Genomic DNA, 144,179 nt, shown 5'->3' with positions numbered 1-144,179 from the left:
TTTTCTGTGATAAGAGTACCTTCAATTCACCATCCTAGCAAATTTTCAGTGTGCAATCCATTATCACTTATTATAGTACCCATGCTGTACATTACATCTCCAGACTTATTTGTCCTATGGAACTGCAGTTTTGCACCCCAGGACCTCATCCCTGCCACTAGTCTCAGGCAGCTATCTTGTCTGCATGTACTCTCCCCATTTGCATGTACTCATTTTTTCAACAAAATATTCTAGATATAAGGGAGACTGTGTAGTATTTGCCTTTTTGTATCTGGGTTATTGCACTTAGAATGATGATCTCCATTTTCATCCATGTTGTTGAAAATGGTAAAGACTTCCTTTTTGTAAAAAGGTAGACTAATATTCCTCTCAGTGTGTGCAACAATTTCTTTGTTCATCACTTGATGAATATTTAGATTGTTCTCATACCATGACTATTGTGAAGAGTGCAGCAATGAACACGGGAAGGCAGCTAACTCTTTGTGGTATTGATTTCATTCTGGGTGGCTGTATTTTTTTTTTTTTTAGTAATTTCTATATTGCTTCCCAAGATGGCTACACCAGTAAAAATTCTCTTTCCCTCCCTCTCTTTAATCATCAGGAAAACCTAAAGCAAACACGGTAAGCCTGCTGTCACCTGAATGGCCACCCCAAAACTAAGGAGAGCTACAAGACTTCTGGGCCTTCTTGTATATCTGTATCTCTGTATTCGTATGGTATTAGGTTGCCCGTGATTCCCCAATTCCTAAATGGCAGTGGCTTAAACAACGTAAATGACGTGTTTGTAGGACATCAACATTTGGAACTGGGTTGTACAGAGTTGGTGGGATGGTTTCATGACCATGGTTAGTACCATAACTCCTCCCAGCTCTCTGCTGAGCCATTCTGTAAGGAGTTCTTCCTTCCACCTTCATGATCTAAGCTGATTGCAATAGCTCTCTTAATCCTTGTTCACTAAAAGCAGGAAGGTGGGACAAAGGACAATGACAGGCCATCCCTTTCCCACTTTAGAGGATCTTTAAAAGACTCCAAATAACACTTTCATTTGTGTCTCGTTGAACTGGACCTCACAGAATGGCTACAAGGAAGGCTGTGGAGTAGGGTTTTTTATTTTTTATTTTTATTTTTACTTTTATTTTTTAGATTGGGGACTTTAGTTAAGGGAGGAAGGGGTGCGCAGTGGGATAGATAACTGGCAGTCTCTGCTACGTTCTGTGCAGAAGAACTCATTAGCTTCACAATGTCCTGCTTGTATTGTCAAGGACTAATGAGAAAAGAACAGAGGAGGACTTAATACATAAATGATGGCTTAGTCTCCGGTGAAGGCCAAATGACATCCCTGAGGGCTGTAAGAATGACAGTTTAGCAGTAGATCTAATAGGAAAAAAGTGGTGCGAGAGCTGAGTCATCGCCTGGCTCACAGTAATATAGCATGACGAACTCAAAAGAACCTGTATCCCAGTCGGCACCGCAGTCACGATCTGAACAGCAATTTAATTTTAGAAAAACAACATCATCTACCTTGTTCAAATAACTGTTGTTCATTTGATTTTTATTGGTCTTGTAGTTTTGTTTACATTTCATTTGGAAGTTTGTTTCAGCTTTAAAATTGTATCTCAGCCACAAGCATAAGGAGTTTGCAGTTAATTTTCTCTTAGTGCATAGCAGAACACTGTAATGAAAATGAGTCAATAATTAGGAGATATATATGTACGTTTATACGTGCATATATATCTACTTTAAAGGGGATACACAACAGAAAAACGTTTTCTGAAACCACCAGGAACTATTGCAGTAGGCGGAAGGACTGTAGGTGTTGAAATCCCCAAAGTAAGGCATCTGACTTCAAATTCAAGGTTCTTTTCACACCCCCGCCCCCACACATACACACAATTGCAGGCGATGAGGAGAGAGGTCTGTGCTGGAAAACACAGCATGTGATCTGAGGTGTCCAACAGAGAGGTCACATGGTAGACTTCCTGTCTGACGCCCGAGCCTCTCTAAAGCCAAGGGCCTGGGTCAGGGGGCGATGATGACAGTGACTGTTAAGGGTGATGTAACAGAGCAGCTGGGTGGAAAGCTGATTCAAACACTATGTCCCTGACAACCAAGAGTCCTTAAGTTAGTTCCTGAGTACATATGCTTAGGTGAACATTTGACAAGCAGAAATAATCTCGCGGCCAAATGTATGGAAAAGTGTGCCCTCCCTTGTTCCTGGTAACCTCCCACCTCCAACCATCTGCCACAGGAGGTGACACATGCCTAGTCACACTCTGCTCACTCTTCTGTAACCTGGAGGGCAGAGGGGCTGTGACAGATGGTAGGGCCTCTTCTGAAGCTGAAGAGTTGAGTAGGCAGGTGCTTTCAAAGGACTTGGTGTAGGCTATTTATCCACTGGGGAAAGCAAGGCTCCTTCTCTTTCCTTCTGAGGCAGATGTAAATCTTCCTGAGGCTTGGATGAGGCCAGTAATTTTGAACACTCTCTTAAATTCTCTGTCTGTTGCAAGGGAATTCCACTGGGCTTCAGAGATTCAAATAAAGTCTTTCTTAGCAGGGTGAAAGATGAATCAGTGGCGGGAGGAAGTGGGACCCAAGCAAAAAGAAATGGACAGAAGAGGATAGAGAGGGGGCAGGTGAGATCAAGGTTTGAAAAGACCTTCTATACAATTCTTATGAAAGAATGTCTATATAAATGAAGTACTAGGAAGACAGCATACCAAAGCCCCCTTCTCTCCTCAAGTAGAAAAGTAGATGCCAGGTAGCTATGCTGTCCATTGAGTGTGTGTGCTGTGATTTCTCCAAACCCCTCTGCTGGAAACTTCCAGTGCTAACAGACTGGCTCCAAGATTGTGGCATCTACGAATATCTAGAACCTGGAAGGGAGCTTCAGGGTAAGCCATAGCACACAAGGTTTGTTGAAGTGACCTCTGGGATAGAGTGGGTTGAAAGAGCAACAGTGTGTGCACAGACAGAACCCATGCTATTCCTCATCCAAGAGGGTTTTCTACAGTAGAAAGTAATTCATGTAGTGGTGGGAAGGGAAGCCACAGGAAAAACTAACAACTTCAAATGCAGACAGATCCCCAGGTTCCCGGAGCTATTTTCCTAGCACACTCCCCTCAGATTTTCTCACCGAGACCTGGGAGCTCTTGCTTCACCATCTCCATAGTCCTTCTCTTCTCACATCCTCCCTGCTCCACTTTCTTTGTAACTGACAAACAGTAACTGTATACACATATGAGATACAAGGTGGTGCTGTGATACGTGTGCATATTTTACAGGGTGAAACAAGGCTAACTATGCGTGCCTAGGCTAACAATCTAAATGTTCATAGAAGTCTTGCTGCATACCTACAATGGAATACAATTCAGCTCTAAAGAAGACAGACACTGCCAGGTTCATCTACATGTATGGAACTGGACAGCATTATGCTAAACCAAGTAAGTTAGGTACAGAAAGGTAATACTTTCGTTTATACTGTCTATGTGTGAAATCTACAAGAAAGCCATCAAATATGCGTAAACAGAGTTGAGGATGCTTACCAGGGGCCAGTGGAGCAGGATGGGGACACAATTGTCAAAGGGTACAAAATTGGAGTTAGGAAGGAGGAGGAAGTTTTACTACATAGCATGGTCACTACAGTTATGAAGATTGAATATTTAAAAATAACCAAGATAATACATTTTAATTGTTCCCTAACATAAAGAGAAGTAGGTAAGGTTATTTATCCCAACTTAATCATTCTCCATCTCCTTTTATTATTCTCCTTTTCCTTTCTAGGCTCTACTCATCCCCCCATCTCCACCTTCCACTCCACATGATAAAGGTCCAGACTCAGTATCTCATACTCAGTAGTGCCAATGAAGAAATAGTATTGTATGCAGTGACATTTCCGCCACACAGAAAAACTTCAAGTTGGTCATAGTGATACCTATTTTAAAAATGGAGTAACATGATCAGAGACATTAGGCAACATAGCCAACCCCACACAGAATAGCTGAGGTTCAAAGTCAAAACTCCTTGGCTATTCAGCCCATTCTCATTCCACTCTTCAGAGGGAATCCCAATGCTTGTAAATATAGTCTGTGCTTTTGAGTCCCACTATAGCCAAAATCAGAGTGTGTGTGTGTGTGTGTGTGTGTGTGTGTGTGTGTGTGTGTGTGTGTGATGTTTCTATGATCCCAGTACTCAACAGGTAGAAGCAGGAGGACCAGGAATTTGAGGGGAGTCTGGGACACATGAAATTCTGTCTCAAACAAACAAACAAACAAACAAACAAACAAACAAACAACAACAAAAACAACTTGCCAGTCTAGAAGATCTATCTCTTCTTGATCTCTAATCTCCTTTCCCCCTTTTGCATTTATTTATTCGTGTGTGTGTGTGTGTGTGTGTGTGTGTGTGTGTGTGTGTGTGTGTGTGCTTGCCATGGCATGCAACTGGAAGCTAGACAACAATGTCTGGGAGTTGGTTCTTTCACTACGTAGGTTCTTGGGCTAGAATTCAAGTCATCAGATTTGACAGCAAGTGCCTTTGCCCGCTGAACCATCTCTCTGGCTATGGAAATTCATATTCCTAAGCTCCTACATCAGTTCTTCTTTTTCCCCTTGTGAGCTCTGATACAGCACAGGTGAGCACTGTGTCATAAACCTGGATTGTGCTCTTAGTTTCTTGACATAGGCTGCTTAGTTTTTGTCAAATTCACACAAGCTAGAGTCATTTGAGGAAGAAGGAATGTCAACTGAGGAATTGCCTGTATCAGATTGTCCTATAAGTAAGTTTTTGGGGACATTTTCTTGACTGCTGATTGATGTGGAAGGGTCCAGACCCCTGGAGATGGTGTTGTCACTAGGCAGGTGGCCCTGAATTGTAAAGGAGAGCAGGCCAAGTAAGCCATGAGGAACAAACAGGCCAGTACGAAGATTCCTCTATGACCTTTGCTTTAGTTTCTGCCTCCAGGTTCAAGCCTTGAGTTCCTTCCTCAAGTCTCCTGGGAGCTGTAAGATGAAATAAACCCATTCCTTCTCTAAGATGGTTTTGTCACTGTTTAACCAAGCAACAGAGAAACCTAACTAGGACAGAACAGAACATGAGATTTTCATTTGTGAACATCCTTCCATGTTGTAAAAACATGAACATCCTCATGGTCTTTCCCATTGCTTCTCAGGCTATTTCTGTATACTTGTGGGCTAAGAATAGTGGCCAACGGGAACTCAGTTCTTACTCAGGCTATGCACTGTGTTCATTGCTTTATATGGGTGATCTTTTACTCCTCCACAGTCCTATGAGGTAGGTACTATTATTAATTCTGTTGTACAGATGAAACATCAGAGGCCTAGGGAGCTAGAGAAAATGTCACACAGTTGCTATGTGATGAGGCTAGAATTTGCCCCTTGGCCCAGGTAACGTCAGATCTTGGCTTGCTATTTTCTCCTCAGGCAGAGTTTGTGAAGCAGCCACATGAGGTTTTCTTTTTTGTTGTTGTTGTTTTGTCAAAAATCCATCCAAGTATATATTGTATGATGAGCATTTTCCCATTCCTCCTATCCTCCACTTCTCAATTTCTCTGTTCTCTTCGTGTTCCTACAGAGTTTTCTTCTAGTTTCATGGCATAGCTCTGTGCATGGTTATATTTGACTATGTAAAACCTAGGAAGCACAAATGAGAGAAAGCATACAGCATTTGCCTTTGGTATCTGATTCAGTTCTCTGAATATGATTATCTCCAGTTGCATCCATATTCCCCCAATAGCACGACTTTATTCTTCATGGCTAAAGACTTCCATTGGGCATGAAAACCACTTTTCCTTGCCTGTTCCTCTACTATTGGACACTTAGGTTGTTCTCATAACTTAGGTTATGTTAGTAGTGCTGTAACAAACATTGATGTCCAAGTATCTCTGATATGTTGATTTTGATAAATACCCGGGAGTGGTATAGCTGGATCATATGTAAGATCAGTGCTAGTTTTCTGTTGATACATCTCTGTGATAATTTCTACTGTACTTGCACTAGTTTACATTCCTACTCATAGTGTGTATGGGTTCTCTTTTGCCCACATCCTCATCAACATTTGTCATCTATTTTCTTAATGACTGCCATTCTGATGGGGCTGAAATGGAATCTACTAGGAGTTTTCCTTGCAAAAGTGAGGGGATTGTTGTGAGCAATGTCCAGTGATGAACCCCAGCACTGTGGTGTTTGGTTCGTGACTGTTCTGTTGAGGCCAGAGACTGTGAGGATTTTGAAGGCAGGGCTGTGTTTCAATTACTTATTTTCCCAGTGTGTAGCACATAGTAGGGGTGCACCTAAGATGGTTTTAGTGATTAAACAAGTGTCTCTAATGATCATATAAATCTGGTCCAGCTTTTGTCTCCTCTAAATGTCAGGTTTTTGCTGTATTCCAGGTCTGCATCAACATCTTCTAACAAATATGGAATATAGATGAAGGTCTGAACCATCTGTGCTGTTCTGTTTGATTTAAGGTCATTTATAGCTTCACCATCCAGATTTCGCCACTAGCATTTCATACATTCATTTCCTGCCATTCTGCTTCCTACAGAAGTAAACACACAGAGGAACAGGAACAGTAAAGGAAGCCAAGGTTACAGCCATCAAAATAAAAACTCACAAAATAGATTCATATTAGTGAAAATAGCACCTTAATGCTACAAAGGGTTTGCAAGATACTTGATACTGTTCTAAGAAATTTTTAGGCTCAGATTTATGTACTCTTATGACAGTCTAAGCAGGTAGATACCATTATTTTCTGTATATTATGATGAGGAACTGAGAGGCAGAGGTGACTAGTTCTACAGCTAGCATTAGGTTTTATGGTTCAGACTCTGTTCCTAACCCTGACACTAAAACATTTCTTTTATTCCTTTAGGACTGTTGATGGATCTGGGTATGGGGACTGAGCTAGAGGCAGGAGCAGGAACAGCTTTGGGATGGGCTTTCCATTTGATTAAGTTAAGCACCGAGACTAGTGGAAAAGAGCTAGTTTGGGATGGCGGTACTCCAAAGTTTGGCTTTTGGGTACATCAAGTTTCAAGTATCATTGAGACACTCAGTTGAAGATGGTACAAAGACAGACATGTGGTCTGGAACTCCGAGGAGATTATTTTTGAGGGTGAGCTCTTGGTTGTATACATGAAAATGACTAACATTTCTTATGTATTTACTGTATACCACTACTGACCTAAAAGCCTTGTGTGGATTAAGGATTATAAGTTACTTGAAGATGAGGAAACTGGGATCCAGAGAAGGTAACTGACATACTCAGGAATAGACAGCTGTTGAGCTGAAGAGTCAAAAAGTCTGAATCCTCTAAAGTTCACCTTCCAGAACTGTAAAGCAGAAAGAATAATTTGTACCACACTGGAGCTAGTAGGGATTCCATAAATTAGAGCTCTTACTGTTCATAACATCAAATATTATTTAATAGTTACTAATTGATTTCCAAGAACATATGATTATTATGGCAACAGGTGGCGGAAGCCTAATGGATTCCTGATCAAATGTTCCTCCTTTGGGTTTTTTCCATTTCCATAAAATACTGAGCTCAATCCCTTAGTTTATCCCTCAACTCTCTTTCTCCATCATTGATTTTAAAGCACATTAGATGCCCCGGACCCTTGTCTACAGTTAGGCATATTTTAGGGACTCTCTATCAGCAAATGGTAACCCTGTTCTTTCCATCAGCCATCCCTCCTGGGACTGCACATACTTGAGGATGCAACCAGAGCCCTGGACCCTACCAGGCACACAGAACCCAGAAATGGGCAAGAAAAAAATTCTTGCAAAAAAGAATCCTTTATTTACTTGCTGTACCACTCAACCCCGAGGGGGTGCAACCTTACATAAAACCCTTACTTTTTTTTTTTGCTGCAGCAATACATCAAAATGGAAACCAAGGCAGAACAGGTAGAAAAGGAACTAAGGTAAACAGAACCCCAAGTTTATCTGAAGACCAAACTCCTACCTTTCACTACATCCTGCCCCTTATACCCTGACCTCATCGAGAAGAGCCAGATTCTGAGGATGGTAGAGCTTAATGTTTAAGGGAGTGGGTTCTCTTCTGGCTCCTAACACTGGCAAGCTTTTTTGTCCACGTAGTCTCAGCTTTTTACTGGAAAGGAAGGGATGCTATTAGGAATTATCTGAGAAACAAGTCAGTGTTTATACAGAGTTTAACACAGTGCCTGGCACCTGGTACCGACACAGCAAATGTTTGCTATTTATGAGCCCTTGTCCTAGCCAACAACTGAATCTGGTCATATGCTGAGCTCTAGACTCCAGGTACTGTCCCTCAGTTCCCATCTCTCATTGCATGGTCCTGGGAATGACAATGGGGGAAGCTCCATGAACCTGCATTCTCACTAAGGGTGACCCAGTTGGAGGTTCCTTGGTGCCTTTCCCCAATATCTATCCTGGCTGGGTTCCTGATATGTACACCCTTACATATTCAGGCTAAGGCTTCAGGTCAGTGTGCTAATTTTGGATTTCAACTCTCCTGCTGGACTTGGCCTGGAGGAAGGGTTAGATTACGTGTTCCTGCCCTGGAGAGCAACCCTTCTCAAAACCAACTGGTACAGATACACCAAACACTGAGACATATGCACATTCTCACCCCGCCCTCCCATGCACTGAAACTTCTTCCACTCAAACTCCATAAGCAAATCCCTGCCCAGTAGGGAGGCAGCAAAACGTAACTGAGCCCTACAAGACAGCTGGGCAGCTGGCTCAGGCCCTGCCAGGCACTTTTCCTAGTAAGGGCATCCTTTGGGTGACAATATCCAATTGAAGAGAGAGACCATAGGGAACTTCATGACTGTTTCTTTTAGCCCCGCTAGCAATGTCCCAAGAACCCTTTAGGAGAATGTATTTAGAGATCTGTTGGTACTCAATGACCGGGTCAACCAGCAGCTGGTGCCTGCCTGCTTGTCCTCTCCCTCTCTCTTCTCACCCTGATTGGTGTATCTGCACTCACAGAGATAAGTGTGTCTAATATATCCGTGGTCTCTGTGAGCCCCATGTGTGGCTTAGGAATGCCCTTTACCAATATTGTTGATAAAGCCTGAACCTCCGTGCTGTAACAACCTCCACACTACTTCCTTTGTTTCTCCCTAGGGGCTGGAAGAATTCTAACTCTGCCACTGGAAGAACGTGTAGAGAATGCCTTTTCTTGGTGACTCCTAAACACCGTGTGCCGACTTCACACATTTTTACCTTGTCTCTACTGTGTGTCAAACACAGTTCTCAATCTAAGATATATGGCTTAAAGAGAAAGGAAAGAAAGGAAAAACTAGAGACAGATTTCTGCCTGGAGCTCAGGGACGAGTGGAGCTAAAATGTCAGTGTTGTGCTTGCTACATGCCAGGCATTGTTTTGAATGCTTTGCCATCTGTTAGCTTATTTCATCTTCTGAACCTCGTCATAAGGAAGATAAGGAACATTATCTCCATTAGACAGAGAGAGAAGCTGAGGCTCAGGGATGTCTCATGAATATGGTAAGTTGGATAACAGCCCTTAAAATTCATCTCCACCCACAACCCCACAATATTTTTATTGTGAAATAAAAGTCTTTGAAGAGGAAGATGAAATTAGTTAAGGATCTTGAAGTCCTTAGTGTGGACACAAAGTCCTACATCTCAGCAAAGGAGTAGGATACACAGAGACACCAAGAAGAAGGTGATGCGAAGATGGAGACAGAATAGAGCCGCGTGTCTGTGTGGTAAACAGTGAAAAACTTGGAGACAGTCAGTAGAAGGTCAGAGAAAGACACAATAAAGTTTTTTTTTCCTATGGAGCCTCTAAAAGGAGTCCGCCCTACATATCCTTTGATTTTCACCTCTGGTCTCCTGGCCAGTGAGAAAATAAATTTCCATTGTTTTAATTCAGCCAGTTTGTGGTAACTTGTTATACCAGCCTCAACAAACCAACACAGTTGACTTTCAGAGCTAAGATTTGAACCTAAAGACCCAGGATCCCAAGTCTAGCCTCTCGCCTCCCAACTGTCTCTCCTAGCTGTGTAAAAAGTGCTCTTCCACTAGAGAAGCTGGAAGAGTAACACCTATGTTGACCCCAGGTGAGGAACAGCCAGGTCACCTCTAGACCTCATCTTTACAGTTAGGAATGAGAGCTACAGCGGATCTTTAAGGTCCCTTCCACTCATGTCTTTTTTATAAGTCTTTGATTCATCGTTTTTGGATGGAGGAGGTGTAGGGGGAGTAGTGAGAGCACATTGTGGATGAGGGGAGCAATAATAAACAGCATATGCAATTGACTGGTCTTCCAAAAGTCCTGTGGGTAAACACTTGATTAAAGAAAATGTTTTCATTATCTTCCATTTCCATGTTGTTTTCTCTGTGTCTTCTATCAGAATCCCCCCTCTGCCCCTCTCCATATGCATATGCATCCTCACGCCTACACATGTACCCAGAGATTTCTCACTAACCCTGGAGAGTAAGCTCATATTTATGGATTTCAAGCTGGTACAGAAGAAAGGGGTCAAGAGATGAATGTCCAGCAGTTCCTGGCAAGGAGAAAGGCATTGTGGGGAGGGTTGGGGAGGGCTCTGGAGACTTGGGGATGGAAACAGTGTTATTAAGTATGTTCATTAATGAGCCCAAGAAGGAAATGACTAATAAATTGATGAAGGAGGCTGATGGCACCGAACGACTTGGTTAATTAAAACCACAGAGGTCTTAGAGTGACTTTGAAAAACCCCTGAGGATGGAAGTGGTCGATAGGAGGCAAATAAGGAGTGTAAGCGAGAAAGACCATTCTGGGAGTAATCGTTGAAAGGTTATCTCTTGCGTCGAGAGGTATTCAAGACTGGGAAAAGACAAAAGGCCCAAATACTGCAGTTTAAAAGTTTTTCCTGATGTACCTTTTCCTGAGTACTTAAAGTTCCCCACACGTGAACACCTTTTTCACTGGTGTGATGCCTGCCCCATAGCTGTTTTTTTTTTTTTTTTTTTTTTTTTTTTTTTTTTTTTTTTTTTTGTAGTTGCTAGGAATGGATATGGGACCTAGATGGAGACCAAACGACACACAGTATGGCAGCTCAGGAAGCCTTGGAGATATGGAGCAGGTGGCAGAGCATTTGAAGGTCTTCCCTGTTGTTAAAAGCCAAGTGGTTCAGAGTATCCTAGGTTGAAAATACACCCCCTTAGATCAATCCCCAGATGTCTCCAATGGGATGTTAGGAAATGACTTTGGAAATTGCCACAACAACAAGTCAGGTTCTGGTTGTTCACATAGGGAGCAATGTTAGGTACATCCTAGGTTGGATACAGAGTCTCTGCAGTAAACTATTCTGAAGGCTTTGTCTCTTGATAGAGTGGTAATGTACACACACTATAAGTCTGGAGTGAGACTAGTATTGGCATATCAATCTAACTTCATTTCCTCATCTATAAAATGGGAGTAAGCGTAGTGCCTCAGAGCACTGTTTTAAGGATTAAATTAGAAAATGATAATATGCCATACTTTGTACTCAGAAAATAAGTCTTTGTCATTTCCATCTGGATAGCCTTTATGTACCTCAAATTGTCATAATTCTGTGACTGTGGAGATGGCTCAGCAGCAGCAGCCTTGTTTACTATTATCAAGGACCCTAGTTTAATCCTTAAAGCCCCAAATGAAACAAATAAACAAGTCAAAACTTGCCATAACTCATTACTTCTTCATCCTATGTTCCTTACTTCAGCTTGTGGCGGCACCCTTAACCTAGTTTCTTAAACTCTAATTTTAGAGTCATCCTCACTTTCCCTATTTTTTCTGCAACCCTCGAATTCAATAGATAATCAAATTCTAGTTCCTCTTCTTCATCCCCATTGGCTCCATCTCTCCCCTACTTTATTATAGGTCCTTGTTTTCATCCAGACTGTTACAACAGCCTCCTCACTGGTTTGGGTGTATCAATCTCTTCAGCAACAATTTCTCCACAGTGCAACCATGTACACTTTCTGAAATATGAACCTGATCAGGGCATTGAGCCTCACTTTAAAACTTTTCAATAACTCCTCATGCCCTGGTTTTGGGGTTTAAGCATCAGGCCTCATGCATGTTTGGAAATCATCTTAGTGCTGAGCTATACTCCAATCCCAAAGTTAAACTCCCTACTTTTTTCCAGTACTAGTGATTCAACCCAAAATCTTGTATGTATGCTAGGCAAATCATCTACCCCTAAGTAACATCTCCAGGTCTCCCAGTTTCCAAGTCTCTTCTCTTAATTTTGTACTACAAAGAAACTCACTCTGTTTTTCCTGCCTCAGCCTCTGTTTATTCCTCACATGATGAACTCAAGCCTCAGTGAAGCTGGTTCCCCTCTCAGCAAGCTATTTTACTTCCTGGCGCTTTTGTGTGTGCTGTTTTCTTTTTCTACTCTCACCCATTGATCCCCTTTTCCAAAGTCAGATTCAAATGGGAAGCCCTTCCCTTCCCTGCCAAGAGGACATTTTGGTACCATGTCTATGAACTGATAGCACACATCAAGGACACATGTCTACCACTTCTCCTGTTATCTAAACATTGTCTAGGAATGTGTCCATTTATCCCATTGATATGAGTGCTACCCATCTCCTTGCAGTGGTCTGGCTAAGCTGCCTTAGTCAAAATACTCAAAGCAAGGTACTCAGTGGTGGTCAAGCTGTGTGGTAGACTGCTCTTCCTGTTTCTCTGGCTAATTCTGAGCCAACACTGTCATGGTCCCCCAGCGAACCTGAGAAATGTGGAAAATCCAGGTGACAGTGACTGATGTTGAATGCTGGTGTTGCAGGACAAAATCTCACAACCAATCCCTATCAGTTTCCTGTCTTTAAGATAAATAATTCAATGCTGATGGCTCTGCAATTACCAGCTCTTCTAATTGCATGTCAAGACTCCCACTTTGGAGAAACCAGCAACTCAGGCCCTCTCTGTTAAACTCTGCTTCAGGGTATGTTGTCTCTAGTCTTAATTCATAGAAAACAGGTATTGGATGACTATCATGTTCTGTGTTCTGCGGCAGGCAACTGACAATCATAACTTTGTTTAGTCATCCTAACAGGTGTATCAAGTGGATATTTTCATCTCCATCTGAAGTATGATAAGGTACCTGATGGCTTGACAGAAGAAAGAACTTGTTCCAGACTATTCAGCTAATAAAATAATGAATATTATTTAGTAAGAGCTTACTATGTCCCTGGCAATGTGCATAGTTCAAGATGGCTAATATTCTATCTGGATAATTCTGAAAATAATATAACACTGTCTCTATTCTAATTGGGTACCACTGGGCTTAGAGAAACAATCTGACTAATATACCAGGATTAGGAAGTGGTGGAGCTTGAAATATGAATCCATGTCTGTCTGTCTTTACATCTACCAATTGTCCTACTGATCTATATATTCTCTTTGTTACTCATCAGACTAGAGTTCTCCAAATAGGAAAGGTGTCTCTCCCATGGCATGGCAGACAAATGTGATGTATTACCACAAGGCACAGATAAACATGAGAATGAAGTATAGGAGTGTATAGTCTAAACTTCAGATCCATGTGCCAGTTGAACACAGTTCTGGGGAGGTCCAGGTCATTTTACAGCACATGAGCTGCCTCTTCGGATCTCGGAGGTTAGCATCTTTAAAACACACGATCCCATCATAATAAATCCACTATTTGAAGAAGCAAGTTTTGTCACTCAATGGGAACAGGGGTGGAAGCTGGAACTTCTGAGTTTTGCACATCGCCTTCCTTGGGAAAAATAGGGATGATAAAGCCAGAAAGCTTATCATTGCCCTTCTTAGGAGCCTGTAACTTGTGTGGCCACTGGCTTTACTCTCTACATAAAATGAGTAAGGTAGAGAGACCCTGAATGTTCTTTAAGTTTGAATCTTTCAGATTTCTGGGTTCTCCAGAAGCCAATATGGATTGGCAGCTAACATGTTGAGACTGCGAATTCCCTGGGCCAGCTCCCAGATCAGTGTCAGCAGGGCTATGGACCCAGTCTTGGATATGGCACAAAGTTGGTGCTTCATCTTCTTCCTGACAGGCTCTTAAAGTAAGTGGACTGATGGAATGAATGTACAGGAAAACGATGATGCTGGCAAACTCAGTGTGAGACTGTTTAGTTCACCCCCAACACCATCCAAAGCCAAAGCCAAATGAAATGGTTTTTGGAACAGGATTGGCTCAATCCATTAAGGAGATGAGAGTTTTTATTAATTGAGCAGAAAGTTTCAAAGGCAGAAAGGTCAGTAACCAAGGCCCATAGTTAAACACTGCAATGTGGGGGAGAGAGGAGGTAGGGGGCATTCCCCAAGCGTGATCTTAGTGGCTGGAGAGAAATGAGGCAGATTGAGTGCAGTAAAAAGTACCAGCCTAGCAAATGGCATTAGCACCATTTGTGGCTACCCCCTTCTATGCCTCATTGATGCCACTTGAAATTCTCTAAGCTGTTACATGTGTTGTTTGCACACTCCAACCAACTTGCCACTACTTTCTGAATTTGTTACCCTTGTTTATGTTTACCATCTATTGTCTTAGATGCTATGGAACATCAAAGAGTTAGAAAAGGTCCTCCTTGCTCCTTACCAGACAATCCTCTTGTAAGAAGTGAACACTAGTCAAGATTCACTGAGGGCTTGTTAAAACACAGATGACCGAGCTCCATGTTCATGGATTCTGATTCGATAGATCTGCATGAGGCCCATTTTCATTGCCAACAGGTTCTCAGTGCTGCCAGTGTTTTGAAAATAAATTTGTGTCCGACTTCTATTAGCACTGATCAGATTTGCTTAAACGTATTTCTACCATTTTGTACTACATATTGATGTGTTACAACACTGACAATTATAATAGTACAATATTGTTTCATCATAAAGAATGTTAATGATGCTTTATGTTCTAAAGTATCAAATATTCAGCCAAGCTTTAAGTCTTTATAAAAATAAGCAAGCATATCCACCTCATTAGTATGCAAATTTGCTTTTGTGTTTAGTCAATGGTAAAATTATATATATGCCAAATAGTTTTATTATCAGCAAATATTTTATTTGTATACCTATTTTATATATTGATATGCACAAGGTTAAATAAAATTTTCTCACATACCTGTTTTAAAATTGGTGTGGACAAGGTCAAGTAAAATTTCCTCTGGTGAGAAGGGGTTGCAAGTAAAAAAAAATAAGCCCTATGTCCTGGCTAATTTGATGTCCACTTGATATAAGTTAGAGTTATTTGGGAAGTGGGAACCTCAACTGAGCAAATGCTGCCACTAGATTGGTATGTGCTGCATTCTTTTGGTTGATGATTGAGGTATGAGGGTTAGGCTCACTGTGGGTGGTGCCATGCCAGGGCTGGTGGTCCTGGATGCTCTAAGAAAAAAGGCTGAGTAGGCCATGGAAGAGCAATCCAGTAAGCAATGCTCCTCTATGGCCTCTGCTTCAGTTCCTGCTTGGAGTTCCTGCCTTGACTTCCATGGATGAATGAACTACAAGCTGTATGATTAAATAAACCCCTTTACCTCATTTTGTTTTTTGGTCATGGTGTTTTATCATGGTTGTAGAAACTCTATCTAAGCTGTCCTGTTATAGGCCATAAGAAAGAGCTTGGGGTTTATTCTAAATACAATCAAAATCCAATAAAGTATTTATAGAGAAAGTTTTGGTTAATGGTTAGATCTGTGATTCTTTTCCTTTACTACACACTAGACTCACCTGGATACTTTTGAAAATTATAGATTTCATAAGGGAGTTGGTAAGAGAGGGTAATGGAAGCTGAATATGATCACAGTGTAAGAAATACATGTATAAAGTTGTAAAACACTTAAAAGAAAAAAATAAAAATACTGATTTCTGAGTCTCACCTCCTTACATTTTGATGGTGTGGAGTAGATCTTTTACATTAAAACAGGAGAGTGTGAGAACTGGCCATAGTTTGGATGTGGAGTAATGGGTTTGGAGAGTTTCCACGGTCTAACATGAGAGGTAAGGAGGAAGGATGTGGCCCACCATCTTAGCATTATGGTAGGTAATACTGTAATTCACTAAAGGGAAGAAAACTTAGGTAAGAGGAGCGGGTTAGGAGTGGCACATTCCCGTGTGGACATCTTTGAGACCTCATCCTACACACACCAAACCAAATCAAACCAAACCAAACCAAACAAAAACTGCAGGCAACTGAGGAAATGTTGGAGAGCACATCAATTGGCTGTCCAGTGACAAATGGTCAGCCCTGAAAATATACATACAAGTGACATTATACAGACTCAACAGGTCATATTTAGGAATATATATGCGTGCAATAACAGTTCATGAAAAAGAGGCAATGAATTTGAAGGAGAGTGGGGAGAGGTGTATGGGAGGGTTTGGAGGAAGGGAAGGGAAGGGAGAAGTGGTGTAATTAAAGTATAATCTCAAAAATTAAAAAATGATTAAGGAGAATAAAAGATAATGCTCAAAGACACAGATATAAGACTCCACAGTGCATTGGACATGGTATGCAGGGAAAGCCACGGAGCTGTTTCTCTTTTTATATTACTTATTTCATTGTTTTTCTGTCTGTGATCTTGGAATTGTCCACTTCTCTGATTTGGATCTCATGACTTCTCTTGAGTTCTAATAGACTATTCACATGGGAATGTGGTAGCTTCCTCTGTTCCACATACCCTTATTCACCTCTGCTCAATATATCCACCATATGGAACTTTAAAGGGTAGTTCTTTAGGGAGGTAGCTCACATCTCTGTAACTGGCTGACTAAAGGGAAGGGTACGCGAAGCTGTACAAGAATTCTGCACTACTCTCCCCCAATTTCAGGGAGGAGAGAACCTTCAAGATAAAATGGGACAAGCTCTGACTCTGTGAAAACACGAGCCCTCAGCTAAGAGTTTTCAACCCATTGTCTCCTGTAATGTCCCAAGTCACTCTACTCGTTATTATACCTATTCTAGAGTTCAAGAAACTGAAGTCCAGCAGGGCTAGGTAATTCATTCACTCAGAATAACAGTCAGGTGCAAACCCTATATGCCTTTGCCTGCCATGAGTGTTTAAGCATCCTGGTTCATTCAATTCTTTCTTGTCACCATGACCAGAGTGTATGCCTCTGGCAGTCCGAGAGGGCCATTCAGGGAATAAAGAGCTCTCTTCCACAGAACTGAGATTGACAGGTGGAGTGGAATAAGGTCCCCTTTTGTGAGCTAGCTTTTCTGAGCTCTGTCTTACTAGTAATTTGTTACCATCTTTGTCTCTGAAACAGATATCTGAAGAGGTGGAGGAGACATTAAAGAATAACGAAGCCTGTCTCCAGGGGCAGGGCAACAGAGTAGAGGGAGGCCAGGGAGTTTGCCCAAAAGTCACAGTGCAAATTAAAAGCAGAGGCAGGCTAAACCTAAGCCCAAGCTTGCCTGCGGCTCTATTCCATCCATCCTGGAGTTGTGAAAAATTTCAGAGCAGCCTGACAAGTCCTAAATCTACCCTTACATGCTAGTAAAGTTTAAAAGAGCAAGGGGGTGATGTACTCTCCTCGGGGGCAGGGTTCCACAGGTATATGTCTCCACAAGGTGGTAGCTTTTAAAAGGAGCTGGTAAGAGTGAGAAGAACAGAAAGAATCCTGAGGCTACAGCGGAGAACTCTGTCCATAACAGCTGCAGTCACGTCCCACCAAGTACTTGTTTCCCATGACAGGCAGCCTTGTAGCTCTCAGCTCGGGGCTGGAAAAAGACATAGGACAGTGCTCTTTAATGAGAACATTTGGGAACCTGGAAAAGGTTAATGATCTGCAGCCTCAACCATCCGTCAGCTGCCCAGGCAGAGACAGTAAACACCCGTACTCATCTAATTAGCAGGAAAGGCTGAGCAGGGGCTGGAGATGGAGGCCATGGGGATTATAGACTAAGTGTCCACACGCTTAAAACTGCTGAGGGTGGCAAGCAGAAGGAACAGCTTTCCATTCTGGGTGGCCATTAGGAGGGGGCCTCACTTCCAGCTGCTCCCCTGTACCTCTAGCAGCAGACTGTGGTAAATACATGCAAGGATGTGGATCCTTACTAAGGGCCTCTCTGTGTCAGGTATTGTGCTAGTTAGGTCTATGTGCGTCATCTTAATTTTCCCCCTAACAACACTGCAAAGTTTTTACATCCATTACACATCTGTTGATAATACTTTATATAAATTGCCACATTTCAATACATCTAAAAGTCCTAGAAGGTAGTCAGTATTTTCACCATTTTATAGGTGAGAACATTGAAGCTTAAAGAGTGCATAATTGGTTCATTTGCTGATTTGCTCAATAAAAGTGTATTGCAGGCATGCTCATATTTTGCCAAGCACTGTGCTAGGCACTGGGGCTATAAAAGTTGAAAGAGCAATACAGACACTTTGCCTCCTTGGAGCCTACTGTCTAAATGGGAATAAACCACCACAAGCTCCCACAAGTAGTAAACAAGTCTAGTAATGACATCTAGTGCAAGGAAGAACTATAGGAAGAATGGTGAGAAGGCTGAGGTGACAGGTGCTGAGGGAACAAGCCCAGCATGCCTTTGCTCATGACCACCCTAGTCTATCTCCATGGAAGCTCTGGCTCCCAGGCATACAGTGTATGATGTGTTTGGGGGAAGCGCAGGAGAGACCGCTGCAGGCACAAGTGTTCCTTGGACTTTGGGTGGAACCAAAAAGTTCCTTTTTTAGCTGTCTTGAGTGATCCTAGCTCCTAAGACCAGGAATTGGACTTAAGAATAGCTTTGTGTTTGCCAACAGTCAATGGGTGACCCAAGGCAGGGAAATTGGATTGTTGACATATGTTCATCCTGTGTTGATTCCTGGGAAGTGGTACTTGGGAGCAAAGACCAAGGCTGATCAGCTCAGAAGACTCTTTAAGGTCTCCTAGAGGAAGATGGGGAGGGAGAGGGCGAGAGAAGAGAGGGAGGGAGGGAAAAAGGGAAGGAGGGATGAAGATAGGGAAGAAGGGAGAACAGAGATAGAGAGGGACAAAGACAGGGAAATGGCAGAGAAAAGTGTGTCAACGAATGCAGTGAGAGAAAGTGACCAAGAAATAATCAAGGAGTGACAGGGACAAAGAGGGGCTGGGGCTTATAACTGGACAGGAGGAGGAGCAAATAATGGTATCATCCCTCATTCACTTTGAGACCCTACAGACCACTGCAACCAGGCTGGAAATGGACGCTGCAACCCAAAATGATTGCTTTTTGAACTTACAATGAACCTCATCTTAGGGGCAACTGAAGTGGATGTGTGTGTGTGTGTGTGTGTGTGTGTGTGTGTGTGTGTGTGTGTGTGTGTGTGTGTGAATATGCGTTGGTGCATATAGAGTTGACAGAAACCAATATGTAGCCATGTATTTAGCTCATCCCTACACCCTTCCCCCCATAAGCTTAGCTTCTTATAAAATTGAATGTCACACTACTTATACAAGGGATTTCCTTCCCCCTCCATTAAATGGCATTCTCTATTTAAGAAAGGTTTCCACTGGGAAATGAGTTTCTATCATTTCAGCAATGAGAAAATGTTGTACTCATACTAGGGATGTCAGAAGACCAAAGCTCGAATCTAGGCTAAACCAGAATTTAGCCACTTACTAACTCTGTGACCTTGAGCTGTTTTATGAACTTCTCTGAGTCTCAATTTTCTCCCTAACGATGAAGTGGTTGTGTTTAGTCTTTGGCCACTTTCCCATTTGAGCACGTGCAAGGAACAGGTGTAGGCTGGGCCCCCAAGGAAATCTATCTTGATGACCTTTCATTTGAAAGGGTAAGGGGAGAAGAGGGGATCAACAGATCAGATAAGAAGGCAGTGTGGAATGAGGCAGGGGTATAAATAAAGTAATGTCTAAATAAGTCAGCAAGATGGAATGGGCCCCTGGAAACTCAGCTCTTGGTCTGGCTCTCTTGGCTCAGTTGGCTGGCTCAAGGGAGGGGCCTTCTACGTCTCACACATCCTTTGCTTCCAGTTTGTCTCCTATATATCTTGCAGCACTCTTGATTGCTGATAGGGCTAATGTAGCCCAACCTTGAAGTAATGGAAATGCCGCCATACCTCAATTTTTCTTCTAGTGGGAAATTTCAGTTGTGTGGGGGAAATATGCTAGAGTCACAGGGCTCATGAAATGTCAGGAAGTATTCACAAAAGCCGCTGATGGAGAAAACAGCATGCATGATGATGGCAGGGGACATGGAGTGCGAGGCCTGATAGTGGGGTTCTCCAGGCCAGTTAAAGGTGTTTTGAGAAAAAGTGACCACATATTATTTGACTGGTTCCCCTGTCCCAGACCAGCAGTTACCTCTGTGATGACACTACTGCCATAGTCTCTTCTCAGTCTTTTTTAGTGCTATTTTTTGCTCTATTCCATCTACCATCCTTCACTTTTGTCTTTCTATATTCCAATATCGATCATGTATCTTCTATACTTGACTATGAGCCTTGTGAGAGAAGGCGACTGAGTCATCTTCTTAATTGGATACTTCTCTGTGCCAAGTACCATGTTTTTCGTAAAGGAGGTGTTCAATAAATGTGTGATAGATGGAGACGGGAACAAATCAATATCACAGGCCAGTCACTGTGCTAATCACTATAGGGTGGTCCTCTCCTGCCCTCCCATAGTCCACAGTGTTAGCCTTTGTCAATGAAGTTATCCTACAGTTTCTAATTGCTTGTTTATTACACTGTGAATTTTGTGTGGACATGGTGTACTTTTCCTGATAAACCCTTAGCCCAGCACACAGCACTGTGCTGAATGCATGAGCCATTCTTTCCCTAGGAATATAAACTTCTTTGCATCTCTGTCTGTACATTTTGCAGTTGTTTATTGGGCACATATGTGAAATATATGAAAATCACTATTCCAGGATTTAGAAATTGTGTAGTGAACAAGACAGGCAAAACCTCCTCGCACACATGGATATGAGGGTTTGTGTTTAGTCTTAACGTATGTTGTTATGTCGTGTTTGGTGAATATTCCTGGAAGACCTGTTATTTTCTGAAGGGAAACAGAGGGGGGAGTAGATCTGGGGTAGAGGGGCGGTGTGTGTCAGGGGACTGGGAGGAATGAAAGGAGGGAAAACTGTGGTTGGGGTGTATTGAAAACAAACAAAAACAAAAACAAAAAATTCCACCTATTAGTCTTGCAACATTTGAACTGGAAAAAAAAGGACAGGTAAAACCCCATGGTTCTGATTTAGCATATGCTTTAGTGGGACAACAGTTTACCAATCTATAGAAACAAATTTACATAAACAAATGCCAAGTCATGATAAGTTCCAATAAGAAAAACGAAGCAGGACAAAAAGGTAGAGGATGTGGAGGGGATTCCAATTCTATCTGAAGCCTTTAGGGAAACTCTCACTGGAGGAGGTGACACACGGACAAGTCCTGAACAGGTCAAGGATGAGACATTTGGGAACTACTAAGTGCATGTACTTTTAATGCAGAGAATATGCATAAAAAGTTCCCAGAACAGGAAGGAGAACAATGTACCTGAAATATATTGAGCAAGGAAGTGGAGGCAAGGTGAACAAGGCAGGGAACAGAGCTTGCAGGATTGCGGTGGCCATGCTAGAGAGCTGAGGTGCTATTCTAAGTGAAATTAAAAGACAACAGAAGACTTTTAGGAAGGCCAGCAGCAACAATTGATTTATGTTTTTAATAGATTTTTGAACACTAGTGAAGAAAGTCTGGGAGGCAGGATTAGGAGAGGATCCGGTTAGAACTCAAGCGCAATAGGCCAGGTGACAAATGAAACCTTGGTGCTCAGTATTAGTAGCGGAAGTGGGTGTGAGTAGTTGTATCAGTTTATGTTTAAAATAAAGAGCAACAGACCTGTGGATAACTTAGATATAGAGTAGGAGAGAAGAATGGAGTGGAAGAATCTGGAGTGAGTCAGTATTTTATGCAGTTTAACTCTTAGTTTTCATGTCTTGTTTCCAACTATGTCCTCTGTGAGGCCTTCCAGATATTTCCCACTTTCCCACCAGAGAACTCAGTGTCTCCTCCTGATTGCCAGCATCACTTTGCAACTCTATAACATAAATGACAACATTCCACTTTCTGGCAAAGCATAGACACCTGTGCACATCTGTCTCCTCGACTCAACTACTGGGAGCACTTTGGGGATGCTGATAGGGTCAGCTGTGCAGCTACCCACAGACCCAGTACAATGACTTGTACTGAAAAGTTGACCAATAAAACTGGTATGATTGAATGGCTTTAACTAAATTGAACGTGTTTATTATTGCTTCCAGTGTATGGTGACAAAACTCTCCAATCATTAGAAGGTAAACAGAATAATTATTTCAACATCACCAGTTTTTAATTACTAATGCCCACTTGATGAATGCCTCTGCTTGAATTATTGACAACATATGGATTAAAATATGGTGTCTTGATTAAAAGAAAGCTCATTTGTTGAATGAGGGGCATGGAGACTGCTGGAGAGAGGACCTTGCATGAATCTTCCTCTCTCAGTTCAGCTTCAGCTAAAGAAGCTATGAATTGTGAAACTGATCTAGAGAAGGACCACACTGCTACTTACAAAAATGATGAAAGTGCGAAGAGCTGAGAATTTGGGAAGCAAAAGACCTGGCACTTACGGATCTGGGTTCAAATTACATTCTTACCATTTACTATTTATGGAGCTCTGAGCAAGCCATTTGTTTTGGTTGTTCAATTTGCCTTTAATTGAAATCAATGTTAGAAACAGAAATGTATATGTGTATATTTGAAGTGCACAACTGGGTAAAGCTTTCCAGATGCTTATATCCATGTGCCCATCTGTTGGAGAAGAATGTCGAGGACTACATGCCTCTGCCCAGTGGATACATGGAACAATTTAGTCAGGCAGGGTTTAATCTTCATGCAAATGAAATTTACAAATAATTTCAACTCATTAAACCCCAGTCTCCTTGTCTTTATAAGAAAAGCAATAGCACTTATACAGATCTAGATTTAGAAAGATAAAACTAGAAAATCTGTTGGATAGCCCAGAGTAGTGGCACACACCTTTAATCCTCACATTCCAGAGGCAGAGGCAGGAGGATATCTGTGAGTTTCTGGTTAGCCTGGGCTATAAGTAAAACCCTGCCTCAAGGCAAGTAAATAAACAAGCAAAACTCAAGAAAACAACAACAAAAATAAAACACTTAGGGTACTCCATGTGCCACGGAATATAACAGATGGACATCAGTTCTTTGTTTTACTTCCTTCCCTTCCAAGCTTTTACATCTGTGCTAAGCACTATTGGGGTCTAAGAGAAGTATAAATGGCAGCTCATTCCATTTCAGGGCTAATGGCCCAATTAGGGGGACAGGCTGTACAGTGTTAAATGGCAAAGGACAATACAATTACAAAATACCCAGGTTGGGCCTGTAGGTCTGTGGTAGATTGCTTGCCTAGTATGTGTTTATGCCTGGCTCACATCCCGGCACTACTTTTACAAAAGAGTGAATATAAGATATTATTAGCATGGCGAATATAATAATATGAATTACTAATCTCAGTGCTGAGAGGAGAGGAGACAGATAATAAAGTAAAATGGTTATCAAAAGCTTGGGTTGGGGGCATTTGAGCTTTGGTTCTAATTCATTTCCGCATCTGATTGCTGTGCTACCTGGAGGGTTTTATTTATTGTCTCCAGGCATCAGTCTCTTCATATGTAAACTGGAAATAATACTACTATCTACTCATGAGAGTTCTGAGAACATTGGATGCAACATGTCTAGAAGACCAGGAATATGACACAATGGAACAATGGTATTTGTCAATGGGGTTTTCTGCATTGGGGTACCAAGATAAGATCCAGAGGTACTGATCAAGCAGAATTAGGTAAGGGGTTTGTAAGTCCCCCTTCTCCCACCAGCTGAATAGGTTGCAGAGCTTCTGAGGTGTCCATTGAGTTACTTCATCAGAGATCTCTCACCATTTCCCTAGGAGACACCCATGACAACCCCTGGACCCTTGAGCTAAAGCATTTCAAGTCCTACAATCTTGACCTTTTCTTGTCCACAAGGCTTAATATCCTATCCAGTGTGACCCCAGCTACAAACTTAGACCCTGAGCAATCATTGCATAGAAGCCATGTTAAGGTGAGCTCAGTACAGCACTAGAGGATGCATTTGTCACCAAGAAGTGAAAAAAGCTTTTGAAAATAAAGATAATTTTAAAGTAGTTTTCATTTCACAGTAAAATAGACAAGGACATAAAGAAATTTCTCATATGCCCCAATATATGCGTACTTTCCCCTAATCAACATCCTTCACCAGAGTGGTACATTTATTAAAACTGATAAAGCCACATTGACACATCATTATCACTCCATTTAGGGTTCGCCCTTGGGGTTATACATCTATGGGTTTGGACCAATGTATCATGACCTGTATGCTCTATTATAACATCACACCAGGTGTTTTCATAGTCCTAAAAATCCCCTGTGCTCTGTGTATACATTACTCATTCCTCTCAACCTGTGGCAATCACTGATCCTTTTGCTCTATCCACACTTTGCCTGAGGAGTGCAATTTTTCACGCCATTTTGGAGCCAATATTTGGAAATCTAAATTCTTGAAATAAAACTCAGCAGCACAATGTTTTTAGAAAACATTTTAAAAACTGTTTTGTGCATTCTGCTTCCTACTGTTCAAAACAAAAGTTTTGTTTTTTTAAAAAAAAAACTTAAAAATCAACATGTCTTGAAAATATTTTTCAAACCAAAACAAGTGTCTGAAAAGCTTTTTGTAGATGTGATGATTAGTGAGATGATTCAGCCCCAAAGATTATTTTCTCTAGTGCTGTTCTGATGATTGTATTTTTGGGACTTGATTTAGCTAGATTATTTTCTCAAAACCATATTTATTTTCTATATTGAGACTCAGCCAAGAGACCAAAAATTTTTGAAACCATAAAGGTTCAACAAAAACATTTGTTGAATAAATGAATCATCTTTTCAATTTTTTTTGGCTCCCTGGATTTTCAGAGCTATCCTAAATTGAGGTAACTTTTTCATCTTTCCTTTTCCCTCTCTTTGTATGATTTCCCCATCACTACTTTGGTCTTTTTTTATCAGCTCTATTCTCCTTAATTATTATGTTAATTTGTTTCCAATACATTTTCAGTGTAGAGTTGTGAATAACAAAACAAATATTTTAGGTATCATCAAATAAGGGGAGGGGCTTTACCCAGTAGAAAATGAAAACAGTATTTGAATCATCATTTGACACAATAGGAAACATGTATCTGAAGAAACATGTCCAAAAGCAGAAATATTCATACAAATTTGAAAAACCATTACATAGTATTGAACACATATTCCAATAGGAAAATCAGAAACTCAGATAATATTATGAACTGATGATGACATGGGGAATCATAGTGTTTACTATTACGTGGCATATGAATTGGGAGAGCCCATGTAGGGATCAATCTGTAAGGGCTAAATAAAGTTATGTGTAAACCTGATGACTGAATTTACAGTGAACAGGTTCACTAAGGAACATGTGTGATAATGTTTATGAAATCATTATGTTAACAATGAAAGCAAACTGTACCCTTATCTCTAGGGGAACACATAAGTAAACTGAGATATTTATATACTAGAAGTACTGGTTCAATACAGAAATTCAGTCTAGCCTGATGCCTTAGTTTTCTCTGGCTGCTATAATGTAACACAACACTGAATGGCTTCAACAGTGGAGGTGCACTTCTGCACATTTCTGGAGTTGAGAAATCCAGGATGAAAGGATGATTGGCTTCTTCACATGGGAAGGAAGGAAGCATGGCAGTGAGGGTTTGTATTTCTTATAATAGAGATGAAATTCTATCATGAGGTCCTTATCCCTGTGACCTCATCGAACCTTAATTAATTCCCATAGATGCCTCTCTAAATCTTCCTTAACCACCAACATTAGTAGTTAAGGTTTCAACTGGTGTATTTTGTAGTAACTCAGATTTCAGTCCATGTTATGTTAGTTAAATCCCCCACAAATTCCTATCTTCCTCATATGCACAACATACTTTATACCAACAGCAACAGAAAAGTCTTAGCTCATTCTAACACCAACTGTAAAAGTTTAAGTTTCATCTAAAATATTATATGAATTTGACATGATTGATATTTAGGGTCTAATTTATTCTGAGACTAATTTCTCTCCAGTATGAATTTATGCAATCAGGGAGTAACAGTTATATCTACCCAAAAGGTAAGGGTGAGCAAGTATGTCTTGAACACTCCAATCTTGAAGAGAGAAAGAGGATTAAAGATCTGCCCTCTGGATCCATTGCAATGGTCATTTGCCCTCAGTGGTCCTACTACTGGTGGAGCTGATGCCCTTAAGGATACCCTAAACGGTGGCACTGTCCTTAGTGTTCCAAGTATCCTGTCTCCAAGATTTGTGAACATTTGTACTGATAAAACCAAGACAATGGTCACACACCTTTTGGGAGAAGCAGTTCTGAAAGCATCTGAACCACCTCTGGGTTCATTCTTCCATTTCTTGAAGAACCATGCATTTGCAATGAGACAGGCTTATTGTTCAATCTGTAAAATGTAGTTAAGTCTGTTCACCTCCTTTCATTCCATTTGAGCTTCTTGCTTCTCTTAGTGATGTAACTCCATCTCTATTACTTGCTTCTATTGACATGACTGATGAAACCCATGACTCACACTTAGGATCTCTTTATAGAATTATTGTTCACACATACCCTTAGTATTCTGTTCAGAAGAAAATTTTTATTTTTTCCTTTATGGATAGACTGAGGCTTTTCCAAATCTTCAAGTTCTAGTTTACTTTTGCTTAATTATTCATTTAATTAAGGACTCTCATTTAATATTTTACTTCAAGCATCCAGGAAAAAAAAATCAAACTACTTCTTCAACTTTGCTTAGACATATCCTCAAGTAAGGAACTAACATCATATGTATAAATTCTACCTCCCACCAAGAGCTACACTATAGGTCAGTTAAGTTCTTTTCCACTTTACAAAAGGATTGTCCATTCTCCAATTTTCAATACATGTTCATTATTTATATCTTCATGGGATTACACTAGAAATGCTCATAGTGTCCATAATTTAGCATGTTCTTCAAATCTCTTCCAGCCTCTACTCATTGTGTATAGTATTTCTAAATCAGCTCCCATATTTATGTATTTGTTACAGCAACATTATATACCTTAGTACCAAAATAGATGCCACATTGGAGTGTCTACAGATGAAATCAATGCTGCTTTAACATCTAAATTTAATAAGGGTACGAGCAATTCAGTAATGACAATTCACCATACTAAAATGAATATATATTTAAAATACAAAATGCTAAGTGAAAAACAATGAAGTTTGTATGTACTGTGTATGTAAATACACGGAAAATTTAAGATAATATATAGGCATGTTCATTCCAAAGGATGTTTATTGTGTACACTAGGATTAATGTATGTGTGGCAGAGAAGAAACAAGATTAGAGGTAAAGAATGATAACAAAAGACTAAAATACAGTAATAGAATAAGAGATTCAAACATAATGAAGGCTATGTGCTATGAATTAAAGAATATGATTAAATTAAATCTCAGAGTCTTGAGATCAACATAAGTGATAGATATTTACAAACTAAAGGGAATCTATTTTTGCACACGAACACATATGACAATGTCTTGTGGCCTTTAGTTATTTTTATTCTACAAAGAGCATTCCTGTGTTGACCTGTACAACGAGTCAAGATTACTTCAATGACAATGAGGGTTTGATTATAAAACTTAAACCTTACTTTACTTTTAGAATAAAAATTATGAGAATGTAATTTTTTCAAAGGCACTGAAATGGTAGAAGTTTATATATAGGCAGAAAAGTGAATTCCAGAGAAGACAACTTGAAATTCAGTTCCAGAGCATCTTTCCCCCAAAGACAGGTAAATGGTGCATGACAAAGATGTTACCATCATGACCATGAGTGAGAATAGAAGATGAAAGAAGCAGGCATAGATGAAAAAAAAGAGAAGTTCTTTGGTGCAGAGAGAAAGTTCTTCCTGTGGTGTGTGGCAGTCGGGATACAGAATAAGTATGGTTAACCTTCTTTCCTGTAGTCATCTACTAAGCTTTGTAGAGAAATGTTTGGAGGGAATGTAATTCAATAGCTCTTGTTAATACTGTAGGAGGTTGTAGGTTAAAGTTCATTGTGTGATAAGAAAAGGAGAGAAGAAGTCCACAGACTTCAGCATCTTTTTCTTGAGTACCATCCTACCAAGTCACTTTCCTGAAAGGAAGGCATTCTGCATCCTACATCCTGTGTCCTGCATCTAGCATCCAGCATCTAGCATTCTGCAACCTAAATCCTCAGAGCTGTTTTTCCATCCCCTTCCCTGCTCTGACTTCATGACCTAGACCTCCCTCAATAGCTTTTGCTGCTTGCTCTTTTGTTTCAAACTCTACAAAGAGAAATCCCTGTGGATCCCCGGCAGAATCCACATTGTCACATATCCCAAATACTTTTTTTTTAAAATCTGGCTATGCGCAACAACTTTGGCAAGTAACTCTGTGATAAATTAGAGGCAGTATTAAAATGTGGCAGCTATATAGCCTTGGCATTGAAATTCCTGTGCCTTATCAATAAATGGAAACTTAAAATAAGAAAATTAGAGTTGAAACTTCGTTGATCGGGGAAGACGTGGGCATTAGATTAGGGGTTTAGAGAGAGAAAGACTGCTTTTTCTGTTTAAAAAGTTTTCAGACAATATATTTGGAACACAGTCTTTCCCCTTACTCATACCAATTAAAAATGGGGTAATTAACTAAACAGAGAATTCTCAAATGATGACAAAATAAATGGTTGAGAAGCACTTAAAAAATGTTCTTCATCCTCAGCTACCAGGGAAATGCAAATTAAAATGACTTTGACCAAATGGTCAGCCCTAAAAACATAAATACAAGTAACATTTTAAAGACTGGGTGAAAACTGGTCTAGTTACTACAGATATCTGTGTGGAGGTTCCTTGAGAAGCTAAAAATACTCTGACCACAAGATCCAGCTATACCATGCTTGAGCATACACCCAAAGGACTCTACATTTTATTAGAGTTACTTCATCTGTGTTCAATTCTGCTCTGTTCATAATAGCCAGAAATTGGAAACAGTCTAGATATCCATCAACTGATGAATAGATAATGAAAATGTGGTACATGTATACAATGGACAATTATTCAGCTGTTAAGAAAAATGAAATTATGAAATTTGCAGGCAAATAAGCCTGAAATTTGAAATAATCTTCCTGAGTGACATAAACCACACCCAGAAAGAAAAATATTGCATGTTTTCTTTTGCATATGAATGCTAGATTTTAAGTTTCAGCTATGTTTATTTTTCTATTAAAATAATTTTATTCATTTGTACAATGTATTATGAACATATTTACTCCCATTACCTGTCTTATCCTCCTTTCACTCCTAATCCCTCCTTTCCCAAATTCTCCTCCTCCTCCTTTCATATCCTTTTTATTTTACAGGTCTTATACAGGTAGCAAAAACTACTGTGGAATAACCATTACAGTGGTCATGTCATATTTAGAATACAGTATTTCATAACAACTCATTCTCATCCTTCAGATCTTACAGTCTTTCTACTCTATCTTTCACAGTGTTCTCTGAGTCTTCAGTAGGGTGATTTAGATGTCCTATTTAGATGTCCTGGGGACAGGCACTCCACTATCACTTACGCTCAGGACTTTGAGTAGTTAGGAGTCTCTGCATTAGCAGTTGTCCACTACAAAGATAACATTTGGTGGCTGAGGATAGTCTAATGGTATAAACATAGATATTTAGGAGTCAGCTTGGCTGTATCTACATTTAGCATAATATTGGTAAGTCCCCCGCCCAGAGTCTGTGACTGCCTATCCATAGATAGGTCTTTATTTAGATATACAATACTAGATATGTATTCTCTCCCATGTAGTAGACCTCAAATCTAACCAGAAAGCAGTTGGTTACTCCCACAAGCAATCATGCCACTATTGCACCATAGCTACTTTTCTAAATAGGAACCAAGAGCCTAACATTTGCATGATTTCATTCACAGTGTCCCTAAGTACCCTTCATTCTGATGAACTTTGTGCCCCCTGACTCATACACACACAAACACACACATATTCCATCATTCAGTGCTTACACAAACCTGACAGACCTGAGTTCCATACTAAGAGTACACTTAAGATGGAAAGACCCCGTGAAGTTGTTCTCAGATCTCAACACCTATGCCTACACATATCCTGTACAGACAGACAATAATGAATACGTTTTAAAATCCTGGTGCTGATAGGGAATACTATTATTGTTGTTGTCTTTCCAAGCTCACTGGATTTCATTTTAGTAGGAGTATGATAACAGCATGCACAGGATATGAGGAAAGTTCTTGAATGATAATTGTGAGTGAAGATACCGTCAACTGACTTTAAATACTAAGCATATTTTGTGCTCATTGAATTTTACAGTTAACAGGAGTACTTGTCTTAAGGGCAAGTCAGGGAGCCAAGATTAATTTCATTTTAAAGAGAATTATTGAATACCTATCCTCTGTATACCTAGAAATAATTTTAAAAGATTAAAAAAATCATGATCCCAGTTCTCAAAGAAGTCATAGTCAATGAATTTTCCAGACAGTCAAAACTGAATCTAATATTGGTGCTTTGAAATCAGTCAATCAACATATTGTCTATGCCATCATTTAGGGATTAGAATTATGAGCAATTTCCAAGTGCAGTGGCCAAAGCAAAGAAAATATGTTGAGAATTTACTATGCATTAGGTTCAATGATGTACTTGTTACATTTTTAATGGAATTCTGGAAAGTTGGTCCTTGGAAGGATAGGGAAGAAATTAGAGATATTTTTCCTTGGGATGAGGGATGTCTTTCCTGTCTCTTGATTCTGAGGATTTGTTACTTGTAAAACAGAACTATAATTTATAGTTTCAGACAGAGGACCCTAGCTCATGGATAACATTACTTAATTGGTAAAATAAATAAAAAATACAATAATATTAGTAGTCACCACTTCAATTTATAGATCACATAGTAGGTGAAAGGCTCCGTGTTGAACATTTTAGATCCATTTTCTTAATTTGTTCTCACAGAGATGTGATGAGCTAAGTATTTAAACACAACTTTTTTGAAAACTGGCATGAGAAAAACAAATTTGGCTGTACTGAAAAATATTGACCCAACAGTTAATGAAATTAAGGCAAATCCTTTTTGGTAGCAGCATTACTTTTTTCCACAAGACAAGAAAGCATAACTATTAATTAAGATATAGTATATCCTAATATACACTGTCTGCCAGCATTGTGATGATTATTTCTGATTATTTCTTGAACTCTTGGTCACTGTTCCTTTTACTTTATTGTCCAATTCACAGACTTTCTTGTCACTCCAAGCACATTTCACAGGCTGAAGCACATAGCACAGAAGACCCTAACAATATACCCTGGCATCATGCCTCTCTGATCTGTAGTTTCACAGCATTGCTAGCCACTTGCTATCTCTGGGCATGGCATCTCCATAAGGCTCATCTGATAGCCCGCCATGACTCAAAACTCCCAGAAATGTCTTTTACTCCATTTACTACTGGTCTAAATGAAGGACCTAGAGAACCAGTGTTTCAAGCTCTTTTCCCTCATCTTTTATATCTTTTCCTACCTAACCAGGATCTTGGAATATGTAAATTTAACAATGATTGTGTCATCATCCCATGAAACTATTAACACCACATTCGTACAGTTTAGCATCAGCTTTAGATCCCTCTGAATATGAGATTACAGCATTCCCACCTTGAACTCTGGGAGAAAGAATCAGCCCCTGAAATATTAATACCTTTGCCAGTGAGAAGGTCCAGTTACATCTGGACCCTCTGGTCACTCAACAATCCTTCACATGCCCCTAGTCCTCATTTCCTCCCTTTTCTTCCCATATGTACTTAAGCTTCATCATCACTTCCATTATCCTCTCTTAAATCCTCCAAAATTACCTAGATTATTATTTCCCAGAGGAAATTCAAGCCATTTCTAACTCCTTATCTTCAGGTCTACAAATATCCTTTGAGTTTATCTAAATCTCACTTTGTAGTTCAGAAGAACTGAGACTATATTCTTCATATTCTGTAGAATATAGAATCAAAACAGAGAAAAATCCTTACATTCCAGATGCTCCATTTTTGCAATATTTTTGAGAAAGTCATACAGTGTGTTTTGAACATACTTACCCCTCTCCTGTAACTCCTCCCATAGTCATTCTCTCTATCCTACCATCCCTTCCCAATCAACTTGGAGATTTATTTTCCCATTGGGTCCAATTTTTGTTGTCCAGCTAGTCTTTTTTTTCTTATTAAGAAATTTTCTGTTCATGTTACATATCAAACACAGTCACTCCTCTCCTCCGTCCTCCTGCTCCCCCCAGCCACTCCCCCCAACCCACCCCTCATTCCCACTTCCTCCAAGGCAAGACCTCCCATGGGGAGTCAGCAGAGCCTGGTACATTCAGTTGAGTCAGGTCTAAGCCCCTCCCCACTGCATCAAGGCTGTATAAGATGTCCCACCACAGGCATTGGGCTCAAAAAAGCCCACTCATGCACCAGGGATGGATCTTGATCCTACTGCCAGGAGGGCCCTTAAACAGGTCAAGCGAAACAACTGTCTCACCTATGCAGAGGCCCTAGTCCAGTCCTGTGGAGGCTTCACAGCTGTTGGTCCACAGTTCATAGGTTTCCACTAATTTGGCTTGGTTGTCTCTGTAGGTTTTCCCATCATGATCCCAGGAATCCACAAAGATGACCCCACCTTAGACTACTATCAATAGTGGAGAGGGTGCCTGAACTGACCGACTCCGGTAATCAGAATGGTGAATATCGTAACTGTCATCATAGAGTCTCCATCCAGTAACTGATGGAAGCAGATGCAGAGATCCACAGTCAAGCACCAGACCAAGCTCCAGGAGTCCAGTCAAAGAGAGAGAGAAGAGGGATTCTATGAGCAAGGGGCATCAAGGGCCAGTTAGTCTTAGGGACAGGGCCTGCCCTGATGTGTAGTCAGCCTACCAAGGGTCACATCATTAAGGACAACTGACTTTTCCTCTCCTAGAGGCTACCAAATGCCAAAAGTGCCTCAGCTACTGGTGGAATTTTTAAGTCTAACTTCCCCTTTCTATGCTGGCATTTTGTCTGGTCTTGAGCTTGTGCAGGTCTTGCACATGCTGCCATAATTGCTGTATGCTTCTACATTTATCTACCATTTTGTGTCTGGAAAATACTGTGTTCTTGATGTTATTGACCACCTCTGGCTCTTATATTCTTTCTGACCCCTCTTTTGCAAAGATTCCTAGCACTGGGATGAGGTGTGTGTGTGTGTGTGTGTGTGTGTGTGTGTGTGTGTGTGTGTATGTGTGATATGAATATCCCATTCCCATTTAGGGCTGAGCTCTCCATGGTTTTGTATTTTTTGCATGTGAACTAGTTGAGAGTCTCTGTGTTTAGTGCCATCTATTGCAAGGAGAAGCTTATCTAGTGAGGGTTGAGAGATTCTCTCATCTATGGAAACAGTAAGTCATTAGGAGTCATTTTGATACTATGTTCATTGACTAGAATAGTAATAATTGAGTTCTCTTGAAGGCTCATTATGATCTATCAAACAATAGGTTCTTGGCCTATTTAACAGTGGCAAGTATGGGTTCCATCTCATGAAGTTGGCCTTAGATCAAGCTATAAAATAGTTGGTTACTCCCATAACATCCATGTGACTCTTATACCAATGAGGACATCTTGTTGGGCCAGTCATTGCTGTAGCTTGCAATGTTCACAGCTGGGAGAGATTGAGACCTAACTTCCTCCTTCCAGTGCATAGCACCTCCCACAATAAATTCTAGCCAGTAGGGATGAAGCTCCCAGGTTAGTACCAGCTTGAATTCTCCATGTCCTGTGACTCAAGAATGTGGTGTCTTTAAAGATCGGCTGTTACCATCAAGTTCTGGAGGTAGTCATGAATTGGTAATAGCCTATAATACTTGTGAGTCTGTATTGTTCCACTGGGCAACCTTGGGGATTCTAGTTGGGATATTGTTCCCCAGGGTAACTCAATTTTTGTTTTGTACAACCTCCTCTAGACTTCCTATTGACACCTTACCTATAACGTGCTTTTTAAGTATCTGTTCATTTTCCTAAATCCCTCCCCCAAACTAGTAAGTTCTTCTGCATCATGTTGGGCTGTCTTCTTTAGAAATCCATTCTTTAGGTCATTGTCTACTTCATCTACTATTACACCTTTCCCATCTTTTAACTTTTAAAAGCTAGTAATGTATAGCATGTACAAGACCTTGTATGTGTGTGTGTGTGGGGGGGTAGCTTATACTCAATTCCCTCTTCCTCTTTTCATTCTCTTAATTCAGTATGATCTGGCTTTAATACTTCCATTCCATTACTGTCCTCTCACAGGAGTATTTGTTACTCTCAATCTTAGCTTTGTTTAGGCATATAATAAATTGGGCATATTTAAAATTTACATTTCACTGAAAATATCACCTCAACCAGGATAATGTATATCTACTACCAACAAAAGTTTTATGATACCCCCTTTGTATATAAATGCCCCCTGGGCTGTCTCTAAGCAACCCTTGATCTGAATTTTGTTAGCGTAGATTAACTCATATTTATAGAATTTTATGTAAATTGATTCTGACAATATGTACTATTTTTTTAGAATTTTGACCTTTTATGCTCTGGGGGTTTGTAATTACTTCCATTCAGTTTAGTTAATTTTGAAAAATCAGTGATAACAGTTCATCATCAGGCTCTTTTAAAAATGAAAAATCGCTAACATATATTCACATACACCAGGTGTTGATTTTTTTCTGAGACATCCCTCCTGAACTATACATCTCCAAATATTTACTGTTGACTTCATGTTGTTCTTTGCCAACCTCTCTTTAATATAGTTATATTACTATTTTAGAAAATTTATGGCTGTCTTGTAAGTAATAAAATGGTCTTTCCCTCATAACAGACTACGTCTTTCAATTTCCTACTGTATAAAGACTGGAACTGCTCCATTTGCCTTCCCCCCCTCCTTCAACATTCCCACTTGTCAACTGTACTTTTATTTCAACTGTTTGCATTCTACTTTGTAGCGTAAGTATTCCTTTAGAAGATGAAAGGCTAACATTAATGTTATTCTGAGTATTTAAAAGTTATACACTGACTAGCCAAGTGTTGTTCTATGACGACATTTCCTTTTCTTTGACTCCAAGGTCTTTTGCATGATCTGCTCAGAGACACTCAAACATAATTCATTTTCTTACAGTCCCATCATTTGTTTATGTTATTTTTTGTCTATCTTGTTTCAGTTGTCATTATTTTTAGAATCACTCATATTTTTGTAATAAACAGTTATGTATTAAATTTCTCAGGTGAATCTCATTATTAAAATGTGAATACATACAGATTATTTAAAATTGGGACTATTTATCAAGACTAAAATGAATATTTGTGGGTTGTTGTTCAAACAAATACTTTGTTTTAGGGTAAATACACAGGAGAGAAATGAATATATTGCAAAGCAAATATATGTTTAACTTCTATAAGAAAATACTTACAAATATCTATATATGTGCTCATGTATCAATCTCCCCTAAGATCCAGCTATACCATTCTTGGGCATATACCCAAGAAATGCTCAATCATACCACAAGAGCACTTGCTCAGCTATGTTCATATCAGCATTATTTGTAATAGCCAAAACCTGGAAACAACCTAGATGCCCTTCAACTGAAGAATGGATAAATAAATTGTGGCACATATACACAATGGAATACTACTCAGCAGAGAAAAACAATGACATCATGAGGTTTTCAGGCAAATGGATGGATCTAGAAAAAATCATCCTGAGTGAGGTAACCCAGACTCAGAAAGACAAATATGGTATGTACTCACTCATAGGAGGATACTAGATGTGGAACAAGGATGACTAGACTGCTACTCACATCACCAGTGAGGCTACATGGAAAACAGAACCCCAAGAAAGACATGAGGATCACCCAATGACGAAGAAATGGCTGAGATCTTCATGAACAACCTGGACATGAGTGGGAGCAATGAGGGTCGAGGGAAAGAGAGCGGGAGATCCCAGCTGGATCAAGAACAGAGATGGAGAACAAGGAATAGTAGACCATGGTAAATGGAGACCACATGAGAAAAGGAAGAAACAAAGAGCTAAAGAGGTCCACAGAAATCCACAAAGATACCCCCACAAAAGACTGCTGGCAATGGTCGAGAGACAGCCGGGACTGACCTACTCTGGTGATGGGATGGCCAAACACCCTAATAGTCATGCCGGAAACCCCATCCAAGGACTGAGGAATCTGGATGCAGACATCCATGGCTCAGTCCCGAGTGGAGCGCTGGGAATCTAATTAGCGAGAAAGAGGAGGGTTTATATGAGCGAGAATTGTTGAAACCAAGGTTGGATAAAGCACAGTGACAAATAACCAAATGAATGGAAACACATGAACTATGAACCAAAAGCTGAGGTGCCCCCAACTGCATCAGGCTCTCTGAGTAGGTGAGACAGTTGATTGACTTGATCTGTTTGGGAGGCGTCTAGGCAGTGGTACCAGGTCCTGGGCTCATTGCATGAGTTAGCTGTTTGAAACCTGGGACTTATGCAGGGACACTTGGCTCAATCTGGGAGGAGGGGACTGGACCTGCCTGGACTGAGCCTACCAGGTTGATCTCAGTCCTCGGGGGAGGCTTTGCCCTGGAGGAGGTAGAAATGGGGGTTGGGCTGGGGGGAAGGGGTGGGGGGCAGGAAGGGGGAGAACAAGGGAATCTGTGGCTCTTATGTAGAACTGAATGGTATTGAAAAATAAAATAAAATTAAATTAAAAAAAGAAAAAAAATAATAATTAAAGAAGATGGGGTCATGGATTTGAGAGAGTGGAGGGACATAGAGGGGTTTGTGAGGTGAGAGGAAGCAGTGGGAATGATGTCAATAAAACTCTTGTGTGAAATTTTCAAAAAACTATTTTAAATTAGCAAACTAAATAAATAAATACCAGTTTGCTTCCCTAAATGGTTGTAATTTTTCATATTCTGCTATAAATGAAAAAGCTAACTGTTTACAGTCCTCCCTGATAATCTATGGTCAGTCTTCTGCATTTTAGACAGATTAATGGGTGTGTAGTTGAAACTCATTGTGGGTTTGATTTGCATTTCTTTAATGACTAATGATGTTGAGCATCTTTTCATGTGCAAATATTTGCCATCTGTTTTTCTTCTTTTGTGAAATGTCTGTTCTAATCGTTAGTCCATTTTTTAAAACTTTATTGTGTCTTCCTATAATTGAGTTATAAGAATTCCTTGTACATACTAAATATAAGTTCTTTATTGGATACATGATTTGAAAATATTTTCTTCTCGTCAATGACTTGCCTTTTCATTTTAGTTCAATTATCTACTCTACTTTTATCCTTCAGGTTTGTTGCATTATATTTAGAAAATCTTTACCAAATGCAAGGCCACTTAGAATTTCTACTATGTATCTTGCTATAAGTTTTATACTTCTTGTATATAGTGTGAGATAAGAACTGAAGTCCAGTATTTTTACATGGTACTCCACTTTTTTCAGCACTATTTATTGAGAAAGATTTCCTCTATTTAGTTACCATTTCCCTTTTGTCAAAAATCAATGGTCTCTGTATGTATGGGTCTATTTTAGACTTCCTCTTTTGTTCCCTTAATACCTATAACTGTCTACAGTAATGATGTTCTGTATTGATTATTGTATCTTTATAATAAATCATTAAATCAAATAGTTATTTTTTCATATTTTGGTTGTTTTGACACATATAGTTCCTTTGAATTACCATATAAATTTAGAATAAGTTTATCAAGATTTACAAACAAGCCTGCTGGGATTTTGAATGAGATTGTTATGAATCTACAAATCAACATTGGGAGAACTGGTATCTTGACAATACTGAGCCTTCTGATCCATAAACATGATGTATCTCTCCATTTATTTGGATCTTTTAAATTTTCTCCAAGTGATGTTGTGTACAAGTTGTCTATGCCATTTGTCAAAATTATTTTTGTTTTGTATTGTTTGATGCTATTGGAAATACTATTTTTAAAATTTCAATTTTCTTTTGTTCTTTTGCTAGGATCCAACAGTTGATTTTTGAATATTTAACTTGTATCCTGCAACCATGTTCAATTCACTTATTGATGCTCACATTTTTTAGATGCCTTAAGATCTTCTGCAATGATGATGTTGTAGTTTAGGAACAAAATATATTTTCTTTTTTGTAATCTGTATGTCTTTAATTTATTTTCATACCTAATCACACTGATTATGGTCTCCAGTAAAACGTTGACAGGAAGAGGTGAGAGTGTGCCTTCCCCTCTTAAGGGAAAAACATTGAGTCTTTCAGTGTTCAGCATATTAGTTGTCAAGTGTTCATATGTGCCTCTTGGGAGTTTGTGGGTGTTCTCTTCTATAGCAGCTATGCATAAAATTGTTTAATTAGCACTGGGAAAGGGTATTGAATTTTATGGCATTCATTTTCCTTGTACTAAGATAATGACAAGATTTATCATTTTTAGTTTCTGTTCATCAAGATTATTTTGGTATTTAATTATGTGTATGTACATATGTTTATGTGGAGGTTTTTCCCTGGAATTGGAGTTACAAGTGGTTGTGAGTCACCAGATGTGAGTATTGGGAACTGAACTTGGGTCCTCTGGAAAAACAGCAAGTGGTCTTAATCACTGAGCCATTGTCTCCAGCCCCATTTTTAGTTTCTTAATATGGTGAGATACTGATATTTGTATTTAAATATAAATTCAAATTTGTGATTAAGTTCCACTTAGTTATGACATAATACCTTCTGAATATATTACTGGGGGTTTTGCCGAAACTCACCAGGCATTTTTGTGAATATATTTGTGAGTTGTTTTGATCTGTAGTTTTCTTTAGTTGAAATTATTTTAGCTCATTTTGTTCTCAGGGTAAGGTTGGTCCATTAGTTGAGTTATAAAATACTCTTTCATCTTTTTCATATTTACAACATTTGATTTACTGTAATTAACAAAATTATACATATGATATTTACTTTGGCATTTCCATACATGAATATGTATTCATCATGTCCACCCACTCTTCCACTCTTTCTCTTCATGCTTCTCTATGGCTCCCTTTCCAGTCTCTAATAATACCACTTATACTTTCAGGTCATCTTTTTATTTTTATTTCTGTATATGAGAGGAAACAGCCAGGACTTTTCTGTAATTATTTAACTTGATGTGATATTCTTCAGTTCCATCTGTTTTCCTGCAAATGACAAGATCTCATTCTTCATGGCTGAATAATACTGTTGTTTACATACCATATTCTTTATTCACCTATTTATTGACTGGTGCGAGGGTAGTTATACATCTTGGCTATTGTGAACAGTGTCATGATAAAAACTACGCACATTACCACTGGAGCATGCTGACTCTTTCATCCTTTTATTTCTGGAAATATATTTATACAGTTAGTATTATTTCTTTCTTCTGTGTTTGGTAAAATTTACCAGAAAAGCCATGCAGGACCAGAATTTTCTTTGTGGAGAGTTTTCAACTTCAAATTCGATATATTCAATAGATTTGGGGAATTTCAAGGTATTATACTTCTTGGATGAGCTTTGGGACTTTAGGTCTGTTAAGGAATTTATCTATGCCATTGAAGCTGCTGAACTTATTGCTGTAAAATGTTTGAGTAGTCTGTTATTCCTTATTACCTACAGAATTTATAGTACTATCATATCTCTCATTTCTTAGAGTAGTAATTTGTGTCTCCTCCTTTTGTTTCCTGAGCAGGAGACTTACCAATTTCATTCATTTACTCAAATTAATTGGGTTTGTTTTTTTGTTGTTTTTCTGTTTTATACTTCATTGATTTTTGTCTTTATCTTTATTATTTCCTTTCTTACTTTTACTTTTGGCTTAATTATCCTTTATTTTGTAGTTTTTTTAGGATGAAAATTTCAACATTAAATGAGCCCTTTCTTCTTTTATATATGTATAACATTTCATCATATGCATCACCTTCTAAACAACCTACAAATATAGCTTACTGGTACTATTAATTTTATTCAGTTAAAAATATCAACTTTTCTTTTTAATTTTTTTTTTACTTAATCCCTGAGTTATAATGTGTTGTATGCTTTTTAAACATTGGGGAATTTTTCAAATGTATTTCTGTTACTTATATATAATTCAATTGTATTCTTGTCAGAGAGGATATTGACATGACTTCAATATTCATAAAATTATCCAAGAGGCTGGAGAGATTGCTCAGTGGTTAAGAGCACTTGTTATTCATACAAGGACCTGCATTCAATCTCCAGCCCTCATATGGTAGCTTCCAACCATCCATAAATCCAATGCCCTCTTCTGACATCCAAGGGCATCAGGCATGCACATGGTACACAAACATACATGCAAGCAAAATATTAATACATAGAAAATAAAATAAAAGTATTTAAGCTTGCTTTGTGTAGCATGGCATGATCAACTATGATAAATGATCTGTATGTACTTAAAGTATATTTACTTTGATACTTTTATATGTACTGTTCTATAAATGTAATGTTCTATAAATTGGGGTGGGCTGGGGGGAGGGCCGGGGGGCAGGGAAGAAGGGGGGAGGACAGGGGAATCTGAGACTGATATGTAAAATTAAATCAAATTATAAAATTAAAAAAATAAGTAAATTAACCCATTTCTATAAATCTATACTTTGCCATGTGGCTTATGGCTTGCCGGTACTTTCACATCTTCCTTCTCATGGAGGCAGCTGATAGCATCTCCTCTATCTCTGCTTTCTTTTCCTGTCTATCTGTTTGGATTTCCTTTCTGCCTCTAAGCTGCCTTGCCATAGGCCAAACAAATTTATTTATCAACCAATCAGAGCAACATATATTCACAGCATACAGATAGACATTCCCATCATTTTTCCTTTTCTTTCTATTCAAAAGGAAGGTTTTAACTTTAACAGAGTAAAATTACATATAACAAAATTACATATACAAGCAAGAATTATTGCTACAATATCTAGTCTATTTGTATTTGGCAAAATTAACAAAGATATCCTATCTATCCTATGTTTGTGAGTCTAAGATTTCATGTCTACCTTATTTCTTATCATAACCAAGGAAACCCATAATTATAACTATCTAGTCTTCAACTACATCAAAGACCTCAGAAGGATACAGTATTATCTCAGTAAACAGGAAGAGCATTGTAAGCAACTCCCAAAAATCTAGAATGACAGAGACAGCTGGCTGCCTGGACAGTCACCCAAAGTTCTTCTGTAATGTTGGGGCATTCATTCTTCAGCCTACGGGCCTAGAGTCTCTCAGTCACTTCTCTCTGTGTGGCATTAGATTTAGATTGTTGGTTACAAATTGTTATTGGTCATAGTCAATCTCCTCTAAAAGAAAAAAGGGGGATATGATATAGAAATTTAGGATATAGATATGATAGGATGAAAAGGTATATTAATGAACCTACTTTTAAAGAGCAACAACTTGTTTAAAAATGTTTTATATTTTATGGATTTTAGTTTATTGATACAAATTTAGAGTTGATTTTGTTATACTATATGTATATTTCTACTTTTGTTTAAGGTATTATGTTTGTGAAGCTCATTTAAATTAAGAAATACAGGTTAATAATTAGTCTTCTAGATAGTCAAACTTACAGTCATATTAAATTTTCTCGGTGTACATAGATATAATTCAACTAGGTAGATAATCTTCAAACACATAAAGACCTACAAAATATGGCATTTAAAATGTTTTAAAAACTTAGACTTTCTGGACAGTGAGAGACGTCTGTTCCTGGCAGCACCAATTTACTTCAAAGAGAAAGATAGGCGTCGAAGACACTCCATATGGAGTTTACCTTCTTCTTGGCAAAAATAGCCATTTGGGCAAGAAAATGGTCTTTCCTGGACTGCTTGACAAAATGTTGTGTCTACTGGACATGCAGGATCCATAGGAAGGTGACCATTGAACTTTGGAAGATGAGATGGTCCTTCAGAACAGACAGACATTCTACAGACACAGAGAGAAGTAACTGAGAGACTCTAGGCCTGTAGGCTGAAGAAGTGGATGCCCCAACATTACAGAGGAACTTTGGGTGACTGTCCAGGCAGCCAGCTGTCTCTGTCATTCTAGATTTTTTGGGAGTTGCTTACAATGCTCTTCCTGTTTACTGAGATAATACTGTATCCTTCTGAGGCCTTTGATGTAGTTGAAGACTAGATAGTTATAATTATGGGTTTCCTTGGTTATGATAAGAGATAAGGTAGACATGAAACCTTAGACTCACAAACATAGGATAGATAGGATATCTTTGTTAATTTTGCCAAATACAAATAGACTAGATATTGTAGCTATAATTCTTGCTTGATAACTGTTTTGTTATATGTAATTTTACTCTGTTAAAGTTAAAACCTTCCTTTTGAATAGAAAGAAAAGGAAAAATGATGGGAATGTCTATCTGTATGCTGTGAATATATGTTGCTCTGATTGGTTGATAAATAAATTTGTTTGGCCTATGGCAAGGCAGCTTAGAGGCAGAAAGGAAATCCAAACAGATAGACAGGAAGAGAAAGCAGAGACAGAGAAGATGCTATCAGCTGCCTCCATGAGAAGGAAGATGTGAAAGTACCGGTAAGCCATAAGCCACATGGCAAAGTATAGATTTATAGAAATGGGTTAATTTATGATATAAGAACTACTTAGCAAGAAGCCTGCCATGGCCATAGTTTAAAAATAATATAAGCCTGTATGTGTTTATTTTGGTTCTAGCTGCTGCAGGACTGGAGAGTGAGAGAGATTTGTCCTGACCATGGATGGGCTAGAAGGGACACGGGAAAACTTTCAGCTACACATTTTTCAAGCTTTATATGCTTGGGATATGTTGCAATTCTCAGACATGTGGATTCATATTTTTATCTAATTGGTAAAATATTCAGCCATTATTCCTTCCAATATTTTTCTGTCCTCTTTCTTATTTTGAGGATTCTATGTTAATTAGGCTGATTAAAATTGTATCACAGCTTACTAACAATATGTTAATATTTTTCATTTTTTCTTTCTATCTTTAATTTTCAACAGTTTCTTGTGCTATTCTGTGTTCCTGTCATTCTGTATAACACATTTCTGTTTTATTCTGCTGTTTTCAGTTCTATGAAGCAGTTTCTGGGCACGCAGAGTAACAACTTCTTACTCTGAGCCACCAAGGTACATAGTATTTTTATTATATCATTTAGTATATTCTTTTCTAAATACTTGTTTATGACAGTTTTCCTTTGTATATTTTGGCTTTCTCAAGTCTTAATTATTATCTTAGTCATTCCCAATTCCCTTAATTTCCAACACAATGCTTAGTTTGTGAAAAGTGTTTAGTAAGTACTCATTAATATATGTGGGTTTTTCCTTGTATGTAAGATTGGTATCAGATATGATAAGATTCAAATTCAGATCTTCAGAATTTAAATCCATGTTTGAATCATTATATAATGCTATCCTAAGTTAAATCCACTTTCTAAATTTCTCTAAGGTTCTTGTATTTTGTCCAATTTTTCCATATATATTTTATAGTATTAGACTTAGAAATCTGAAACTCTGTACATGATACATGTTTTTATTTTCAAAAGATAGTTACTGCAATACCACATATTCTACAGCAAAGTCAACAATTCTACTCCTTCCACAAGGAAGAGTGTATTTTCTACCTCTTTGAGTCCAGGTTGTACCCGTGACTGATTTGGCCAAAGAAATACAATATTGATGTTATGACAGTTCTTGGAATAGATCCTAGCTGGTCTGGCAGTTGCCATTTCCTATTTATCAAAAGCTAGCCAATGTATGACTAACCTGTGACTACCAAAACTTGGAAAGCTTGAACGATTTTGAAAGGCCTTAAAAGATAAAATGCCATATTGATAAGGAGAGACGAAAGCAAAGACAGAAGAAGATATGCATGAAATAGACGGGATAAGGTGTAAGACCTTGGGATGACAAACTTGTATGTGAAGAAATCAGTCTGGAAATGGGCTATTTAGCCCCAGCTCTCAGCTGACTCCATATGAATCAGATAAAGTACCAGTTAAGGTGTCTCCAAATTCTTGATCCATAAAATCATGAATAAAATACAATGTTAGTTTTAGGTCACTAAATTTTGAATGGTTTATTATAGAGCAATAGATAACCAGAATGGAGAAGAGAGGCTTGTGACAGACTTGCCTATCATCATGGAAAGTTCAGAGCAAAACATTTTCCCCTAAACCCCAAAACATTAAAAGAAGGAAGTCAAAATATAGGTTGGAAAGAAAGGCAAAGTCAAATAAAAGAGGCCCTATTAATTTTTCCTTGAGGAAATAACCATCATCAGCATGTTATCACTTGACATGGTGAAGTCAGAACAGAAATGACTTGTAAACAGGTAGGAAAGAAATGATTTCTTCTCAATAGTATACATGAGAAAAAGTAAGAAAGGGCAACTACTATTTTGGAGTGTAGGAAGAATATTCTCCAGAGACATGGCAGGAAGGAATAATGCATTAAATATAAAAGGAAACATTTAGCAAACATTAATGAAAAATGATGTAACTGAGTCCAACCCAAATATGTATAAAGATAATTAGAATGAACAGAGAGAAGATAATTTGAATGACAATAATTTTTCAGAGAGACAAAACTTTTAAAATCCCATTATTAGAAGTGTAAAATTCCAAGAGATCAATAGCCCTTTTCTATTCAGAAAACACCTAGAAGATTATCTTCAATTCTGTGAGAGGTGAAGAAATGTTGAGGCTCTAAACACTTGACATAGCACTGTTGACTTTTTAGGTTCCTGTCAACCTGGAGAGCTTCAGAATCTACATGTAGAGCCATTCTTGAATTTTTGAAGCTCACATTCAATTCCTCAGTACCCTGTCCCAGCCTGGATCCCCTGTAGTTCTGGTCTTTAAACCTATATGCATAATGCCCTGACAAGATCTGGAAAGGCAGAGTCTAGAGGGAGAATTGTCTCAGGGCTTTCTCAGGGTAAGGTTTGATTTTGGCAGGCTGTCCTGTAAGACCAGCAAGTTAGACTGTGGTTGATCTTGTTAGGAAGACCCTACCTCACAAACAGGAAAGATTTCCAATATCCCTCTTAGAAAAATGCAGCAGGCCTGAGGTCAAGGTCAATGGGACATGACGTCACCAAAATTTTGCCCTGTGTGCTTTGCTTTGTGAAGTATGACTCATCATAATTAAATTTTGAGCTAGATTAACTATAATTCCTGCACTTATTAAGTGATCAGGGTTTAAAGCCATTGTAAAGAGGATGAGCTGTTCATTCTGATAATGCAATTCACTATACAACAGAGCTAATATTTTACTTTAGGGAAGAGTAATTTTTGATTAATGATGCATTTTATTCCCCAAATACCTGCAGCAGTGGGTCAAATTTTTGGTGAGACTGTCAAAGAAAAGGGTAAAATCAGAAAATCGAAATGTTTGGAAGTGAATTAGTATAAACTCTCCAGATTTTGGCCACCATTCCCAAGCCCTGAGCCTCTGTTTCCTTGGGCACACATATACCTCGGAAGTCTCCAACAGCATCTGTCACTTGGAAGACATTTCTGAAAACACTGATCTCCATTGGCCTGAATCCCACTTACAGAAGTAAGGGATAATGTCAACATTTCCCCAGTTTTTTTTTTTGCCTATTTTCCACTAGTATTTCCTGTGTAGGATCTATGTGAAGAAAAGACTGGCTGGGAGGGGTCAGGAAATGCTTTCTGGAAGAGGTGTTGTTTTTTCTTAATTTAATTTTTTGTGAGCACTTCATATGTGAGTACTATATCTACATAATATTTACTCCTCCCTCACTCCCCTCCAGCTACTCCCATGTCCCTACACTTCATCCTAAATTTAAGACCTCTTAATTGGGTCTGGGGAGATGGCTCAGCAGTTAAGAACACTGGCTGCTCTTTCAGAGGACCTGTTCAATTTCCAGCACCCACATGGCAGCTCACAACTGTCTATAACTCCAGTTCCAGGGGATCTGACACCTTCACACAGATATATATACTCAGGCAAAACAGTACAAAATATACATTAAAAATAGATCTTAAAAAAGAAAGAATTAAAAAAGACTTTTTAATTATTGTTGTTACACACACAGACACAAATACAACTTGCTGCGTCCATTTACTGTTGTGTATTATGTATACTAATTTAGTGCTGACCACTTTGGGTTAGATAACCCATCAGGGGGCTTGTGTCTGGAGAAGACTGACTTTCCTTCTCCCAGCAGCCATTGATTGCCTATAGCACTTTATTTAAGAGTAGGGCCTTGTAAGGTGTCCTCCATCTTCACTGGCATGTCAACTGTTGTCACTATGCAGGTCTTTTTAAAGTAACCATACTGTTAAGATATCATGGGTGCAACTCCTTATCATAGCTCTCAGCAGACAGCCTGGTCCTCCGATTGTTACAATTTTTTTGTCCTCTCTGGAAGAGGTATTAGTTGAGGAGTATTGACTCAGCTTCTGTGAAAATTATGGCACATGATTTGGAGTGAAGTTAATAAGCTAAATTAGTTTAGGAATTCCAGTGAGATGTTAGGAGTGATAATGGAGATAAGCTGACATCTTCAGCCAACATTAAAGAAACAGAAACTTTAGGATTTAACTGATTGTTGGATGTTTAGGAAACAATGAGTGGGGAGAATTAGGGGTAAATTTCCAAGTGCCTAATTTGACTCATAAGCTATTTGACGGTAAATTAAGTGGGAAAAGTTTGCATTGATTGGTAGAACCATTTCATCTGGAATGATGGGACTGTTTCTGAGGTGTAGTTATTTGGGAAGCATCAAAATAGAAATGTCAAATAGGTGACTTGCTCTATGGGCCTTGGACTCCAAAGAGAGGAGATGCAGACTTATAGGAACTGAACATAGTAGCTGCGGACACAAGTGAGAACCACGCTGTTCAGAAATGTCATATTTAAATTAGACTTCGATAGAAGAGAAAGAATTTAACTCAACCTATAAATAAGTGAGTTAAGGAGCAGCCAAGAAAGAGAAGGAGCAGAAATGGGTGTCCATGGCTTTGTCTATGGAGAACTGAGCATCACTGAAGCAAAAGAGAGAGAGAAAAATCTCCCAAAAAAGTCAACCAACATTTTTAATAGACAGATCTAATGGGAGAGTGGCTGAAAAAGACACTAGAAATTTCAAGTCTCACACAAGTATGGGTGAACTTGAGGAGTATCCAAGGAAAAAAATTTCAGTGAAAATAAAAAAGAGAAGCGTTTCCTTCTAAAGCAGTTTGCTATTACTACTTACCATGTAAAAGAAGCTGGCTTATCACTTTCGGGAGCCCATATAGACATCACCTTCTTTTCTTTGATCTCCTGATTTCATGAAGAAAAAGCCATGCTTTGTGCCTTGTCCAAATGCTTCCCTGAACAGCCACTGTTGCTGGCTGCTGAGAAAGACAGAAGCTGAGGCTGGGCCCACAGTATTAGACATTTACCACAATCTAGCCCAAAGTATATCTTTTTCTTTTCTTTTCTTTCTTGTATACAATCCCAGCGGCATCAAAATAAAATTATCCCCTGATTCTCATCTAACGTATCTGGTGTTTTCCTTCTGTTCCCATGTCATCCTGCTCTCTTTTCCTGGCAGCTCCCCACCCCGACTCATTTCCTATTTCTTTAATTTTGACTGAGTCTTCATAGATTGATCTCATATACTATGAAGTCATTTCCAAAAGATCAGAATCTTCCCTTTAGACTAGAAAAGCATTTTGTTCTCTTGGGGCGTAAATCCTATTTTGTTATGTATTCAGAGTAAGCCATATTTGTTTCTAGTTTTTCTCTTAGACTAGGATGGGTTCTTTAAAGACTTGAACCATGCCTTGCCCTTTCTTGTATCATATCCACCATACTAAGTATAGTATTTGACACAGACAAAATGCTCAATAATAGCTTATGGAATAGATGAGTTAGTGGAGAAGGACAGAATAAGTGATTTGTAGAATACAGTGCTATTCATGCATTTATACATACACATACGTAAACACACACACAGGGAGGGAGGGAGGGAGGGAGGGAGGGAGGAAGGGAGGGAGGGAGGGAGGGAGGGAGAGAGACTTCCCCTCTTTAGTCCTTAGGGTCTAAACTGAATCTCACATGTCTTGTTTGTTGTCTTATTCTAGTCTCAAGAAGGTTTAACTGCATAGCATGCCATACTTCTCCATGATTAAAGTATACAACCTAAGTTTCACATCCTTCATTTCTACAATACAGTGATGAAGTACTGCCCTGGTATAATATAAAAAGACTGGCTTGGGTGCAGAGTTAGTTGGGTTGAAATACTAATATTATTTGATGTTCAGTCTTTTGACTCCAGGACTTGTCATTTACCCTTTCTCTGCTATGTAAACAATAGTTTCCATTTCTACTTTGCCTCCTGCCCAGTACTCAAAAAATCTGGTGTGTACATGTTATTACAGCAATAGAGTGGACACAGGTCAGAGACTGTCATTAATGAGATAATTAATTTGGCTTGAAATAATACGATTTAGATCCTGTCCTTGTTGGACAGATTATTTTTAATCACTGTGTTCACTGTTGCAGAGCCCCGGGATATGACTTTGAGTTATGTAGATCACACTTATTAATGACATAACAATCTATGGGAAGAAGAGCTTAGAAAATGTGGCCCAACGTAGTTAGCGTGGCTAGTAACAAGCACAGAGCACACCCTGCATCAAGTTAGTGAAAGGATCATCAGGGAGATAATGCAGGGGAAGGGGAGAGAAAGTTGAGACAGGATTTTCAATAAGTTTGGGAAAGGTGTGTGTGCATATATATTCATGCATATGCAGGAAAAACAGGGTCTTTAATTATAACTCTGGTCATTTCCATAATAATCCTTGACAACTTCCAAAGTATTCTCATGACCACCATCCCTAAGGTCAGAAAACAGCACCCCTGGTTTACAAGACCACATCAAATAGAACTGGAAATGCATTTCAATCTCAAATTTTGCCTCTCCTGTCCTCTCCTCTAAGATTCACCAATATAACCTGTCACTCAGACTTAGGGCCATGAGGACAGTTTTGGAAACCAAGTCTCAGATTGCAAAGCACATTGTACAAGAGATAAAGTTGGGACTTTAATTTTGGGCTGGTCTCTATTTTTATTTTACATTTTCATTGTTTGCTACAATAAATGATGCTCATCATACAATATCTGAGGTGAGAGGAAAACCTAAGTATAGAAAGGAAAACACATTTCATTCACATACAACCTCACAATGATACTCTTTTTTTTTCTGTATTTGAGCTACTTGATATTGCCAGATATAAAATTATGTATAGCAGTATAGCTTCTTTTACAGTGTGAACTGTATAGTTCTCTTCTCTGCTAGAACTTAAAGGTTTCCCCGAATTCCTGTAGCATTCCAATTTGTCTGTATTCTTAGCAATGTCCCTTTGGCCTTTTCTAGCTGAAGTAAGGATACTCTGTGATTCTAAGGGTAGAGGGACTTTGGAAATCAGAACACATGATTGATGAAGAGAGTCTCAAGTGCAAAGCTATAGACTGAATTAGTAAGAAGCAGCTTGGGCTCCTTTTCTAGAAGGCTCCTTTCCAGTCACCAGAGACCAACATTTTGTAGAACTTTGTCACTGAGCACTCTTATGAGCAATCTGGCTATATCATCCCCTCCCACTCCTTCCTTCTTGGTCCTATTTCTTGCTTCAAATGAACAGGTGACCCTGAAATAATAACATGCATGGGTGTTAAGATTTGATGATCTTAAATATGACTCGAGGGAATGAGCAAGTCATACTGGATTGTCAAGCTGTTTAAAACAGTAACACTTTCCCTTTCTTACTCCCCCACCCAATATTGAGCCAATTCTTGGTTTTTAATTGTTATTTGGATTAGAAACTAATCATTCCCAGGGGACAGGTTGCAGTAGTAAGATTTCCAATTTCTGTGGACAGACTCCCTGGAAGTTCCTATAGTGAGCTTGTACTTTTGGTGATGGTACAGGTCTTCATTGAAGGAGATACAATGGTGCAGTGGTCACTGGTGGCTTCATCACCTGGGAACTTAGATCACTGGGTACCCAGGGAAGAATTTCACTGAGCACTGCAGAGAAGATGGTTATAATTTTCAGGCAGCCTGTGGAGAGGAGAAAAGATGTTTCCTTCATACTCATGCTTAGAACTGGGTTTTGTTCTAGTTCTCATTCCCACTTTTTGCATTGAAGATTAATCTCATAGCAGACAATAGTGTTTCTCAATGTATAGTATGTGAACTCCTTACACTGGAAGCATTTTAGTTGAGATCTGAGAATCTGCATTTGAAAAGCTTCCAAAGCAATTCAGATTCATGCCAAAATCTAGTAAACAATGATTTAGATCTTCAAATATTACATGAGAAAGAAAAATATGTATTGATTGAAGAAGTTTTGGTTATACTGACCACTATATCTATTAACAAAAGCACTTGATTCTTTTCTTCCTAGCTCTAAGGTAAACATCTGTGTTACACTCCCCCCCCAAAGGCTTAGGGACCTTTTAGAAAGAGGAGGCAGAAAGGCTTTAAGAGCTAGAGGTGGTGGATGACTTCAAGGAAATGGTGTTTTCCAGATGCAACAAAGCAGTTGCACATATGAACTTACTGTGGTTATGACAGCATGCACATAAACTGCATGCCAGACAAATTCCAGCATGGATCAAGGGAGGTGGACCTAAGTTTTACCCCTGGCTGAGGAGATATTGGCATTTGACAACTCTTGGGAGAGGGAGAGAGAAGGGTTTTTGTTGTTGTTGTTGTTTGTTTTGTTTTTTTAAGGTTATGACTTGCAAGTGTACCACACTTAAGGACAGGCTCTGCTTCCAATAATAGTTGGGGAACACAAACTGGAATCTATAGGGAAAAAAAGAAGACTAAAAGCTGGATGGGTAGGAAGTTAAGAATGAATATGGGAGGAGTGGGAGTGAATATGCTCAAAGTACAGTATATAAAATTCTCAGAACACTTTATTCTAATTAATTCACATTATACAGAGACACACACTTACCCTCTACCAAACACTACACATCTCAGTGCACTTCTATACAGAAGCAATGGAGTTTCGTTTAGGGATTTTTACATTTACCACCAATTATATTATGTATGTATGTATGTATGTATGTATGTATGTATGTATATTTATGGTTCTTGCTACATCAATATCAAGAAAGGTAAATTAACTTATCCATCATTTTTTTAAAGAAAAATTTATGACAGACTTGAAACTAGAAGAAAAATAGCTTCTTTTTCTCTTGGGATATACATAATCCACATTAGCATATTAAGTCTAAGAAATCCTTCAATAAGGAAATGATCTTGTGTCCAGAAATGCAGGATTAATTGTATAAATTATGATTCAGAGACAGGAAATCTTTGTGTTGTAATTTTAACACAAAGTAGCACTCAATGTCTTGAGAGGGGGCTTGGTGTAGATGTTAAATGTGTACACAATGGAACCAGAGAGTCCCAAGCTCAAGTCCAACATGCTTAATAGGTGTGTCATCTTGAGAAAGTTCTCTGTATCCAATTTCTTTTCTCTACAATGTGATGAATAATTGGACTCATCTTATGGAGTTATTGTGAGTTGTAGACATAGGAAAACTTGAAACACTTTTAGACTTGTGCTTGGCACGTGGAAAACACTTTCATGATAATTGACACTCAAAAATGTCCGTGATATATTGTTCATATATATATGTATATATACACACATGTGTGTGTTCATATATACATACTTTGTGTTAAGAGATTTTATATGACACATAAATGCTTAGAAAAACATGAGTGGAGGAAGACTTACTATTTCAACAGGACAAGGGGTGAAGGTATTGACATCATTAGTCTTTATTGCATATACTTTGGTGAATTTCTTTTCCATCCAAGTTTTATGAATGTATATTTGACAAATCAACAGTATATATTTCCATTGTACAGTGTGATCTTCTGATATGTGTATATACATTTAAAAATGATTAACTCAAGCTTGTTAACATATCTGTTACTTCACATATTGGTTTTCATATGTGCTGAGAACATATAAAACCTCTTTCAGCAATCTTAATTGTACACTATTACTAACTACAGTCACCCTGCCATGCAATAGACCCCTAAAACTTAAGCCTCTTGTGTAACCAAACGTTTCTACCTTTTGATCAAAGACCTCTCCTTCTCCTCCTATCTTTGTAAATGATCTTTTTAAATCTGAGAAGTTAAAAAAAATCTTTTCTGGAACTAAAGCTCTGTGTGGTTTGAAGAATGCAGGATAAGCAGATGGGTGCATGGTTTACTTTCTCCTCTTTCTGGGGACGTATATTCATTTAACTTTTTTTCCTGTCGAGAGTCTCACCATTCTTCTGACTCACCAAGCTGTGGCCTGATGACCCTTCTGCTTTCTCTACCTTGACAGCTGCTCTGTATATAAACTTGTGTTTGTACATGTATTTCCAAGTCCTGGTATTGGTTATTGCATTTCACAGAGGTCAATCAGTACTCCCACCTACTGAGATTGTTTTGGATCCTAACTCTCACTTCCAATTTATTAGCTGGATCCTTTGGGTTCCCAGCATCCTCCTTAGACAGCAGCACATCTGTCTTGATTTTCACATGAGCTGATGGAAAGGAGTGGCAACTTGATTGGAATTGATACAGAGACCTATGACCTGTTGCCAGAGACCACTCTCCTTATTATTGGCAGTCATCTGCTAGCTAGGCGTCTTACCTGTAGTCTGTATTTCTTCACCTGATCTACAAAGGGCTCACAAGAGCCCAAGTCAAAGACCTTGTTAAAATCCAGCTGCATCCTGTCTACAGCATTCTCCTGATCTACAAACCTTGTAAACTTATCAGAAGAGTAAATTAAGTTAGTTCTGCCATGACTTGTTTTCCTAAAGGCCCTACTTAGTGTTATTACTAAAAGAGATTTGATTTCATCCCAATTGTGGTTTCAAGTTAGACATATTTACTGTATTTCTCTACCTGCTCAGTGTCCTTCCCTGTCCCTCCAAGGCCTGCCTGGTGGCTGGAGGTAATTAGATATATAAATTCATGCAAAAGGACTAGTGGAAAACAGGAGCCTATATATACTGCAGCAAGAATGCTATCCCAACTGTAGAAATATTGACATATTTGTGAATTTTGAGTTCTTAATATTCAGTGTTGCAATATGGTAGGCCACATATTTCGGCCACAGAAGGATTTTGAAGTTGTGATGCTCCACATTAGATTGCATATTTCAGAGCTTCAGAATGCCTAGTCCAACTGTATAAAAGCTTGTTGGGATGTATAAATTTCGGTCTGATTAATTTCAGTGTGTTTTTAATTTTCAAAGTTAATTAAAAGAAGATTTTGATGATATTTATACAATGATAAGAAGTTATCATTGCATTTGCCATGAGACATAGTGATGGGAGAGTTTGTCAGTTTTTTTATGGGTCTGTGAACCATAAATTCCTACCAACTTTGTGGCTTAATATAATGAACATAATATTATCTCAATCTGGAGGCCAGAAGTCTAACATAAATTTAACCGAGAATTGACAAAGTTAACTTCCTTCTGAAGGGTCCAGGGGAGAATATATTCTTTGCCTATTCTAGCTTCTGGTGGTGCTGGGCATGCTTGGTCTGTGGCTACATTACTTCAAACTCTGCCTCTACAATCACATTGCCTTCTCTTTACCTGTAATTTCCCTCTGACTCATTCTTGTAAGGGCACTTTTAACTGAAGCTCGACAATCCAAGCTAATCTCCCCAATCTCAAGTTCCTTAATTAAGTCATATCTTTTTGTTTGTTTGTTTGTTTTTTGGTGTTTCCATGGGGCCCCTTGAAATGTCCCATAGAATGCCACAGTCACAGATTCTGGAGAATTAATACATAGTCTTGGGAGGAAGGGACATTATTTAGGCTGTAACAAGGACCTATACCAAAAGATTAATGCATTCCCTTGCCATGTTCTTCTTAGTTCCTTTAGTTTGCCTTTAGAGTGATATGGGACAGAGAAAAAATAAGTCTTGCACATGAAGCCACTAGCCTTCCTTTATTCATTTGGCCCCTTGTGGGATGTCCACTTGTGGATCTGTTCATGTACATTCCAAGGTCCTTACTCTCCACACCCAGCTGGGAAGTATTCTGGTATAACCCACTCCTAAAACTCATCTTTGCCAGCGTTCACTTATTTGGGTGGCTTTCCACCTCCACAGAATAATTGCTGATGCAGGATGAAACTTTGATGGGGAGGGGTGAGATGAGGGGAAGATTGATTGGCTCACCAATAACATTTGTCTCTTGGGCTGGCGGTGAACGCAGAGGAGCCATTTATGCAATCTAATTATTACGTCAATTGGGGGATGGAGTAATGTTTCCCAGATGCCATTTGGCACCTGGAGAGCTACCATTCAGCATGCTCATATAGGAAACATTAATATGGATCATTGATTGAATTCACTGATCCCATCCCCTCCCACTCCCCCTTTTGACTTTCTTATTTTGGTTTACCTCTCTAAGCTGCCGTATTCAGACAGGGAACTCACATTGATTAGATGCCTTTTACAATTAAGTGTACTTAAGAAATGATGTGCAGTTCTAAATTGCTCTCACTTTTCTTGACCTTGCATCATTCAAAATATCAGGGGCCAGTAGGATGGCCATCTGAGCTATAAAAGATACCTGAAACAGGCAGGGGGTGGGGGAAGAGCAATGAGCAAAGATGCTGTTGTAAACCCAGTGTCCTGAGCCTAGAAAATAGCTGTTCAGAGATTTTACCGGCCCTTAATGGTGTTGCAACAATTCCTTGGTGCTCAAGCGTTATAAGCCCCAATCAGATTTATTTCTATTTTTTCTTTTCATTAGTACCTAAATAATCTGTTGGGATTAGTTTCAGCTGATTGCAGGTTCCTGCAGCCTGAGGGAAAAGAATGTGAAGATTCCTGAGGAAGTTCATTACATTCCCTTTCTTCCTCATCCTTTTACAAATAGTTCTCCCCCTTTACTCAGTGACAAAGCATTTCATTATCTACTGGAGACAACACTTCAAATGAGGCTTAGCCCATGGAGGAGGAGTGTGGCTAGTTAAATTCCTACTAAGGACTAAATTCTCTTATACTGTCTATTATTAGATTAGGAAAGGACCTCACTGTCTTGTGTCTAACTCCTTATTATAAGGAGAGAACCGAGAAATGACTCATCCAAGATCTTTTTTGTTGCAAATTCTTTTCTGAAACAAAGCTTAAATTGAGAGCATCCTAAGAGCATTGGAGACAGACTTCTCTGACTAGTTTTTAACCAAAGCCCAGTTCTGGGGCATTTTAAAAACCTTCCATTACTACAAGGCAATCAATCACTAAAAGAATTTAAGATGGTATATCACCAAGAACCAAAACACACACTTCCCTTGGCTCTGGCTTGGTAACACTTACCAAAAGTCCATATGTGTTATTTTTCTGTCCACCTAGTATCTAGCATAGTGCCTGCCTCACGGAAAGCTCTCAGCAAATGTTTCCTGAATGACTGGATCTCTCCAGAAACATGAAAGTCTTTCCATGGCCCCTTTCATGCTCTCTTCTCCCTGCTTTATGTGCACACATTGCTTAGAAAGCTGCCAAGCTTACATGTTTGGTCTATCACAGGACTAAGAATTCTATCAGTGGTCAGAAATGCAAATTCCTCCAATACAGTGGAACCCATAATCCTAGCATTCCATGAAGCATAACCAGAGGTACCCAGAGTAAACAAAAATTTTAGTAGTGAAGACCATGAATTCAATCTGTCTTTGGAGTACAGCTACATCAACTTCTATCACTATGCATTATGGGCAACTTAAAATGGGGGATACAGATTCTAAGTAGGGACTAGTACACCTTTTACTCTCTCAGGAGGAATCACCTGGCTGTGGGCACACAGGGTGAGAATACAGAAGACACCATAGAGTTTTGAATAGACCCCTTGAACATTTATAACTTGTGTGAAGGAAGTAATAACAATGTAGCCTGTCAAGATATGCCTTTAGCACAACAGTATTCACTCCCACCAGTGCTATCTCCTATTTTTTTTCCTTTGCTGATATGCCTGCACTCACCTGCAGGGGCTGGACAAACACACAGCCCCTGACCCCCATGTATGCCTACCTCTTATCAGGCTGCCTCAGTTAGGTCAAACTGCTATGTCTCCTGTGTTCTTGGCAGAAGCTTTCAGTCAGGGATAGCAGTGGAAAGACAGGATAGCCTTGAGGAAGGGCTACTTTCAGATCCAGATGAAAACAAGATCCCACAGCTAAACCCATTCCTGTTGGCTTATGGCTTGGCATTGGCTGACAGTCCAGAGAGACTTCTGTTAGCCTGAACCAATGAAAATGAGCCAAAGATAAAATCTCTCTAGCCATTAAAGAGATACGTCCACCTATGATTGGCCTCAAGATCATTCACCTCAAGGTTCGCTCATTGGCTTAGAATAGTATGCTGGCAGCCAGGTCATCCTGTGCTGAGCAGGCACCTACGTAGGCATGCAACCGGGCAGAGCCTGCTGCTGGGCACTCAGGGGAGAGGCAGAAAGAGGAGGAGATATCGAGATCCTCACTCTGCTTAGCTGGTAACATCTTGAGAACCCACCCACTTCTCCTTTCTGTGCCTCTCCCCTCAGGCTGGGCCTGCTCGATCTTCTGGTCCCATTCCCTAAAGGACTTCGATTCCCAGGTATGGTGGTGACTGACAACGCAGGGTAAGATGTAGCATGTTCTCCAAGTTATTTGTATTTTCATAGGGGGTTCCTAAAATTTGAAAGGAAATAGTGGTCCAAAAGTCATAGGTCCATAGGATTTGGTTGCCAAAGGGAACTTTGGTATAGTTCCCATTTTCCAGATGGGTAAGAGAACTGAAGTGAACTCTTCGAGGTAATGAAATTTGCTCAAAGATATACAGCTGATTAGTGGCAGGTCTCTCTACATAAGAAAGGAGTTTTGGCTGCATCACAAATGAACGAGCTATGTATTTCATGCACATTCTAGTTTACTTCATATCATTGATTTTTTTTTTTTTTTTTGCCCCTGGGGAAATTCTAGTTTCACTGGGGACAGTCTTCCGATCACAAATGTGGCTTACTTACTTTTCCCCATCTTTAACTGTGTCTTCAGTAGAAGAAGGGGGCTTTTGCCCTTGGCTCTTTTTCATTGGTACTCTCTTCTTGTGATTACCAAGACATAGTAGTGAATTGAGTGTGACCAAGTCTCTGGAGTCATGTAACCACCTATCTACCTAAGAAGTTGTCCAACTCTGGACTCTGCCAGTCATGTTATGACTTGTGAGCATCACTGTTCAATATGTAGCAAAAAGCCAATTTCTAAATAGCAGAGTCTAAGCTATTGTTCTGTTAACACGACTGACTTTTTCATGCATCTATTTTCCAAATCTCCTTCAAATAAGAAACCTGGTTTTATTTGATCATATGGAAGATGAAGAGTCCCCAAACTGGCCATGGGTAGACTTCTATCATCATCAATACAAAGCATAAAAGGTTTTCCACTTTTTTAGTGTATTTTTCCCTTGGTTTGGTTTCAATGCTTTTCTTTCCACATTCCCCCTGTTTATCCTTTGACAATCTAAGTCCTTTCTTATCCATGAGCCTTCCTTTCCACCCAATATCAATCTCTCCTGCCTTTGGATTCTCACAGTCTTTCCTGTCTATCTTCCTAAATGAAATTTACTGGCATTCCATTTTGTATTTCTCACTATTGGATCATGTATATCTGTCTTGTCTTCTCACTCAGACTAGATTCCATAAAGGCAGGGTACACATTCTATTTTAAGAATTACCACTGCATCTGGTGGACATTCAAGTTGCGCCAGCTTTAGTATTAATATGAGAAATGTCCTGAATATACTTGAGAGTATAACTCAAGACACAAAACTCTATGATCAAAATTTTATGAAAAGAGTGGAAACAAAAGCAAGCAAGGAGGAAATATACTGAAATGTGTAAGAAATGGAATAAGTGAGTTTAAGCTTTCACATATTTATCTGGTTGCTTACATTTTTAACAAGGACTATGTTTTAACAAGGACTTTTATGAAAAATAATAAATGCATGTTATTTTAAAAAGGAATCACGGATTTGTTGGGTCTCAAAAATAGAACAGGAAGAGGTGGTGAGACTCATATAAGTCCTGTTCTCTTATTTTAAGGTTGAAGACCTTGGGGCACTGCTGTGGAAGGAGGCATCAAACTTGTGATTTCCCATTTCTGCTCTCTAGAAGCAAACAGCCTTGTGTTCCAAAGCTTTGAAGCTGAACCTTCTAACTTCTAAAATGTATCTACCTGCTGGCTTTCCAAACCTCCAGGCATTGAACTGAGAGTACCTGTACAATCTTCTCTTACTATGTTTTCCCATGATTTGCTGGGATCTTCTGGGTGGGAAAGCTTGGCAATTTAACTCTGATTTATACTCTACTCCCTTATCAATCTCCTTTGGAACCTTTGCTTTGCCTCTGGAACATGCCAGAACAATAGAACATAATACTCCTATCCCCAGGTAGCTGGAAGTAAATATATACCTCTATGTTGAACTATCAAAAAGAGCTCACTGAACTCTGAGCATTGCTGTGAAGGGAGGATTAAACTGACTACTCCTTAATACCATTGCAAAACCTGGTTGAGAATAATATTTAAATAAGAGTACCTGAAAGTGTTTCATGCAGCTCACTCTTTCCTGTCACACTGCACCCAACAGAATAGTCCCAAGTACCTGCATTGCCAATATATTTCTTCTAGGTAGGCCTACATTACCCACAGCCAGGAAGAAGACTTGTATTTTTTCATGAGTGGCTACTGATTGAGTTCCAGAGGTGGGCATAAGATCCATGGTAGGTCATTTATTATTTGGTAGCAGATTTACTTGGGGTGGATTTCTCCAATAGTGTTCCTCTTGCCAGCAATGAAATTTCATTACTCACAACTGGGCACTCTTAGTTAGAGCTATGAAAATTTGCTCAATGTGCATTTCTCACTGATTTCGAAAGACAATCACGTGTAATGAAGGCATTGTACCCATCTGTATTTCTATACTCCTGCTTATCTGTTTTTAAAAGACTGTGGCTCCTACCACAATTTCTCTTTCTTTCTTATTCTTTTTCACTTTTAAAAATAAGGTCTCACTTTGTAGCCCAGGTAACTTGTTAGATAGACCAGGCTGGCCTCAAACTCATGGCAACCCTCGTGCCTCAGCCTCCAAAGTGTTGGGATTTCATGAGCACGGATAATTTCAATTTTTTAAAACACAAAGTAATAAAAACTGAAAAACGTTTGACACTAAAACTCATTTTTACTTATTCCAATGATTATCTGCATGGTCACATGAAAATTTTGAGTTCTTGTCCCACTTAGCATGAATATTCATGTATTTCTTAAAAATACAAACATGTTTGATCATATGAGCTATGTCACTATCTGCTAAATGTATTATATGGTAAAAAGCAAATGTGCATGCTTATCTTGATAACACCCTTCAATGTCACAATTCTGAAATGTATCTGGCTCCAAGAGTTTTTGATAAGGCACTTCAGTATCTTACATCTTAGAATGAGGTACTGATGGAGAATCTACTCAAGGTAGCCAGAGGCAGAAGATGCTTCAGAGTGAAAAGAGTAGGCACTGAAGTCTTTAGAGAGGCTAGCTTGCTGAGGTTCATGAAAAGAAACCTTGGTTGGTCCCTTAGCCATTAGTCCCAAGGGCATGGCTTGGGGAGTGGGGAGACAGATGAATTTGGAAATAGGGAAAATGAGTAGGCTTCTAGACAATAGCAGATACATGGTGTCACTGACCTGAGTTGGCTGACAGCTGTTAGGTACAGGTTTGGTTCAGGCTGGCTTTAAAGATGAAATATCACTGTAGACAGATACAAAGACACAAAAAGAGCCTTGAATCCCATTACCAGGAGTGTGAGAGGATGAATAGCCTGAGACAAAAGTCTTTGACTTTTTCTTACCTCTGTTTTAAAGCTTTCTCTTAAAATATACTACACAGAAGGAAAAAAGCACATAAATCATCGGTGTACATCTTATTAAGTGAAAGGCCAGTGTTATTATATCTGTTTCCCAACTGGAAAACAGAATATTACTGCTGGTCATTGTGGTGCTTGTCTGTAAACTCAGCACTTGGGAGTCTTCTGGAGTTTGAGAACAGCCTAGGCTACTTATTGGATTCAAAGTCAGCCAGCCTAGAGCTGCATAGCAAGCCCCTGCCTCAACCATAACAACAGAAATAGAATATTCTGATTCCCAAATAATTATGCCTACTTTCCTAACCTTAGTCCCTCTATTCCCGTCTAAGAGGTAATAACTATTCTTTTTATGTGAAACACTTTATTGCTTTTTATACTCTTATATCTTACATCCTTAAACATTGTAAGTTTACTGATCACTGACCTTTATGCAATAATTCAGTATGTACTTCTTAGCATGGGATTTTTCATTGAACATTGTATTTGTGAGATTCATCCATATTGTTGCATGAAACTTCTATTATTCTGTCTTGTTGTATAATACTCCTTTTGTGACTATGTAACTATTGATTTATCCATTCTAGTAGACATGGAAAGCTAGATACTTCCAGTTTGGAGCTATTTGGACTGACATCACTCTGAATATTTTTGTTTTTCTTTTGGTGCACATGTGCCTGTATTTGTTAGGGGTGGGATAACTGAGTCATAACATATGCACATGTTCCATTTTGGTAGCTATTGCCAGTTTTCCAAAGTGTGCACCAATTTACACCCTTTCATTGTGCCAAACCCTTATCAACACTGTTTTCAGATTTTGAAATTTTAATCATTCTGGTGGGTGTACAGTGATATCTCACTGTGGTTTTAATGTGCAGTTCTCTGGTGACTAATAAGGTTGAGCATCTTTTCCTATATTCATTGGCCTTTTCTATATTCTCAACACAGTTCCTATTTAAGCCTTCAATGCTGCTTCTCTCTATTGTCCTTTTCCTTATTAATTTGTAGTTCTTTATAGATTTTGTATGGACATTCTTTGATATAAATATTTGATAGCAAGTCTTTGCCTCAATCCAAGATACATTCCTAGCACAGTGGCTTCTCAGTTGATCCTTGTTGAATCTCATTCCCACCTCCCTAATTTTCATTAGACTTCCTAAGACCAAATGGTGTCCATTTTGCTAAGCCCCTTGCAAGTTCCACCAGACACAGGGGCTACAGAGATGTTTCCTCTACTTCTCCTTCCTTTTCACATCTCTCTTTCCCTCTAATCTATCTTTCCTGACTCTTCCTCCCTTCTTTTAAACCTTGCCTTCTCTCAGGGGTGGCTTATTATTCATGATATGAATAACAATGATCTTTGTCCAGTCATGATGCCAAGACTTCAGATTTTCCAGAAAGCATTCCTTCTTGAAAAAAAAAAAAAAACTTGGTGATCATGTAGTTTTCTATTGAATAATAAGGAACTAGGAGCTAAGAGAAATTAAAGGACTTGCCCAAGATCATGCTTCAAATTTGGTGTCCCAGCTAGGACTAGATCTAAGGTCTCTTGCATGCATGTCATAGATTTTTACCACTCTACTGTGCTAGGAAAGTCCAGGGCACACAGCTGCACATTGACTGAAGTGTTTTTTTCTTCTGAGAAAGTGCTGTCTGTGTCTGTGTAACAACGTAATCGGTAGAGACGATGGCTCATGTCTGTCTGGACCCAGGTTGAGAGATCGCATCACCTCTGCTGCTTTCCTATCTCCTGGCTGTCAAAGCCTGAAGGACAACAAATGGCTTGAGTAATGAGATGAGTTAAGATAGTGTCTCCCACGCTGAATTATGTGCCAGTTCCAGGACTACAGGATTCTGCCACAATCCATTTACACAAGAAATTAAATTGAAGATCGCAATGTAATATTCATATATTAAATCCTGGCGGACAATCAAAGTAATTAAGGCCAAATGCTCTGAATCATCCTGTGGCATCACGAATATTCTATTGCTGGGTTTTTAGAAGGACTTATTTCTACAACCAATTATCTTGGAAATCATTATGGCTCCTTTGGAATGTGAATAATTTGAAAGCCACCTTAGTGTACAGTAATACTTGAATCCTCTCACCTCTGTGAAAAATTATTTTAGATAGGGGTGTTAGAAAGGCAAAGGAAGTGTTTTCCAAAGGAAGAGAATTAGAGGATAGGAGCCTTGCTCTCTTTGCTTTGTTTTACAGAAGGAGTGGTCATATTTCATCCTAAATTGAAGCAGTTAAAAGTGAAGCAGGCTACTGGACTAATGTCAGCCACAGAGTGATCTGCTTGCTGTATTGCCCTCTGGCTCTTAAGAGCACATCCTACTGTTTTCAGAGAAGGACGTAGAGGAATGGGGATTCCTCCTCCTTAGCACCTACATGATATTTATATAGGGTTGACTTTCATACCTCTCTCACCATACCCCACCAAAGGTTCCCTTGTCTCTTAACGTCTCTCCAACTACTCTTGTACCTAATTGTTTAGTCTTAGTTCTTAGTTCCTTTTCCCCACATCTCTCTTAAAGTACTCATTGTAAAGCCCTTGGTACATAAGTCCTTTCCAGGCAGAGGTGTATCTGAATCTCCCAAGTGTTCCAACACTTCACCAAGTGTTTGAGTCAGTAAAGGTGCTTTGTATATGATTGTTGGATACATGAAATGAGTGAATGTTCAACAATGTGCCCAGACCTCGTACTATTTGGGAATGATGGGGTTAATGTCACAGCAGCATCAAATAAAGTTTTTATTTCCTTATCTTTCAGTAACTGTCCAGATACTCTCCCAAAACAATGTTCTCAAACAATTACTGACAAATGAAACCTTGTCATCAAGACTGTGCAACAAAAAGAGAAACAAAAAAATAGTCAGCTAACTTGTACTTTTTTGAGCTGTACTTACAAAGCAAATTATTTCACCTGAACTAATTACAAGACTTCTGTGAATCTTGAATACTGCATAAAAAAGGCCTCTGATTCAGCTGTTTTGCCCGGGGGAAAAATTAAAAGTGTACATATAAAGTAATACTCTTACCAAATTATTTCTTCTCATAAATATTTATCCATAGCCTAAGTTTGTTGATGTTAAGCAGCATAAATATTATGTGGATTTACCTCAACTAATGCTACCCTTCACTATAACACAATTTTGATTCCCAGATGAGGTATTATGTTTGTGTTCCTAGCTCTAGTACAGAGGTTGGCACAGAGAAAGCACTCTTTGCAGAATGAATTAATGAATGGTTGAGATTTAAGGAGGCAGAATCTCTAAGAGATGTTACTCATCATCAAAGTAGAGTTGTACACTTTTATTCTCTATGTAATCAGCATGCCACAGCAGTTCTAAGCCCTTAGACAACCTTGGTCCTCCCCACAAAATACTATTTCCTTTTAAAATGCACTTGTCTCACTCTTTCATGTGCCCAGCACAAGCCAGAAAGGGTGGTACAGCCTGGATGTCAGTACATGCCAGATGGACACATGAACAGCAGCCATCTGTGGCTTATCTGGAAGGAGCTCTGGAGGTTTCACATTATCAGGGGTCTACCAGTCAGTATTGGAAGCTGTGCCAAGAAATATTGATATTGAACAAAATCAATAAACTGGGGCCATAGCTAAATATTTATTGGGACAGCCAGTGACACCATGTTTATCCAGAAAATCCAATCAACTTCTGTACAATTACTGTAGGTTTAGATATGAATGAATTAGTTCTTAGTCTTAGAATCCCGGAATGTCAAAGCTGAGAGCAACCTTAGAATTCATCTGGCTATGTTTACCCCCAAGGTTTTCAAGCTTTTCTTTATCAAGAAACACTTGGTAGATAAGATGTATGACACTTCTGTTATTCCATCTGGGGTATGGGTCCCATATTTTGATCTCCTCATCTTACACAACCTATAGAGGACTGTGATATATAGTGGAGAAAGCATTAGTCTTGGAGTAGAAGTCAAGATGGGTTACAATTCTGTCCTAGCCACAGGGCTGGAAATTTGATCACTTTCATCCACGCTTGAAGAGGCCTTTTGGATAGTCATTCAAACTGGGGGTTGGGTGGGGACATCTGTTCCCATGGAAGGGTAACATAGTAGCTAACAGACTGTTAGCAGGAGTGAGTTTATTTAAATAAATCACATTGTTACCAACTGTTACAAAGCTCTGAGGAAAATTCTGAAGGAAGTAGAAAGAAGCCAATGTCTGGTATTAGAAAACTTCCTGAATGCGGAAAGGAGGAGTTGAGCTAAGGCTAAGCCTGCCCCTACCCTGGCTGCCTATTGCTTCATATGACCATCTTCTCCTGAGTCTCTGTCATCTTCTGCCATAGTGTGTCTCTACTTCTCAGTTTCTGCTTGGGCCCACCCTTGGACTGGCTTTGTGGATGCCTGTCTGTTATGAGGTCGGATTTGGACAATGTCCTGCATCTTTTGGCACCTATATATCTGGATTGCTGTCTTTCATGTGCTTATTTGCCTCAGAGTGAATGAGTTTCTGTATCTGGGAAAGAGACGGGGGAGAGAAAGAGAAGTAGAGAGATGGGGAGAGAGAGAGAGAGAGAGAGAGAGAGAGAGAGAGAGAGAGAGAGAGAGAACATGTGCTTTTCTGTATGTTTAGACCTCCATGTCTATGTAAATGGTTAGTCCCAGCTTTGTTTCTGCCTTTACTGCTTTTCCTTACAAGAGCAGTGAACAGTTGACGGAAGGTAGGGAGCACTTTATGTAATATTTTAAAGGTTTTTTTATTTCATGTGTATGAATATTTTGCCTGCATGTATGTATATGAACCACTTGCATGCTTGGTGCCTGTGGGGGGCAGAACAGAGCATCAGACCTCTTGTAGTTGTGGTTCCAGATGCTCGCGAACTTCCATTGGGTGATGGAAACTGAACATGGGTCCTCTGTAAAAGCAGCAAGTACTCTAACTGCTGAGTCATCTTTCCAATCACAAGGGAGATAGCCCTCTAAACAAAACTGGAAACCTAACTATTTGTAAGGTCAGTCCTGGGCATCATATTGAAATTGTATGTGGCCTGCAATCAAAGGGGGAAAAAGACACACAAACAGGGAAAACATTTCTTATCCCTCTAAAACAATGATTCTTCTATATTTCTCAGATTTCTTCATTTATTGTTTTTACCACGTTCTTCTTCCATATTTCTTAGATTTCTTCATTTACTGTTTTTACCATCTCTTATCTCCATGCCTTTTCTTTTTATTGTCTCTTTACTTTTGAAGATTTTATTTTTTCTATTTATCTTTTTCTAATTTTTCTAGTGCCTCACCTTTCTCTTCTTCTGCTACTATTTGCTTTCCCCCCAGACTTACATTTTCACATACAAATTCACTCTCTGCCATACTCCACTATCATTACAAAATTTCTTTCTGAGACTGTTCTTATTTTCCCTCCTTTTTTCCTTTTTATTTCTCTTGAATCTTCTTTCTGGCTTTCTCTTTCGCTCACATCCTCTTATTCTTCATGTTTTTTTTCTGTAGTGTTTTATTTTATTTATCACATCTCTCTGCTCTATTTTATCCTTTTCTTTCTCTAGTCCTTTACTTTTGTGTCTTTCTGCTGTTCGTTCCTCTCACCTCTCTTGGAGGAGTTTCTGTATGTCAGAATGCCAGACTCTTGTGTGCTTTCTTCCCTCTTCAAACACACTTTAAGCATCAAGAGGGGGCAGGAATTATTCCTGTATACCCTGGGCTGAGCTGTAGGTGGGTAAGTTCATTATCTATCTTCTCACAGGTGGGTGGGATTGTTGTGGCTCTGGAAACCTAATCTTTCCTTGCTTATTCCCCGCCCCCAAGGACCCCATCTGCACAGTCACTGTGCGACTCTAGTCATTGCTTGCATTCCCTGCACGTCCCTTGCAGAGCGATGAGCCCCCAGGTGCAGTGGGAGAATTCATCAGCGACCGACAGGACTAACGATTTACTCCTGAGAAATAATCCATATCCGGATAATGGATCACCCACTACTCCCCGAGACCATTTGTCTTGGCACTTAAATGGCACCAGAATCCAGGGACAGAGCCAGGACTCTATCCTAGGTTCATTGGTAGATGAATAGACTGGAATAGTAATGTTAAGGATTATGATAAGGAAGACTTTGCATTTGTGTGGTGCTTTTAAGCTCCATAAATTTGGAGACGATTAACCTTTCTTGGCTTGTCTCTCTTGAATCTCACACACTGGACCCTGTTTGCAGATTCAGAAGCAGGGGACTTTAAGTGACTCCCTGATGTCCTCCAGCTCAATACTGGCAAAAAAAATGAGAGGAAAATTATTTTCTGTCTTCTTGAGACGGTTCCATCTGACTACTACATGGTCCCCCAATCCTTGGATCTTGCTGTTTGCATGTGAGAAAAGAAGCCAATATTAAGAGACAGTATACTAGTAGTTTATGGACATGCATAGGTTTGAATCTTGACTCTGTATTATCTAGCTGTGTCTTTGGCGTATTGCTTAGTCACCCGGAATCTCAATATCTTTCTCCATGAAATGGGAATCTTAATAACCCTTCTTCATAGGACTATTATGGGGACAAACAAATTATTCATGTAAAATGCTTATTATAGTGCCTGGCTCATAGTAAAAACTGCATGAATGTTAGATATGATTATTATTACTGCCTATCTCTTTGCAGGCTGCTAAGCGGACTCATACAAATGCATGAGAAAATTGGTCTAGAGGAGGGGAAGAGATAATTGATGAGCCAGCTTCTACAGTGTCCCTGAAGCCATGTATGGGGGAAGGGACTTGGGAAGCTGAATTCTGATGGTGGGAGAAGCTAAGGCTTCTGCAGGCTCTGGAAACAGTCAAAGGGTAGGAAGGAGACTGGAGAGCTGCATTTAAGACCTTGACTATGTTTGAGATCCTAAATGTGCAACAGGATCAATTGCTGACTTTAAATTCCAGTGGACTAAAATTCTTCTTCTCTGGCTTTAGCTGTCACTGTTTCCCTAGGTTGCTTCCCATTTCCCCAGACTGGACAGGATGCTGTTGGGGGGGAATGCTAAATCCAAAAAAGGATTGAAAGAGATCATGAACTAAAAAATAAAAAAACAAAATCATGTGCCAGAGCCTTTTGTATAAATGGAACTTCACTGTCCAAGTATATAAGGTTATTAATATTCCTACTAATAACGACACAATCTTTAGAACTCATTGTATGGAATGTGGCTGTTAGAAGTTGACACATAATTCAGGTGGACAGAAGCATCCCCAGAGTCCATCTGCATGCAGAATCTGAGCTCACAGTCCTCCTCTCGACTTTTCTGGGACCTCACTCTCCCAGAGTCACACACATAATTTAGCCTTCAGTGAAATGATTCTGACGCTGAGGCTCCCTGGAGAAAGGCAGGGAGTGTGGGCTCCTGACTTCAAGCTGCAGGGAGGCGAGGAGGAATTGATATGTCTCCTAAGCACCAAGGGCTCAACTCTTTTAGAGATAAGGGCTTTCTCAAAACATAATGGGTTACTAATAATTGATAAGCCATGCTTATCAATTGTCACACATTTAGTAAGAACACTGTGGGGGAATCTGAAGACGTTTGGAAGAGCTGATGATGTGGCTGAGAAGATAGGCCACACACAAGGCAGTATCTTCAACAAAGAGATGTGAGCACTCAGGGTGAAATGGGAAATACAGTCAGGAGACTTGATGTCACATAGGTATTGTCACCCTTGATTTCCCTATCCTTTTAGAAAGGCAGTCTACTATCATTGAAAGAACATTGACTTTGTGATAAGACCAACTTGACTTAAAATTTCAAATACTTCACAAACTAAATAAGGGGTCCTTGAACAAGTTACTTAACTCCTATGAGGTGCAATTATCTCATGCATATATTGAAGCTTAATAATATCCCCTATCTCATCAAATTATGTTCACGATGAAATGAAAGCACACATGTAAAGCTCTAAGTATAATGCTTGGTGCATGGGAAGCACTCAACCATTGGTTCCTACAATTGTAATATGCAAGGAGAAAGGCAGGATTGTTTGGAAATAGAAAGGTTTTATTTTCCCTTTCAGCTCTTTATATGCCTGACAGTAAATTTCATAGGAATGCAAACCAAAAATAATATATGTAAATAATAATTATTATATCACTCTATAATACCTTTTGTATGCCTCCTTAATATTGCTCACTAGATTTGCTGTGATCAAATTTACAGAACAATGAAACAGCAGAGGAGGCAAATTACATGCTCCTTGTGATCTTGGACTCCTTTCTGAGTTTCAGTTTTCCCATCTGTAGAATGTAGCTAAGAACACCTACTTCACAGTGCTTTCTGAAAATTTAATTAAAATGTGTATAAAACACTTGGCATAGAATGGGCTGAAAATAAATGCCTGCTCTATTTTACCACTTTCATTGGCAAAAATTGGGAAAAAGACAAAACCACCTGCACAGGGATATTATGAGTATGGAGTCAAATAAATACACAGAAAATGCTTGTAAACTGTAAAACTCCAATAATAGCCTTCATGGAACATTTGTTATGTATTGGGCACCACATAATTAGAAAGTGTTAGTCAATTAGGTAAACATTAATTGTCTTCTCTATTTAGTACATTATTTCAGGTACTCACAATGAGCTAGAGAGACAAGGGCCAACAGAAAGATGAGCTTCTCCATACAAGATTAGAGCATTAGGGACAGGACTCTGAGGGATGATTCATTTAGAGTACCAGAGAAGGCTGTAGATGTGGAAGGGGAAATCCATAGTGTCGTCAGAGACAAGGGAAAAGACATTTTTCATGAATACAGATTCACAGTGAGGGATTTTGCAGAAGAGGCAAGTCAAATTTAGGACAGAGCTATGTCCTCTTGGATTGGGTTTCTAAAAGAACATTGGCAACTTCACTAAGAAGACTAAAGTGTGCACATATGTGTGGAGTGGTAAAAGCCATCTTACTGTGTATGAGGAAGTGGAAATGCTGGGGGAGTTCTTGATGGGCATTTGGGACTGAGGCTGAGAGAAGGCTAGATTAGACACGGAAGGAAACTGAGGAGGAGAAGAAGATGTTGCTGTCTTAGTGGTACGATTAAAAAACTTACAGGAAAAGAAAATGAATGAATAGGTGTGAGACAGGATGGTCTCACTAAGAGAAGAGAGAGGCTGTCATTTCATAAGTAAAAAGGGACCAGGGGTCGCAAACAGTGTCATGAGGCCAAGTGAGCTGAGAAGTGACAAGGAGTTACAGAATCTAGAATTGGGAAGCAACTACAAAGGCCTTCAGTAGCTGGAGCAGAGTAGGAAGAGGTAAAATAATGATAGCATAGACTAAACATTATGAAAGATCCATAGACCTAGAAGTAGGTTTGAAAAGGCTAGAAAAATGTACCTTATGAAGAGAGTTGAGATATATATGGGCAGAGGGTAATAGTCTTTGAGAGGAGAGGCTAAAGTTACAAGAAGGTGAGATGCTTCTTGGTGGTTGAGACAACAGCATTAAGAGAGTTGAGCTTCAGAATATCCATGGTGAAGGCTGAACACAGAAAGGCTCCCTTCTTCCTACGGGATGAGAATGAAGGATCAAAAGCATAGCTAGTGTCTTTGGTCCTTGAACCTGGTCCTGGTCACTAATATCCCCATCCCTGAGTCCATGGCATACAGGCTATCTCAGTATCAATGACAAAGGATTGAGAGGCAGCTTTGATGACAACACAGTATGACTTGAAGGATAATTTGGTGATTCCCTCTATTTTCCTATGGTGGTGGTAGCAAGCTGTGGTTCCAGTCTCAGAGTACTAGACCATAGACCATATCCCACTGTGGATGTGGATGCCTACAGAGCATGTTCCATACCTATGCCAGTCTCTTCTTTCTCCAGCTCTGAAATTTCCACCCCAGAGTCCCACTTAAAATCAGTCAGGACCCACAATCACTTAGAAATGACTTAACTGTTTCTCTCATTTGTTAAGGTACTGGGGTCCAGAGTCCTGTGACCTAGCCAAATGCATCCTCCAGTGAAGGAAAGAAAAATGATATTCCTACATACCCAGCTCTTTGACACACACACACAGCATGCTGGATGTGGCACATGGTCTTCTTTCTACTTGATATGGCCCAGTTATAGCCACTCTTCTCCAGCATGGCCACTTCCTGGTCTCATGTAGGTTCCTCTCCAATGGCACCACCCTGCCTTGCTTCTTACTTTCTTGTCTAACAAATCTCCTGGGATCTAGAAGGTAGAACAGTGGGGCAATTATAACCCGAGTTCTCAAAAGTAAGAGAGCGTGCTAGGAGAGGGCCTTAGGTAGGTGCCAGATCCAAAGAAGATTTAATAACATTAAAAAAGGATCCTTGGCATCTTTTGTTTTCTTATTGGACCAGTTCTCCAGTATATTCACAGGCTAACTTCTGTGGTGCCCAGGCTGAGGAGACATGAGGAGAAAAGAGCAAATACTTTCCTAGCAAGTTCTGCATTTCTCTTTAAGGCTTCAGTTATCTCAGAATTGAATTACAGTAGAGAAAGGCTTATTTGCATTGACAAATGGCAATTAATGGAGAGGATGATTAAAAGTGAGAGAAGCTACAGACCCTGAAATGTCAGTGGTTGGTATGCAAAAGAATTCCTCCATCAAATTTTCTTCTCCCTATTCTTCTCCCTCTCTCCTCTTCCCTCCTCTTTTTGTGCTTCTCCTTTCTTCTCTTGTCCTTTCCTCCAGTTTGCTCCATCCACAGCTATTGACGAGATTTCTCAAGATCTACAGTCAAATGCCATTAATCCCACAGGCGTATGAGAGTCCAGCTAAGCTGTCCCATGAACCAGTCTTGTGAGCAGCCAGAGCAGGGGAAACAGCAGGCAGACAGTTCCTCACTCCGCCCCTTAAGGGTAATGGCAGTTAAACCAATGAACCAGAGTGGTTGTCTCTAAAGTAATAAATAAATCATTGGGGTCCAAGAGAAGTAAAAAACTCCCCAGCAAACAGTGCTCAGGACATTTACCATGACCTCCTCTGCCTTGAATGCCCATGGTACACCAGCCACACAGGCGAGACCTGATTGCTCTCAAGGTGCCGCTCCCAGATTCCGCCTGGCCCGTCTCAGTTTCAGAGGGAGCTCATTCATTCCAATGGGATGTGACAGGTGCCATCTTCAGGCGCCTGGCTCTGCTCCCAGCAGCAGGGACTGTCGCTGCCTGCAAATCCCCCAAGTGCTATGCTTGTCTGAGGAGAGCAAGCCCTGAGGTGGGGAGATGACCTTTCGAGAACTCAGGAACTCAAGGTGGGATGGCAATGTGGTGTTACAAAATGAGCCCTGGGCTAGAAGGTTGGACATCTGGCTTCTAGTCTCATTTTATCTACGAAATTGCTAGATGAATTTGGGTAAGTCACTTCCCTTTTCTAGATTTCTGTGATGCCTCCTGTGGTGTGAGGTTATAATAATTTGTCTTTAATAACACTCTCAGCCTTAATAAATCCTGAAACTGAAAAAAATCACCTATTTTTTTTTTAAATCTCCATCTCTAGTTGGAATTTCTTTGGGGATACCTTCTCTAGGGCTTCAAATCTTTCACTCCCAAATTGTCACTTAGTATTTGTTAACATTACTTTCAAGTTCCACCTAAGAAGCAGAGTCCTTATAGATTATGCCCAGCCTTTTGCTTCCTGGGGAGCCAATTCTGCCTTTGGGGCTGGGCCATGCTGATGGAGTACTGTGTGAGGAATGAGCCTTTGGCACTGAGAATTTAACTTAGGCTAGCAAGGAAGCTGCCTAAGAGAAGGTTCCCCTCAGCTTTATATTTTTAAATATTTTTATGTTGAAATAATGACACAATAAATAGTTGTTTAGAATACTAAAATGTTAATTTCATGGAAAGTGAAAACAAGGTGATTGTTATCAGAGGCTGGGATTTAAATATTATAATGCATGTGTGTATCAAAGCATTACATAGTATCTTACCAATAATTACATTTTTGTGTTACTGTGTACTAGTCAAAAGTAAGTTGAAATTGCAAAATACTTGTACATACCACCATATTAACAACTGTCCCCTCCCCCTTGTTGGAAAGTGTGTGGCGTTTTGATCTGATCCTAAACATTTTGGGATGCATTTTGTGTTACTGTGTATCAGTCAAAAGTAAGTTGAAATTGAAAAATATTTGGACATATCACCATATTAACAACTGTCCCCTCCCCCTTTTTGGGAAGTGTGTGGCATTTTGATTCTGATCCTAAACATTTTGGGATGCATCTAAGAATAAGGAAATTTGTAGTTGGAAAGATTCTTAGGCTTCTGAACTCTAAGAAAGGGGAATGTCTCCAGTATCTTACACTGGAGGTACATACAGTCTAAAGAGAGTCGATAAGTATATAATGTGTAGATTTCCATTTGCATGTGAATAGCATATTCAAGGAATGCAGGCGCAAGAGGAGGAAACACAGATGACAGTTCAAATATAGGCTTAAAATAAAAGGCAGTGACCTTGGACAAGTCATTTATCTTACTTGATCTATAGCTTCTTCATCTGTACACCAGGGGTTATGTTACTCTTTCCTTCACCAGCTTTCCAAACTTCCCAAAGCTGTATGAGACTCAGATTCGAAAATAGAGATGAGAGCACTTTGTAAGCTGCTTAAACACATAAGGGCCTTTGATTTGCAGAGATGAGCTCCAGAGCTAGTGAAGGTCAGGTGCTTCCATGGCCACAAGTCTGGAAGACTCTGGTAATACATTGAAGTGGATGCTTCCCTTGCTCATCCCCCAAGCACTTGTAACTAGAAGCCATAGAATTTTCTAGATAAAAAAAATCTGCATAGTTTGTATCTTTTATGGTCTTTCAAGGATGTAAGCATGCGATGTAATTCTATCTAGTTCTCTTTATGTAATGCCATTTGCTCTTATTGATTGTGGCAAAAAAGAAATGATCACCTCCCCAATTTTTCTTCTTTGTGACATTTTCTGTGTCCCCCCAGTTTGTACTGTTCTCCCTGCCCCACCCTGTTGAGACTTAACGAGTAGGAAAATTCTTCCATCTTGCCTACCCCCTCACTCAAAGAACAAAATGCTTTACAAAATTAAGTGAATATTTGGGATTTTTAACTTGAGTTTTATCTTTTCATTCAACCAGAGGGGTATGTGTGTGGGAGATGCACTTGTCAACTAAAAGCAATTTCTCTGCCTCCTTGGGGACTGAAGCGTAATCGTGGCTCTGTCTTTCTGATGTCCGGATGAAACTTGCATTTTCTTGAGTGGTGTCAGCACACTGACAGACAACTCCTGGGATCTAGCAAGGAGTACTGGCAAAAGAACGGGCAGGGGGGTGAGAGAACTAGAGACTGCTCTCAGCTCATCTTTCTTCCCCTGGGTGACTGTAGAGCAGTCACTTAGTTTACCTCACTTTTGTAACTTAAAAATACAAGAACAAATCTCTCCACTTCTATATTACAAAGGTTAGTAGAGGACTTTGTCAGCCAGTAATAAAACAATAGGGTGGAAATTCCATGGAGGCAGTATATTCTAGAATGCTATTAAAGAGCTGGACTGAAAGGTCCAGTTTTCCTACTACAATTCTACATAACAGATAAGAAAAACAAGACCATCTGAGGCTCAAGTTGCACAAAATTCCCTCATGATTTCATAGATAGAGTAACCATGATCTCAGACAGACTTCCCACACAGAAAAGCTACGAGGGAGAATCTTGAGGTCCTTGGTACTGGGGTTTCCTTTATTGAGTATGTATGGTTGCTGTATGGACATTCTGATAGGTCTTCGCAAAACAGGATGTGTTGGGAAGCAAGGTTGCTAATCCACCATTCCCTTCATAGGCCCATAGCTAGAGAACTGTTATCTCTCCTGCAGGACTGGTGGAGAGGGGCAATAGACTTGCCCTCCATTTCATAGAGCTCAGGGAAGCCACCATTGCCCACATTTATTCACCTGATCATGTAGTGTGGTATTTCAGCCTCACTCCTAATGTTTTAACTCAAAACACTCTGCTCTTTCTACATTGCTTCACCTCCCTCATGCCCAGCACATAGGATGTTCAAATGACCTGACTAGGCAGTACCAATATACAAGGATTCCCAGAAAATTCAAACAGATGAGCTGTGTGAAGTATGCTCATTTTGAATACACCCTGACTATAAAGATTAAGTTTTAAGAGTTGGTCCATTTCTTATAGTACATATTTATCCATTACCCAAAAAGTAATGAAGTTAACATGGTCAGTTTTCCTAGATGGCTACCCCAAGGTTTCTTGTAGCTTGGATGCAGTGGGAAAAGAATGGTAGAGGGTGTGCAAGGGCAGATTTATTTCCTTCGTATTACACCTTTTCCAGTTTTAGCAACCATAAAAACTCCAATGAGTAACCTGTGAAATATATTTTTTCTGGTCCTTATGTCCAAAATATTTTTGTTTGTTTTACAAGGAGGATTTCCTGAGGATTGAATACAAGATGTCTCACATGCTAAGAAAATTCTTATTTTGAGATAGGGTCTTAAGGGACTGGAGAGATAGCTCAGCGGTTAAGAGATAGGGTCTTATTTAACTGCCTATACTGGCTTGGAATTTATGATTCCATGCTTCAGTCTCCTGGGTGGCTGGGATTACAGGTGTGTGTCACCATGCCAGGCCAGAAATTCTTTTTTTTTTTTTTTTTTTTTTTTTGGTTTTTCGAGACAGGGTTTCTTTGTGTAGCTTTGCGCCTTTCCTGGAACTCACTTGGTAGACCAGGCTGGCCTCGAACTCACAGAGATCCGCCTGCCTCTGCCTCCCGAGTGCTGGGATTAAAGGCGTGCGCCACCACCGCCCGGCCAGGCCAGAAATTCTTATTCAGCAGAACTAAAGTGAGAGCAAGTAGTGAGTGTGCATTGTTATAGCACCTCACAGTAGTTGCTTCTTTCCCATAACACCATACCTTGAGAAACAATGAGCAATGACAAGTTTGAGTCTTAGAGTTGTACTTAATTGTCAATCATTGTTTGCCTGGGTAACAAGTACTTTTATACTTCAGGGGAAGAAAAGTCTAAAGCTTTCCTTTACTACTGGTCAACAAGTCCCTAGAATGACTTCATCACTATGGCTAAAGACCTCACAGTAGACTATGACCTACATTAGGAGCAGAGTTCATGGCTGAGACAGTTAACAGTCAAGCTTTAGGCCTTGAACTGTCAGGACAAGGACAAAGATACCCACTATGCCCTTTATTAGCATACACTTAGGAATGACGGGCTGCAGGTCCATGCCATTAGACTCCCGACTCCTTGATGGGGCTTCTAAGGACTCCTGTGTACTAGAAAAGATGCCCTGAGTATGTGCCCCCACACAGCAAGTGAGCCCTGCATTTTACTCATGAACCAACTTCTTTAGCTTTTCCTTGTCACCAAAGTGACCAATGCTACTAGCACAACCCCAAACTACAGTTTCAAGTCTTTAGTATATCTGGATTAGTCCTTTGATCAGCAGAGATATTATTGTTTTGTTTTTATGAGTAGGATTTTCTAACTCTAGAGAACAATGTGTTTATTAAAGAAAAATTGGAATATGCTACAATATGAAAATAATAAAACAGTTAAGATTGTCCATAATTACATTGCCTAAATACAATCATGACTAAGATTCTTCTGCACTACCTCTTGGCTTTTTTTCTACATATAGACATATTATTTATTTGCATTGTCTCAATTACAGTGTTCACACATTTTGCATCCTGACTTTTCACTTAAAAATATCATAAGTGTATTTTCATATTATCATATAAGCTACCAAATTATATATTTAAAAATAATTGCATAATAATTCATCCATTGAACCAGAATTATTTGCACGGCTAAGTATCTGGCACCGAGAGGACATTTGGCAAATATTTGTTGAATAAATTAGGAGATTGATGGATGAATACACTGCCCTATTATGTGACATTTAGTTAAAGATAAACATTTTCACATGGAACTTTATTATTTTCTTTTTAGAATCTGAACTCCATATTTCTGTTTCTCCCTTTACGGTCAAAAGCATAGATGCTTTGGTTTGCCTGAGGCTCATTAATGACTATTAGCATCCACACTTTACATATGAGAAAACCAAGAAGTTGAACAATTCTCTCAAGAGTACATACCTAGCACACAGCACTGCTGGATTTCTCATCTAGGTTTGTGACTATTCTGGCATTTTTTTCCTTTATCACATCACACTTCTTGAAAAACAATAACAACAACAACAACAACAACAACAAAACGAACCAAAACCCAAAGAACCAAACAAAAAATGACCATAGAAAAGGATCACTTCCTGGGTTTAGACTTCAGTTTGAGATATTCTGAAAGCAAGACATTCAGTTGCTAAAGACCTAGAACAGGGCCAGGTAGCCTTTTTGTCAAGAGTAAGTCAAACAAAATTTCATTTAGTTTAATTTTTTTAAGGAGGGAATCTGTTGAGGTCATTAAAGAGGCTGGTGCTGGATGAGCTCTGAGAGGAGGTCAGGTCAATATTCAGAACCTGAAGGTGGGCTTTTGTAGGTGGCAGCCTTGTTTGGCTTGGGGTATTTGCACAGCAGAAATTGGTAAAGGAGGAGGTATAGTGAATGTTTGCTATCTTTGATTGCTTTGAAAAGATATGGGAAATTGCAAATGGTTTAGAAAATGGTGCAAAGGATGAGGAGTACTATGTTTCCCAGAAAGAAAGGAAAATGAGTTGAAGCCCTTTAAATTCTAACCATAGCTCTACTTTGCTAAGAATTGCATGGCTGAGTACAGGTGATTTTATTCACCCCCTTTGCCACATTAACACTAATATCAGTGGTTAGCCAAGCAAATGTAATAACTACCCTCCTCAAAAGACCTGTGATTGCAGCTTCCATTCTTCAGGTCCGTAAACGAGCTGCTGGAATAGGATTGTGCTTATTTCTTTACACCTTCTCCTGCATTTTGACTGACAGAGCACCGTTTTCCCAGTGGAGAAAAACCTGGGTGCAGAGTCACATCTGCACATCTAGCAATGAAGAACAGGGACAAAAATTAATGTGGGTCTTTGGACTTGAAGGGAAAAAAAGAAACTGGCTTTAGAAATTCTTCTTGCCCAGTATATTCTGCAACGTAGTCCATCTCTGGTGGCTATGTCTGCCTTAGGATTGGGGAGGGGTAGAGCTGGTTTACCTCCACCAGGAGTCCCAAACACTGAGCTCACCGCAGCACATGCCTTGCATATGTTTATAAAAATTAAAAATACAAAGCCTTAAGAGAAGTGCAAAGAAATCTAATATAGTACCACTCCTCACTGAAATATCAAATATCAAATTCTTTCTAAAAATAAATGTTAATGCCCCTCCTGTGCCAGTTCTCTGACAAAAGCATAGGCCTTGGCTGTAAGTTAGAAGCAACTGGAGGCACCCCACATTTATGGGTACTCGACATTAGGGCAGGTAGGAATCAAACTCCTTAAAACAAAATTTCTCAGGTAGAACATTGCTCACTTTCCTGAGAAAATCTCAAGGACAGGGCTATAAAATTCCTCTCCGATTCTTCCTGGGGGAAAACTAAACATCTCTCCTATTTACATTCTGGGTCCTCTACAAAGAATCAGTGCTTTAAAATCCATATAGATTCTGCGCTACACTAGCTGAGGTGAGGATTCTCCTAAAATGGGTGAGGGGAGTGGTAGACAGGAGTGGAAAATGTTCCCATGGAATCAGGCCTCATTTAGATTCAGGGGTTAGGGGGCCAGTACTAATTTCCGCTGAGACTGGGCCTCCTGACAGCTGAGATGACCTCCCTAAAACGTGGGATTTCTAGGGGCTGGGATAAAGTCTCACCCTCAGAGCTGAGGTTCCCTGGGACAGGTGCACCATGTTGTCCTCAAGCGGAGCTTCTGGAAACAAGCCTGATTTTAAATGTTCCACCAAGGGCAACTGAGGGTCCAGGAAGGACCTTCACTCCTCAGATTTGGGGCTCACAGGGCTAAGATGCCTTTACCCTTCAAAATGTGAGCTGCCAGAGGGTAGGGGCAGGGTACTGTCCTCAGAGTCACAGCTTCTCTGGACAGGAGCTGTGTCTTGGACTCCCTCTGCGTGGGTGGGGGAAGGGGCTGCAGGGCCAGAGGCCCTCCCCTCCGGCGGGAGGGGGCCTCCCATGAGGCCCTGCCCCCTTTGTGACACGCTTGAGGTGTCCGGTGACCAAGATTCTCAGAGCTGGGTGCAGGGTGCGGCCTAGGGCGTGGTCACCGGGGGCTACTTAGAGCAACCCTTGCGGGGCGACTGCACGGAGGTTGGCTGCGAGGCTGCCGGGCACTCAGCACTGGTTATGGCGTGGATGCTGGACTGCCTTTTCGCATCGGCCTTTGAGCCCCGCCCCCGCCGTGGTGAGTGGGGCCCACCTTGTCGCAGGGCTGGGGTGCTCAGCTGGGGGCTGTCGGGGGCTGCAGCCCCGGCTGGGTGCCCTAGGGCTTGGCTCCCCACCCCCTCTTGCCTCCTTTCCCGCTGGCTTTTAGCTAATTGTTCTTGGCTCGAGGGACTGCCCCGTCGAGGACCCGCATAAATCACCAGCTTTGCCGGGAACTCAGAGCAATCGCACTAATGGTTTGGCGGGACGCGGGGCGAGCGCGGGGGAGGAGTCCCTGGCTCTATGCTCAGGCCGGGACAGCCAGAGCCTCCTGGCCAGCAAGCCATCCCGCAACCCTGGGCCTCTAAAGGTCCCAGGAGGACCTTCGCTTGAGGGGCAACCAGAACCCAGAGACCTCGACTTGGAGGTGGGGTTTCCTTTTGCCTTAAAGCTTGTCCCCACTGTCCCAATCTCAATTAAAGGATAGCCACCCTGGCCCATTTGAGTCGTCTAATTCAACCCCTTCATTTAAGAGATGATGACATTGAAACCCAGACAAGGGAAAGGCCTGCCCAAGGTCACCCACGGAGTTGGCAGTCAATCTGGGACAGTTTAGGCTCTGCTAACTGCTCATTGCCCCAAGTTCTCAGTTGTAGCGAGGCCTGGGGTCTTTATTCTGGGTCTTTTCTTGGGTAACTGAGATCAGTACTTGGTTCCCTTACCCCCATGGAATGGAGGGCATGAATAAGCAAACTTCATGGCTCCTGCGAAAGTTGTGAATCCCATTTCACCCTTCTGGAAATGCCTTCTTCCATAAAGTAGATTGGGAAAACTTTTCTTTTTTAAAGTTTCAGGAGGCTGGGGCGTTATTTTGGAGATTCCCTAGGAACCACCCCCCCACTCCAATCCACACTGTCCTTCACTTCCCTTTGACAAGCCCCACCCCCTTCATGCTGCCACCTGCCCCCAGCCACCTGTTTTTCCATAGTCTCCAACTCCAAAATCTATATTGGTGAGAATGCGTCATTGGTCGCCAGCCATAGACCAAACCTGGAGTTGTCTCTGCTTTCTTCTGCCCCCTCACAGGCAAGGGAGGGGAGGCAGCAAGAGAAGAGGCCAAGGAAACTTAATTCACCAGAGATCTGATTTTAGTTCTTGCCAACCCCAGCACCCTGCTGACAACCATCCCAGTAGTCTAGTTTCCTCCTAAGAGACTGGAACAGCTTAGCCAGTTCAAGTACACACTCTGAGAGGTCATAAGCCCTCTGAGCTTAAAAAGGAGAGTGCAGCCACTGAAGATGAAAGGTTTTCTTTTCTATGTCTATAAAGTGTGAGACCCTGGTGAAAGAAAAAAATAAAGAAAGAATGAAGGAAGGAAAGAAAAGAAAAGAAAGGAAGGAAGAAAGAAAGAAAGAAAGAAAAAGAAAGAAAGAAAGAAAGAAAGAAAGAAAGAAAGAAAGAAAGAAAGAAAGAAAGAAAAAGAAAGAAAGAAAGAAAGAAGCTGGGTATAGTGGCATTAGCCTGTTAAAGTCAGAACTAGGAATGCTGAAGCAGGAGGACTGAGAGTTCAAGGTCCACCTAGGCTAAGTAGGAAGTTTGAGGCCAGCTTGAGCTATAGAAAAATGGGGGAAGAAGGGAGAAGGAGAAAGAAATAGAAAGGGGCAGAAGGAAGGAGGGCACAAGGGAGGGAGGAAAAGAAAAAGGAGTCTTATGCCTTTTACGGCCTTAAGTCTTGAACACCCTTGAAGGCTGTTGTGTGACTCCAATAAGATCAAGGTTATGAAGTCTCCTCCTTATGAAGGAGGAAGTCAGTATTACACAAGAAATCCCATTCCCATCATAAAACAGGGTCTATTATAATCAAAGGGTAATTTATGTCCTGGGGGTTTCTACTTGTGACTCTGGAATGGAACACTGTCAACCTTCTCCATCCTACCACTTAGTCCAGTTCTTACCTCGTTCTAACCTCCCCCGTTTCTTCATTGGTTTGATATTGGCAGGGCCCACCTCTAGCTGCTCCTCTTGGAACATGCGCCAAGTTATAAATGCCAACAACCAGACCAAAAGAGGACTTCCAGCTGTGCCCTGTAAATATAGCCCCGAATGGCTGACTTACCCTCTTCTGGAAGCCTACACTGCACCCAAAGCACAAATGTACATAGCCATGAATATGTGTATTCGTACGTAGCCCAAATCCATGCATACTCCTGCACAAAGCATGAGCAAACATAAATGCACTATATATGGATTGCATAATTCCCTTACAACACAATACTACTCACATCATATACAGGTACCACGCACACATCCTGTGCAAATTCTACACATTTGATAGAAAGACTATTCATAATGCAATTATTTTCAAGTAAAGCTACTTTAAAACTTAAGTAAACACAAGTTCTTTTCACAGTGGCCATTCTCTGTTTAGTCAGTGTTTAAACACACGTACAAAACTTTCTCTTTTCTGCTGCATTTCCAACTAGTGAGCTCTGTCCATCAAATGTTTCTATAGTACAGCACTGCCTACACCAGGTCTATTACCCACACAATAACAGTTAGTGTATAAAGAGTGCTACCTAAATGCTGGGCCTTTGAGCTCAGCTTTACATGCATGGTCTCACTTAAGTTACACAATATCACTTTTAAATATAAAATAAAGGCTAGGGTACAAATTTTGACCAGGTAAGAGTATACTATATTGTACCCCCACTGGAAAAAACTGCAACAGCAACATCAAGAGTAACTTTGGGAGTGGAATAACTATTGATAGTCTATGGCATTATAATTGCCCTTGGCTCCTCTTTCCAAATGACTTTTAAAAATCTGTAGACATCAGAGGTGTGAGAGATAGATGGCCACAGACTGAGCAGAATGTGGGAGGTATTCTAAATAGTTCCTTTGTCAGAGCAATCTTTTGAGGTTGGCAGTGTCAATGGATAATTAAATGAAGGCCTTTGGAAAAGATATCACCAAGATCTGGGAGACATGGGGGTGGCAGAAAGGCCTTCTTTCTCAAGGAAAGGGGCAGCACCATTGACCCATTTGAAATTCTCTTCCCAGTTCACTCTTGGCTTAAGATTTGGCCTTAAGCAACAGGACTTCCATATCGTAGCCCAAACTCTGAAACTGGAGGGACCCTGAGGTCCACTTCACATACAAATTTAATCTTTTCTTAGAGATGATACCTAATCTATTTGCTGAGGCCAGGCCTAAGTGGGCTACAGTAAGATTTCCAGATCAAGGACAAAATTGTCAATGAGACACCACACTCCCCTGATCAGGGGATCAGATAAATATGCCATTCACTAAGGACATCAATTTCAAAATTTTCTTTGTGAATTACTTCTTTTCACCTCAAGACATTTCCTCATAAAGAAAAAAAAAGTATGAGGGCTAGCATTAAGCTTAACAGGTCCAGCCACACACTAGTTACCAGGAGGATGAAATGTAGAATTTGCGTGATGAAAACTGGCAGAAATAATCCATTTGCAAATGTACCCCAGGCTCTAGCAGTAGAGCTCACATTCATCAAGCTTAAATATCAAATGACCGAAAGCACAGTGAACGTTGGGAGAGCAGGACACCAGGTCCCTGAAGGTGATTATGGCAATTGTGAAATCAACATCATTCCCTTGTTTTCACACTTAGCTAGTAAGACAACCTAAATGACCAACAATAGCGCAGTGGCTAAATAAACTTTATGACATATCTACTTGATAGATAGTATAGAACCATAAAAATGGGGTCTGTGAAGAACACATCACAGCATGGAAAATGGCACGATCAGAGCTGTCACGAGTGCATTTGGGAAAGACCAGAAGACAATTCACAGGAGGTAAACTGGGAGATTCCATAAAAGTAACAAACCAGTACTTGGGTTCTTTCTTTTTGCACTGTTTTCTTAAATCTGCATAAAATTTGTCCTTAAATTATTCTTTAAGCTTTAAAAGGTGATAAAAAGGGTAATCAAAGAGCTATGACATGCAATCAATTTATACACTAAACATAAATTCTATTATACATAGTTCATTCTAAACATTTTTTCCTTTGTGTTTTTGTTTAAATATAATGACTACATCAAGTCAGCTCATCATTATTTTCCTGATGACTGTGAAATGTCCCCTATTGCTGGGTGAGAAAAAGGTACAGCTGGTTGGAATCCTAGCCTCCTAAGCCTGATGCTACAGTGTTGTTACAAGCCTGTTACTTCACTTCTCTTAAAGTGACATGCCTACATTGTTGGGTTATTAACGACAGTAATACTTATCGTTATTGTTGCACATGAAATTATAGGAAATGTTTTAGGTATCAAAAGATTTATATTCTGTTTCTTCTCCAAATATTTACCAACAACCAGGCACTTTACACAAACTACTTCATTTTAGCTCTAGAACAACTCTCCAAGGTATTATTCTCCCTGGTTTAAAGAAAAAGCAAGAAAAGTTCTGTAATTTGCTCATTTTTACACAGTGACTGGGGAAAAATTACAATCCCTTTTGGTCTAACTTAAAACTTTGAGTGAAAGTAGAAGAGACATAATTACAAAAACTCCAAATACACTACTGCCATACAGCAGGTATTTCCAAAGTGGTCAATATGATATCATTGGCTACGCCTTGCCCAGGCTCCAAATTCTGAAGTTTGAATTCTCTGATGGCTTATAGATCCCTTTCCGTGAACAAGTGCAGATTTCAATGGGGAGGTGCAGTGCAAACACCACCTGTGTCCTTAGAGCTGGGACTATGAGTCACTAGGAAACGATTTCTGTTTCCTTCTGGCAGTATCATTTGTTCTCACATGCATGCGCAGAAGTGGTAGATGGGATGTTTGATGAGCCTTGGCAGAGCCTGTCACGTCTCAGATACACCTCTTGAGAAACCACGCGGCTTCCTCGGATGGGCACTCAGTACCCAGCAGCCGGTAGGTCTCTGCTTAATAAGGAAACCCATGCAGCCCTATGGGCTTATGCTAAAGTGCTGTTCCAACTGTTCTCTGTATGGTTTGGCTGATTCTTGTTATCCCTCTCACTTTTCCCCTCAAAGCAGAGGCCTCAGGATCATCTCAGATGCACATAGAACTACTGCTATAATAATATCTTGCAGAGTGGGTGCCAAGGGTTGGTGAGAGACGGAAACATGTAGGACACTTTGGTAAAGGAGAGGGTGGGATTTAAAGCATCTTTCAAAGACAAAGAACATCAAAAAGCTGGTCTCTCAGAGCTCTGGCCCCCGTGAATATCAGTACTTTTCTAATCTTTTGTAGTTTTGGTCCCTCTCTAGAAATATACCCACCCAGACCATCCCCCACCCCCATCTCTTAGCCTTACTCTTGGCTCAAGTGTAACTAACTTTAGCTTGTAGTAACTTGCTTTGGTCTCTAGAGGGAGGCAATAGCATCAGGGAGGAAGGGGCACAGAAAAGGGTCTTGTCCCATGTCACCATTTTTGACAAATGGGAGCATTAGTTTTCCTTTAACTGGGAACAAAAAAGTATTCAATAGAGACTTAACTTTGATTCTGTCATATCTCTCATAGAACCATGATTTCCCCACCCCATCTTCCTCTTCCTCTTGGGGTTTGCTAGAACTTAGGAACTATTTCCTGATTTCCAGGGTAGAGATGAGGGGAAAATACGAAAAAATTGTAAGGCAATCTTGGCAAGAAATAGTCTCTCATTTTTTTTTTAAAAAAAGCACAATAGCACCTATTTAGGAGGCAAGATTGGGGCTGGAGCTGCAGCTGGGGTTAGGGAAGTCTGAACATGTAGTAAAAAATTTCAGACATTCTTTTGTGGAGTATTACGTCTCAAACCCAGGTCTCATTAACACTGCCAGAAGAAACTGCAGAGTGAGAATTGGACTTAAGGTCCAGTTCTTCTGGGTCTGCATTAAGCTGGCTAATACATCATCCTAAAAAAGGGGGGTGTTTCAAGAGTGTCAGACAAACTAGTAATGAGAAACATTGTCAGCTTAGTCAGTGGCACTAACCTCCTGGCTGAGATACTCTGTGCTTCATGAGAAAGGGCAGGGAAATGAAGAAGGGAGTTAACTAACCTTTTCTTGAACATTGGTTTTGAGTGTCAGGTTTTTGGCTGGTGCTTTCTATGGTTCATCTTTTGTCATCTAAGCAATTCTAAGGCAGCCATTATGCAGGTGGGGAAACTGAGGCTTAGAGAAATGAAGTAACCTTCCCAAGACTACACAGCAAGTGTGACCTAGCTGGAATACAACTTCAGAGCTCTCTTACTCCAATGTCTGTGATTTTTCTCAGCTCCCACAGAAAAGATAAAAGACCTGATGCTCAATGACGTTATTTTCATGGGGAAACCAAGATCTCCTTCCTCAGTAAGATGCACATTTTATTGCCTTGAGCCTGTAGATCTTTATGTTTTTAGGATGAAGGCAAACAAGTCTCAGTATATGTTGAAAAGTAATCTGGAGGCACTAAGGTACTTTTGTCTTTACAATACTTCATTTAGTCCTCATTCTGGAGGGACACACTTCCCATACTCCAAAGAAAGGGAAACTTATGGTAGCTATTTTAAGATATAAAGAAATTGGTGTAGTGTGTGTGTGTGTGTGTGTGTGTGTGTGTGTGTGTGTGTGTGTGTGTGTTGGGAATGGGACACAGGACAGGAAAAGAATCTTCTAGAATGGAGAGGACATAACTGGTTGGCAGTGAGGAAGCAGAAACGAAGCTGGTATGTTCAGAAGGGAAGGGTGGGGGTGTCTGAGTGACTTGTGCAGGGCTGAATGCCTAAGACCAGCTGCTGAGAGAGATGAATTTTGTCTGAGCTCCTTGTACAAATGTAAGTGTAGTGAAATCAAAGGTTTCAGGTGGTCTCTGTCCTGTGAATCTCAGACCTTCCACTTCTAGTCTTTTTCTACCCCCAAAGAAGCCTTTCTGTGTACCTAATACTTTAAGCAATGCTTTTCCTGCCCCGCCCTACCCAGGATGAGGTGCTGACCTAGGCCCAGCTGGGGGGCAGCTTTATGGATGTTCCTACTGCTTTTCATCCATACACGAGGCTCATTTGTGCCAGTTGAAAGGGCACAATAATAACAGTGGCAATTTAAATCGTGCTTCTCACTTTCCCCCCTGAAAAGTGGCAAAGTGACTCACCACCACTGAATTGTCCCTCCCTCTCCACCCCCTGACCTCTTTGCAGCAGTCCAGGATGGTTCCCTGGGGGCTCAGTTGGGAGCCACTGCTTCCAGCCATCCTTTGGCTGTGACTAGGCTGACACCACTCCCCCCATAAATGTGTTCTCCCAAATGCAATGTATTGTTTTAATTAGAATTTCTCAGATGCAGCCGATTGGAAGGCAGTAGAGCAGCATGAGCCTCGTTAGGCAAGCACAGTGCCCCCCCCAAGCATGAACAACACAAAATAGGGCCCATTCAGTAATTATTTTGAGGGGGGTTCTACTTGTTTTTCTATGTGCATTTTGATATGCAATTCACTGAGTTGCAGCTTCTGTTGGGGCTGCTATAAGAGCAGGTCTCGGGGAGCTATGAAACAGTCCCATACTCCCTCCTTGTCCCTTACCTCCATTCCTCCCCATTTTCAATTCTGCCATGCTATGACCAGAGAAAAACACTCATTCTTGCTTTTCTTTCAGCACCAGCCTGAGGAGAGCTCCCAGAACTGGAGGGGGTGAGGTGCAATTAGATGGTGAAGAGAGACAGACAAAGTAATTATGCTGAGTACTCTTGGTACTGTCAGTAAACTCAAAAGAAAGAAGCCCTGGGAAATGATACTGTTTGATAAAGACTTCACTGTCTAGCAGGAATCAGAGCACTTTTATTGAAGCAGCCTGCTATAGCGGAATGATTTTAGGGAGCAGGGCAGACCTGAGTTCAAATACCAGCTCTGCCTCCTATGATCTGCATGACATTGGGAAGAGGACTTAACTACTCTGAACCTGATTTCTGAAGTGCAAAATAGTGATAATTATACCTCTAACTACCTCTCAGCCTCATTGTGAGGACTGAAGGAGATAATACATATAATGACACTTAGCACCATACCTGGTACACAGGAAGTGCTTAATAAATGAAAACAGTATTATGATGATTATCACCATTCCTCCTATATACCAGGCAGTCTCTGTAGCAGCCCCACATTTGAAGGGAGGGTCTAATAAATGCAATTATGTATGATCACGTCATAAGTATGAAGAGTGTAATTGTGATAGCCCCGAGGAGGGAGCCCTCAACTAGGAGGGAGGGGTAGAAAAAAGCAGAGAAAGTTTTATGATTCTTGAGTTAAGTCTTAGAAAAATAAGTAGGAGTTTGTCATTAGGCCCAGGGGGAAAGGGCTTCCAGGCAACTGAATCTGCCCACACACAAAGTCAAAGAGGTGTGAAACAGCCAGGCCTTGAACAAATACTTGTGCTCAGCTGGAGACAAACTGGGACCTCCTGGTGGGGTGGTGGTGACATGGGTCAGTGACCAACAATCTTTCCAGGTTACTCCCACTAGCCCCTGCACCGCGCAGCGCATTAGGCACCCTACCTGGTCAAATCGCCTGCGAAGCCCTCCTCTTCATTCTTTAAGCAGCAGGTAAGTTCACACCCTGCCTCAGCAGATTTGGCAGGCACAGCGAGGCGATGGGAGCGCTGACCTCCACCGAGATCAAGCCTATTGGTGCCCCTGCTGGGGTAGCCAGCCCACACCTCCTTCCTTGACCCAATCTTGGTGCAATGTTCACACACACACACACACACACACACACACACACACACACACATACACACACACACCATGCAAAAGATCACCTGGGTTTTTCTAAATAACCCTGTGCTTGTACACACACACCATGCAAAAGATCACCTGGGTTCTTCTAAATAACCCTGTGCTTGTACACACACAGACACAGACACACACACACACACAAACAGCATGCAAAAGATCACCTGGGTTCTTCTAAATAACCCTGTGCTTGTACACACACACACACACACACACACACACACACACACACACACAAACAGCAAAAGATCACCTGGGTTGTTCTAAATAACCTTTGCTTTCACACACTGCTCCCATACACTCCCATGATCTCCCTCCAAGACACACTGTATTCAATACTCTGTGCAAGCATAGAAACGGACACACACATTCAAACCACATACTTGAACATATCAATTAAAATACACATAAAATCCTCACATGCACAAATCTTTGAACACAAGCATTTCAGTACACTTATAGAGGTGCCTTACTCACAGATGCACACTTTACACACCACAATAAACACTACCTGTAAAACCACACTGACATACTACATCTAAGTGTAAGCACACACCAAATATACATATGCACACAAGCTTCAGTAGGCACACACACTGTTAACCTCCATACACTCACCACAGCAGAACCACAGACCCCGGCAGAATTACACATCCAACACACCTATATCCAGACCGCACCCTCATAGTCACTCAGTCAGTCAGGCAGAATCATACATCCTACAAGCATGCACACACAAACAGCACAAACACATGCCTCCTCCTGTCAGAGAGCAAAGACACCACACCAAAGACTTGGGTTAAAACATGCACCTCACCCCCACCCCCCTTGCACACATACGCCTGGCCACACGCGAACACATACACAGATGTATGGTACCCGCGCGCGCTTGCACGCGTACATGCATACATACATACACATACAGCCCGCCCCCTCCTTCTCTCAGTGCGGAAGAGAAGGGGGCGAAGAGTGGAGGCGGGGAAGAAAGGAGGGAGGATGGGCGTGCAAGGCGGAGCGGGCACAGAGGCTCTTTTCCCTTTGACCTGAGGGTGTAGCCCCTCTGTCCCAGGCCAAGACAGTGAGTTGGGTCCAGGTATGGTCCAGTCGGAACCCAGGAAAACAGGAAAGTCCCGGGATTTCGCTAGCAGGCGCGAGCACTCTGGGAGGACCCTGACTCAGATTGTGGTCGACCCCGCTGGAAGCTCCTCCTCCAAGTACCCTCCCCCTGTCCCATCTATTTGACCTCTGCCCCTCCCCCAGGGTGTGCAACTTCTTTTTTATCCCTAGGAGTGGACATCTGAGGAGTGTGGGGCTTTATTGGTTTCAAAAAGTAAAGAGTTGAGATTTGTATAGAAGCTTTTTTTGCGAACCCCCTAGCTTCTATCTCGAAGACTTCTCTTAATGGAGAGCTCATTATTTTGCACAGCAACAGATTTACTACATAAAAGATAGTGGCAATTAGAAATCACTGACTCTGTGCTGGACACACAGTAGGAAGCAATAAACGACCCCCCTCCATTTACAGCAGCAAATCTTGCTATTTGCAGCCTAGCGCGAACCTGTTTCTGCTCTCACACAGAGCGCTGGCGCTCTCTCTCTCTTACTCTCTCTCCCTTTTTCCCTTTCTGCCCCTTCTCCCCCATTCTCCCCTCCCCCTTCTCCCCCTTCCCCCTTCTCCTCCCTTCTCCCCCTCCCTCCCCTTCCCTTCCTTCCCCCTTCTCCCCTCCCCCCTCTTTTTTCCTTAGCACTCAAGCCCTGCGCTCCCTGCACATATGGACCTCGGACTTGGAACCACCAGCGGCAGGGGGCGGCAGAGTGGCTGAAGGTGGTTTACAGTTCTTGCACCTTAGCCTCATTCGGAAACTCCAAGGTCCCATCCTGCTGTAAGCAGGCTACTGGGGTCATTCCACAGTTTTCCATGGACAGATGACGGTTTAGCCTCCCGTTTTTTTTTTTTTTTTTTTTTTTTGCTTGCGTTCTTTTTCTGTGGAGATGGACCACGGGCAAGGGAAATGGAGGAAGACGAAGTCTTGCCTTCTGGATACCGAGAGCCAGTTCGCATAAAGTTATGTGCAAAGCCTGTGGGTTTCCAAGTGGTCAGTGGTTCGAATTCTCATGCTGCCACTTTGTAGATGACTACAAAGTCATCTAAGTCGCTGGCTTAAGAAGCAGGGTAGTTGAGGCGTTGACATATAAAATACATCTCCTTCCTTCAGGGACCCTTATGAAAAATATAAGGGTATGTGGGCTTGGGGACAGGAATCAGGACAGTTTTGAAGGTCTTGGCCACTAGCTGATGCCCCTAAGCCAGATCAGGAAGTCAATGAGTGGACAGGGATTCAACTAACTTTTCAATTTCTTAAGCAGTGTTGTGTGTTGAAGGGAAATGCCAGCATGGGTGACTTAGTGATGTCACTCTCCAACTATAAAAAACTCCTAGTCACAGCTCTCCTTCTTGAAGTTGCCCCATCACAGGAACTTCCTACTCCTCTCACCTACTCTCCCCTTTACCAAGGTGGTACATTAATGTTCATAGATTTATAGTGAATAATCCTTAGTTCATGTTCTACCAGTGTCTAACACAGTGCTAGAAACACAGCCCAACTGTAATGCCTGGGTGAAATCCCCTGGCAACACAAACTTGGAGGTTCAAAAAATATAAAGAACACAGAAGGGGGACTCCAATAGTGGCACTACAGGCACTGTGGGGATAAAGGGTAGTGACTTTGGGCAAGGGGCTATTCTATTCATCCTCAAAGCCCTTTATCTCTAAGTCTGGCTGGAAGGGTGGTTTTTTTTTTTTTTCAATGCAGTTGAGGCTTCTGCAATCAATTAAGGAGAAAGCCTCTTTCCTGGAGGGCAGAGGCCTTAGCCAGCCAAAGGGTGAGTCACCACCTAGGAGTTGGGCAGTGGAGTTGGTGCTGAAGTGGCAATGAATCAGTCCAAGATAACACAGAGAGATTACCTGAATGGTGATGAGAAGGGGGATCAGACAGGAGCCTGAGCCTCAGTCCCCTGAGGCCCAGACTAAGTGATAGAGGGACTACATTTATATGCACAGAGTCAACTCCTAACTGGCCTCCCTACTTGTACCTCATGAAATCCCCAAGGATAGTCCTGGCAGCCTTCATAGAGAAGAAAGCAGGATGCAAAGCACTCCTCCTAGGGCAAGGGGTGTGTGAGGAAGAGCTGGGTTCTCATTTGATTCTACTATTTGTTTGGTGATCCTGGACAAGTTCTTTTTCTTCTCAGGGCTTCAGTACTGAAGCAAGTGCTTAGTGTTTGCAGATGCTATCTGCTCGCTTTTCTACAAAGCACCCTGAGAGTAAACATGTATTCTCCTATTTTGAAGTTGAGAAACCTGAGGCTAGGCCTAGCAACATTCACTGCTGGACCTGTTTAATACCTAAGATCGCCTCTGTGTATTTATGTTACCTCAACAATCATTGCAATTTACTCCAGCAACTTGCCAGTCCTCTGCCTAAATTGGCTTCCTATGAATTCAGGTTCAAATTATGCCTCCCTGCTGCCTTCCAACACTAATATGTTGCTGGTTAATTAAGTGGTTTTTTTTCCACCTCTGATAACATACCCTCCTCCCCAAATACTAGTCTTTCTCTGTCATGCCAGTCTAAACTTCCATCTTAAAAGACAAGCACTATAACTAGGGTGTAGCCCAGTGGCTATACAATGACCTACATTGCCCAAGACCCTGAAACAAGTCTCCAGTACCACCCAAAGCAAATACTGATAGAAAGATGTACCCCAGGGTCAGCCCCTTATCACAAGGAAGAGGGAATTGTCTGCAGGATGCTGCAGTGAGGACTAGGGACAATGCTGCCAGGGCCAGGAGGAGGGGCTGCAGAACACTCTAGAGAGGGAGACAGGGAGAGAGAGAATGAGGATGAATATGCCAGAGACAATTGGACCAGCCTCAAATACTCCCTCCCTCCTTTTCTCCATCTCCTGGTCTGGTGCTCTAGAATGTATAAAGGGGAGGCACCCAGCCCATTTCCAACAAGAGAGGAAGGCAGCCTCTCCTTCAATGGAGAACAAACTCATCCTGAGCATTTCAATTATACTTCTGCGTGGGGTAAGATTTATTTAATTTTAGGGGGGAACAGGGGGAGAGCTCAAGATCATCCTGGTGATAGTGATGGTAGTACTTGAACCCCAAACAATACACACATATAGCCAAACCCAGAAACCCCTCTCTCTCTCTCTCTCTCTCTCTCTCTCTCTCTCTCTCTCTCTCTCTCTCTCTCTCTCTCCTCTCTCCTCTCTCTCTTCTCTCTCACGCACACACACACAGAGACACACATACATCTCTATCTCCAGTGCTCTACTGTATTCCCTCTCATCCCCCTCTTCCCTTCCCCCTTTTCTGAAAAGAAAGTTTCTACTGAGCTTCTGGATCTCTCTTCTAATCTGGATTCTTCAGAGTTATGTGTCTTTCTTAGGCTTTGGAGAAGTAAGGCCATATCTTCCTAGATATTCTTTGTAGCCAGGTATACCCAGAATGAGCATCTGCTCTCTAACTATTCTTTTCTCCTTTCATCCTTCTTTCCTTTGCTTGGATTCTGCTTTTTTCTCCTTTTTCCTTGCTGGGCTCATACATAGTCTTTAACATTCTGGACTCTCACCTTTTCTATTCTTTTGCCTTTTAACAACCACAGTCTCCCATTCCCCATTGACTTGACCCAAGAGAGCAAGAAATTCAGTTGCAAGGGAAAGCCATTGTGCACTGGAAATTTCTCTCATTTGAGAGCTTGAATCAAAGCACCATATTGCTTTTGGAGCATCAGCAGAGAATATTGGAGCTACACTCTCATTGTCAATAAGTTGTTGCTTGATATGATGTTGATTTGTAGATATGATTGGTAGGCTACAGATTAGAAGAAGAGAGTTTTGGAAGACATTTTAGATGCACAGTCATTTGGCTTCCCCAGATGTCTAGACATTCAAAAACAATAAGAAAGAATGAAGATAACAGTAATGGGGTGGGGGAGGTTACTGAGATCATTGCCATCCAGGTGGGTGGAGGACTTTGTGAAGTCAGCTACTGTTTGCTTCTCTTGCTCACTGAACTTTGAACAAACTGACCTTTTTAGAGCAGAGGCCTTGGACAAGAGTGGGAAACATGGAGCTAAAAAGTGAGGCAAGGTGAGGTGGGTGGTGGTCTTTAAGCAGCCCTTGCATGCCAAGAGTCTACAAAGGATGTTCCCTGCTCATAGGTGCCAGGTTAGAAGGGAATGAATTTGCTATACAAAGCAGGGTGCCAAGCTGGGAACCAAGAGGTGCAGACCCTCACCTTGGCTCTAGAACTAGCTAGAGTGTTTGGGGGTACATTTCTTAACCTTCTGAACCTCACTTCTGCCTTTCCTTCATCTGTAATGTGAGACTGTGAAGCATGAGTAGGAGAGGGGAAATTTGGAAAGCCCAGGGGACCCTTAGGGCTGAATCTTAAAGATGAGATTGTTTTAAATAAGAGGAGAAAAGATTGTGGGGTACGTGAAAAAACAGTGGGAGTAGCCCAGGGAATTCAGCAAACAGGTATGCCTAAAGCACGGAGCTGACTGCTGTGTAGAAAATTGCTATGAATCAGCCCCTACCCCACCGGCGGAAAGCTGTACACAGGGTGGGGGAAATCCGAGTGGCAGAGCGAGCGCTCACAGCGCCTGCAGCTTGTCTCAGGACTTGCAGCGGCCGCATTGCCAGGCTGACTAGCAGGTCTCCAAGCCTCTTATTCCTTGGCCGGACCAGGAGAGTCGCCAAGAGGTAGAACAGGGGCTCGACTTCAGGGACCCCAGTGGGGCTCCCTGTGGGGTGGCGAAAGAGGGAGGGTGAGGGTCCTCTCACTGGAGGGTCCGACGTGTGGGAGGGAGAGGAGAGCAGAGAGTGTTGAACCTGTTGCCAGGGTTTTCGGGTAAGGGCATCAGGGGAGAGTTCCGAGGAAAGACGGAATTTTTTTCAGTTCACACTGGGTGGGTGGCGGGGGGCAGCGGAGAGTAGTTTTGGGCGCGGGAGGGTCTTGGTTTAACTTTGCAGATTAAGTATTCCCACGAGCTACATAGGGGCAGGACAGGCGCTGCGAAGCCCAACTCAGTCTGAAGGCCTGCGTGGTGGCTGCTACAGGCTGAGGCTAACCCCTTGATTCGTTGGTACAGAGTTTGTGCTGACCGCCCCCCCCCCCCCCGTCAAGAGCCTGTAGCTGGGCCCCAACTTGCATAAGACAAGAAGGAGACCAATTCAGTACCCCCACCTTCTATACTATGGGCCCCATGAATCCATTGAGGAATGGAGGGGGGCTCTTTTTTCAGTAGGAGGTATGGCATCAGCACTGTGATCCTCTGTCCTGGAGTTCATTCAGGCCTTACTTAGAATAATAAGGACTCTGCAGTCAGAGGGCTCTGTCTCTACAGTGCTGTTTAGGTAAATAAGATAATGATGATAAATTATGACAGTTTTGAGCTTGGAGGTGCACACTGACTTGCCCAGGACCCCTGACTCTTGGTTTAAGGCTTTTTGAAGAAAGTGGTCTACTTTGGAGAGGGAAAATGTGTAGTTTGACACTGATATTTTAGAAATATGGTATTTGAAGGTAGTTTTAAAATGCCATTCCTGTTCATGAAAACTACATGGGGAAACTATCTCCCACAGACCCAATTCCTGATGACAGTTATTCAGACAGGACTTTGAAAAAGAAAACTGGTAGAAAATTGTGTGCTTGTTGAAGGGAAGGAAAATGAGTGGGGAGGGGCACAAAAATGAAGGAGAAACCCTGAGCCTAGGCTATGAGTATTTCTTTATTCTACAGGTTTCCTTGATATGACCTCTGCCCAGATGGTCTGGGGGATTGTTTCTACTGGTGTTTTCTTTCTTGTGTGCGCTGTGTAGAAGCCACAGATATGATCTGGAAAGGCAAATGGTTCATGATGCTCCCTTTAATATATTCTCATTTCTCTCTATTATAGTGAACACAGTGTGTAAATATGTGGAAAAGTGTGGGGATGTGTATGTGTATATGGATGTTTGTAAGCAGAATATAGGTGGGAGGAGAGAATGAATATCCGGGAAGAATTTACTGAGTGTATACTGAAAGCCTACAATTAAGTGAGGGTCTGTCCAGTGCAAGTAGGCCTGGAGATATAGTCAATCCTTAATAGCCTTAAAGGAATAAAAAGGAGAGGAAATGGATTTAAATTAGTGAAGGGAAACATGGAAGGATGATGATCCCTCTCTTTTAGTCATGTGACATTTGTGTGACCTTCAAATAGGCTATATGATCCCAAGGGAAGGAGCTGGGGCCTTCCATGCAGATATCTCTCCCTTTCTCTCTCTCTAGCAGGTCAGTGGGTATTCAATTCCTTTTGTGACCCAATTACTTTTTCCTACATTTCACAAACTAATCTCCCCATATACTGCATGTCCCATCAAGGAAGACCCAGTGAAGAACTAGCTCTCCTTTCCCCTCTAAAAGTGTGCTTCCTGCTGTCTGTAGGTGAGTACACATTTTCAATTTTTAAAGCTGGGTCAGGGGTATTCTTCATCAGGGAGAGACTCTCCCTCAATCCCAGATAAAAGTACTTCAGCCTAGCAGTCCTTGCAAAGTTGACTTGAAGGGTTTTATTTTGAGAGAGAGAGAGAGAGAGAGAGAGAGAGAGAGCTCATTCTGGGACAAATGTACCCTTTAGATGATTCTTTTGTCCCACCCTACATTTGGGTTAATATGCATCCCTAACACATACTGTGTTTGTTATAATGGCACAGATTTGAGATTCACAGAAGTGAGATACTTCTCACTCTAAGCCATACACTTGGTTTTTGAATGTGTAAGGCTGAGATTTGAATCTAGGCTTACACACACACACACACACACACACACACACACGAGAGAGAGAGAGAGAGAGAGAGAGAGAGAGAGAGAGAGAGAGAGAGAGAGGAGATACACAGAGACAGAGAGGGGGAGGGAAGAGAGATCCAGAGAAGAGCCAGACACACACACACACACACACACACACACACACACACACACACACACACACGATAGGGAGAGACAGACAGACAGAGAGAGACAGAGAGGGAGTGGGAGAAATGGAGAGAAAGACACACACATACACACAGAGGGGGGCCTTTCTTCCCACTTCTCCCATGGTTTCTATATAACTTGAGTTAAGCCACAAGCTCTCAAGAACTCTAGTTTGTTGTTTTCTGTAAAGAGGGGATAATCCCAACCCACCTCCTTTCCAGGGGTTGTTGTAAGAAGAAAGTGGCATGATTCATTTGTTCATGAATCATGGATAGCTGCTTTAATTGTAAGAGCTTTATGTTCTCACAAACCCTTAGACTTTATAATCCCATGATTCACCCAATGAACACTTAATGAACACCTACTGTGTGCCAGAGTTTAGACATAAAGAACATATAGAAAGCTTTGGAGAAAAAGAGAAGCACAAGGCAAATTAAGCATTATTTTTTTAACCACCAATTGATAGACCATCTTAGTTTTTTGCCTCCTCTGCCACCATTGAACAGAAACAGCAACTGGAAGGGTGAAGAGATGGCACAGCTTGTGATGGCAGCACTGTGACGCGCCTGACACACACTGCAGATAATCTCGAGAAAGTCCAGATTTTGTTGTATTCGATGTCGCATTGCTGTGTTTAAACCATCCTTTGGGAGGTTTACAGCATAAAGATTGCCTCTCACCACCATGAGCTGGAGTTGTTTCTTTAGTCTATAAAATTTAAAAAGGGCATCCCTCATTCTATGGAATGACAATTGTACTTATTATACAAAGATGCTATAATATCTGGTGGCTGCCTGCCTTCTGTATGATTTCCTCTGGCTTTACGGAATTCGCCTTTGATTATGTGTGCATTCTGGAGAGTTCATTATCTAGCAATGCAAAAATCTTGCAGCTCTTGAGATGGGGTAGTAGAAAATGCCCTGGCACTGAGAAATGGGTTCATGTCTAGTCTCTGAGTCTCAGTTTGCTGAAATGAAGAAAAGAGATTTTGGAGTAGGTGACAAATGAGTTTCACTCCAGTCATCATAGTACACTATTCTTGAAACAGATTTTTAAACCCAGGGATTTTCTTGAGAATTTTTAACAATACTATCTCCAGTTTATGAGCTTCTGTCATGGCATGATGGGCTGACTACATAGACTGAAGAACTCTGTCCCCAGATTTAATTATCTTGGGGCATCACCACCGCATAGGCTAAAATGAGTCATTTTGTTCACTGCATCTGCAGCCTTTGCTGAAATGGAGGTTATGGATAACAACTTAAAGGCTAACTCATTAATGCTCCAGATGAATGAGGTAATGTGCCAGCAGACCAAATCAGTGCCCAGATGTGTTCAGCTAGAGCTTTGTATCTCTTTCCCAGGTTGTGATATATTAATGGGGGTGTCTTTACCCATTGTCACTGCCTGTACACATTTGAATAATGTAGATGCAATACCTTCTGGGCACCCAGCCCCATGCACTATCAATTTCTCAAACTCCAAGGAGCTTTCAGTGGCTTGCAGCAAAATTCTAATGATGCCACAAGGTGCCTAATTAATAGAGATTCAGACCATAGAGCCAGTATGATCCCCTTTTTTTTTTCATCCATGTGTACTGGTGAGAGCTAGACCAATCCTATTTGAGGGGAGCAATAAAGTAAATTAGGCCCCCAAATTGTGAAGGCTGTAGATTTATGTTTAGCTGAGAACATTTCTGTCCTCTCCATGTTGAAGTGATTTGTTTCCCCATCTGTGCCATGCATTTCAGGAAGACCTGGAGAACAGTCTTGATGCCACCCAAGGGTGCACCCCCCCCCTTTCGCACTCCTCAATACTTGTTCCTCTGCCATTTGTTAAGATTCTCCTGCTTGGTATCTGCTAATTTCTGAACTCATTTACTGAGCTAAATGGTATTACATGATCTTTTGCTGGTAATATTGTTAAACTGGGTGGTTTGAAAGAGAAATACATTGGGGGATATAGCTGCATTTTACTGATGCGAATAACAGCATTTGCAATATTTGATTATGCAGTGAGTTTTCTTGACTCTTGTAAGATGATTTAAAATGCTTGAGGTTGAGGAGTGAAGAAGACAGAGCTTTTCCCTAATAGATCCCCAGATCTCTTTATCTGTGCTAATTTAATTCAAACTTAGTAGAAATTGAGCAGAGTAGACTAATCAATGCATCAATACAAATTCCTATATTATGTAATCATTTTTGCAGCCTGATAGTTTCAAAAAGATTTGGGTGCTCTGTAAAGAATCTTTGATACTACATGTATCAAAACAACTAAAAACTAGTAAAAAAAAAAAAAGCAAAAAAAAAAAAAACCCTATTGCTACTTATCACACACACAGTATTCATTTAACACATAACTGTGGAAATAGAAGCCATGCCATTCCCCATTTCACAGAGCAGGTCACCAAGGCTCAGAATTCAATTGCTTTTTCTCTGCTTATACAGCTAAGAAATAATAAGGCTTGGCTTTGGCTCTAACTTTATTGCCCACTACAGGTGTTTGTGTAAAAAAAAGTATTTTTGCAAATGTCTTGGATTATTTGCTTTCACATTCCTCCTTGGGTATCTTTTTGATCAAACATGGCATGCTGAATGGGGGATGGGAAAACACTGAAGCAAGAGAGGTCTCTTGGTACTTTGTTCCCTGTGGTGAGCCTTCTTTTGTGTTCAGCTTGGCAAGTGAGGATTGAGAACAAGTAGATTGGTTAAACCTAAGGAACTTGTTTTGTGCCTGTCCCTTTGTGCTGAAGCCTTGTGTTTCCTATTTGCTTCTTTTGGGGGCATTCTGATCTTCCCAGCTCTGCTATAGTCTTGGGGCCTATTGGTGATCTGAGAGGGTTGAAGGTACATAAGATGGAGTCAATTTTGCTGGCAGTACTGCAGCCTATGACTGTTGTTAAGTTCAGCCCTGTATGTTCAAGCAGAGAGGCAAATGACAAACGGTTTATTGTAAGGCCTTTGATTTCCTTTGGAATTGTAAGCATCTAGGCTGACTCATCTCTCCAAGGCTTCTCCCTCTCTCTCTCCCCCCCCTCCTTTTCAGGCTGATGATGATTTGAGGTTTCACTGTTTGTTCTCACCTTTTTTTTTTGAGGAGGGGAGGGATTTATTTTCATCTTGTATTTTTGGGGAAAGAACCAGCTCTGCTGTTTGGGTGAACAGCTCTGGTAAACCTCAAGAAGAAATAGCTGAAACTCCAAGAGAGGTACAAAGATGTTGGGACTGGGATAGGGGAGGAGGACTGGGATATTAGAAATTTGAAGGCAAAGCTAGATTCTGTGTCAAGATGAGACCCTCGTTTGATAGATTTTTGGCTTGCTTTTGTTGGTGGGGTTTGCTGGAAGTTCAGTCTGTAGCTTAAATGCATATGCCTTTGGTTTAAATGGTCACTTTTGGTGGTTATTTGGTGGTCGAGCTTTGGTGTTCACCTTGGGTTCAGGGTATGTGCTTTGCAGTTGAAGAAGCTTTAGAATCTATGGGCTTTCATCTTGGCTTCATCTAAAAGCCACAGAAATAGCCCTTGTTCTTTCTCATACTGGACCTCAGTTATCTGGCAGTCATTTCTGGTATCTATGACTTTCTGTTAAGGTAAGTGGGTAAAAGAGAATTTTGTTGATAAAACTCAAAAAGTATATATTCTTTCTAGAATGTATAGCTCATTTATTTAGATAAATATTTTTCTGACCTCTTCTCTGTCAATAGCCATGTTATCTAAAATTTTGAATTTTAAGCCCCCCCCCAGAATAATATATAGAACATATTTGTAAACCTCCATATGAGAGGAAAGCTTAGAAAAATGGTATGAGGTTGCTTCCTTTTGTCAAAAGGCTTAGTTCCCCATGTCCCAATTACTTTCTCTGTTAGAAACTAGCCATAAACATATCCACACAAACCATAAATTTGGAAGCTATTCTAAACTTTTTCTTTCCATTATAATTAATTTTGCCCTAAATCTTATCATTTCCATGTAGGGTCTCTGGCATATGTAACCAATCCTTTGCCCTTAGCTGATCTACCTGCTTCAGGCTTTCTACTCAAAGTATGGTTTTCATGGCTCTTTGTGATTTTTCAAAGGTACAGCTATAACTCTGTCACTTTCTGCCTAAAACCATATAGTAGTGCCCTATTGCCTGGAGAAAAAAAAAGTCTACCTTTTTAGCATGACATAGGGCTTTCATGGTTTATCTTCTAGCTTCTGTATATTGCTTTAAGTAGATGTCAGTCTTTCCTCCATCTCTTTGCCTTTGCACAAGCTGTTATCTCTGTCTCTGTCTCTGTCTCTGTCTCTGTGTCTTCTCCTCCCTCCTCCTCCTGATCCTGTCTCCAGGCAGACATAGATATTTTTTCCTTTCTGTTCTCACAGTACTTTGTTTATGCCTTTGCCAGCTGACATATCAAAAGGTTTTATAAACTGTTGCTAACCTGTGCATGTCTTTCACTGCACTATTAAATCTTTTATGAAAGGAGCAGTATTAAAGTGGGCAATTAATACAGATTTATTTTTTCCTCTTAATGAATGGTTGAAAGAACAAATGAATAACAGAGGATGTGATAAAAGATGCTATGTGGGGTCCAGGGAGGTCTCCAGTGAGGGATGTGCAGCCTGAGCACAGTATCAGATAGGGCCATGGAGGAAGTCCATATAAAACACTTTTGCCATTACAATAAGACAAACTTCACTGTGATCCCTAATTCTGTCCAAAGTCTTACTAGAAATGGTCTAGAGATGAAGCTTGTTTTCATAAAAGTTGATCCTCCAAAGAAATGCAATATAATCAGGTTTAATAATTGAGAGAAAGTAAAAGCAAACAAAATACTACTACTAAAAACTATTTGTTAGAATTTAAGTGTGTTTGTTTCAGTGTTTTATGCATGTTTTTCTTTACATAGAGGTGATAATAATGTCTATATTTTGTATTTGTTGTTGAAAAAAATCTCTTTATAAACATCAATGTATGGTTGCATCATTTTCCATACTATTTATTACATAATCTATATAACTAATCTCATTTCTGGGCTAGTTTTTTTATTGGATGGTTCATTTGTATATGATGTTTCCTGTGTAGCAAGATTTCATTAGAATAGATTCCTAGAAGGGGAATTACTAGGTCAAAAGGCCTGGGGACAATTTTTGGCTCCAGATCCATGTGTCCAGTTTGTCTTCTGAAAGAGTTATTTAAACTTACAGTATTCCTAGCTTGGATAGATGCCTTCTCTTTAACTAAAACAGACAGCTTAGAGCATCATCATGAAAAAAAAAATCAGTGCTTTAATTAATTAATAGAAATTATTATGTCTTATTGATGTATCAAAGTGAATAAGGTTGCTTATTTTTAAAAAAAAAACTGTTTTCTTTAATTTTTTGTTAGTTTTTTTCTCTTTTCTGAACTGCCTGTCTGTTCAGAGCTGGTTTTGTTTTTCAAGTTGTTTTTTTTTTTTTACTTCCTCTCCCTCTGAATAATCTACTAGAGGCAGCCCTGCTTGAGGGTGAAGCCGCCTCCCAGTTTTCCCTCCCTCTTTACCTCCCCCCCATAGTTCCCTCTACCAGGTCCAGTGACAGTTGGATGATGCAGTCTTGATAATCATCCGATTCCAGAATGGGTGGCTGCATGCCTTTTCTGAAGGCAGCAAGGACACAGTGTCCCAGAATCATGCTTTTTTTGCTCTTCTTGTCTGCCTTCATTTTTTTAGTGAGCGTCCTGGGAGGAGCACCAGGACAGAACCCGGACAGCAAGATGGACATGGTATCCATTCACAGCCTCTCCGAGCTGGAGCGCCTGAAGCTGCAGGAGACTGCTTACCAAGAACTCCTGGCCAGACATTTCCTCCCTGATTTCAAGCCGGACAGAGGTGAGCTATACCCGGAGTGTGGCGTCCTCGCCTTCGGGGCGAGTAGACCCCCCGGGCGGGATGGGGCAGATTGAAGGTCCTGGAGGGTGAGAGGGGGTCTCGGAATCGGACCAATCTCCTGGCGCCCCGGGAACGGAGAAAGCAAGAGTTGAATACTGTTTTTTGAATTTCAGAAGAGATAAAAGATTAGTTGAGTAGAGTCGAAGCCTGGGGTTTTGAGGGAACAGTAAGCCCGGTAGGACCGAGGACAGGTGAAGAAACTGGGCTCACCAGGTGTAGTGGGAGAATCGGGCAAAGAGGGATCGAGGCTCAAAGAAGCACTCCAAAGAGGTTTGGGACGGGAAGAGACGGTGGGAAAGAGGCAGAGAGACACGCGCCAAGCCCCGCAAAGAGCAGGAGGGCTGTGCGGGCTTGGGGGTTGGCGGCGGTGCGCTCAGAGCGCAACCCAGCTCTACTGGCTGTGGGGAAGCCAGGGGACCAGGCGCAGGATCGGGTCCCTGCGCTCCGGGAGATCTCAGGGGTACGGCGCACAGATTTGGCTGCAGGCTATAGGGGAGGTGGGAGACGTGGGAGATGTTCGCCATGCTCGAGGGGCGCTCCCTTAAGACTGGGAAGTGCAGGGGTGGGGGCCAGGTTCTCCAGGCGCGCACCTCTGGCGCAGCCTGAACTGGGTGAAGCAAAAGGCGAGAAGACCCCGCTAGCAGTCACCACTGCGGGGATTTGGAGCGGAGAAACAGCCAGGTGTCGCCGATTCTCTCACCGCAGCTCAAGGAGCCGACGGCAAATCTGCGCGTGAGCGCTTCCGCAGTAACTTGGAGACCCTCACCCATGGTGGCGCTGCAGGCAGAGCCCCTCCTCTCGCCTGTTGCATGATCCGAGCGGCTCGGAGCTTTTGAATTTATGTTTTAAGTGTTGTACTGAGAAATTACTGGTTCATAGCAAGATGCATCTGGCTCATTAAACTGGTTAGGTCAAATTCTTGGAATCTTGCATGTGCTAGGTAGGACAAGTCTTATAGTAAGGAGGGGAAACTGAGGCTGGGCCAAAGCAAAATACTTTTCTTGAGCTGAACAGCCTCCCCCTCCCCACTCTGCAGATCAATTCATTGCGATGTTTTAGTTACTTATCACTTCCTATATGAATATATATATATATATATATATATATATATATATATATATATATATCTTTTCTTTCTTCTTTTTTTTTTTCATAGCTCTACCCGATGACCGTCCAAACACCCTGGAGAAGTGGTTTCTGATTCTGACAGGACAGGAGAAGGGTAAAGGGGCTTTTTTCTTTTCCTTAGGAAATAAAAAAAGGCTAAATCCCATCTGGTAGCGTCCCTGGATACTGGATTCTTTCTGGTGCTTATTCCCCCGGAAGACTCCTCCCCCTCCCTCCCAGAAACCCACTAGAGAGTTCTATCAGAAAATGGAGGAATAACTGCTGGCTTTTGGGGTGGTCCTCTCAGACCTGCCTTAGCTTCCCCATTGATGTACCCCAGACAGATCAACCCGAGAAGAAATGTCCCCTAGTGCTTCACGGTGGTCAAGCACTGACAACACATAAGCAGGAATGAGACCTTAAGCCATACGTCGGGGTAGTTGAGTGACATTGAGTCTTGTTTACCTAACTAGTGCAGGGTCTCGCTCCACAGAGAGGGGCGCTGCGGGCCTGGGCGGCGGGGTTGATTATTGATTGCTTGGAAGAAGACTATAAGCCCATGTAGTCCCCCTAATACAAGTGCTGCCGGGCTTTGACGTTTCTCATTCTTTCCCAGCTGCAGCTTTCAAGACCTTTGGCATCCGCCTGGAAGAGGTGCTGATGAATGAGCTTACCCGCCGCAAGCACCTTGAACTGACTGCTGCGATGCAGGTTGAAGATGCCACAGGTTCCGCTGCAGGCCGTCGTCGTCGGGGAAACGTGGTGCAAAGGATGTTTGGACGCTTGAGGCGCTTTTTCAGTCGCAGGAGGAATGAGCCCACCCTGCCCAGAGAGTTCACTCGCCGTGGTCGTCGAGTGAGTTCAATCTTAGAGGTTTCAGGCAGGGGCTCTTTGTGGAGAAGACTTAAGGCCTGTGCCCTTATGGTGTGGGGACAGAACAGAAATAGAAGGGGTAGGCCTATCTTACCACAGAGAGACTGTAAGGTTCTGAATGTCATTCAGCACTTAGGAAGGTCCCAATGGATGCTCCTTCTTCTCCATTTCATGACACTGGATTTTTTCCCACAGGGCGCAGTGTCTGTGGATAGCATGGCTGAACTGGAGAATGGGACCCAGCTGATGCAGAACCTGCAGCTCGCAAACGTTTCATTTCCTATCGGGCAGCGACTTCTGGGATCCAAAAGGAAGATGAGCCTCAACCCAATTGCTCAACAGGTCCCCCAGATTGTTGAGACTTGCTGCAAATTCATTGAGAAACATGGTAAGGAAGCCACAAACGGTTCAATCAAGGAAGGTTGCAACTGAAGGGTAAAGGGAAAAGGAAGAATGTTGTAGAAAGGAAGAGAGAAGGATGGAGGGCTTAAGTAGCATCCCCCTGATACCACTAAAAGTTGGGATGCAACAGTTAAGGGAGAAAAGGGGAAACTTGATTGTGGAACCAGGGGTCACAGATGCTTAGGATCTCTGATCTTTTCTTTCAGGCTTAACCTCCGTGGGGATTTTCACCATTGAGTACTCTGTGCGGAAAGTGCTTGAGGTAAACTGACTGTATTTACATGTTTGTTCTTTAGGTAAGAAAAGGAAGAGAGAAAAAAGGGCTCTTTCGTAGACATGGGGTAGTGTCATGATTGAGAGTAAAATCTTCTTTATAGACCACTAGATCCACTACATTGCCAGCTACCTTCACTGAAGCTTGTCACTTCTTGAGGTGCCTATGGTGGGCAAGGCAGACATTTCACATCTTCTTTCCCCCTTTTCAGCTTCGTGAGTTGTTTGAAAAAGGTCTGGATATTGTGCTGGATGACAGTGTGAATGTACATGATGTGGCCGAACTCCTCAAGGAGTTTTTCCGTGAAATGAAGGACTCTCTGCTGCCTGATGATCTGTACATGTCCTTCCTCCTGACTGCAAGTGAGTCTTCTGTCCTCCATTGTTAGTGCAAGAAAAAGAAGCAATACACAAATCTAGGGAGCATATTGAGAGAGCTCAGGCTATATGACCCTCATGAATCTAGGATAGAATGAACATCAGAATATGAAACATACCTCTCCAGAATATACAGCCATTATTTGTTAATGAAAATAAAAATTTAATAAAACCCTCTTCATGTTTTTTTTTCTGTGCCTCTTGCTGTTCCCTTACAAATCTATTGTTTGACAATTTCTCATAAGCTTCTGGAAGTTGTTGGATATGCTCACGCTCTCAGGGCAAAGAAGAACCAGGCTCTATAGAGTTTTGATTCTGATTTTGAGGTTGAGAAGGGCACTTCTTGTTTTCAGGGACCCTGATCTAGTCAGATAGTTTGGAAGGAAGCAAAAGCATGTTGCCTGGGTACTTTTTTCACAATCACCAGCAACCATGAGGCTGCTGCCAAGACTAGCCCTCTGAACCAGCCCCATTTTCCTTCCTCTAGCTCTGAAGCCCCAGGATCAGGTTTCTGCCCTGCAGCTGCTGGTCTACTTGATGCCACCCTGCCACAGTGATACCCTTGAACGTCTGCTGAAGGCACTGCATAAGATCACGGAGAACTGCGAAGACTCCATTGGCATTGATGGACAGCTGGTAAAAATTTGTTGGGTAGTGAAATCAAGTTGGTTGTAAAGTGGGTAAAGAGAGAAAACCAACAATAAAAAGATACACACATATTGTACAGCTTCTAGGGCTACCTCAAGGTTGATCTCACTTCTTCACCTAGGTTCCAGGTAACCGGATGACTTCCACCAACTTGGCCTTGGTGTTTGGAACTTCTCTCCTGAAGAAGGGGAAGGTGGCCAAGAAGGAATCCAGGAACACAAAGCTGGGAATTGATCACTATGTTGCATCTGTCAATGTGGTCCGTGCCATGATTGATAACTGGGATATCCTCTTCCAGGTAAGCAGGGCTTTTTACTATACCTATTCTTCACATCCCTTTTCTGTTCACAAGGTAAGGGAGAATTCTATTGGATAACAAAGTCTCCTATTCTACAAATTCCTCCCATGTTTGCTGATCACAGTGTCTTCAGTCACAAATACCTAATAAAGATGAGTAAAAATGAAAAGTGATATGCAATTAAGTTTACTACTTTTACCTCCAGGTGCCCCCCCATATTCAGAAGCAGGTTGCTAAGCGTGTGTGGAAGTCTAGCCCTGAGGCCCTGGATTTTATCAGACGCCGGAATCTGAGGAAGATTCAGTGAGTGTGGTTTTAACTTTCTGGCTTGTTTATGTTTAGCCTATAGGAATTACAGTTTCATACCATTTAGATATTAATCAACTTTGGGGCAAACATACTATCCTTTTCAAATTCCTTCCCATTTAGGAGCGCTCGCATAAAGATGGAAGAAGATGCTCTGCTTTCTGATCCAGTGGAAAACGCTACTGAAGCCGAGGCTGCTATCCTTGCCCAGAGCCAGCCCTTTGATGAAGGTCAGTTTCCTTCTAGCGATCAGATCTCTGCTAAAGGTCAGGCCTTTCCTGAAGGTCAGTCCCTTGAAGAAGGCTAGGCCCTTCCAGAGAACAGGGTCCTTGCTGAAGATAAGCCCCTTGAGGAAGGAAAGTGAATCCTCTGAGAAAAATATGTCTGTAAATGAAGAGTTAGTATTTTAGTATTTCAGCAAGGGAGTAGTTTGGGGGAAAGTTCAAGGTCTTGAAATCCCACATTACCTTGATATTCTTGACCCACATATTCAGGGCATATCAGAGCTTGATGAAGAAGATGATGGTGAGGATGAGGAGGTGCTGGTGAGGGTGATGATGACACCCTAAATTTTGATGGCCTTCCTCCCTTTGAGGATATTCTAGAACTTGATGAAAACCCAGAATTCATTGAGATTCCAAACTTTGAAGACTTACCTTGTTTTTTATGTGGTTGCAGACCCTGAAGGAGCCCCAGATGTGCATGATGTCTTGAACCTTGGAGATAACTTGGACTATGACTTTGAAGAAGGATCAGATTTTGAAGACCAGGACCATCTGTATCTTGCAGAGGTTCCCTATCTTGATGTAGTTCCAAACAACGAAGATTCTGACTCAGATGCTGATGCAATCCCAGGTAATGATGATGCCCCAGACATTAGTGAAATCTCAGATAATATGAATGTCCCAAATAATGATGAACCCTAAGATTCAGAAAAAGTTCCCAATTTTAAAGATATCCCAGCAGCTAAAGTCCCAAATGATTAATCCTCAAATGCAGAAGAGATCCCAGACCATGTAGAATATCCAGAAATTAATGGGATTCCAGACTCTGAAGACCTTGATTTTGATGAAGTTCCAGCTCTTCATGTGGTCCCAAGTCCTGAAGAAGACCCCATAGGACATGGGATCCCAAATCATAAAGAGTTCCCAGAAGTTAATGGACTCTCAGACTCGGATGAAGATCCAAATCGTGAACAGGTACCAGATTTTGATGGCATCCCAAGTGATGAAGAAACCTCAGATGCTGAAGAAATCCCAGATCATGAAGAAGCTTCAGAAGTCAATGGAGTTGTGGAGTTGGAAGAAACCCCTAACCCTGAAGAAGTTCCAGCTCTCCATGTGGTCACAGATCCTGAAAATACCTCTGATTCTGGAGAAATTCAAGGACATGAAGAATCCTCAGAGGTGAGTGGGGCCCCAAACAATGAAGAAGCCTCAAATGAAGAAATACAAGGACATGAAGAAGCCTCTGGTGTTAGTGGAAACCAGGACTCTGAAGAAAACCCTGATCTTGAAGGATACTCGGTTATGAGTGCAGTACCTGAGCCTGAGTATGTTCAAATTCACAGTGAGATTCCAGATTTGAAGAGAGACAGAGTAGGTGCTTTCGATGAAGATGAAGTTAGCATGGTGGATCCAGGGACTGAAGATGCCTCCATTCTCAGTACAATTTCAGATCCCCCACAAGATGTACTTGTCAATCTTGAAGATGTCATGAATGTAAAAGTTCCTGTGCCAGAAGATCTCAATTCGAAAGAAATTCAGAATCAAAAGGCAATTTGGTTTAAAAAAGATGGGGCAGATACTACATTCCCTGTAGGTACTACTCTGCTTAAAAACAAGTCTCTGTTTTGTCTAGTCATGGGCTACATGTCCTTCCAAGAATAACACAGAAGAATAACACCTGCTTTCTGCCCTCCACACAGTGTTTTAAGCTTCCAGCTCCAGCTCTGTCACTCATTTGCTTGGTAAAGTTAACCCGGCTACTTGTAGGGTGGTGTTCATGGCTAGGAGTTCACCCTTTTCCCCGTATCTGTGGTGGTATGGTCTATTCGCTTTGAGCATGGGGCATCTGCCTCACTCTGTGTTTCCTAACCTAAATCTTATGCCAACTTCCATAATGCTCCTAGATTCAAAATTCTTTGTTTTTCTATTAGGCTGAAGTTTTCTTACATGTTAGATGGGGGTGATTTTCCTTGCTCTGCCTTTTTTGCCTCATATTGTATTTGAAACTCATATTGTATTTGAAAAGAATAGGTCTTAGTGTCTTGGATAGTGTGCAAAGTATGAAGTCTAGAAACATACAAAGTTAACATTGTTACTATTTTCCAGGTTCCTCTGAGGCGCCCACTGTGCCTCCCAGCACTGCCCGTTTCCATGGTGATGAGGAAGGAGCAGGTAATGCCCCCAAGGCCGAGGAAGAAGAGAAGGAGGGCAAATCTGGCATCGGCTTCTCTCCTTAGATGTTTTCCCTCCCATAAGGCACCAGACGGGGAAAGGGTGGGGGTAGACCTGGAATGTCACAGGAAACATTCAGAAGTTTTGAAGTCAAAGACCTTAGGGTAAGAAGGAGTTCCACCTGATGCTCGGGTCAGGATGGGAATTCCAAATACACTGCCAGCCCCATTACTGGGGATGCTTGGTATCTTCAGCTGGTAAAAGCAGAGATGTTTCTGTGTCATGCCCAGGCTCCCTGGTGCTACCTTGCCTTCTCTTTTACCCCTGATCCAGGCTTTCTCTCATTACAGCCCCTTCCTTTAATTAATATACATTTGTGATAAACATCTGTCCCAGAGAAGCTCACAAATCTCGAGGTGCTTTCCCTCCCCCACCCCAGGGGATTGCATGCTTTTCCTGACTTTCCTACCCCCCTCCTAAGAGCTCACTGGAAAGGCCCTCAAGAGGCATGTTAGAACGTTAGGTCAGCCTACAGACAGCTGACAAACAATTAATGCTAAACTGTGTCACATCAACTCATAGCCGTGTCCCCGCAGCAATTCCACCGCCTCAGGATTCTTTCCCCTGCTCAAATTATTTAGACCAATGGCTCGTCAAGCAGCCGCTCCCAAAATTCTGTGCAGTTTTGCTCAGGATGTGCCAACAGAGAAACCTCAAGTATAAGCCTAACTAGCTTTTCTGGGGTCAAAAGTTAGAGGAAAAAAATTAGATTTTAGTCCTGGACCTGTTTTAAAGGCAGCGGGTGTTCATGCCCCTGTTGTCAGTAAAACAACTAGTTAGGCACAGACACATAGTTCCAAGTAGTTAACATCACCAGATTACAAACTTTCTTACCTATCGTCTCTGTACTTCCTCTATGCAGGACGGTAGAAATTTGCGGGACTTGCTCTGGTAAAACACAGGTATGGGTTATGTATGACATCCAAATTATAACTGATATTTATGGGTAACAACTGCTAAGGTCCTTAGAATGAAGAATGTATTGTATTGAGGGATAGAAACTGATCATACAATGGGTAACAACCACAGAGCTCGAAGATTTGTGATTGTTAAAACTTCTCTGGCATTTCATCATTAATAAACATCTGTATTGTGACACCATCATATTCATGGTGTACAGTGTGGTTTCTTTAACTTAAAACTTTGGGGATGAGTTGGGAAGCTCTGAGTGGAGATCTACAGGTGAAAATAAGATAGGGAAGAGAAACCAAGGGGAGGGGTTGATATGAAATGAAAAAGAGAAGATGACATAATATGAAAGGAGGGGATGTGGAATAGAAAGAAGGAATGGATGATATGATATAAGGAGAAGGGGTGATGGGTAATAAAGAAGAGAGGATGGCACGGGATAAAGAGTGATGGGGGATAAAGACATGAAATAAAGATGATGGTGGATGAACAGGAGGGAATGATATGGCATAGGGTAGAAGGGTGATGGGGAATAAAAAGGAGATGACACAAAATAAAGAAGAGAAGATGGCGACTAAAGAAGAGGGGATGGTATGGCATAATAGGAATGGATGACAGGTAATAAAGAGGAGAAGATGATGTTGTATGAGGGGCAGGGGTGAGTGTGGATGAAAAGGAGGGGATGGCATGGGATAAAGGGGAAAGATAATGATGGGCAAAGAGAAGGAGATGATATGGGGTAAGGAGGAAAGATGATAGAAAACAAAGAAGATGGGATGACATGGGATAAGGGGTGATCAGGAATAAGAAGAGGAACACAAAAGGGAAGGATGATGGGGAATAAAATGAAAGGGAGATGAGTAATAAAGGGGAGGGGATGACAGAATAAGGGGGAGGCTATGGCATAGGTTAAAAGGAAAAGATGGTTGATAAAGAGGAAGGGATGAACTGGGTTGAGAGGGTGATGGGGCATAAAGAGGGTATAACATTGGATAAAGGGAAAGATAATAGTGTATGGAGAGAGAGAGAATGATATAGCATTAGGTGGAAGGGTGATGGAGAATAAAAAAGATGTGACATGGGATTAAGGGGGAAGACAATGGTGGATAAAGAAAATGGCTTGATATGGGGTAAGAAGGAGGGGTGTTGAAGAATAAAGAAGAGGGGATAACAGGATTATGGAGTGATGAGGAGTAACAAACAGAAGATGGCATGAGATAAAGGGAATAGACAATAGTGTATGAATAGGAGGGGATGATACAGGATAAGGGGGAGACAGTATGGGATAAAAGGGAGGTGTGATGGTGGATAAAGAATACAGGATGATATGAGGTAAGAAGCAGAGATGATGGGAAATAAGATGGGATGACATGGGGCAAGGGGGTGTTCAGGAATGAGGAACAGGGGTGATGGTATAAGAGAAGGATGACAGGGAATAAAAAGGAGAGGCTGACATAGGATAAGGGGGGCATAGGATAAGGGGGAGTGGTGGTTGTGGATAAAGAGGAAGGGATGATGTGGGATAATGGGGAAGAATGATGGAATAAAGAAGAGGAGATGACTCAAGATAAGGAGGAAGGATAATGAAGAATAAAGAAGAGAAGATAAAATGAAATAAAGGGGAAAGATGATGGAGAATAAAGAAGAAGAGATGACATGAGATAAGAGGGAGAAGTGATATAGAGTAAAAACAAGGGTATGATGTGAAAAAGAGGGAGATGATTGTGAATAAAGGGGGGTTGGTATGTGATAAAGGGGAGAGATGATGGTGGATAAAGAAGAGGGGATAATATGGGATAAGAATGAAGGGCGTTGGAGAATAAAGTAGAGGGGATGGAAAGGGATAAAGAAGGGCACTAGAAGCCGGGCGGTGGTGGTGCACGCCTTTAATCCCAGCCCTCGGGAGGCAGAGGCAGGCGGATCTCTGTGAGTTCGAGGCCAGCCTGGGCTACCAAGTGAGCTCCAGGAAAGACGCAAAGCTACACAGAGAAACCCTGTCTCGACAAAAAAAAAAAAAAAAAAAAGAAGGGCACTAGGGAGTTAGGGGTATGTATGACATGAGATAAGGGGAGTGATGGAGAATTAGGAGGAGGGCATGATATAAGAAGAATGGTGATAGGGTAAAGGAGGAGGTAACATGGAATAAGAGGAGAGGATGATGGATGATGAAGTGAACTGGTAAGACAATAAAGAAAAGATGATGTGAAGTAAAGGGTGAGAGAAAAAGAATAAGGGATGGTGTAAGTTAAAGAGGATGGGGTAACATAAATAAAAAAACATGAGATGACAAAGAACAAACGGGGAGTGATTCTGGAAAGATATAAGGGTATGATAGATGGGAGAGGTTCTCAAGCTGTGGGTTGTGACCCTTTGGGAGTCACATATCAGATATCCTACATATCAGATATCTACATTACTGTTCATAACAGCAGCAAAATTACAGTTATGAAGTAGCAACAAGATAATTTTATGGTTGGGGAACCACAACATGAGGAACTGTCTTAAAGGGTTGCAACATTAGGACCCACTGATATAGAGAAAAGAGGCTGGCTTGTATAGACTAACTGGGAAAATGGTATTGGTTGAAATATAAGGATATATTATAATCATAGGGGAAATAACATAGGATAAAGAGAAATAAGGGTGTAAAATAATAGGGTGGGATGAAGGGAAATAATAACAAATAAAAGGAAAAAAGTAAATTGATCTGATAAAAAGAATTGAATAGTTTAATAAGACAAATAAATAATGAAAGGAGAAGAAAATTGAATAAACTAATGGGAGAGTCTGTAGTTTGGAAGTGGGAGGCATAAATGGGGGAAAATGGTAGATTTCCTCAACTGAGACGTTCTCTTTGAACTTTCTGACAAATGAAAATGTAGAAGCAGTTGGAAACACATGACTTCCAAGAATAAGAGTAATGTCAAACTATTGCTTGATTGATGGGGACCACTAACCCTTCTGAAAGCTTATGGCATTAGGACACACTGAGAAATTTCCCATGTACAAAGTGGAAAATTAAATCAAATAAACATTTGTTTATTTAATTTATTTTTTTATTTTTGAGAATTTCCTATATGGATACTGCATTTACATCATTTCCCCTTCCATCTCCCTCCAATTACTTTCACATCTCATCAACTACTTCTGAAAACGCTGGCCTCTTACTCTTTAATTATTATTGTTACACACACTCACACACAATCTGCTGGGTTTATTTAGTGTTATTTATTTTTTTTAATGGATTTATATAGACAGCAGGCATTTAACAAGGGTTTCTCCTATAATAATAACTTTGTAATAATTACAATGATAGTTAATACATGTGGAATTATTCCAAAGTGTCTGATATCATTACAAGTTTTACATGCATTTACTTAGCTTAATAGTCATACTAATTCTAGGAGATACATAATACTGCCATTTTCATAAAACTGAAACATGAAGAAGTTGAATAACCTGCCCAAATACAAAGCTCATTGGTAGACAAGTAGCCTGCCTTCAAAACTGGGTTGTTTAAATACTAGAGTCTATTGGCTCAGTCACATAGAGGCAGGGAGAGTTGGAGTTCTCAATTTCAGTGAGTAAGCTTCAGGTTTTTTTTTTTCAAATACATCTTTGCTGTCCACACAGAATAAGTTGTTGAACAAAAAAATTATGCTATCTCTAACAGATTTTTGCAGTTGTATTTAGGTACTACAGTTATTAGCAGTCATTTATCCCAACCTTTCTGCTATGTTAATGGCCATACCAAGGCTGTCTTGCTCAAGGCCAAAAGTCTGTGAATAAGATTCACTAGTTTACTCACCTACATTTTTTTTTTTTGGTTTTTTGAGACAGGGTTTCTCTGTGTAGCTTTGCGCCTTTCCTGGATCTCGCTCTGTAGAACAGGCTGGCCTCGAATTCACAGAGATCCACCTGGCTCTGCCTCCCGAGTGCTGGGATTAAAGGCGTGCGCCACCACCGCCCGGCCTCTCACCTACATTTTTAATACAACCCTGGCCAATCTTCCTAGTGATAGTACTGCCTACAGAGGGCTGGACCCTCCCACATCAATAAGCAATAAAAAAATCCCCCCATAGGAATGCCCACAGGCCAATCTGATGAAGACAGTTCTTAAATTGAAGTTCTTTCTTCCCAAATATGTCAAGTTGATAACTAGGATGAGCCATCACACTGCACAACTGTTTATAGAGGTCTTCCTATAATATTACAAAGTTAAAAGCAACCAAAATGTCCTTCAACAGATGGATGAAATACAATTCAGTGCAAAAAGAGACAAAGTATTGTTGCATACAATAACCTGGATACACCTCAAGAAAAACATATTGAATGAAAATCTCAAACCCTAAAGGTGACATATATATGATTCTACTTAACAATCTTGAAAATGCAAAATTATAACAATAAAACCAGTTTAATTACCAGGGGATAAGAAGAGAGGACAGTTGAAAATGAAAGGTAGGTTTATTTCTTTTGCTATAAAGGGTAGCAGAAATGATGCCGGTAGTGATGGATCTTTATTATATATGGGCTGTTGTGGGGGAATGGAGAGAGAAAGAGAAGAAAGAGAGTGCAATACCTGAACTACAGCAGTGATTTGTGCACTTCAGGAAATGAGTTCAAATGGTGTTGACTTCCTTTAAGAAATAAGAATTTATGCCACTATATGGTGTAGAGTTAGCATACACTGAAAGGGATCCTTATTCAAGGGGAGTGATGATGAAACTTAAATACAAATGGGGAAGTAAAGAGAGAAAATCAATGCACATGAAGAATAGCTTCTTACTGGTGGAAGTACCAATATCTCAGGTGCTGTTCCTTACTCTCACAATGTTCAAAATGGGACTGATGTGGTCTTACATTTAGAGGGACCTAAAGCTGCGGCTAAATACTACAGATGTAGCATTTGGAGAACCATGGGATAAAAATGCACTCAGTGCTAAATCCACTTGCCCCATGATCCTGATTGGATAGGAAATAAGTGAAAAAGAGGGGACACTGGGTCCCTAGAATCCTCATTCCAGACCAAGAGCAAATGTTGAGAGACTCAAACATTGTTGGAAGATTGGGCTCTCAGAGGGATGGAAGCTCAGCTCATTAGAGGTACATACATGCCTAGAGATGTCAAGTGACTGGGGGTTGTTGGAATGATGAAATCTATAGATTGGGGAAGTCAGGATGTATAGGCAGTGTCTGTCATGCCACTCGGGCTGAGCACAGGCCTTGGAACATCAAGGAAGTCTGTGTGCTGGTCTTTAAACTAAGGTTTAGAAAAATGTCTACATTTATGCCAACTCAGCCACAGTTCCTTAGTTAGTAGTCTGATGGTGAAGAACATAAGAAACCTTCATTTTAGGGAACCTGGAAAGTGAAGGGATTGTATCGAAATGATTTGCTTTTTCCTTAATTATCTGGGTATTTTTGATAGTTTGTTTGGTGGGGGTTTCTTTATTTGAGTGAGCAGAAATGCAAACAAACACTTTATGGCTTCTGCTTCAGTTTCTGCCTCCAGGTTTCTGCTTTGAGCTCCTGCACAGGGTTCCTAGATGACCTGTAACCTGTAAGCTGAAATAAACCTTTTCTTCCTTTAAGTTGTTTTTGGTCACGTTTATCGTAGCAACAGAAAACTATTGAGGACATATATAGATTTGTGGCAGATAATGTGTTTTCATTTCTCTGGAATAAATGCTCAGATGTACAGTTGTAGGTCCTAGATAATAGTGTGTTAATATCTATGAGCAGCTGGCCAACTGTTTTTCAGATGTATATATATATATATATATGCACATATATATGTATATATATACATATATAGTCATAAATTGGGGATATATAAAGTCATATATATGTATGACTAGCAATTTATGAGTGATACAATTGCTCTGCATATTTTAGCATTTGCTGTTGTTACTCTTTTATTTTACCCATGCTGATAATTGTGTTGTTATAAATTATTATGGTTTCAATTTATTTGTATTTACTTGATACTTAATGATTTTGGACATCATTCTTTGAGTTCATGGGTCACCTATATGTTCTACAGAGAAACGTTTGTTCATATGGATATTTACTCCAGCAATATTTACAGGAAATCAGTTGAGTCTTTTGGAGGTACTATCTTTAATTTTTATTTTATTGCACTGTGCCTGTTGCTCTACCAACTACATATTGTGTTCCTCTTTGTGGCTTTAGACTATGTCTTGATATTGAGCAGTGTAAAGTCACCTGACTTTATTCTTCAGTATTGCCTTGGCTATTTCAATGTTCATTTATATACCAGAATAAATAACTGTATAAATCCCATTTATACATGTCCTTCATGTTCATTGCTTTGTTATAATCTATATGAATGGATCACACTTTTAAAGAAATTCCAATTGTTCATTGATAAAAATATATAGGAAAGCAATGAATTGCTGCTGTATGTTGACATTCTATTTTGTATATTTGAAATATTTGTTTATTCATTGATAAGCAAAATAGCTGGGATCTGGTTGGCTTGTTTGGGATAGGATTGAATGGGAAGATAAAGTTGGGAAGAATTGGTATCATTTACAATATTGAATTTATGAACACATTTATTTATATGTTCTTATATTCTTTGGGTTCTTTTATCAGTGTTTTCAATTTCTTCTGTGTACACACACACACACACACACATTTATAAATGTCATTCTTTTTTTATGCTATTAGAAGTGGTATTGCACTTTAAAAATTTCCAATTGTTCATTGAGAATATAAATGAAAGCAGTCGATTCCTGTATATTGACAGTCGATGCTGTACATTTGAAATACTAGTTTGCTCAAGGAGCCTTTTCTTTCATCTCTTCCCTCTCTTTCTTTTTTGAATTCTTCTCTTTTTGTTAGATTTCTTGGAGTTTTCTATATAGACAATGATTATTTTAGGGGAAAATCATGTAGTTTAACACTACATGATACTGGATGGAGTTTTCCTTATGATTTTTTTCATGTTGAATGACTTTCTCTTCTACTCCTAGTCTATGGATTTGACCATGAGTAGGAGTTTAGTTTTCTCAAGAGACTTTTTGTTTATATAACTATATAATTTTTCTGCTTTAGCTTTTTTTTTTTTTTTTGGTTTTTCGAGACAGGGTTTCTCTGCGTAGCTTTGCGCCTTTCCTGGAGCTCTGCTTTAGCTTTTAATGTGAAGGATTATAAGAGCCAATTTTCAAGTATTGAACTATCTTTGCTAACGTGAGGTTAATCCCATTTGTTAATGGTGTCTAATTATTTTTATACATTCGTATATTTAATTTGATTTTGTTGCCAAATTTGAAGTTCATTTTCATAATTTTTTTCCTGAAGTTTCCTTTCTTATACCATTCTACTCTAATTTTGGTGTGAAGGTAATTCTAGCCTCATAGGATAGTGTTCTCTCTGCTGCTGTTTTCTGGGAAATGATTATGGCAAATTGATATTTATCATTCTTTAAATATTTGAAAGAACTCATAGTTGAAACTAAGAGAGACCAATATATACTTTTTAGAAAATTTTAAATGACTAACACATATAAGGATATTTGGGCTATCTTCTTCTATTCAGGCAACATTCCTTTTCCTTGAGTTTTAGTTTACATTTCATTTTAACCAAAATGTTCAATTATAGGTTTGGTTTAGTTATTCTTTTATTATTATTCTACTACACGTGTGAATCAGCAATGGTAACTTTTATTTCATTTTTGACACTGGAAATTTGTGTATATAGTCTTATTGTTGGTGAGCTTGGTTATGGAGTTTTCAACATAACTTGTCTTCAAAGATTTGGAGAATGGAATGAATGGGGCAAATGGGGAATACTTTAACTGGAAATGGGAGAGGAAGGGTAATACAGAGGGAAAGGGAGAAAGGACTGTAAATAACACTAAGGATATTTGAGAAAGCACATTATTTTATAAGCTTATTTTTTTATAATGGAATTAATTATGCCTTACGCCCCATGGGGTGATCATTTCTCCCTAAGAGACAGACTATCTAAAAAACCCCAGTGCCGCCGGGCGGTGGTGGCGCACGCCTTTAATCCCAGCACTTGGGAGGCAGAGCCAGGCGGATCTCTGTGAGTTCGAGGCCAGCCTGGGCTACAGAGTGAGTTCCAGGAAAGGCGCAAAGCTACGCAGAGAAACCCTGTCTCGAAAAAAAAAAAAAAAAAAAAAACAACCCAGTGCCAGACATGGGAAATTTTCTTTTAAGTTGTTGGTTGGTGGGGTCCAAGAGGCTCCCTAAACAGTATAAGCTGTTAATGTTGCCTTTAGTGCTTCCTAGAACTTGAAGGTACCGCAAACTTCACATGGACACAGGACTTGGAAGAATAGGGCTGGTACTGACCTGAAAGCCTCTTATACTATGCAAGCTGCCAAGAGAGAAAAGCAGTCAAAAGCCCCATCCAGCTCTAAATCCTACAAACCACAGCAATGAGCAGCCTGGTAAGACATGTTTAATTGTTCATTGCTGACATTTTTATCTTGGGAGTAAGCAACAGCTATCTAATTGGACTTATGGTCTTCTAAACAGGAGAAAATTCATGCCTGGTATTGTAAACCTAACCAAGTACCAGAGAGATCATAGACTCTAGAGGAACCCTACTGCTACCATTTTCCAAATGAGTACACTTTCTTACTGAATTCTAAATACTTAAATTTATACTCACCAACATGTGTAGCTCTCATTCTTCATCAAGAAGCTTCTTTCTGCAGCAGAGACCATTACAGAAATCCACAACTGGTCAAAATGCAGAGAACAACTGACCATGGAAGGAAGGCAGCCCCAACTGATACATCTACAATGTAAAAATCATGGAAAAGAGATGAGAAAGTGTGTAAGAGCCAGAGGATCAAGATGTCTTGTGGTGATATTGTGTTCCCCAAAATATTGTGTACCCTAATAAACTTTTCTGGGTTCAGAGAACAGAACAGCCACTAGATGTAGAGGCCAGAAAATGGCACACATGCCTTTAATCCTATCACTTGGGAGGCAGAGATCCATCTGGATATCTGTGAGTTTAAAGCCACACCAGAAACAGCCAGGCATGGTGACTCACACCTTTCATGGCAGGAAGTGAGCCATTAATCCCAGGAAGTGATGGCAGAAAGCAGAAAGGTATATAAGGTGTGAGGATCAGGAACTAGAGCTTGGTTAAGCATTCAGGCTTCTGAGAAGCAGTTCAGTTGAGATCCATTTGGATAGGGACTCAGAGGCTTACAGACTGAGAAAAAAGGATCAGCTGAGGAATGAGCAAGGTGAGGTGGCTGTGGCTTGTTCTGCTTCTCTGATCTTCTAGCATTTACCCCAATACCTGGCTCTGGGTTTGTTTTTATTAAAAAGACCAGTTAAGATTCATGCTACAATGTCTCCTACTAGATAGTGTCTTCTAGACATTTTACAGAGATGCAGCAACCATGAAATCTCAGCAATATGGTTGCAGAAACAAGAACAGGATAATGAAAACATCAGTTGACAAGCCAGTGTAAATAGAGGAAATTTCACAAGGCCTCACCCTTAGATAAAGAGCTATAATAATCAGTAGCTTCTAAATGTGGAAGGATATTTTCTGGGGACAGGAACCCTGGTAGGCAATCAACCTTAAACAATCAGCCCTAAACACAAGTATATATGTACAACACTAAATGGACTCAGTAGTGTGTGTGTGTGTGTGTGTGTGTGTGTGTGTGTGTGTGTGTGTGTGTGTGTATGTGTGTGTGTGATGTAACAAGACTAATTGCAAAAATAGCTGAGTTATAGAACTAACCCAGATGTTCAATAGTAGAGGAATGGATAAAGAAAACTTAGTAGAGACCCACAATTTTTTGTTTTTCCATGAACAAAGCTATGTTGTTTGTAGGAAATGATCATAAGTGAATTAGGCCATCCTCTGAAAGGTAAGTATGAATTTTCTCTCCTTTGTGGTTCTTAGATTTTGTCTCTACATTAAAGTATGTATGCATATATGACATGAAAGTAGAAGCAAACTTTCTAGGGAAATAAAGGGGACTAATGGGAGGGAGAATTGAAAAGGAAGAAAGGGAGAGAATGATCAATGTACAGTGCATACTTGAATGAAAATGTGCTTATGTAACAGAGAACCATTCACAATGAATGTACACAGCTAAAAAAGAAAGTAGTTGGAGACTGAAGAGGCCCCCTATGAAACACTGTTCCAGACATCACATTGCTATTCCAACCATAAACATACAACAACTTTGGCTACCTGCACTGGACTTCTATAACAGCAGCAAAATTGGAAAGAGGCATGGGAATAGGAGGAGGGCTAGTCAGGAAGAGGAAGGGGTCAATGAACAACTAAAGCAGATGAGAGAGAATAGTGGAGATACATATGATCACAATACACTCCATATTCTAATAAAACTTGCAAAATAAAAATAAATATATTGAAAAAGAATTGCCTTTGTTTTAATTAATTGTTTTCTAAACTATCAGTTTGTGCTCAACTATTAAAATTAATTTTTAAGTTAGAATGCAAAGTAATGGGTTTCATTATGACATTTTGAAATACATGTATCACTGTACTTTGTTCTTTTTTTTTTTTTAAGATTTATTTATTATATATAGTGTTCTGCCTGCACGTATCCCTGCAGACCAGAAGAGGGCACCAGATCTCATTACAGATGGTTGTGAGCCACCATGTGGGTTCTGGGAATTGAACTCAGGACCTCTGGAAGAGCAGTCAGTGCTCTTAACCACTGAGCCTTCTCTCCAGCCCTGTACTTTGTTCTTATTTATTCCCCTTCACTACCCTCCTCCAATCACTCTTTTCCCCTTCTTCTTGGTCTCCTTCCTTCTCTCAAATAGGCTCCCCTTTTCATGTCATGTGACCTTATTCTATTCCCCATTTTCTTTTCTCCCATACCATTTAAACTCCTTAGTTTCCTCTCATTTGGTTTTTAAAATTATTTAATTTCTTCTGATTTCTTTAGTTGTTCATTGTGGTTTCCTAAGCACTGTTTATGTTAGAATGACATAGTTGTCTAATATATGTATTTGATGCTGTCTCTTTTCCTTTTAGCTTGCTTTTGTTGTTTGCCACAAACTTTTAAAAATAGAATTTTTCACTTTACTTAATTAAAACTATTTTAAAATTATCTTTAGATGTGTTTATTGGATTATAGTTATGTAAAAGTGAATTTTCAATTTCCAAATACTTGAGATTTTAAGCTATCTTTTTGTTATGGATTTCTAGTTTAATTTCATCAACATCTAAGAATATGTTTTGTGTAACTTGAATTATTTTAAATTTTAAGGTGTTTTTTACTTAAAAATATTTTAAGATCACTCATAAGTTCACAGCAAAATTGAAATGAAGTTACAGATATTTCTGTAAATATGTACATGCGTGCAGAAACTTTCCCCGTTATCAATATTTCCTACCAGGGTGGTATATTTGTTGTAAGTGATGAACTTATGTGGGCCCATCATTACCACTCAAAAGCTATTCTTTACATTAGTGTTTATTAATCTTGGTATTATACATTTGTGAGTCTGGACTAGTATTTAATGAATAACACGTATCCTTCATGATGGTGTTATCTAGGGTATATTCACAGTCTTAAACTTGCTTTGTGTTCTGCTGCCTTTTAGTCCTTCCATTTATTAATCACCATGAGTGCTTCTCTTTTTATTGTCTTCATAGTTTGTCAGAAAACCATAATGTTGAAAACATATAGTATATGTTCTTTATACAATGGCTTCTTACACTTAGTATTATCATTTCCATCAGGTCTTTTCATGGGTTGATTGCTCATTTCCTTTTAACACTTAATCATATTCTTCTGTCTAGATGTACCACAATTTATCCATTCACCTATAGAAGTATATATTTGTTTTATGCCCCAAATATGGTTTATCTTGATGTTCCATGTGTATTTGAGAAGAATGTGAATTCTGCTGTGGGGTTAGATATTTAATAAATGTCTAATAGGCCAATTTAACCTATAGTGCTGTTGAGATAATCTTTATCCTTACTGATTTTCTGTCTGCTTAATCTATCTTTTTTTTATAATGATTTTTTTCCTGTTCCAGAGTCAATCTTCTTTAACTATAACAGTACTAGTGCTAATGTGGTATATCTTTCCTCATATTTTTTTTTCATTTAACCTATTTTTATCTTTTCCAGCAGAGTTTTTCATAAACACTGGTCTGTTCTTATTGTTCTTTAGTGCTGCATTTTGATCAGTGCCATTTAGAATTATTTTTGCTATGTTTAGATTAATGTTGACCATCGTTATATTTTCTATTTATCGTAAGAGGTACTTTTCTGCATTCTCTAATCTTAATTGAGCATTTTATGTGATTCCATTTTTAGCTCACCCATTAGAGTACTAATTATACATACATATCTCAAAAATTTTCAGAGATTGTACTAAATGCTACTGCATGTATTTTAATTAATTTAGGTCTACCTGAAAACACGATTATTGGTTATCATTTAGTGAAGGTACTTCACAACAGTGTATTTCAAATTCCTCCCTTTTGTCCATTAATGCAATATTGTTTTTTATTTCACTTATCCACATTTTAATATCTCCCCACATATTACAATTCATACTTTAATAAAAAATTTTAAAAGGAGTAGGAACTGAAGTGATGGCTCAGTGGTAAAGCACACTTGCTGTATTTGCAGATAGCCTGGGTTCAGTTCCCAACACCTGCATGATGGTTCCCACTCTTCTGAAACTCCGGTTCCAGAGGGTCCTATGTTCTTTTCTGACTTGTGTGGGTACTAGGCATACATGTTTTATACGTATAAGCACGCAGGCAAAACACTCATGCACATAAGATAAAAAACAAGTCTTGTGAAAAAGTTAGAGTATGTGAAGCTGTGAGAGAAGTTGTCATGATGGCAGGTATGATCAAAACACACGATGTTCAAGTGTGAAATTCCCAAACAATAAATAAAAAGGAAAAACATGGTAAGTTCAATTTTACATAATATGAGGATAATAAAACTAGCCCAATATTCTTTTAAAATAGGAGGACATTGCATTTCTGACTGTATTATTTTTCTTCTACCTTTGGAAATCTTTGAATATTTCCTGTAGAAAGGTACTCCTGAAACAAAATGTTTTTTGTCTTCATCCTAGGAACTCTTCTTTTCCTTTCCCTTTGGAAAGCTAATTTTTTTTTTTTTTTTTTTTTTTTTTGGTTTTCCGAGACAGGGTTTCTCTTGTGTAGCTTTGCGCCTTTCCTGGATCTCACTTGGTAGCCCAGGCTGGCCTCGAACTCACAGAGATCCGCCTGCCTCTGCCTCCCGAGTGCTGGGATTAAAGGCGTGCTCCACCACCGCCCGGCTTGGAAAGCTAATTTTATTACGTATTGAATTCAGTGTTGGCATGTCTTGCCTTACCTCTGCTTCACAACTTCTGATAAGAAGTCCACTGTGATTCCTGTTTGTATTCTTTTACAGGCAAAGTGGCTTTGCTCCTGGCTTCTTCGAAAACTCTACCATTATCTTTGCTTTTCTGCACTTGACTATAATATATTTATATAATATTTTGAATATTTGATTTTGATTACTCTATTCTGAGATTCCAGATTTACAGCTCAGTGTCTAACATTGATTTTTAAAAATTACCTGCAATGAGTATTTCCAATATTTCTTCTTCATTCTTTCTTATTTATCTTTTTGGTAATCATTTACATATATTCCATCATGTGGATAGTTCTCACAATTTTTGATGTTCTTTGTTTTTCTTTTTTCCCTCTTTGCACTAAGGTTTGGGAAATGTCTATGGACCTACCTCTAAGATCACTTTATCAGTTCCTGAGTTCTGTTGATACCACTAATGAACCCATTCAAAGTATTCTTCACTTTCTCTTTAGTGTTTTTCATTTTAAAGAGCATTTAAACCATTCTTACTTTGAATTCCCATCACTCTGATTATATTACTCATCTACTCCTACATGTTGCTTACTTTTTCATTAAATCCTGTAATATACTTAATTTAAAATTCTTCTCTGAAAAGTCCCAAATCAATAGTACATAGGAGTCTTGTTCTGATGCTCATATTGTTTCTTCAGACAGTGATTTTTTTTTGCCTTTTGGTGTACTTTGTAATTTTTGTTGAAAACTCAGTACATATTTGGTATTAGGAATTAAGGTAACTAAGCCTCTAGTTGAGAATTCATGTTCATCTCACCAGGAATTGGGTTGTATTTAATCCCTTCCATAATTATAGGTGCCTCGAGCTTCCACTTTTTCTAGTGGTCTTATTTGTATTTCCCCAGTTGACGTTGCACTTTGCTAGGTTGTCCTGTGAAAGATAGTCTGTACTTTGCAGCTCTTTCAGCTGCAATCCACTAATATTATACTGAAGCCTGGTGTGGTAATAAGGTATGAAGGGAGGGTTAAAATTTTTAATTAGCCTATCTTAATCACATAAAAGATTGAGTTTCATCATGACATTTTTGTGCATGTGTATAACATACTTTATTCTTATTCACCCCTTATTGCTCCCTCTCATCCTTGCAGGAGGCAATTTATAATCTTCTGATTAAATCTATTTTTAATGGGCCTGTGCCTCTGAGATGTGATCTTTTTCAAAGGGTTTTTATAGTTAGAGGTTTTCCTATTCTGTCACCTATTCCTTTCCTTGGCTGAAAATATTTCTGATCAATTTCCTTAAAATTCTCACCCTTCAGCCAGGTGTGATGGGTGGATCATAGCTGTAAGGCCAGTACTTTGAAGATGGAGGTAGGAGGTTTTCTGGGAATTCAAGTTTACAGTAGGTTACAAAAGAGATCAGCCTGGGCTACAGACTAAGATTCTGTCTTAACAACAACAACAGTAAAATCTCTAAACTAACAAAAACAAAACTTTGTCCTTTTTTGAGTACTATTTCTTTATGTAAGACAGGAGGTTTAGAGGGTGCAGAGTGCTGGATAAAGTTTCAGAATCACTGTTAATGGTTCTAAGAAATCTGGAGAAGTAGATCTATCATGCAGAATGCTTTAAATACATTTCAGAATGGTGACTTTTCTAGACTTTTTCCCAAAGTCATCAGATTTTTTTTTTTATTCTGGGACCTCTTTGTAAAACCCTGATAAGATTCCTAGGGGGAAAGTGTTATTTAAATGAAAATGGCCTCCATGAGGTCATATATTTGAATTCTTAGTTCCTAATTGGTGGGACTGTTTGGGGGAAGGGCTAGGTGGAGGAGGAGATATGTCACTAAAGATAGGATTTGAAGTTTCAAAATCCCACACCTTGTCTGGTCTTATCTTCTGCCTCCAATTTGTGGATTAAGATATAAATTCTTAGCATCTGTCTGTTACCCTCTGAACTCACCCTCTGAAATTATAAGCAAGGCCCCAATTAAATGCTTTCTTTCATAAGTTGCTTTGGTCAAGGTGTCTCTTCATACCAATGGAATATAACTAATATAGAAAGTGTATAACAATGTGGCGGCTTCCTAAGCTGTGGCTCCTCCTAGTTCCTCATTCTTGTTCTAATCCACACTCTTAAATGTTCCAAAATTACCATTTCAATATTCCTACCACCTTTTGGTCCCAATAGTTTCCCCACTAGTAAAGCAGATGCTTTAGATGTGTCTCTTTTTCCAGTTGTGGTAGTTTCTACTAGTACTTTGGATAGCTGATGAATCCAGGAAAAGTTGTTCTTTTTTTCGAACATTTTTTATTTCTAACGAGAATATAAAATAATAGACTTCATTATGGTATTTTTTTGTTCATCCTCTATTCCTTTCTCCATTTCCTGTGCTTCCATATCTGCCTATCCTCACTTTCCATTTCACTTTATTTTATTAGTTCTGACAGTTTTGTGTGTATTTTGATGATATTCACCCCATCCAACTCTTTCCATATTCACACCATTCCCTACCCACTCAATTTTGTGTATTTTTTCCCTTTAACCCATCAAGGCCAATTTTTGTGGCCCAAGTATTCTTGAATGTGTGATCTTAGAGAAAATTGTCTTTTATTCTCCCAGAAGCTAAAAATTGCAAATACATGACAAACACAGTATTTCATTCCTAACTCAAGTCCATGCTGAGATTTGATCTGGTTTGCACTTGCTCTTTTGCACGATGTCACAAATATTGTAATTTCATATGTGTAGCTGTGGAGTTTGAATAAGAGTGGTTCCCATGTGCTCATGTATTTGAGTGCTTAGTCATCACAAAGAAGCACTATTTGGGGAAGGATTACGAGGTGTAGCCTTGCTGGAGGAAGTGTGTCATTGAGGATGGGCTTTGAAGTCTCAAAAGCACCAGCCGGTCCCAGTGGTTCTCTCTTCCTGCTGCCTGTGGGTCCAGATATAAAACTCTCAGCTATTTCTCTAGCACCATGTCTGTCTGCCTGCCACCATGCTTCCTGCCATGATGATAATGGATTAAACCTCTGAAACTGTAAGGCAGTCCTAATTTTCCTTAAAAGAGTTATCATGGCCATGGTGTCTCTTCACAGCAATTAGAACACTGATGAAGACATCAACCATGCTGCTATGCCTAGAAGACATTATATCCTTATACTCATCCACTTATTCTGGCTTTCACACCCCTTTTTCCCACCTCCTATTCCTCAATGATCTCTAAGCCTTCAGAGGAGAGGATATAGTGTATATGTTTCATTTAGGACTGAGCATTTTGAAGTCTCTATCTGTACCTTGACCAGTTATGTTAATCACTAGCTACTGAAAAAAGAATCTTCTCAGATGTGGGTGAGAGATGCATTTATCTATGGGTATAACAGTAAGTCAACAAGTCAGTTTAATACTATATCCATTTAGCAAAATAATATTTAATTCTCCCCTAGGTCCTATGCCTGTCTAACCATAGGTTCTTGACCTGATAATGGTACCAGGTATGTTTTTCACCTTGTGGAGAGGGACTTAAATTGAATCAGAAAGTGGTTGATTACTCCAATGATATGCCTGCCACAATTGCACTGGGGGAGTATCTTGCCAAGTCAATCATTACTGCAGTTTATAGCGTTGCAGCTGGGTATGACTGATGATTACATTTCTCCAATAGTAAGTAGCATATAGTTTCCAGCTTTTCTATGATTTGAGTTTGTGGTATTCTCAATAATAGTCTTACTGTCAAATTCCAGAGGGTGACTAAGAACAGTGGAACCTGTAGTTTTTGAGTTTGTCCAACTTTTTCAAGCTGCTTATGTGTTGAAGCCAAGAGCAGATGTCCAGTATAACACTTTCTCTGATGCTGAGAACCAAACCCAAGATTTCACACTTGTTAGGCAAGTGCTCTGCCACTGACATACATACCCAAACCCAGTAGAAAATTGAAAAAAAATAATTAACTAATTATGTGTGTATGTATGTGTGTAAGCACATACATGTCACGAAGCATGTTAAAGACAACTTGGGGCAGTCATATAAGATTCAAACAACACTGCCTGGTTGTGTTTTTTTTTTTAGACTGGATTAATCTCATGTAGTCTAGGGTGGCCTTGAACTCACAGAGATTCAGACAGATCTCTGCCTCCTGAGAGCTAGGATTAAAGGTGTGTATCACCATTGCCTGACCTCTATGGATAATTCTGTGGCTAGTTCTGTTCTCTGACCTTCAGGCAAGTTTTATTAAAGTACAACAAATTATCAACACATTTCCCCCCTTTTTAGATACTAAAAGAAGGTTATAGCTAATATAAGAAAAACTGTATACAATAAGTATGATAAATATATACAGTCAAGAATTACATTGATTGTAGCTGAAAGTTTCTCCGGTTCTACCTGGCCCCACAGTCTCATGTTTCTGTGATCCTGCCCAGTTCCGTGGTCCAGTGTTTCTCTGGTCCTACCCAGCCCCACAGTCCTGCAGCCACTTATAAAATAATCACCCAGAGGCTCAATATAAATTGCAAATTATATGGCCTATGGCTCAGGCTTCTTACTAGCTAGCTCTTATAACTTAACTCAACTCATAACTATTAATCTATGTATCGTTACATGTTCCATGGTTTTTCCATTATATGTTGCTCCTTGGACAGCAGTTTGGCATCTTCCCTTACTCTCCTTTCTCCTCTCCCTATCCCTTTTGGATTTTCCTGCCTGGCTCTATCCTCCCCTGCCATAGGTCAATGCAGCTTTATTTATCAATCCATCAGAGCAACACACATTCATAGTGTACAGAAAGACATCCCATAGCAATTAACAATGCCCAGTCCATTAACATTTGACAAATTCAGAGATAATACTCCATTATTTACCCTATTTTGGTGAATCCAAAGTGTTGTTCCTAATTTACTTTGTATCCTAACTTGTATTACCAACCAAAAGTTATCTTTTGATGTCTTTCAAACTTACACACTTCAAACATCTTTAGTGAGTTTGTTTTCTGAATTTGTTAACAAGGAAAACTATAACTATAACTTTCTAGTCTTCAACTACCTCAGAGACCCAAGAAGGAAATAATATTAACTGAGTAAGCAAGAAGTGCAAACAAGTGACTTCTAAAAAATGTGAGAAATGATAGAAACAGCTGGCTGCCTAAACAGTTGCCTAAAGTTCCTCTGCAATGTTGGGGCATCCATCTTTGGCCTAGAGGCCTAGCATATCTGACAGACTCATCTGTGAAGCAGGATTTTCTAAAAGATCTCCTTACCTTGTCTTGGCAAGGTTTGGCAGTCCTTTTTTTGTGTCCTGCTTTTCCATTTGAACAGCATACTGTCAGCAGTCAAAGCAAGGGCATTTTCTTATCCAGTGGCTAACTTTTGTCACAAAGAAAGGAGTTTCTTTGATGTCCATCATCTTCTCTGAAGTAGACTGGTGCTGCCAGGAGCAGACATGTCTCATTGTCATAAAAAATCTATGTTATTAAAACATCTTAAATGCCATATTCTGTAGATCTCTGAAGTGTTTGAAGATGACCTGTCTATCTAAAATATATCTGTTTGACCTTGAAAACATACCTAACCTGACTCCAAGTTCAATTGTAATGACTAGCTACTAACTTTCATTTCTTTATTATCCTAAATATTTTGTAATATTAACTTTCAAGGACTAGCAATTTGCATTTCACTATTAAATGAACTGTATAGGTGCAATAGTTTGAACAAGTGTAGAAGTGTATGTACAGTATGCTCTAAAAATAATTTAAACTTTGTATCAATATACAAAATTTGTATACAATATACAAAAATTCAATCTAATGTAAAATATTTAAAACTAGTAGTTACTTTTTAAAAATAGATTCAGTAATTTACCTTTTATCTTATCATATCCATATTCTCCCTTTTTTCTTTTCAGAGTAGATTCAATAATCTACCTTTTTTATCCTATCTGCCTTTTATTTTACCATATCTATATCCTCTTTTTTTTCAAACAAGAACCCTGAATCAAATCTCCTTTGTTTAGCTTTTTTTCTTGACCAGTAACAACTTGTAATTAAATACCTTAAACAATGACAGTTATCTATAAGCCATTTGAATGACCAAAAACCACCCACCCCACCACTTGGGAATGTGAGCATCATGTTCATAAATTTCTTCCTGCTGTCTAGGGGCAAAGGCATCTTTAGGGGATCATGTAAAGAAAAATTTTGGGTTAATTGTCAAGTCCTATAAGAGGTAGCTGTATCATTTGTTGTCTAGTCTCTGCATAATGGGAAAGTGCAGGGCTTGTCTCAAGTCCTGGCTAGAGCAGTCTCTGAGGCTGGATCATCTCAGGTAGCCATCTTGATATTGTCTTGAGTAGTTTGTAGTCCAAAGCCGACCTTTTGGTGGTGTTTGTCAGCTTAATGGTATTATCATAGTCCATGTGAAATCATTGTTGAGGGGTCCCATCATCTTTTTTAAGACTTCAAATGTCACTATTAGGAGTGGTCATGGTTCACTGCAGAAAATCTTTTTCTTGGGATAAGTTTTCTGGATGATTTATCCTTTTTCTTCAGATGTCTCATTTTTCCAGTGATCTTCAGATTCTTTAGCTGGATGCCTTCATTCTCCTGAAATACAAAAACAAAACCCTTTCCCAACCCTAACTTTGGGAGGTTCCAAATATAATCTTTATCAATTTTGATTTATACTTTTTCCTTAATTATTTGTTCTCTTTTCTATAGCTGTTTTATCATCTAGAGCAGTATGTTTTTTTTTTATTTTTTTATTTTTTTATTTTTTTACAATGAGCATTAGGTTCTTTAATTGTTCTGAGAAGGAGTTTCTTCCAAGATGAGAGAAAACAACTGAACCAAATTTGATGTGGGAGCTTGGGAGAAGCCCCTCAGGGTGTTTCTTGATGGCAAAGGCAAGAGATTACTTTGTCTGTCCCTTGTTGATCTACATTCATTAGTCCAATGTCCGCTTTTGCTACATCTTCTGCATAATCCAAAAGGGAGGGGCATTTTGTTGGAATTATTCCTTGAAAAAACATTGTTTCTAGGAATGCCCTGTTTACAGTCCTCCCCCCCCCCTGCCCCGAGACAGGCTTTCTCTGTGCAGTTTTGGTGCCTATCCTGGATCTCACTCTGTAGACCAGGCTGGCCTCGAACTCACACATATCCACCTGCCTCTGCCTCCTGAGTGCTGGGATTAAAGGTGTGAGCCACCCCCCCCCCCCAGCATTTACAGTCCCTTTTTAAGTGACCTTGTTAACTACAATTGAAACACTTGACATTATGATTTTTAATATTGATTGTATCTCAGACCCATTCCTCCAAGGGTGCTGATCTTGCCTTTAATGGCCTAATTACCTTTTTGCATTGCACATTAGCATTTTCAAAAGACAGAGATTCAATTATTATTTGTCTAGCTCCTGAATTTGTTATCATTCTATTTACTGCTGAAGTCAATCTTTTCATGAAATCAGTGGTTTCTTTTGGACCCTGTATCACTATTGTAAATGATTCAATTTTCTTTCCTACTTCTTCAATTCTGTCCCATGCATTCAAGGCTGCTGTGATGCATAAAGCCAGAGTATGGTCATCATATAAAGATTGTCTTTATACATCAACATAATAGCCCCTCGCAAGAAGTTGATCTTGAGATGTTTCAATACCTCTAGGCCTACTTCATTGTTCAATGGTCTTAGGCTCATCTTTCCACCAGGTCTTCCATTGTAATTAGGGACCAGCCTCTAAGACTGTGGTACGCAAATCTCTCCAGTCTTGAGGGATAATTATACCACAAGTTGACCACAAGTTTAACATCTGCTTCACAAATGATGAGTGCATGCCATATGAGACTATTGCTTCTTAGAATTTCTTCAAATCTAACATTCGCACAGGAGTCCATTCAGCTCTAACCAGTCTTGGGGATATCTATCATTTGGAAGTTCCTGTAAGGTTACTGGATAAATTAAGGTTGGCTGTTTGAAAGCCTTAGGCTGTTTCTCTGTAACCTTATAACACAATGATGAATTTGGTTCTACCTTAAATTCTTCTGTTTGGGTCTGAATATCTCTATGATCTGTTTTAATAAGTTTTTTCAAGACTTGTATCTTGGTACTCATATTAACCAACTTGGCACTCATATAAAACAACATTTTCAGGGATAAAATAAGAATGATCAAACTGATAATGTTTATAATTGACATTATATCAATTCCATCTAAGTTAATTATCCTCTCATTTAATTGTTCCATTTTCAAACCATGTAGCATATAGTCAAACAGAGACCAAATTCCTTCCATTGTAATAGTGTTTCCCATTTTTTTTTTTAATGTGGGGAAAAAACTCTCATTTAACTAATTTCTCCCTTTAAGAAATATCAATTGACTCACTAAATCTGCAGATAATGATGATTCAGATGATGGTGTGGCAGCAGCCTGAGGAGGGGGCCCAGAGAAAGCCAAAACCCACTGGGAGAGGAAAGAAGAGAAAGATCAGGCTGTTGCACAGGGGAATGTGCAAAAGCAGCTAATTCTGGCATGTTTGGAGCCTGAGCCTAGGCCTGGGTTTGCACTTGTGCCTGAGCCTGAGCCTGAGCCTGAGCCTGATCTTGGGTTTGCACCTCTGGAGTCAGCTGTCTTGCACAGGGAAAATGGAGAGGAAAGAAGTGAAAGATCCAGCCATCTGCATGGGGGAATATGGGAAAGTAGCTAACTCCTGTGGGTTTTGGAGCCCAATAGCCTATGGAGATAGGCTGCAGCAAAAACTTAGATGGTGGGGTAGGAATTCTGGCCCGGGTGGGATGGAGATTTGGGCCACATGTAGCTCCTGACTTTAAGATGGAATTCAGAAAATGTATTGCTTTGGGGGAGATATTATGCTTTTCCACATGATATCCTGTGGATTCCTTCAAAATTAATGGAGACCAGATTTGATTGGGGGAGACCTCCTAATAATCTTGGCTATAGACATAAAGAAATAAACCCAGAAAAACTACAAGACAGGTCATGTATATGCTGATCCCTTGACATGGGAGCAGCTCTGAGACTAGATGAGACACCATAAATCTTGTTGGTTACACAGTCCTCATGACTTATTATGCTATCCTTTCATATGGCATGGATAGAGGTTTGGTTATACAGCCCAAAAAAAAAACCGTATAAAGTTGACAAATGTCTTTTACCTGCTCAAACACAAAACAAAAAATCATATTTGCCTGACTTGTGTACAATGCAGTCCATACTTGTATTAATGCAGATATACATGTTACCTTTGAAAGTTTGTGTGTTTTCAGAGCAAGTGGAACAAACACCAATGAAAATGGGTGGCCCAGGTGATCCAGCCTTTCAGAGTGCCTATGTTAAAGTTTCCGCAGAGTTCTGCATTTAGAACAACTTCAAGGCTGTTACCTGAGATGGTCCAGCCTCACAGACTATTCTAGCCCGGCCTTCAGATAAGCCTTGCACTTTCCCATCACACAGAGATGGGACAACAAATATTATAGCTAATTTTCATAGGACTTGACCATTATCTCAGTTTTCTCAGGGGGTGCTGTTGTCCCCAGACAACAGAGAGCAGTCTAGAGAATATAACACCCACATTCCCAAAAGGTGGGGTGGGTGGTTTTTGGTGATTCAGTGGGTTATGGGTGTTTGTCATCATTTAGTAGGGATATAATAATATAGAAAAAAGATAACTATTCATCTCAAGTATTTTACATTGGATTTTTGTATATTGATACAAATTTAAGGTTATTTTTGTTATACCATATGTATGTTTCTACTTTTGTTTAAGGTAGTTTTCCCATGCAGCTAATTGAAAAATGTAATATGAAGTTATAGTCCTTGAAAGTTATTATTACAAACTGTTTAGGATAATTAAGAAATGTAGCTTAGTAGTTACTATCTATAACAATCTCACTTATAATCATGTTAGGTAAATTTTCAAGGTTAATCAGACTGATAGGTGATCATCAAATGCTTTAGAGACTTACAGAATATGGCTAAGGTTTTTCATGACAGTGAGACATGTCTGCTCCTAAGAGAACCAATCTACTTCATAAATAGATATAATTGGATGATGGGCATCAAAGAACCTCCATGTGGAGTTTGCTTTCATTGTGGCAAAGCTAGCCATTTGGTCAAGAAACTGCCCTTGCCTTTACTGCTGAACTGGGCAAGCAGGACACAAAAGAAAGTGACTGCCAAACTTTGCCAAGACAGGGTGGAGAAGTTCTTCAAAATTCCTGTTTCATAGAAAAGTCTCTCAGATAATCTAGGCCTGTAGGCCAAAGATGTGTGCTCCAACATTGAAGAGGAACTTTGGGTGACTGTCCAGGCAGCTGTATGTCTTTGTTTTTTCCATAGTTTTGGAAGTTGCTTGCTCTGCATTTTCTTTTTACTTAAGTAATATTATATCCTTCCCAGGTCTCTGATAGAGTTGAAGACAAGATAGTTGTAATTATAGTTTTCCCTTGTCACCAAATTCAGAAAAGAAACTTACATAAGAGAAGTAAAGTTTATAAGGTTGAGAAACAAAAGCTTAAATTGTTAATCTAAGAAAATATTTTGAGGTCTAAAAAGATAATTTTAGGTTGGTAATACAAGTTAGGATAGAAAGTAAATTAAGTGCACAACGTTGGACTCATCAAAATAGGATAGGTAATGGAGTATTTTCTCTGAATTTGCCAAATACAAATGGACTGGATTTTGTAAATGTAATTCTTACTTGATAATTGCTCTTATTGTATATAGTCTTACTATGCTAAAGTTAAAACATTTCTTTTTTTTTTTTTTTTTTTTTTTTTTTTTTTTTTTTTTTGGTTTTTCGAGACAGGGTTTCTCTGTGTAGCTTTGCGCCTTTCCTGGAGCTCACTTGGTAGCCCAGGCTGGCCTCGAACTCACAGAGATCCTCCTGCCTCCGCCTCCCGAGTGCTGGGATTAAAGGCGTGCGCCACCAACGCCCGGCTAAAACATTTCTTTTTATTTAGACATAAAGGGGAAAATGTTGCAGAATATTTATTTAAGTATGCAAAGATGTGCTGTATTTAACTATGTAAAGATGTGTAGCATTTGTTTATGTTGCAGAATATTTGCTTAACTATTTCATAGTAAAATCATGTAGTATATGATCTTTTGTGAGTGATTTCATTCTGCTTAGTATATTTTCTAAATTCCTCTATGCTGAACCAGAACTTCATTCCTTTTTAATACTGACTAATATTTCATTGTATGGCTATTCCATGTTTAATTTGAATTTAACAAGAAAATTATGATGCTAAACATTTTTCACATTTTCATCCACTCTTTGGTGATGTATCTGTCCAAATCTTTTGCTGTAATTTAAGTGGCATTTTAAACGGAGTATCAATCAATTATTTTTTGTACAATATGAATAATTCTTTCCAGTTTGTGATTCAACTTTCATTCTCTTGTGTCTTTTTTCCCCTAGAGCTGAGGACCAAACCCAGGGCCTTGTGCTTTCTAGGCAAGTGCTCTACCACTGAGCTAAATCCCCAATCCCTCTCTTGTGTCTTTTGAGGACCAGAATTTAAAAATTTTGTAAAGTCTAGTGTATCATTTAAAAATTCCATGAATCTTTCTTTTGATAACATTGCTAGGAAATCTGCTTAACTCAGGATCACAAGACATTTAGAGTTGACAAGAGAGTGAGAAGAAAGGGGATGTAGAGCACAAAACTGAGGTAGAACTGACTATCTGGATTGATTAAGTTTCAGAGAGTGACAGAATCTCAAACTTTTGTACCCTATAATGCTTTTTTAATCACACCATCCCTGATCTTATTTTGTCTTGCGTTATCCCAGAAAATCTTCTATTTGTGTACTTCTAGTCATTAATTGAGAGCGATTGTATTCTTCTATTGTTAATATGGCTATTATGAACATGCTATTTTTCATGCAGCAGTTTTCCTTCAAGTATTTATTCAGGAGTGAGCTAGTTGCAGCATATAGTAACTTTATAATTTTTTGAGTAACTACCTAATATGTCTTAAAAATTACATTTTGTATTCCTAAAAATACTGTGTGAGATTTCTAATTTCCTACCATTTAAATATATATTCTTCAAAATCATCCTTATTGAATCATAAGCTGTACAGTATAAAACAAGTTCATTTTATGTGCCCAGTTTGATGCCAAAAATTAATTTATTCATTTAATTATTATGATACAGAGAATTTTCATTACCCCCTGCTTTTCATCATGTCCCTGTATGTTTAATTCTTTTCTGCATCTAATTATATGCTTCCCATCATTACAGCCTCATTTTTATAGTTCTGTAGTTCCATTCAATTGGAATTGGAAAGTAAATCTTTGTTCTATGTCAGTGTAGTTTTGTTATTGATGTTCATCATTTTTGATTGGCTGGATCAATGTTTTGCTCCTTTTTATTTGCCAAATGTTATTTAACTACATAGAATGATTTATAATTATAATTATACATATTATGTATATTCCATAATTTATGTAATAATTAATTGACTGATTTTTGAATTCTTTTTAATTTGGGTTTATTATAAACTGAACTCTTTTTCTTTTACAATTTTTCTTATTTTTTTTTTTTTTTTTTTTTTTTTTTTTGGTTTTTCGAGACAGGGTTTCTCTGTGTAGCTTTGCGCCTTTCCTGGAACTCACTTGGTAGCCCAGGCTGGCCTCGAACTCACAGAGATCCGCCTGGCTCTGCCTCCCGAGTGCTGGGATTAAAGGCGTGCGCCACCACCGCCCGGCTAATTTTTCTTATTTTTAATTGAATTTTTTTTATTTTACATACCAGCTACAGATCCCCCTCTCATCCCTCTTCCCACTCCCCCCAGCCACTTCCCCACCTCCCACCCCCCATCCCCTTGTCCAAAAGGGTAAGGCCTTCCATGGAGAGTCAGCAAAGCCTGGTACATTCAGTTGAGGCAAGTCCAAGCACCTTCCCACTGAATCAAGGCCGAGTAAGGCATCCCACCATAGGTAATGGGCTCCAAAAAGCCAGCTTATGCACCAGGAATATATCCTGATCCCACTGCCAGGGGCCCCTCAGACAGACCAAGCTACACAACTGTCTTCTGTATACCCAGGGTCTAGTCTGGTCTCATGCAGGTTCCACAGCTGTTGGTCTAAAGTTTGCAAGTTCCTACAAGCTTGGTTCATTTGTCTCTGTAGATTTCCCCATCATGATCTTGATCCCCCCCCCCCTTGCTCATATAATCCTTCTTCCCTCTCTTCAACTGGACTCCTGGAGCTCGACCTGGTGTTTGGCTGTGAATTTCTGCATATGTTTCCATCATTTACTGGATGAAGGCTCGATGATGACAGTCAGGGTCATCACCAATCTGGCTGCATGGGAAGGCCAGTTCAGGCACCCTCACCAGTATTGCTAGTAGTCTAATCTGGGGTCATCCTTGTGGATTTCTGGGAATTTCTGTAGCATCAGGTTTCTCCCTTACCCCATAATGTCTCCTTCCATCAAGATATCTCTTTCGTTGCTCTCCCACTCTGTCCCTCCCCCAGCTCCACCATCCCATTCCCTCATGTTCTCATCCTCCATCCCCTCCCTTCTGTTGCCCTCCATCCCAAGATAAACTAAACTCTTATACATATTCATGTACACGTATCTATGTGGTCACTCACTTTCATTTAATTAGGATATTCTTGGCATAAAAAGTGTTGGCTCACACGTATTGTAAGTAGTGTGACTAATTATTGATTTCCTATGGACATCTGTTATTTCCAGCACAGTATTATTAAAGGATGAGTTTTCCTTCATCTTATTTCCTTGGTAATTTTTTTTAAACTAGATCACTAATTGGCCATATATATGTAAATCTATTTTCCTCTCTATTTGTTTCTATTCACCCATATGTCTATGGTAAAACTAATACCATAAAGTCTTGCTGACTGTAGCCTTGAAATGATGTTGCATTATTTAACCTTGTTCAATTTTTAATGATTGTGCAGATTATCCCAAATTCTTTGCTTTCTATATAGATTTGAAAATAAATACATTAAATTCTAAGAAAATGTGCAATCATTTTTATCAGTGTCATATGAAATATATTGGCTATTTAATGGAATAAATTTATATCTTAATACTGAATATTTCATGTGAAATGAAATATATCTTTAAAAATTCAATTTTCCTTATTTTAAATCACCAATATTTAATACTTTGCAGTATTTTTCATATACTAGACAAATTTAATCCTACATGCTTAATGTTTATTGATGCTTTTGCAATTCCAGTTATATATTTCTAACATATAGAAACACATTTTATTTTTGACTATATTATATCCTTTGAGTTTCTCAAATTTATTTTTTTTAAGATTTAGAGCTTTCAGACTAGAAAGATAACTCAGTTGATAAGTCCCTTCCATGCAAGCATGAGGACCTGAGTTCAGACCTTCTAGCACCTACGTAAAAGCTGGCCACAGTGGTGTGCACCTATAATCCTACCTCTGGCAAATGACTAACAGGAGGATTTGTCAGAGGCCCAGCAGTCAGCTACTATCACCTAGTTGGTAATCTTCAGGTTCAGTGAGAAATTTCTGAGAAATTAAGGGGGAGGGTGACAGAGGAAGCCACATAAACTGACCTCTGGCCTCTACACACAGATACACACCACAGAAACATTTACACATGCATGCAGCACACACACATAATTATCTGTAAATGAGTGCTTTACTTCTTTATTTACAGTATGTATGCTTTTAAACATATATTTCTTTTTTCTTATTGTCTTATTGTACTAGACAGCAAGACCATGAAACTCATTATAAAACTAGTAAAAGAAAATATTACTATGTTGTCCTTAGTGTACGAAGATTTCAATGTTCATCAATAGTACAATGTAACTTAAAAGCTCATTAGTTGAGAAAATTCGATTCATTTCTAGTTACCTAAATTTTTTTAAATTGTATTTTTCATATATTATCTGTATTGAGATTAAAAAGGCTACATTTGTAATTATATAAGTATGGTCAATTGCTTTAGCTAGTTTTTCACGTTTTAAATTTGCATGCATAGAATAAATCCCAGTTTCCCATAACAGGTTTCTCTTTTACATATTTTTGAACTGAAATCTCTAACATTATGTTAACACTTCTTTTGATTATGTTTATGAAAATATCGATGCTTATATCAATTATATTTTGTCTGATATTTGTATAAGGATAATAGTCTTTGAGAATTGTGGTGCATTTCTCTCTTTCTTCTTTCCTGAATAAAATTGAGGAAACTTGGTATTCTTCATTCATTTAATTTTGATAGTACAAACTGAAAGACATGAGGGCTTGATATTTTCCTTATGAGACTAGGAAAGGTTTTTGTTACAATTTCAATTTCTCAAGTCCATATAGTCCCCTTGATATTTTTATTTCTTTTGTGATATTTAAAAAACTCCTGGGTTTAAACAATTGGACCTATTCATCTCAGTTACTGAATGTATTGGAGTGGAGTCATTTTTCTTATCTCCTTATTGTTTGTACTGTTTGTATTTGCATATTGTTTAGTACTGATAGCTGTAATTTGTGCTGTTGGTTTCTTTCTACTCAGCTATTTTTATAAGCATTTTATCTGTTTCATTAATTATGTCAAAGAAACAATTTTGCATTCTGTTTTGACATTGTTGATTTTTATTGGTTGCTAATTTTATATCTCATTGATTTTCCATCTAATTTTTATTATTTTCTTCTTTTTTACTTACTCTGGGCTTAAATTACTCTTTTTAGCTTAGTCTTACAGGTTGGAAGTCACAGTAATTGTTTGCAAATGTTTCTTTCTATTTTAAGCACTTAAAGCAATATATTTCTCTCTAAAATTTGCTTAAGTTACAGCCCACAAATTTTGATATGCTGTATTTTTATTGTCATTATTTCAAAATATTTCACCATTTTCTCATATGGCTTCTGTTTTCAATTCCCGAAATACTTGAATGAGTTTTATTTTCCAAATATTCAAAGGTTTAAAACTTATTAGTCTGCAATTAATTTCTAATTTAAGTCCATTATAATTAGATAACATACTGTGTGCAATTTTTTAACTTACAAATGTATGAAAGCCACTTAAAATTTGCACAATATGTGGTCTATAGTTGGAAATGTTTCATATGCATTTGAAAAAATATTCAACAGTTCTAAGTTGCAGTGTTCTCTAAATTTCAGTTAAAGTAAATTGGTTGATATTGTCCAAATCTTCTATAACATTACTGGCTTTCTGCCTACCTTTTCCATCAGGTACTGAAAGCAGTGTAGAAATTGCCAAATGGATGGAAATTTCTCTTCTTAATAAACCTTTATGCTTTGTGTGACTGTTTTAGTGGTATGTAATTTGTTTTAAATTTTATAATTTAATTTAATTTTACATATCAGCCATGGATTCCCCCATCCTCCCTCCTCCCGCCCCCTGCCTCTCCCCAGCCCACCCTCCATTCCCATCTCCCCCAGGGCACCAGTAACACAGACACTGAGAGAAAAAAATTAATCAATGGGACCTCTTGAAAGTGAGAAGCTTTTGTAGAGCAAAGGACACGGTCAACAAGACAAAGTGACAGTCTACAGAATGGGAAAGGATCTTCACCAACCCCACATCTGACAGAGGGCTGACATCCAGAATATATAAAGAACTCAAGAAATTAGACATCAAAATGCCCAATAGTCCAATTAAGAAATGGACTATAGAGGTAAACAGAGAATTTTCAGCAGAGGAAGCTCAAATGGCTGAAAGACGTTTAAGGAATTGCTTAACATCCCTAATCATGATGGAAATGCAAAACAAAACGACTCTGAGATACCACCTTACATCTGTCAGAATGGCTGAGATCAAAAACACTGAAGACAGCTTATGCTGGAGAGGATGTGGAGCAAGAGGAACTCTCCTCCACTGCTGGTGGGAATGTAAGCTTGTACAGCCACTTTGGAATCAATAAGCTTTCTTAGAAAATTGGGTATGTAATTTTTTATGATTTCAAAAGAGCTAATCCAGACTTCTTATGTTTATTTGTGCTGACATTTTCTTTTGCCATTTCACTTTTACTATATCTACTATTTGAGGGGAATTTTTAATAAACAGTATAGAATTACATTGTTGTTTTTATCAGGCTAAATAATGTTTGGCTTCTTGGTATGCTTAGCTTATTTACGTCTACTGCAGCTATCAATATGGTTGTTACTATTTCATTTCTCATTGTTTTCCTTTTTCTTGTTTTTAGATTTTTAAAAGATGAGTATCTCTTAGTATTGAAATTGGTCACAGTTAGTGTCTTATTAGGCATTTTATATATATATATATATATATATATATGGTATATATAATGGTATATATATAATGGTATATATATAATGGTGTATATATAATGGTATATATATAATGGTATATATATAATGGTATATATATATATATATATATATATATATTCATAGTACAGGCCAGGCTGGCCTGTAAATTACATGTAGCTCAGGCTGGCTTTGAACTAATGATATCTCAGTTTCCCAACTGCTGGGTTTAATGATGTGTTCTACCATGAATGACATAGTCTAAGTTTTGAAAAATATTTAAGTGATAGTCTAAGATTTACACCAGTATCCTTAATTTAGCAGTCTGTTGAAAAAATATTTTTATTATTCTGTACATAATATCATGAACTTAAAATGGAGTACCATTATCACTACTATTTACACTTACTGTCATGTGATTATTTGTTCATATGTAAAATTATTTACAAGGTGCTATTGTGAATTTTGAGTTAAGCAAGTGATTATCTTCAGGGAAAACAAACAAGAGAATTTCTTCAGATATTGCTAGTGCTCTTCATATAGGTTTTGGTTTCCCAGTAGTTTTACTCTCTTTCATTTTAAAGAACTTCATCAGCTGTTTCCTGTAGTGTAAGTGTGCTGGTGATAAATACTCTTACATTTGTTTTGTGTGAAAATGTCTCTATTCTTTCTTCATCACTGGATGATATTTTCTTTTCTTTTTTTTCATTTTTCTTTATTAAGAAATTTTCTACTCACTCCACATACTATCCACAGATTCCCCCTCCTCCCTCCTTCCAATCCCCAGCCCTCTTTCCCAAGCCACCCCGCATCCCCACATCCCCCAAATCGAGGTCTCCCATGGGAGTCAGCAGAGCCCAGCACACTGAGCCTAGGCAGGTCCAAACTCCTTCCCTCTGCACCAAGGCTGTGCAAGGCTGTGTCACGCCATAGGCACCAGATTCCCAGAAGCCTGCCCATAGACTAGGGACAGATCCCCATTCCCCTGCCTGGGTGCCCCCCAAACAGTTTGAGCCAAACAACCATCTTCCATATCCAGAGGGCCTAGTCCAATCCTATGGGGGCTCCACAGCCACCAGTCTACAGTTCACGGGCTTCCACTAGTGTGGCCGGTCATCTCTGCATGTCCTCCCATCATGATCTCGATGTCCCTCACCTGGAGAATCTTTCCTCTCTCTCATCAATTGGATTCCTGGAGCTCAGCCTGGTGCCTGGCTGTGGATCTCTGCATCTGCCTCCATCAGTCACTGGACAAAGGCTCTATGATGACAGCTAGGTTATTTGCTAGGCCAGTTGTTGTGGATATCGTTCTGTATAAATAAACACTGATTGGCTGGTAGCCAGACAGGAAGTATAGGGAGGACTAACAGAGAGGAGAATTGAGGGAACAGGAAGACAGAGAGGGAGATTGCCTGGAGCTGCCGCCAGGACAAGCAAGATGTAAGGTACCAGTAATCCACGAGCCACGTGGCAAAGTATAGGTTAATAAAAATAGGCCAAATATAAGAGTAAGAGCTAGACAATGATAGGCTTGAGCTAATGGCCAAGCAGTTTAAATAATGTAAGTGTTTGTGTGTTTATTTTATAAGTGGACTCCGGGACTGGAGGGACTTGGTGGAACCCGGAGAGAGCTCTCTAGCTTCAGCCGGTCACCAGAGTAGACCAGTCCAGGCACCCTCTGGACCACTGCCCACTGACCAAGGTGGGATCAACCTTGTGGATTCCTGAGAGCCTTCTTCAGAACACTGCCTCTTCCTATTCCCATGATGTCCTCATCTATCATGGTATTTTCCCCCCTGCCCCCCCACTCTGTCCCTGTTCCAGCTTGACCCTCCAATTTCCCTATGTTCCCATCCCCCACTCCTCACCCTCTGTTACTCCCCCACACCCAGTCCACTCATGTAGATCTCATCCACTTCTCCTTCACAGGGTCATCCACTTGTCCCTCCTAGGGTCTTTCCCTGTTAGCTAGCCTCTCTGGAGTTGTGGGTTGCAGTCTGGCAATCCCTTTGCTCACATTTAGTATCCACTTATGAGTGAGTACATACTATGTTTGTCCTTCTCAGTCTGGGTTACCTCACTCAAGATGATATTTTCTAGTTCCATTCATTTGCCTGCAAATTTCATGATATCATTGTTTTTTACTGCTGAGTAGTACTCCATTGTGTACATGTGCCACGTTTTCTTTATCCGTTCTTCAGTTGAGTGGCATCTAGGTTGTTTCCAGGTTCTAGCTATTACAAATAATGCTGCCATGAACATAGTTCTCTTGTGTCCTTGTGGTAAGATTGAGCATTCCTTGAGTATATGCCCAAGAGTGGTATAACTGGGTCTTGAGGAAGACTTATTCCCAGTTTTCTGAGAAACCGCCATACTGATTTCCAGAGTGGCTGTAGACATTTGCATTCCCACCAACAGTGGAGGAGTATTCCCCTTGCTCCACATCCTCTCCAACATAAGCTGTCTTCAGTGTTTTTGATCTTAGCCATTCTGACAGGTTTAAGATGGTATCTCAGAATTGTTTTGATTTGCATCTCCCTTATGACTAAGGATGTTGAGCAATTCCTTAAATGCCTTTCAGCCATTTGAGATTCTTCTGTTGAGAATTATCTGTTAAGCTCTGTAGTCCATTTGTTAATTGGATTGTTCAGTATTTTGATGTCTAGCTTTTTGAGTTCTTTATATATTTTGAAGATCAGCCCTCTGTCAGATGTGGGGTTGGTGAAGATCTTTTCCCATTCTGCAGGCTGTCATTTTGACTTATTGACCATGTCCTTTGCTCTACAAAAGCTTCTCAGTATTAGGAGGTCCCATTTATTAATTGTTGCTCCTAGTGTCTGTGCTACTGGTGTTTTATTTAGGAAGTAGTTTCCTGTGCCAATTCATTCCAAACTACTTCCTACTTTCCCTTCTATCAAGTTCAGTGTAATTGGATTTATGTTGAGGTCTTTGATCCACTTGGACTTGAGTTTTGTGCATGGCGAAAGATATGGATCTATTTGAAATCTTCTGCATGTTGACATTCAGTTATGCCAGCACCATTTGTTGAAGATGCTTTCTTTTTTCCATGGTACAGTTTTGGCTTCTTTGTTGAAAGTCATATGTTCATAAGTGTGTGGATTAATGTCAGGGTCTTCAATTCGATTCCATTGGTCCACATGTAGGTTTTTATGCCAGTACCAAGCTGTTTTTACTACTATAGTACTATAGTAGAGACTGAATGATATTTTCACTGGCTATTGAATTCTTCTATTGGTGAAATTATTAAGGCCACTCCACATAGTTAAAAGGGAGTTTTATTTAATGGTGTAACTTACAAATGAAGGGATAGGTAGGTGGTGGGTTCTGGGAAAGACGCAGCGCAGTCCAGTGGTGTTCTCTGGAGAACTCTCCTCAGTATACCACTAGCGTCCAGGGTCCAAAAAGGAGGAGCTTGGTGCATCTTGATCTTGGGTCTTCAAGGCCCTCCCTTGGCCCCGCCTTGTAGGAGTGATAGTTACCGAAGCCTCAATGGGGGTTGGAACTTCCAGACCAAAGCTGGAATGGCTGCCCACTACATTCTTCTTTGATGGTGTTATTTTCTCTTTCTACTTTATTCAGTTTCTGGCTATATTGTTAATTAATTATATTGAAAAGACTATTTTATTCCCCTGCGGATATATTATCAATTAATATAGCTGAATTTATAAATTTATAATTTGCTCTCTATGATTATCTTTTTGGTGGTTTTATTATTACAAATCTTGGTTTGCTTGTCATTTATGGTAGGGTTCATTGAGGCATTTTTATTTTTGAGATTATAATTTAATTACAACATTTTTCCTTTGCTTTTTCTACCAGTTATGTCATATAACTGTCCTTGCTCTCTTTCAAATTCATTGTCTTATTCTTCACTTACTTTTATTCCTAAATATAATCTGCTCAGTCTGTATAATGTTACTTGCATGTATGTTTTCATGGCTGACCATTGGTATTGGATAACAAATTGGTATGATATGCTCTGAGACAAGTATTTTTTCCCACTCTCAGCATTCCTTAGTTGTCTGTAGTTCTTTGTGTTGGGTTGAGGCCTCATAGACCTTCTCCTGTTCACTTTTGCATGTCTATTTTTGTTGTCCTTGTTCAGTTCATAGTTAGGTAGTCATATTGTTGAGCCTGTATGTGTAGCACATCTACAAAACACTCCTGCAGCTAAAGCTCAGGAAACATTGAAGAAGAGGGCAAAGTTTGGAAGATACATAGGATAAGGGAGCATTCTGTGAGATTGTGTCTTCTAGAATGTCAGAAGCTACACCCATAAATAAAGTCTTACCATCACTGAGATTTATGAATATATTTTCAATGGATTTAAAATTTTTCTTTTAAATTTTTATTTTTATTGTGTGTGTGTGTGTGTGTGTGTGTGTGTGTGTGTGTGTGTGTGCCTGCTTGTCTGTACATGTCCCAGGTGTGTTCAGGTGCCTACAGGCACCTAAAGGGGCCATTGGTATCCCTAGAGCTGGAGTTATAGGTGACTCTAGATATTGGCAACTGAACTGGCTCTTCTGGAGGAGAACCAAGTGCTCTTACCTGCTGAGACATCTGTTCCAGGCCCAGGAATTGTAACTCTATGTGTCATTAATAGTTCAAATGATTTTCTGACCCAGTCTTCATTTAGAGGCTTATTTTCTTAAATTTATTTTTATTTTATGTATACAGGTGTTTTACCTGTACGTATTGTATGAGCACCATGTGCATTCCTGGTACTCATGGATGTCAGCAGAGCATGTCAGATCCCCTGGAATTGGAATTACAATTGGTTGTGAGCTATCATGGGGATGCT

The 144,179-nt window shown here is 39.9% G+C and overlaps 1 protein-coding gene across 6 annotated transcripts; it reads left to right on the top strand.

The window, feature by feature from the left end:
* Positions 1-56,614: 56,614 nt before the first annotated feature.
* On the top strand, positions 56,615-108,947 carry Arhgap36 (Rho GTPase activating protein 36). 6 transcript variants are annotated; one of them, XM_076561559.1, is made up of 14 exons: positions 56,665-56,829; positions 58,313-58,437; positions 100,879-101,037; positions 102,254-102,319; positions 102,821-103,059; positions 103,273-103,465; positions 103,686-103,741; positions 103,965-104,115; positions 104,618-104,766; positions 104,900-105,076; positions 105,282-105,379; positions 105,506-105,612; positions 106,061-106,237; positions 107,716-108,947. In XM_076561559.1, the coding sequence occupies exons 3-14, from the start codon at positions 100,923-100,925 to the stop codon at positions 107,844-107,846; spliced, it is 1,659 nt and encodes a 552-aa protein (XP_076417674.1). In that variant the 5' UTR covers positions 56,665-56,829; positions 58,313-58,437; positions 100,879-100,922; the 3' UTR covers positions 107,847-108,947. The 6 variants fall into 6 exon arrangements, with proteins under 6 accessions (XP_042125121.1, XP_076417674.1, XP_042125120.1 ...); XM_042269187.2 differs by lacking the exon at positions 58,313-58,437 and having other exon boundaries at positions 56,615-56,829; XM_042269186.2 differs by lacking the exons at positions 56,665-56,829; positions 58,313-58,437 and adding an exon at positions 78,278-78,445.
* Positions 108,948-144,179: the final 35,232 nt, after the last annotated feature.

This window comes from Peromyscus maniculatus, chromosome X (genome assembly GCF_049852395.1).
Source record: "Peromyscus maniculatus bairdii isolate BWxNUB_F1_BW_parent chromosome X, HU_Pman_BW_mat_3.1, whole genome shotgun sequence".
In the NCBI taxonomy this organism is placed as follows: domain Eukaryota; kingdom Metazoa; phylum Chordata; class Mammalia; order Rodentia; family Cricetidae; genus Peromyscus; species Peromyscus maniculatus.
This window is presented reverse-complemented; position numbering and strand designations above follow the sequence as displayed.

Excerpts from the sequence above, each read along its gene's own strand:
- Arhgap36 (XM_015989386.3), top strand. The coding sequence starts at position 100,785 with ATGGGTGGCTGCATGCCTTTTCTGAAGGCAGCAAGGACACAGTGTCCC. Across the intron at positions 102,320-102,820 it reads TCTGACAGGACAGGAGAAGG|CTGCAGCTTTCAAGACCTTT; the intron begins GTAAAGGGGCTT and ends ATTCTTTCCCAG. Across the intron at positions 104,767-104,899 it reads TTGGCATTGATGGACAGCTG|GTTCCAGGTAACCGGATGAC; the intron begins GTAAAAATTTGT and ends TTCTTCACCTAG.